General features: G+C 48.3%; 3 protein-coding genes across 6 annotated transcripts; 2 read left to right on the top strand and 1 right to left on the bottom strand.

Moving 5' to 3' along the window:
* Positions 1 to 14,780: 14,780 nt before the first annotated feature.
* Positions 14,781 to 49,283, top strand: HAUS7 (HAUS augmin like complex subunit 7). Of its 2 annotated transcripts, XM_053580465.1 has the most exons (10): positions 14,781 to 14,925; positions 15,812 to 15,927; positions 17,585 to 17,652; positions 20,022 to 20,083; positions 30,545 to 30,618; positions 31,057 to 31,215; positions 31,334 to 31,430; positions 31,987 to 32,211; positions 33,235 to 33,349; positions 49,146 to 49,283. In XM_053580465.1, the coding sequence occupies exons 1-10, from the start codon at positions 14,794 to 14,796 to the stop codon at positions 49,214 to 49,216; spliced, it is 1,119 nt and encodes a 372-aa protein (XP_053436440.1). In that variant the 5' UTR covers positions 14,781 to 14,793; the 3' UTR covers positions 49,217 to 49,283. The 2 variants fall into 2 exon arrangements, with proteins under 2 accessions (XP_053436440.1, XP_053436441.1); XM_053580466.1 differs by lacking the exon at positions 15,812 to 15,927 and having other exon boundaries at positions 14,799 to 14,925; positions 30,545 to 30,636.
* Positions 49,284 to 50,807: 1,524 nt separating this feature from the next.
* On the top strand, positions 50,808 to 52,649 carry TREX2 (three prime repair exonuclease 2). Of its 2 annotated transcripts, none has more exons than XM_053580467.1 (2): positions 50,808 to 50,946; positions 51,699 to 52,649. In XM_053580467.1, the coding sequence occupies exon 2, from the start codon at positions 51,733 to 51,735 to the stop codon at positions 52,441 to 52,443; it is 711 nt and encodes a 236-aa protein (XP_053436442.1). In that variant the 5' UTR covers positions 50,808 to 50,946; positions 51,699 to 51,732; the 3' UTR covers positions 52,444 to 52,649. The 2 variants fall into 2 exon arrangements, with proteins under 2 accessions (XP_053436442.1, XP_053436443.1); XM_053580468.1 differs by lacking the exon at positions 50,808 to 50,946 and adding an exon at positions 51,126 to 51,253.
* A 12,727-nt stretch (positions 52,650 to 65,376) lies between these two features.
* On the bottom strand, positions 65,377 to 80,017 carry ZFP92 (ZFP92 zinc finger protein). Of its 2 annotated transcripts, none has more exons than XM_053581132.1 (6): positions 79,946 to 80,017; positions 79,669 to 79,717; positions 72,527 to 72,577; positions 72,131 to 72,257; positions 70,816 to 70,920; positions 65,377 to 70,479 (listed from the first exon to the last, which is right to left on the bottom strand). In XM_053581132.1, exons 3-6 carry the CDS (start codon positions 72,557 to 72,559, stop codon positions 69,503 to 69,505), a joined length of 1,242 nt encoding a protein of 413 aa, XP_053437107.1. In that variant the 5' UTR covers positions 72,560 to 72,577; positions 79,669 to 79,717; positions 79,946 to 80,017; the 3' UTR covers positions 65,377 to 69,502. The 2 variants fall into 2 exon arrangements, with proteins under 2 accessions (XP_053437107.1, XP_053437106.1); XM_053581131.1 differs by having other exon boundaries at positions 79,857 to 79,959.
* Between the last annotated feature and the right edge of the window lie 55,797 nt (positions 80,018 to 135,814).

Below are 135,814 nucleotides of genomic sequence, written 5' to 3'. Positions count from 1 at the left end.
TATATGGAGGTGCCTAAAAACTGAGGAAAAGCGCTCAGCCTCCCCGCCCTTTCTTTTTGTCCCTGATACTCTCCTTTTGTCCTCCCCCTGCCTCATCTACTCTTCCCGTCAGAACTGCAGAAGCCATACAGGCTGAGAGAGAAAAATAAGACTCGGAGAGCTAGAGTTGGGGCCCCTGAGGGGTCACACGGCTGTGCAGTGGCATGCAGGGAGGCCAGGTCCCATGCCAGGCAGGGAGCCTGATGACAAAGTTCATGCTACTATCTTCCACAAGGTTTCTTTGAGGCCCTGGCCACTTCATGGTGGGCCCCTTGGTGATACTCCAAGGATGGGTCAGAACAGAGAAAATGACTTCTCTCAGTGACACCCAGCCTGGTGGATGGGGTCAGCCCTTTGGGCTGCTCCTGTACTCTAGACCCTGCAGAGCCAGCAGTGCCTTCCCATCTCGCTTGCCAGAGAGGAGGTGGGCACTGGAATTGAGGAGAGGCAGGGGCTGAGCTGGCTGGCTTGACTGGCTGCCAGCCCCCTGCCCAGGCCCCGGGTGTGTGGCCCCTCCCAGACTGCTGTCTGCTTTCCTTTGCCCCTTTGGCAAGAGGGGGAGAGGAAAAAGGAATAATTAAACCCAAACGTCCTGGTAACTTTTTCCTGGAACATGAAGATGCAGGGCGGGAGGTTCTGGGCCTGGAATGGCAGGCCATACTGTCTATTGACCCCCAACTCCCCTCTCCATTGTGGTTCCACCCTGCCTTCATGGGCATCAGACCCTCCTCAGCCTGTGGCCTGGCACCCGGCCTCCCCCATCCTCCCCACTGTTCCCAGGATCGTGTCCTAACTCCTCAGCCCAACTTTCCCAACCTTGCAGCTTCTTGTCACTGAGACAGAGGCCTGTGAATGCCAGCACCCAGCTTTCTGTCCAAACCAGATCTGGGGGGTAATCCTTGACCCTTCTAATAGCAAGGTAAGCAGTGCCTCCCCAAAACATGTTCACCCAGAGCCTGTGACTGGGGCCTTATTTGGCCAAAGGGTCTTTGAAGATGTAATGCAGGGAAGGATGTTAAGATGAGCTCATCCTGGATTACCTGTGGCCCCTAACCCAATGACAGGTGTCCTTCTGAGACACAGAATAGGAGACAGAGAAGACACACGGCGGTGGAGGCCATGCGGAGATGGAGCAGAGATTGTGGTGATGTGGCTGCGGGCCCAGGAGCAACTTGGGCCGCAGAAGCTGGAAGAGCAAGGAAAGGTCCTCTCCTAGAGCTTCCTGTGCTAGCAAAGTCCTGGTGACACCTAGATTTCAGATGTTTGGTCTCCAGATGGTGAGAGATTACATTTCTGTTTGAAGATACTCAGCGTTTGGTGCTTTGTGACAGTAGCTCCAACACTTGTACACTTCTTGTCCCCATTCCTCCAGCCTGTTTGTGCCACTTCCTGCCCCTGTCACCTCTTAATGAAACCTGGCACTAAGACAACTGCCCCCATCACTGCTGCCCCCATCCAGACCATAGCACCTCCCAGGTAAGAAGGCAGCAGGGCAGGGCTACACATGGGTGGAGAGGGGGATTCTTCTAGATGGGAGGGACAGAGGGAAGGACTTGGAAGTTGGCAATAGCTTGGAGGAGCAGGTAGTAACTGAGGGCCAAGGCCAACCTGAGCCCTGGAACTTGGTGAGGAGATGACCCAACTGACCCACCTGAGACCAGGCCCAAGCAATAAGTCTCCCCCAGGAGCCCCTGCTTCTCCTGGCCCTCTTTGCCTTCTCTGCCAGACTCTCTGGGTTCCTCTGGGACCTGCCCTCTCTGGCCTCTGTGCACCCATGGGGGTGAAGCCACACTGGGGCAGGACACTCACGGGAGATGGGTTGAGGTGCCAGGTGCCAGCCGGTCCTCCTGAAGCCTGTTGAGGCTAAACACCAGCATGGGGAGACTGTGACTGTGCTTTAACACATCCTCCATGAGTTTGGTGCCCCGTGCAGCTCCTAGGTCAGGGGTCAGGGCAAGAGTTCTGGCTCTGTGTGTTCCCATTCCCTGCCAGCATGGCCCCCTTCTACCCAGCCCAATTTGTGTGACTCAGGTGCTACTATCTCTAGAACTTTCAGGCCTGGGCCATGTGGGTGCATCTGTTAGCTGTGCCATGGCTTCTTAGAGCCAGCCAAGATACAGTCCCAGAGAACACTGCTGAGCAGGGGTGGACTTTTCAGGGGACTTCGTGGCCACAGAGGGTATGGGCCTGACTCAGGGCCACCTGGTGAGTCCAGAACAGTTCAAGAGGTCTGACTCTGGGCTTCTGGGAGGAAGGGTAGGTCAGACTGAGGAGAGGCCCACTGGCTCTGAAGCCCCATGAGTCCCCTGTGCCCTTGGCAGATGCTCTGGTCATTTGAGTATAAAGATGCTGCCTCCCCAGCCTGGGGCTCCTGGCTCACCTGCATGGGGGTGGCAGGCCGGTTGGGATGGCCTGCAGCCAGTTTCAGTCCAGTCTCAAGTGGAGGAAGCTGCAGAGGGTCTGGAAGATGTGGGGAGATGTCCTTGTCTTGTAGCTGGTTCCCTTCCACCTCCAGAGTGAACAGATGGCTGAGCCCTGCAGGGTAGGCAGAGGGGCCCCATAGCTGTTGCAAGCTCCTCATAGAAGCTCCAGAACCCATGTCTGCCCCTAGAGGCCAGCATGCCTCACAATGGATTGCCCTCCCCTCCCCTGCGCCTTTCCTCAGCCTCCAGGGCACCCTGTCCCTGGAGCCAGTGTACCCTGGAAGCTGCTGGGCTACAGTCTCTGCAGGAGGTGTAGTTGAGTTAGAGCTCCTGCGGGGTGGCCAGCAGGGCTGGGACTGTGGACAGTGCGTTCCCATCCAGGTTCAGCTGCTTCAGCTGTGTCAGATTCTGGGGAGGGGGTAGAGGCAGGCTTGAGTCCTTTCTGGCCATGGCCTTGAGCCCTCCCTGGCTGATGAGCCCCTCTATTACTGTGGCTTCCCTGTTCCCATTTAAGCAGGCCTGGCTGGGGGTTTCTGTGTACTCTGTGGGGCCCTGTGCTGCTATCCCTGCTCCTGTCACCCCAAATGCCAGAAGCCTGCCACGCTGGTTCTCACCACTGTGCCTCCCCCAGGCCTCACCCTAAGCAGTGCTACCCTGCGGACTGATGCAGAGCTATGGACGCCTTGGGCAGTCTGGGACCTGGCAGTCCCCCTTCTAGCCCAGGCCCCCCAGGGAGTGGGTACGGGGGCCACGGCACACCTTGAAGGCAGGAGGCACAGGCCCCAGGCTTCCAGTTCGTTCTTGCTCAGGTCCAGCCACTTTGTGTGGGCTGGAATCTTGGCTCTTTCATTCTCTGTGCACACGTGGGGTGGCATCTTCCATGCCCCTCTGCACCTCCCACACTCAGGCTCAAAGGAGCTGGCTTTTCTGCCCTAGGTCGGGGTATAATCTCACTGCCAACCAGGGCCCAGGAGAGGAGGAGCCCGGATAAGAGCCCAGATATGCAGCCTCCTTGCCCCTGCTGCAGGGGTGGCTGCTAGGGGAGAGAGGCTACCCACCTGCCAGGTAGAGTGTAGTCAGGCCAAGGTCAGCCAGGGGGGTATGTGCTTCATCTTAGAGTTGCTACAGGTGACAGCTGCCTGGGCCAGCAGGCACGAGGCTGGCAGGAAGTCCCAACTTGCCCCATAGTGTCCAGGTCCACAAGCCCTTGCCAGTGCCCTTGTCTGCTTCCTGGCCTTTTCTGTCTATGGCCAGTGGTCTACGAGGTGCTGCTGCCACCATCCCAGTCTCTGCTGTGATTCTTCTGTTGGCTCCAGGTCTCCAGCTCCAATTGCAGGTTGGTTGGCTCCTGGAGGAAGAGAGCCCCAGCATGATCACCAGCAGCAGGGACTGCTGAGGACCTGCCAGTGTCGTGACCAGCCCAGGCTAGAACAGGTCACCGGGACCCCTTCCCTCATATCCAAATGGGGGCTCTGAGGCTGGAGAAGGGACAAGCCTTTCAAGGGTTCCCCTCCTGCCCTACACAAGAGGGCACTTGGCTTGGGCATATTGAGACTGGGGCAGTATCTGAGAGGCTGGTGACACTGGTGTGATTGGTGGAGGTTGGACAAAGCCTTGGCTGCTTTGAACACTCTTATGGTCCCATTATCCCCAGCTGGAGGTTTCCTGTACTAGTCACTCCTTACCTCCTAGGCCTTGGGGCCCTTCTCCTATCTTCCTAGCGTGTTGCCTTCCTTCCTTGGCCCTCCTCAGTGGCCACTGTCCCTTCTTGAGCTTGAGGGGCCCTGCTGTCCTGCAAGAGCCTGAGCTTCCCTGCCAGGGCTTCCCTGCCCGGCTCTTGCAGCAGCTGTGGCTTGGGGCTGAGCTTGCTCCTGCTCCAGGGCTGGTGGGGTGACTCCTTCCTTGGAGGCAAGCCTGGGCACAGCAGGTGCCTTTAAACTGAGGGCAAGGTGCTGAGCGGGCAGAGCCTGTGTCTAGTCCAGCTGTCCATCCTCAGATGTGTTCAGGTTGCCATTCCGAGGGATAGGGACCTCCACATGGCTGAGAGGCCTTGTTCTCTTCCCCTCAAGTGGGGCGTCAGCTACTAGCCCCGCCACTCTTCTCTTCATCCAGGCCTCCCCCTGCCTTTTTCTTCCCTCCTGGGTACATTGAAGAGACAGCAGAGCACTCCCAGTACCATAAGCAGGTCAGTGGCCCCAGCCTGGTCCCCCTACCTGCTTCTCAGAACTGGGCAGCTCTTTACTATTGGGCCTCTCCAGGCCCTTGGGACAAGGTACAGGGAAGACCCTGATTTACAGGGGGCTGGATCTAGGACAGCTTCATTAGCCCTGGGCAGAGGGCCTGGGCCTGCTGAAGGGACCTTGGTCCTGCCTTCCCTCACTTGCCTCCATGTGTCTGAGGGACAGGGACAGGCCATTGTCCCAGCACCCCTCTTGGCACCATTCCCAGTGATGAGCAAGGGCCTCAGGTGTGACTCTGGGTTGCTGCTACCTGGCAAAGTTTGCTTTTAGTGCCTGCTGGGAAGTGGGGTTTGTTGGGTACCAGGCAAACCCAGAGGCCACCCTTGAGGGGTCGGCAGCCACTTTGAAGGAAGGGTGATAACCCCCAGGTCTTTCCCTCCACTGTGCAGTGACGCTTTCTCAACCAGCACTGATCACAGGCCTCTTCCGTCCCTGCAGCCCAGCAACCGAGGGACACTAATGTGTCTGTAGGGGATGGGGTCCTGGACCCACCCTACTGGCCTTTCCTGTCCTACTTCCAGGCCTATGATGGGGCCATCAAGCACGGCTGCAATCACTGGCCTGTGGGGCAAAGGCCACACACATAGCCCTTGTCCTGGGGCCCCTTGATCCCCTGTCTTACAGCTACCCCACCCCCACACCAGGCCCTGCCTTCCATCCTCTCAAGATTCTCCCTGTCCCGGAGGCTTTCTTTCAGTTCTCCCTGGCCCTTCCCCCATCCTAGGCACTGGGCATGAGGCCACCCAGAGTCTGTAACCCCACTTGCCTTGTAGGGAGGGCTCCCTGGGGGCCAGGGGCCCCACCCAATCTGCCTGGGCACCCAAAATAGGTGCCGGGTGGGCAGCTTCAGGTGTGCTTCTACTGCTGGTGCCAGCTACTCACCACTGGGGGACCCTGGTGGGCTCCTCAGCAGTGGCAGTGGCAGTGGCAGTGGGGGCAAGCTCATAGACTTGACCCGGGTCTTTCTAGAGCAGCACCCACCCACAGAGCCAGGAGGGGGAGCAGCACACTCTTTGTGGCCACTGTGGGCAGGCCCTGCAGGCTGGTGGAGGGGAAGAAGAGCTGGGAGAGGCGTAGTGGTGGCCATGGCGGGATGTGGTACACGGGCACAGTATGATGGTGGGATGGCACGAGACAATCTTGCTCCCTGAGCTGGTGGCTCTGGCTGCTGAAGCGCTCATAGCCTCCCTTGCCCAACCTGGCCCTTCCCGAGGAAGGGCCCCCCCTTCTGCCAAACAAACACCTCCTAGGCCTTCCCTGACTTCTTCCATCATGCCCTGCTCCCCCCAGACCCAGGCACCCTTGCTCTCCTTCTGTAAGGCCTGCATTTGCTCTCTGCTGGCCCAGGCCCAGCGGCCCCATGAATGGGCTTCTGTCTCCACACAACATGGACCTGTGGGGCCCACTGTGCAGCAAGCTGGCCACCAGGCTGCCAGGCTCTACCTCCATGGTGGGGAGGGAGGGAGGGCTGGGCCTCCTGGGTCCCTGGGAGAGGGGCAGTTGCCAGGGCTGCCTGTGCAATAATGGGTCCAGCCCCTGTGGAACCTGCTTGGCCTCTGGGCTTCTGCTGTGGACGCCAGTGCCAAGGCCTCCACCCCCTCCTCTGTGGAATGAGGGACAGGACGTTGCCATGCTCCACACTAGGCAAACCCACCTCAGCTTCCCCAGACAGCCCTGAGTCTCACATTCCTCTTGGTTGGGGGGTCACATGAGGAGGCAAGGAGGCTGGGCCCGAGGAGGACTGCTGGGTGGTGGAGCAAGGAGCAAAGATGAAGGGGTGTCCTGGCAGTCCTAGTCCCATAGCTGGGGCTTGGAGCTGTGGGCAGCCAGGCAGCGGGGGCTGGTGAGCACTGATCTCACCGCATGGCCCGCTGCTCAGGGCCAGCATTGAGGAAGCTTTTCCTACAGCTCTGTCCAGCATTGACTTATGTTTGGAAGCTATCTTTAAAAATGAGTTAATTGTGGGCAAGGCTTGGGAGGACGGAGGGGGAAAACAGTGGAGGAGAAACGGGGGCTGGAAGAGTAGGAAGGGTCTTTGGGAAGGAGCAGCCTGCCTCCATCTGCATGTCCAAGTCTTTTTCCCAGGGCAAGGAGCACTATGTGAGAGCCGGCAGGGATGTGGGGGTGGGTGGGCATGTGGGGGAGCCCCAAGTAGCTCTTCCTTGGCTCCTCAATGTTTGCCCACCTGCATGGGAGCAGCCTGAGTCCCATGAGCACGTAGAGTACAGCTGGGGGGCAGACAGGAGAGCTGCTGCCTTCAAGGAACCTTGGCTCCAGCTGATAGTCCCGTAAGGGCCACAACTGGTCCGCCATCACCCTCTCACCCCTCCTCCACTGTCCAGGTCTCTGGTTTATGACCTGAATTTGGGACTATGCCACATACAGACCAGAGCCAGGGACTGTCTGGGGAGTGAGCAAACTCCTGGGAGCCAGGGATAAGGCCAATGTTTGCCTGTGTGTCCAGTGTGTGTCCCGTGGGTGACACAGGATGTCCAAGGCACAGTATTCTGCTGGGGTGGGGGAGGGGGATGCTGCTGAAGTGAGGGGAGGGGAGGACTTAGGTGCAGGAGGCCTGAGGGTGACGCCCTGATACCAAGGCAGGCTTGCCAGGAATCCTGGAAGACTGAGCACAACCAGCCCCCCATTTTACAGGGAAGGAAAAGAAAGAGGTGGGGCTCACCCACATCACCACACCAGAGGCCAGGCCTCCTGAACAGGGTGGTAGGACCCTGTCTGAGGTGGGCCTAGTGCCTGAGCCCCTTGAGATGACTGCCATGGGAGCCCCTCCCCCTGCCTGGGGATGATTCTGGAATCCTGGCCCCCTACCCATTTCCCCTGTTTGTGCTGCTCCCCAGGCACTGACTAAACATCCTGCCATCTGGTTCCCATTAGCTGGGCTGGGGGTGGGGAAGGCCTGCTCCCAGGTTTCTCTGGCACAGCCAGCCTGAAGGAGGGAGGACCCCACTTCTACCTACCCTGGGAGCTGAGAGCACCCCAGTTCCTATAGAGGCTTGTCCTCCCTTCCTTTCCCTGGTTGGGGGCCCACTAGCTAATCTTGCTAGGCACCTGGGGAATGGTCCTCCTGTCACCTACTCTGTCTAGTCTCAGGGCATCCTGACATTGTGGGGACCTTGAAGGAACCCCACAGAGCAGAGTTAGCCTTTGGGTGGGTTCAGCAGAACCAGAGGCTCCCAGAAAGTTTCTGTCTTAGCCTCCCCCTGCCCCTAAGAGCTCAGTGATGGACTTGTGCTGAGACAGGCAGGGCCCCCGGCCAACAGTAATCCTGAGCCCAGTGTCTGGAGCAGAGGGTGGGAGGGGAGTTGGGATTTTCCAGGAATAGGGCATAGCCTGGGGGTTGCTGGAAAGAGTTTTAGGTTCCCAGCTCTGCTAGGACTGACTGGCCATGTGATCTTGGGAACAAGTGTCACTCCTCAGTGCCTCAGTCTCCCCATCTCAATATGGTGGACATAGGCTCCTTAGAAAGCTCTAGAATCTGACAGCCAGAAGGGGTCCAGAAAAGATGTGTTAGATATCTAGGTTGCTTCTAGCTGCACAATCCCCAGGATTTTCCGGGCAAAGAAGGGATTCCTTCTCCTTTTTTTTTTGGTGGGGGGGACAGAGTCTCACTATGTCACCTTTGGTAGAGTGCCGTAGTGTCATAGCTCACAGCAACCTCAAACTCTTGGGCTTATGCGATTCTCTTGCCTCAGCCTCCCACGTAGCTGGGACTACAGGCACCCGCCACAATGCCCAGTTATTTTTTGGTTGTAGTAGTCATTGTTGTTTGGCAGGCCCGAGCTGGTGTATGTGGCTGGCACCCTAGCTGCTTGAGCTACAGACACTGAGCCTCGTGCTCCTTTTCTTCCCCTGTTTTCTCCTCCCCTTCCCTTCCATGTGGCCTGCTCCCCACACACATACATGCACGCGTGTGTGCGCACACATATACCTTCTTCACCTTGAGACTCTGTCCCTCAGCTTGTTCAGAGCTGCATAGCTGAGAGCTTGCCTCTCATCAAGGGAGGACTGGAGAATGGCTTTTTTGCTCACAGTCCCCCCATCAAAAAGAAGGGGATCAGATGAGTACTGTGAGAGTGGGTGGGGGAGTGAATGAAGAGGAGGTAGTCAGGCAAAAAGAACCTCAGTAAAGAGTCCTCCAGAAAGGAGTGATGACCAGTGCAAAGGTCCTGTGGTGAGAAAGGGGTTAGCCCCAATTTAAGAAACAGCGAGGGGACCGGTTTGGTGGAGCAGGCCATGAGATGGCAGGAGGGCCAGCTTGCTGAGAGGGTGGAAGGGTGGCAGGCCAACTGCCTTTGCCTTTGAAGGAATCAGAGGAGCCACATGACTGAACTTACATGATAAAGGGGTCCCTCAGGCTGTGGGGTGGAGCAGACTGACTAGGGGCATGAGGGCAGGAGGTGAAGCCCTTGTGGAGGCAGCTGAGTCATTCAAGGGAGAGGGGACAGTGGCTGGCCCAGGGTGGGGGGGGTGTCAGAATGTGGTGGAAGGAGTGAGCCAGCCTCGTATCCAACAAGAGCTGGACTGTGACACTGGTTGTTAGACAGCCAAGCTGACATCTAGAAGGTAGTTCTGCATGTGTGTCTGGAGCTCAGGGCCACGGTCTGTTTCTGCTCTCCTACCATGTATAGGGAAGTGTGACACTGATAGGTGCATGGAACACCTACTATGTTTCAGCCCTTTTGCCAGGGCCCAAGGCAGGACAGTGGTTCAGCAGCCAAGGACACACCCTTGGGGTGACCCCCAGAGGAAGGGAACAGACTCATTCTTGAGCTTTCCAGATGTTGTCTGAGTAAAGCTGACAGCGGTGCATGTGCACAAGTGTAGAGGGTTACTGTGTCTGCCCCTGTGGGCACATGGGGTCTCTCAGGGCACCTGTTCACACCATTACCTTGTACCTCAATGAAGGGGCGGGGGCCTTTTCCCCCTAAAATCTTTGAGAAGAAAAAAGCCAAACTTTCTATGCCCTCTTCCTGTTGCCAATAACCCTTCCCTAGAGGAAACGCATCTTTGTTTTAATGCCATTGAAACTTCAGAGGATCTGGTTGCAATTAAACATTTCTCACAGATGCTGTTCTGAGCAGGGAACACACCAGAGGAGGGGAGTAGGGTGCACTGCCCACCAAAATGGAGGACACTGGGCCTTCAGTGGCTGGCTGTGAGTGTCCCTGGGGAGGGTGTCCATTGGAAGGTGGACTGCAGAGGTGACATGCAGACAGAGTTGGCCCACAGGGAGCAGGGCCATGGCGGCGATGGGGAACATGTGGGCCAGCTTCCCCGCTTGGAATTCTAATTTGTTCCTGCCAATATCGTGAGCTCCTCCTGACTCCCTGCAGGCATTGAAGGCCTCAGGATGGGGCCAGAGGCTGGGCAGAAACCTGAGCTCAGGCCCAGCTGGGGTTGGGGGAGAGGGCCAGGCTGAGTGCCCCTCCCACGGCCGGCCTTCTGAGCGGGCATATCCATGTTCCGGTCCTGGGGCCATGTCTCCAGCTCCAGACGCATGTGACTCAGCTCTGCTGGCCTTGCCAAGCCGTCTAGACCTGAGTGTCTCCCTGCGGAGGGGTGCGCCAGCCGTTTTTCCTTTGCCGGCTGGGCCCCCACCCCCACCGCATGCACTCAGGCTGGTACAAGGAAGGAGGCTAGGGCATGAGGTCCCGGGGGTCCCAGCCTGTCTCCTCCCATTTAGGGGACCTTGAGCAGGAGGACAGAGGAAGGCCCCTCAGCTCCTGCTTCTCCTGACTTGGCCAGGCTCTGCCCATATGCCTCACAGATGCCTCAGGCCTAGAGCAAAATCTGCCCTAGGGGCGAGACAGTGCACTGGCTCTGGGGACCCTGGCAGGTCCCACCAAGGTGCTGGACTGTGCACCCTGGGGTGAGGGGGAGGTGGTGGCTGTTAGGGTCCCTCAACTACATGAAGTGAAGGTAGTGCCCTGAAGCAGGAAGCCCAGGGCAGGGGCCTTATGGGGTGTGAAGGTGGCACTGACTTCATTGCCACAGTCCTTTCCCTGGCACCAGGACTAGAAGTGACAGGAAGAGGAGGCCAAAGTCCCATTGGAGCATCCCCATTCTCATACGGCAATAAACCTTCAAGGTGGACATAGAGGCGTAGGATGACAACATTCTAGACACAATTTTCAACAATTTTCAGTCACATCCTAGGTTGACACTTGTTCATCCAGAGTTAAAATCAGAGACCACAAGACTCTCCCAGGCTTACAGCGATGGCAGGCCCACTACTGCAGGGCCCACAGTGGCAGCTCTAGAGTCCTCTGGACCTAATGGGATGCCAGTATTGTGTGCTTAGCCAGGCCAGTCCCCAGGACTCACGGCAAGTGAGTGACAGCCACCTCAGGGAAAGTCAGTGTCATTCTTTCTCTGGGCACCCATTGGGTCTCATTGCCCACATGAACGTTTGAGGTCTCTTCAGCTTGGGGTTCTTCCTAGTTTCGTTTTCAAGGCCCCGCACTTAACATGTTCTCCACCCTTCCTTCCATCTGTGTGGAGAGTTGGATTCTGAGTGGACTCCTGGCTGGCCAGATGGTGTGGGCTGGCTGCAAGGCAGGTGCCTGCATGGTGGCTCGGGAGCAGGGGAGAAAGAGGCCGAGTGAGGAGGAGGAGGAGGAGAGAAAGGAAGGTCGAAGAAGAGGAGAGGGGCAGGGAGAGGGAGGGGAGGAGGAGGCAGCTTCCTGGCCTTGCCTGGGGAGAATCCCACACTCGGCCATCCTCAGCCTAGCATCATCCCCTGCCTCATCTCTCCCCCACATATCCCATGTCAGGCATTGCCATGTTGTCCCACCACTGAATTCTCTTCCTGAAACCAATCTCTCTCCCACACACTCCCTCACTTGCCTTTTCTTCAACAGCCTGAATTTGGTGTTCTCTGCACTTACTGGGGAACTTCTGGAGTGGAGTGGAGTGGAGGGTGCTCAGGCTCCCTGTTCAGGGCCAGGAGTTGATGTGGCCCCAGGAAGGGGTTGGACTCAGACAGCACATTCCTCCCCGTGCCCGTGACCTCCAGGGGAAGGGGTGCTTCCTCAGGTCTAACTTCAACCCCTGTCAGATGCAGTGGAAGCCAAGCTGACTCCTTGGTGGACAGAAAAGCCCCTGGACTCTGGCTTCCTTTGATCAGTGGTATCTACTGGGGGTCCTAGGTAAGATTCTCACTGTATCCTGTGGTCTTCTGCTAAAAGCAATGTGAACACTGGGGCCGAGGTGCTCCTGAGGACTTTCTCTTATTCCCATGCTCGCTGCAGGGAAGGAAGGCCAACTGATTCAGTGAACCCACTGCTTGGCTGTAATTTCCACGTCCACTGCACAAATTGAGGGGCCTAACATACCTTCACTGCCCACTAGCTCATCGCTGGCACAATGGGGGTAGTGACTGTCTGTCAGCTGGTCTCATTTCCTATCTGTTTTCCAAGCACCAACCCATGGCTAAGGCACTGCTGGGACCCATGGCTGAGTTTCTCCCATGACCAGGAGGTTGGCTCTTGCTGCATGTGACATGCAAGTCTGCCTAGGGCTCCATGGCCTCCCCCTAATTCCCCAGTTTCAGGTCCTTCAGCCCCATTTTGGCTCCTGACCCATCAAGGCCTTCCTCATAGAACCCAGGGTCTCTGGGCTAAAATGCCCCTTAGAGATTTTCCTCCCCTTCCCTATTGTTGGAATCCACAGATCCATATCCCTGCCCACCTCCCTGGGCTTGCACACCTTCCAAGACAGGGAACTCTCTTCCTCTCTATGCAGTCAGTTGGTGTTGGTGTTGATTTATTCATTTATTTTTTTCAGCTGGTGTTTAGGCAGTGCTTTCTGGGAGAAGTGCTTCCTTATATTGAGCTTGAGCCCACATTTCTAGAAACTCCTGATGCTGGGCCCCTTCTTTCCTGCTTCCCAAGAGGCCCAGCACCCTTTGTCCCACAGCAGCCTCCAGCTTTTCCGGTGGAAGATGTCTCAGAGGTGCTACAATTCAGGGTGGTGTGAGCAGGGAATGTCTTCAGCAGCCATCTCCATGGCCTCAGGGATGACTGAGAGGTCCTCCATGTTGGGTGATAGTCTGCATGACCTCTCAAGAGGCCTTCTCCCCTTAAGGACATGTCCCTGTGCCATAGACAGCACTGCTGAGTTGGGAAAAGGCCTGCTAAGAGTACTGGCTCCATGGAGCTGGGTGGAGGAGGGAGATACTCTTCCAGAATACACAGAGGCTGGTTTCTGCTCAATCCTCATGGGCAGAGGATATGGGGAGGGAGGGGAGGCTGCCACACTGCCGTGGTTTCTCCCGCCAAATTCCCCAGGCCTAGGAAAGATCCACAGAAAACCCACAAGAATTTGAATGTCTGAGCTGGGACTGTGATTGAAATGAAATTTTCTAAAAAGAAAGAAAGAAAAACAAAGACAGAAAAAGAGAGAAAAAAGCTTAACCCCCCCAAACTTCAGCCAACCTGTAGCTTTTAGAAGGGCCCAAGGCAGCAGCCATGTGGAAGGGTAGAGAGGGGCCATAAGGTGCTTTGCAGGTGGCTGGGTCCCTGGGCTAGGGCTTTTGGCCCTTCTTCAGTCCAGGTCCCTTCAGCTCAAGTTTGGAGGCTTCATGTTGTCAGAGCATTCAATAGGGAGCCAGGCCCCATCCCACCTTAGTAGGGCCTGTATCAGGGTCTCCCAAGGTTGGACTGAGGTCCTTTCCTGTTATTCCAGATCCTGCCCACTGCTTCTCCCAGGGCATAGCTAAATCCTGTCATGTGGATGACTTAAGTGGCCTCCTAGCAGGTCCCTGGGTCTCCCTGACTAGACTTGCCTTCCAACCCCCTAGCCCCAGGAGATGGCAGGGCAGGCACAGAGGGAGACAGAGTCTGGTCATAGCTCCTGACCACAAGGGATCCTCCAGCAACTCAGGCCTTGCCCAATCAGCAGTTCCAGTAGGGGGGCACTCAGTGAGTTGAGGGCTTAGAATGTGTGTGTGGGGAGCGGATGACAAATTTCATTCCAGATTTATTGAGTTTGAAAGGCCTGAGAGATGCAAAGAAATTTGTAAGTGGACAGGGCAGGAAGGAGCCACAGATAGACTGGGGGTTAGGAGTAAGGAGGGCAGGGCCCAGCATGACGATAATAGTGAGCATTTATGTGGTGCTTTTACAGGCTAGGCACTGTCCTAGGTATTTCATAGAAATTAATTTATGTTGTTATTTTAGAGACAGGGCCTTGCTCTGTTGCCCAGACTGGAGTGGTGTGATCATAGCTCACTGCAGCCTTGAGCTCCTAGGCTCAAGCAATCTTCCTGCCTCAGCCTCCCCTAAAGCCAGTACTACAGGTGTGCACCACCACCCCTTGCTAATTTTTAAATTTTTTGGTAGAGATTGGGTTTCACTGTGTTGCCTAGGATGGTCTTGAATTCCTGGGCTCAAGCAATCCTCCTACTTCTGGCTCCCAAAGTGCTGTAATTACAGGTGTGGGCCACCATGCCCAGCTTATAGGAATTATTATCTCATGCCATCCTCATTAGCAACCCAATGAGATGGGTGCTTTCATTATCCCCAGTAGGTGAGGGCAAGGAGGCACAGACAGGGTAGGTAACTGAAGCAAAATCACACAACTAATGACCAGGGACAGAATTTGAATTCAAGGAACTTCCCTGTAACTAAGGCGTGAGCATATTAAACAGGAGACACAGCCTGGCGCTGAAGTCCCAGTTCCGTTCTGCATCCAAGTTTCCCCTTCATCCTCCCGGGGACCAGGATCCCCTAAGCTGTGACCTAGGAACATCAGAGCGAGGTAGGAGCGCCCCCACCTGGACAAATATCGCCTCGACGTGTCTTCATCCTGCCAGGGGCTACGTAAGCAAGGCGGGCTGCGGAGAACTTCCTTCTAACTAAGGCGTGAGCTCCCTGTGGCCCGCCCCCTGGGTCCAAAGCCTGAGTGGGAGTCCCAGCGTCCGCACCCGCCGAGCCGCAGCCCAATAGGAAGACCGGCCAGTGGCCCCGCCTCTCGGCCCAGGAGGGTGGGCCGGAAGAGCGCCGGCTCGTGATTGGCAGGCGGGCCTGCACGTGAAGCGGGGCGTGGGCGGGCCGCGGCTGGGAGCGGGAAACATGGCCGGGCAGGCTGCTGGCGGCGGCTACGGCGGCGGCGGCGGCGGCGACGGTAGCAACGACTGGTACTACGAGGACGAGGGCGACTACAGTGTGTTCAAGGCGGCTGTGGAGGTGTTCGGGAAGCTGAAGGTGCTGCAGGCCCAGGGAAGCTACCCTGGATGGGGGGCTGGGGAGGGCCCTGCCCGAAGCTCGGGCGGGTTTGCTGCGGAAGCGGCGGCGCCACGCTGCTTCTGTCGCAGGTCCTGGCTGCGCCTTGTTACCCTGCAGCATGAGGTTGCTTGTGGAGCATCCATCTTTGCTCTTGGAGGTGCCCCAGGCCTTCGCTCTTGCCGTCTCCGCCCACCATGCCTGGTAGTTGAGGCCAGCACCACTCATGGAAGTCTGCAAGACTCAGGCTGGGTGCCCTGGCCTCAAGGAGTTTGCAGGGTCTTGGGGGACAGATGGGCAGTGTTCAGTGCTACTCTGTCAAGTCAGCGAGACGGGGCTTGGCGTCAGATGCCAGGGGTGGGCTCCAAAACCCCTCAACGCAGCAGTGGGGAAGCCAGGTCCTTAACTTCAGGGGGCTGTCTCAGGTCCCTTTTGCCCACTCGTCCCTCCCTCTGCCCCGCCTTACCTCTCCTACACCCCAGGCCTCATCCTCCCCCTTGGCCTCCATCTCTGCTTCCCCCCCACTCTGCTAGCCCCACCTCATCCCCACCCTTTCAAGACAGGCTCTGTGCTCCCTCTCTCCCTCTGTCTGGGAGCCTAGATGTGATGTCCTAGCTATTGCTCCTAGGGCCTGCTGCCACAACAGCTCAGAGGGAACCCAATTGAAGGCATGGGGACGCAGGCTGCAGGAGGTGTGGGTTTGATAATGAGAGGCTGTGAACTCTTGGCAAGATGCAAGGAGAGCATGAGGGATGCTGGGCTGCAGGATGTGTCTGAAGGAAGGGGTTATGAAAGCTTGCAGAAGCACATGAGGACCCTTCACTGGTTGTGCTTACTAAACCTTTTGGCATGCCCTTTCCTTGCTTAGGAACTAAACTGCCCCTTCCTAGAGGGTCTGTATATCACAGAACCAAAGACGATTCAGGAACTGCTATGTAGCCCCTCGAAATACCGCTTGGAGATCCTGGAGTGGATGTGTATACGGTAATGCCCTGCTTTCTTCCTCTGGCCACCTGGGGTATACACTGGCACCATCCAGCCCACCTGGGGAGGTTGGGGTTTGTGGTTTCAGTGAGTAGCTATCCTCCCAGAAGGCTCTGTACCCTGGCTCAGCCACCCTGACAGCAGCACGTTAGGTGGGAAGTGCTGGCTACCAAGCCACGCTCCGGTTGGGGGCAAAGTAGCTCCTGACATTGTTGGATGAGTTCATCCACGTCCTCGCTGCAGTGCTGAGCTGGGCTTTGGAGCATTTTCCTTGCTTTAACTACCAGTTTGGAAATGCCCTACTTTAGTACTCTTAGCCTCAGGCTAGGAAGCTGAGGGTCAGGCTTTGCAGTGCAGGAGTGACAGCCAAGGCCATGGGAGGGTGAATCCCAGGCTCTAGCAACTCCATGGAAAGAGCCTCTTTTTCTGCATGGCGGTGGGGTGGGCTTTCATGTTGTCAAGCTCCCAGGGCTCACTAGCAAGAGCCTGAGGCCTCAGCAGCTCCCTGGAGAGGGACATCACCAGGGCCTCAGTGTTACACCAGGCATGGAGTTCAGGGCTGGGTTGCAGCAGTTGGACTGTGTGTCCTTGGAGGGAGGCTCAAGCTGTGTGTGGCTTATAACATGTCTGGGCATGCATGGCAAGACTTCCTAACTTCTGTGCAGCCTAAGTCTGGAACCCACTGTGTCCACCAGAATGCTCTTAAGGCAAGATGCTTGCAAGTGGCCCCTGTCATGTGTATCTGTGTGCTGCTGTTAGGGCAGGGCTGTACCATGCCAAGGTGAATAGCTAGGACTGTGGCCATAGGGTCTATCACAGCGGGAACCCCCAAATGGCATAAAGCAGGGCTCAGTAAACCTTTTATGCAAAGGGCCAATCAACATTGTCAGTTTCTGTTACAACCACTCAGCTCTGCCATTATAGCAGAAAAATAGCCATAGACAGCACATGGAGGGATGGGCAGGGATGCATGCCAATAAAACCTTATTTACAGAAATGGGGCTGGCTTGTGTGTTTGACCCTTCTTCGGAAAGAGCTAGGTATTGGCATTCATTAATGGCAGAGTATCCTGCTATGAGAGGTGAGGTTGTTCATTCATTAGACACTAAGCAGCCACTGCATTAACTCCCAGCAATACAGAATGGAAAGCCTGTGATCTGGGAGGTGAGAGCCCAGTAGAAGGACCCTGTCTGGGCCCCCCTGAGACAGAGAGACACCAAGGTGGCTACAGGCTACCCATGGGAGGCCACATCTGCCAGGAGCTGGTGGTGGGGTGCACTCTGGCTGGGAGGAGCAGATGGCAGCCTGGGGCCAGGGCCAGAGGCCTCGTTGGCATGCTGAAAGCCAGCTAGTGCCACCATTTCAGGAAAGAGCTGAGTGCTGAGGAGTTCCTCTTTCCTGTGTGTGGTGATGTCTTTTTTTTGTTAACTATGAGAAGGATTTTTATTTCAGTATTCAGTGCACATTTCTGATGTAAACTTTTTGAAATGTTTTTCTGTGAGAATTTATGGAGTGAAATTAACATAAAATTAACCCTGTTAAAGTGGTGCTTAGCACATACACAAGCAAGTCACTCTTTAGAGCAAGTGTCTGGATGGGGTTGTGGGTGGGATTCTCCTGCCTCCTCGGGCCTGACTGGCTTTGCTGTTTCCCACAGGGTCTGTCCCACCTTGCAGGACAAGTTTAGCTCACTGAAGAGGGCCCCGGCAGAGGTGAAGATCCAAGGTAGGTTTTGTTATGGGAGTGTGGAATTTGCGGGCAAATTCTGGGCAGTTCTGAGCTTTATAGGTTTCCTGAGTTGTAGTGAATTTACTGCCAGACGGGTGTTTTCTTTTGTGTGGTGTACACTCTGTGGATGTTGCTAGAGCCTTCTACAATTAGGGGCCCCTGACTCTAGGAATAGTGAGTGGAAGAGCTCCTCTCATAGGGACCAAGAGCATGTCTGTGCTCTGCAGCCTTGGGAGGCAGATACAGTGATTGTTGCCAGCACTTCTGGTAGCTCTGTCTCCCTATCTCCCTGGCACGTGCTTACACCTCTGCATGTTCCTGGGAGCATGCTTGATGCTCTGTACCTGCTTGTCTTGTTACTCTTCTTTGCCATCATTTCCTGGTGGAAACCATTCTCAACCTGGTAACAAACATTAGTGAATAACTTTTCACTTTCTCAGTGATGTGTCCAAAAGTCAATGGAATTTCAAAGGTCCAGTTTTTCATGTGCCTCTGTTCTAACCACGTCAGGGTGGACAAACTGTACCCTGGAGCCCTGATCCATGCCCTTGCTGCATCAAGGACACTCCTCCCTGCAGCTGAACTGGGCTGGAAGAACTGGATGTAGTATCTTTGTCAGTAGGCCGACTTGGGCCACACAGAAGTGCTGTCCTTGTCTCTGAAGCTGTTGTGTCTTTTAACTTGCCATTTGGTGGGACCACGCAGAGGCCATAAGATGGCCTAACACAGACAGACGTGTTGACCTTGGCCTTGGGCCTCAGGCTGGCCCCTAGTCCAGCCACAGCCTTGACTTCACCCTTCCTGGCCTTATTTTCCTTTTCTGTAAAGTGAGCTTGAAAAACCCATCTTGCTTATCTTATCAGAGTGTGTGAGAGAAACCAGGACAAGTAGGGGTTAGGATAGTTCTCGACTCAACTGATAGGGTATTAAAAGAGCACATGCTGTATGCAAGTCACTGTTTTGGATGTTGGGGGTATAGCAGCGAATTGTGCTGCCTTTCCAGAGCTTATGTGCCCACTGGGAGGGACAGGTGATGAACAAAGGGAGCAGGAAGAGCCAGATGGTGAGAAGCACTGTAAACAGCCAGGTGGCTTGGGGTAAGGCTGGTATTGCTGACATAGGTGGCAGGAAGGGAGGAAGTGAGCCAGGCACATGGGGGGAAGGCTAGTGTTCAGGGCCTGAGGTGGACTTGTGTTTGGCATCTTTGAGAACCAGCTAGGAGGCCATGTGGCTCATGGAGTAGAAAGCAAGGGGGTAGGTCAGGAGACGTTGGGGAGGATCAGGCTGGGCCTTGTGGGTCATGAAGGGCTTTGGCTTTTACTCTGAGGCAGGGTGCTGCCTGGTGTTGGGTTTAATAGCACCCCGGGCCCACTGTGCTAAGAGTAGGTACCCTGGGCGGAGGCAGGGACAGTGGTGCAGCTCTTGGAGTAGCTGATCCAAGCGAAAGTTTGGGGGCAGTGGAGGGGAACACTGGCTGGATCCTGAATTCAGAGTGAGGGGAAGGTTGGCTAGACTTGTTGTCTGTCATGAGGATTTGGGGTTAAGGGCTGTGGGTGGGCGGGCTTGCTTGAGAGAGACTGCATTTGTGTCGTCTGTGCGGGTTACTGAGTGCCCCACACACTCTGCTTACTCTTTGCAGTGCCTTCCCAAGCACATGCCATGCAGGGCTGTGCCTGTTACGTTGTTGAGGCACGTAGGGGTTGGAGAAGGGCCTGTCTCAAGGGACTTGACTTGCCCCAGAGTTAGATGCAGAGTTGGGGCTGGTAACAGTCCCAGGCTTCCTGGCTCCAAGTCCTGAATTTTCTCTGTGTACCAGGCAGTTACCTGGAAAATGACCTAGGCACCCTTGCAAGATGTGCCTGGAAGGCCCCTGCACCACACGGGAATTCAGGTTCCCCAAGTGTGAAATGGAAACAAGGGCCACCTGCTAGGGCTGCTGGCAAGATGATAGGAGATGGTGACATGCAAGACCATTAGGACATCAGCAGGTGTGAATGGTGGTTCCTTTCGCTTTAGCCCCCCAAGGCCTCTGACCTCTGTGCTCTCAGGCAGCGGTCTGGCTCCCACTAACACTGTAGGGAGAGCCCTGCTCATGGAGGAGCGCTAGGTACAGCCCTTGTTTTTACATGAGGAAACTGATGGCCAGTGAGTGCAGGTCACACAGCAAGAGGCAGCTCTGGCACCTGGGTATGTCTTCCACCTGCTTCTTGGCCAGCCTGGTCCTGCCCTCATGTGTGCTGGGCCTTCAGGGACACCCTCTCCTGGGAGAGGCTTGATGCCCCACATGTTGTGAACCTCTGGGGTATCTGGTGTTGTATTATGGTCAAGTGGGTGCTGGCAGTCACTGGGTTTTTGTGCCTCAACAGAGATGGTGAAATTAGGCCATGAGCTGATGCTGTGTGCACCAGATGACCAGGAGATCCTGAAGGTAAGAGAGGGCCCCCAACTGTCCCTGTAGAGGGCGTGTACGCTTTCTGCCCTATGCTGGAGAGCTATGTGATGCCAGCATGGGGATTGGAAGATTTTCTTTCCCTAGGGCTGTTGAGGTTACACAGGCCCTGGAGCTGGCCATATGCCTGGGGAGGCTGTTTCTCTGGGTGTCCCTGAGGTACCAAGTGCTAGGATTCTCCTGGGCAGACCCCAGCTATCCCCACGCCCAGGAGAGAGAGCAACTATGGAGGTAGAGGCAGGTCTCTGGCTTATTATGATCAAAGGGACAGAGAGTGTGTCCTATCCTTGGTTGATGACTGTATTCTTGTCTAGCACTGTACCAGTGGGGTACGTATTCCTCCAGTGCCGGCCCCAACCCTGCACCTAACTCTGTGGCACCTAACTCACAGCCACCCTCAGCAGCAGGGGAGGTAACAACTTACCTGAGGCCACATGGCAGCAGAGTCAGGCCCCCACCTCCTGGGCACAGGCATTTTCTCCACATGCTGCCTACCTGGGGTTTCTCCACAGAGGCCCCTAACTGGCCCTAACATGTCTCAAGCCAGGCAGAGGGTCCCCAGCCTGGCTTTTAACATTTCTGAATTTTGAAATAATTATTTTTGCTTTTTTGATTGTTATGAGTAATGCTGCTATGAACATACTTGTATAACTTTTTGACTGAACACCTCCTCTTTTTAATCCTCTTGGGGAACCAGGAGTAGAATTACTGTGTCCTCTGGTAACTCTGTTTAATTTTTTGAGCCACTACCAAACAGTTTTTCACAGAGGCTGCACCATTTTACAGTCTCTCTAGCAATGTAGGAGGGTTCCAATTTATCCTCATTCTCAACAATACTTAGTACTGTCTTTTTGATTATAGCCATCATAGAATCAAAGTATAAAGTGGTATCTCATGATTTTGATTTGCATGTCCTTGATGACCAGTGATATTGAGCTTTTCGTGAGCTTATTGGCCATTTATACTGTATATATTCTGCTTTGGAGAAATGTCCATATTCAAGTCCTCTGCCCATGTTTTAATTGGCTCATTCATCTTTTTATTGTTGAATTATAAGAATTCATTTTGGGGGGGATGGACTGTAGTGATTAATTATTTTTATAACTTTATTGATGTATAATTTACATATCATAAAATAACACTCATTGTAAGACCCAGTGTGGTGGCTCATGCCTGTAATCCCAGCATTCTGGGAGGCCGAGGTGAGATGAATCATCAGAGCTCAGGAGTTTGAGACCAGCTTGAGCAAGAGGGAGACCCTGTCTCTGAAAATAGCTAGGCATGGGTGGTGCCTGTGGCTCAAGGAGTAGGGCACCGGTCCCATATGCCGGAGGTGGCGGGTTCAAACCTAGCCCTGGCCAAAAACCACACACAAAAAAAGAAAATAGCTGGGCATGGGGTGGCGCCTGTGGCTCAAAGGAGTAGGGCGCTGGCCCTATATGCAAGACGTGGTGGGTTCAAACCTAGCCCTGGCCAAAAACTGCAAAAAAAAAAAAAAAAAAATAGCTGGTCGTGGTGGGTGCCTGTAGTCCAGCTACTCAAGAGGCTGAGGCAGGAGGATTACTTGAGTCCAAGAGCTTGAGGTTGCTGTGAGCTATGACGCCATGGCCCTCTACCAAGGGTGACAAAGTGAGACTCTGTGTCCAAAAACAAAACAAAACAAATTCACTCATTGTAAATACACCATCCAATGATTCTTAAAGTAAATTTGTAGATTTTGCAACCATTACCCCAAGTCAGTTTTTGAACGTTTTCATCACCCCTAAAAATTTTCTCAAACCTTTCAATCATTGCTTCTACTCCAAGCCCCTTCTTTTTTTGAGTTCTTTATATATTCTGGGTATAAGTCACATCAGATAATCATTTGCAAATACAAGTACAGTATTTTCTCCTATCCTGTGGATTGTCTTTTCATTTTCTTGATGTCTCCTTTGGAGCACACACATTTTTAGTTTTGATGAAGTCCAATTGATCTACTTTTTCTTTGGTCATTTGTGCTTTTGGTATCATACATGAATCCATTGACAAACCCAAGGTCATAGACATTTACCCTTGTGTTTTCTGCTTAGAGTTTTATAGTCTTAGCTTTTTTATTTAGGTCTTTGATCCATTTTTAGTTACTTTTTACATATGGTGTGAGTATCCAGTTGTCCTGGCACCAAGAGTATTTTTCCACATTGCATTGCCTTCTCAAAAATCAACTGACCATAAATGTGAAGGTATTTTTCTGGACTTTCCATTCTAGTTCATTGATTTTGTATGTCTGTCTTTATGCTAGGACTACACTGTCTTGAATACTGTAGATTTGTAAATTTTGACATTATGTCCTCCAATTTTGTTATTTTTCAAGATTGTCTTAGCTATTTGGGACTTCTTGAAATTCCATATGAATTTGAGGATCAGCTTGTCAGTTTCTGCAAATCAGCTAACTGGGATTTTGATGGAGATTACGTTGAATCTGTTGATCAATTTGGGTAGTATTGCTATCAACTAGATTAAGTCTTCCGGTTCATCAACAGACATACCTTTCCATTTGTTTAGGTCTTCTTTAATTTCTTGTAATGATGTTTTGTACCTTTCAGTATACAAGTCTTAGTTTCTTCTTCTTCTTCTTTTTTTTTTTTTTTTTTGAGACAGAGTCTCACTTAATTGTCCTTGGTAGAGTGCCATGGTGTCATAGCTCATAGCAACCTCAAACTCTTGGGCTCAAGTGATTCTCTTGCCTCAGCCTCCCACGTGGCTGAGGACTATAGGCGCCCACCACAACACTTGGCTATTTTTTCTATTTTTAGTAGAGATAGGGTCTTGTTCTTGGTCAGGCTGGTGTAGAACTCATGAGCTTAAGCAATCTACCTGCCTCAGCCTCCCAGAGTGCTAGGATTACAGGCATGAGTCACCATGCCCAGCTCTTGTTCTTCTTTTGTTAAATTTGTTCCTAAGTATTTTATTCTATAAGAGGCTATTGTGGGCGGCGCCTGTGGCTCAGTCGGTAAGGCGCCGGCCCCATATACCGAGGGTGGCGGGTTCAAACCCGGCCTCGGCCGAACTGCAACCAAAAAATAGCCGGGCGTTGTGGCGGGCGCCTGTAGTCCCAGCTACTCGGGAGGCTGAGGCAAGAGAATCGCTTAAGCCCAGGAGTTGGAGGTTGCTGTGAGCTGTGTGAGGCCACGGCACTCTACCGAGGGCCATAGAGTAAGACTCTGTCTCTACAAAAACAAACAAACAAAAAAAAAAAAAAAAACAGGCTATTGCCTCTTAAAATTATTTTCTTAATTTCATTTTTGTATTGTTTATTACTAGTATATAGAAATACAATTGATTTTTGCATATTCTTGTATCTTGTCACCTTGCTAAATTTATTTATTAGTTTTAATGGTTTAGTGGATTCCTTAGGATTTTCCATATATTACTTATAAGATCATGTCATCTACAAATAGAGATAGTTTTATGTTTTCTTTTCCAAATTGGATGCCTTTTGTTTGTTTTTCTTGTCTGATTGCTTTGGCTAGGACTTCCAACGTAATGTGGAGTAGAACTGGTAAGAGCAGATATCCTTGTCTTATTCCTGATCTTAAGGAAAAATCTTCCATCTATTGACTATGAAGTTAGCTATAGGTTTTTGTGGGTACCTTTATCAGGTTGAAGAAATTCCCTTGTAACCCTAGATTGTTAAGCGTTTTTATTGTGAAAAGGTGTTAGATTTTGTCACTTGCTTTTTTGCATCTATTGAAGTGATTGTGTGGTTTTATCCTTCATTCTATTCTTCCTTCATTATTGATGTTCCAGGCTTCCTTCTGTTATCATTTTACTTCTGTCTGCTGAACTGCCTTTAGCAGTTCTTTTAGAGGAGGTCTGCTGGGACCAAATTATGTTAGTTTTCATTTATTGGTGAATGTCTTATTTCTCTTTCCTTCCTGAAGGATATTTTCACTGGACATAGAACTCTGGGTAGGCAGTTCTTTCTGGCCTCCACAGGTTCTAATGAAAAAAATCTGCAGTCATTTGAATGATTTCCCCCTTTATCACATTTTTTTTTTCTCGCTACTTTAAAGATTTGTTTCTTCATTTTAATTGCTAGCAGTGTGATTATAATGCTTCTGGGGGAAGATTTCTTTGGGTTTCTCCTGTTAGGATTCCTTCAACTTCTCAAATCTGTACATTTGTGTCTTTCTTTTCTTTATTTTATTTTTTTGAGACAGAATCTCACTCTGTTGCCCTTGGTAGAGTGCCATAATGTCAAACTTCTGGGCTCAAGCGATCCTCCTGCTTCAGCCTTCTAAGTAGTTGGGAGTACAGGCGCCTGCCACCACGCCTGACTAGTTTTTCTATTTTTAGTAGAGACTGGGTCTCATTCTTGCTCAGGCTGATCTTGAACTCATGAGCTCAAATGATCCACCTGTCTCGATTTCCCAGAGTGCTAGGATTACAGGCGTGAACCACCTTGCCTGGCCTACATTTGTGTCTTTCCACACCTTGGGAAATTTTCGGCCATTATTTCCCCAAATGTCTTTTCAGCACCACATGCTTCGCTCCTCTCCTTTTGGACCTCCTATGACACAGATGGTAGACCTTTTATTACTGTGCCACAGGCCAGTGAGGTTCTAGTTTTTAAATGTTTTTCTCTCTATCACTTACACTGGATGGTTTTTGTTTATGTATTTTCAAGTTGACCGACTTGTTTCTCTGTCCCTTCCATGTGCTATTGAGCCCATCTAGTGAGGTTTTGAGAGCAGTTTTAGACCCACGGCAACATTGGGCAGAAAGTATGGAAAGCTCCCCTGAGTAGCCTGTGTGCCCACGTGCACAGCCTCCCCTGCTCTTGATGTCCAGCACCCCAGTAGTACGTTTTTCAGAATCCATGAGCCAACAGGGACACATCGTCCCTCAGAGGCCATGTTTAGTGAGTTTTTTGTTTCAGTTCTACTATCTTTGTGTTCTAAAGTTTCCACATAGTTGTCATTGTTGTCTTAATAGTTTATTTGTGATGCTTTCTATTTTAACTTTTCCTTCAAGAGCGTTTGTGATCGATTATTCCAGCATTTTTCTAATGGCTGCTTTAAAATTTTTGTTAGATCATTGTAATATCTGTGACATCTCATTGGCATCTGTTGGTTGTCATTTTCTCATGTAAGTTGAGATTTTCATGCTTCTTCATGTGCCAAGTAATTTTCTGGACATTTTAGCTATTTGACTGTGGGTCTTATTAAATTGCATGGAGAATATTGATGCTTGGGCTTCAGTAGGCCCTTGACATGCTTAGGTATGAGCAGCAAGTTCCGCCTACTTCCTACCTTCTGACCAAGCAGCTCCAGCACTGCAGCGCTGCGCAGTTTCCAAAGCCTTAGCGCACATGTGTGCCACTCAGTGGTCAGCTGGGACCTGGGCGTCAGTCTCTCCCTGGCTTAGTAATCAGTCTTTGCTGTGCCCATCAAGAGCTGATCCCCATGCATGGGTGGGGCTGAGCCCTGGTGTTCCTAAACAGATTTGGGTCTCCCTCTCTGATGCTCTTTCCTTTCCACTAGCTCTTTGATACTTTCTTGCTCCATATGGCTCTCTTTTCCTGGGGTGTTCCAGTTGTAAACTACCCACTTCTGTTACTGTGGCACGGTGGTAGGAGGACAGAAAGGAAAAAAACAGCAATAGGATTTGGCCCCATGCCTTTGGCACTGTAGGCCCAGGAGAGGAGAGGAGGGTTCCCTCCCTCAGAGTGCTAGCTTCTGCAGTTTTTTGTCACTGGTGCTTTTGTTGCTGTTGCTACCCCCAACCATGTGGCCTGGGGTCTGGGATCTGAGGTAGCAGAGTAAAAAGCCCAGGGAATTTTCCCCACTCTGTCTGAGTTTGTGGCTTTTAACCAGAGAGTCTGTCCCAGAGCTGTTTTAGGGTACGCTGCCACACTCCCTCTGGTCATCTGGCTGAGTTTGCATCAGGGGTTCAGGAGGAGGCAGCATGGTTCCCTTACCACCAGTCTGAGGGCTAGCTCTGAATTCTGGCTTCCTCCCTGACCACCTTGATGACTTGGCTTTTCAGAGACTGAAGACACCTGCCCTGTGTGTATGTCCAGCTATGGGAGGTGGGTTTCCTCTGTCTTAGCTGTGACTGGCACCCTGCCCTTGCTTTTTATTTTCACACTTTTCATTGTGGTAAAATGCATATCACAGAAAGTCTACCAAGTTAGATATTAAAGAGTTCCCAGCAGACCCTGTAGGGCTCTTCCCACATTTTAAAGATACACATAGCATGAAATGTACTACACTAACCATTTTTAATGTGCAGCCTAGTGGTGTTAAGCACAGTGACATTGCTGTGTAGCCATCACCACCATCCATCTGTGGAACCTTTTCATCTTCCTAACTCTGTACTCAATGTTTAAGCCACTTTAAAGCAGACGATTCAGTGGCATTTAGTGCATTTGCACTGTTGTACAATGACTGTCTCCATCTAGTTTCAAAACATCTTTATCACTCTGAAAGGTAGTCCCAGACCCATACCCCATATTCACTCCCCACAGGAGTCTACAGGATATGGCCTTTTATGACTGGCTTCTTCACTGAGTACAATATTTTTAAAGTTTGTTCATGTTGCAGCAGCTCGTATCACAATTTCATTCCTTGTTAGGGAATAAAAACTAAAAGCAATTGGATAATTATGTTGGTATTATTGATACCTGGCAGTTGCAGAGTGGAGTGGGAAAAAGGAGGTACAGATGTAAGATCATTAGGTTTTGTCGAGCCTTGTAGTGCTGAATTTCAATTGGAAATGTCAATTGAATTTCAAGCTCCTAATATCTTAACTTGAGAAATACATATATATGTATGTGCATTTCCTCACCTTGTGCCCTGGAAAGCCCTATGACAACGATGGCCCAGTTGTAATGTGGGCCCAGGGCAGGAAATGTACTAGTTGCGCCAGAAACACCATGTCACAGGAGAGAGCAGGCAACCAGCTGAGATTTAGGGTCACATCTGAGGGACCCAGGAGCCAACTAGCACTAGAAGCCCTCATTGGCCAACGAGGGGCCGATTTGGGCGTCCTAAGCACAGTGACTGAAGTGGATGGAGTGGTTCCCATGTACTTAAATCCGTGAGTTCATAATTATGTTTTGAAGAGTCATTTGACACTAAAAACACACCACAACACAAAAAATAGGTCAACTGGACTTCATTAAAACAAAAACTTTGGTGCACTAAAGTACGCCATCACGAAAGTAAAAGGCCTACAGAACAGGAGGAAATAGTTGTAAATCATATGTCTGATAAAAGACTTGTATCCAGAGTCTGTTAAGAAGATGCACAAATGACCACTAAGTACATGAAAAGATGCTTGATGTCATTGGTCATTAGAGCAATGCAAGCCAAGACACCAGGAGATGCTCCTTCACACCCCCCAGGGAGATGGCAGTGTTGGGTGGAGAGTGGGAGCGGAGAATGGTGCAGCCACTGTAGAAGACACTTGGCAGCTGCTCTGATGGGTAAATGTAGAGTCCCTGCATGACACAGCCCTTCCACTCCCAGGCACAGACGCGAGAGAATTGCAAACGTGTGTGCACACAAAACCTTCATAGAAGTATTATTCATAATGGTTCCAAAGGACAAATAACCCAAATGCCCATCAACTGGTGAATAGAGGAACTAATTAGGAATAACAAAGGACAGACTACTGATGGGCACTACAGCACCCATGATCCTTGTAAGCGTCATGCTCAGTGCAGGCAGCTGGTCACAAAAGGCCACATAGTGGGTGATCCCATTTCTATGAAATCTCTGGAACAGGCAAATCCATAGGGACAGAAAGATTGGTGGGGCCAGGGGCTGGGGAGGGGAGATGGCAAGTCACTGCTAGTGGGGACAAGGCTTCTTTTTGGGGTGATATGATGCTCTAAAATGTGATTGTGGTAATGGCTGCAGAACCCTGCATAGCCTAACAGCCACTGACCTGTAAAGTTGAGGGTGAATCTTATGGTATGTGCATTACAGCTCTTCACAGGCTGTGGGCGCTGAGGAAGGAGAAGTGTCTGAGGCTCACACCTGGTGCAGAGATCCTGAGGCAGCCTGTGCTTGGTGTGTTCAAGAAACAGCCAGGACTGCTGGTTTGGCTGAAGTGGAGTTGGGAGGCAGGGTATAGAGTAGGCTGGGCAGGGTGCTATTCTCAACATGGTGATGGCCACTAGAGCATTTTCAGCCAAGGACCAACTTGCTTCTGCTAAGTCCTCCAGAGAAAGCTGTGGCTGCCATGTAAAGGATGGGGTCATTGGCAGGCTGTGCTGCTCCCAGGCTAGTGTAGGTGCCAGCTGGGGTGGTGACAGTAGTGGAGGAGGTGGGAGGACCCCACTGGGTTTGCTGAGGATAGATTAGGGAAGGCTGGGGGGTTTGTTCTGCTGACCTTTTCAGAGGTCCTTGCATCTGGCCCTTTGCTAGGGGCAGAGAGGAGCAGGTGGGATGAATCCATGCATGGGCTTTGGGGAGATGGCCACACAGGGAGGTCAGTGGGGATCCCCAGGTGTTAGACAGCTTGGCCTTGGGGATCCAGAGGGGTTCTCTGTGGGCCAGGCATAGGGCCTTGGGGAGCTCACAGGAAAGTGTAGGCCAGGACTGCCAGGTGGACTCAGTGCCATGGTCACTACCTGACCCCAGGCTCGCAGAACTCTAAGCAGACTGCCTGCCCCTTCCTGGGCATTGAGTGGTGGTGGGGGCAGGTTGGAGCTGGCTTTCCACTGAGGAGGGGTCAACAGGCACAGGTGTTCCAGCCCAGGCCACGGGTCAAGGCTTTGTGAGGTGTTGAGTGACAGCTGCTCTTGTGTTTCTGTCTGGGCTATCTCCTATCTAGACGTTGTTCCATTCCCCACCCCAAAGCTCCCCTGCCAGTGTGTCTGTTGGGTAGATTGGGAAAATGAGGTAATGAGGAGGTGCAGGAAGCCAGTGGCAGGCTGAGGTTACAGAGTTGAAAGAAGCTTCCAGAGGCACACAGGCCATGTCAATGTGGTCACACAGCGGGGAGCCAGCCTGCTAAAAGTGCCAGGCAGCTGCAGCCATGAGATGAGTGCTTCAGAGCCCCCAAGTCTCCTCAGCCAAGGGCTGCCTGGGCCTGAGATATCAGCAAGGTCGCCTCAGCCCCTTCACTTACATCTCTGCCCTCAAGGCCAACTTGCCATGTCATTGCTTCTTAGGGTCTTCATGTGCTGAGTTGCCTATGAGACTGGCTGAGTGAGTCCTTTCTGGTGTTCCTCGGAATTGCAGTGCATGCCTGGTGTGGGCAGTGAGGAGATTACATTGGAGAGGCTGCATAGCATCTCAGGCCAAATGCTGATCCTTTTCTGGAAGGAGGGAGGAGCCTTGACCTCCTGGCTAGGCAGCTGTCTGAGGGTATCCCACTCACCTTCCAGCTGGGCTGGGGACCAGGTCAGCCCCCAGCTCCGGTCAGAATTCCTGCCTACCCTGCATGGAGTTTTGGTCCTACCTCAGGTTTCACTCTCGTGCGGTCAGTAGCACTGATCTTTCCAGGCCAGCCTGGGGGTGTGTGTGCCTTTCTACTCCTAGTCTGACCACCCTCTTTTTTTCTGACTTTCCAACCCAGGTTTCAAAGCTAATTAATTTTAGGGTGGCGGCTGTGGCTCAAAGGAGTATGGTGCCGGCCCCATATACCAGAGGTGGTGGGTTCAAACCTGGCCCCAGCCAAAAACTGCAAAAAAAACCTAGTTAATTTCAGTGGCGCTCTCCCTGAAATTCCAGTTTGAAAGAGATGTTTCCAGTCTCTGATTCTCGTTATATTGGTTTTCGGCCTATATGTCATATTTATGAATGTATACAGAGTATAGCTGTAGTTTATTCCAAAGTATCATTTTTGCTCTGCTGGTTTTCAGATTTCTTCATTTTAAAAATAATAGTACTGTTTGCTTCGTAGCAGGATGTTCAAAGTAAATGAAGTACTTAATTGCATAAATAACATGTATTATTTGTATTTTTTAAAATAATGACAAATAAAATAGAAAGAATGAGAATATGTGAAAAGGCTTTGGAAGAAAGGTACCACCTAACATGGGTATTGAGGCAAAAGTTATTTCCTGGCCCTGTCCTGGAGATAACCCCGAGGAATGGGGCACCATCAGGTCACTGTGGGCTGTGTTCCATTTCAGCAGGTCTTGCTGTGTGTCACATGCCCACTCAGTAAGCTGTTCTGTTAGCTCTGTGATAAAAACACACTCCTGTGCATTTCTACAACACTGGGAATGTTCCACAGTGTGGTCCTAGGCATCATTGCAGCCTGAGGTGGAGGCTGGGGAGGGAGCCCTTGACAGCAGTAGCCTCTGAGGTCAAGGTCCCTGGGTTACACCAAGATGTGGCCAGGTAGGGACAGAGGGTGGCATGTGGGGCAAGGGTACCTGGAACAGCTGCCTTGGCCCAGCCTAGGTTTAGCCAGTGAGTATGTGTGGCTTTCCCTGCCTAGGGCTGTGCCTGTGCCCAGAAGCAGCTGCACTTCATGGATCAGTTGCTGGATGCGGTCCGGAGCCTGACTGTTGGGTACTACAGTTGCTCGAGGTGAAGGTTTGGGTGGCCCCGGTGGGTGCTCTGTATAGTCTGGTCTTGGCCCTAGATCTAGAGCTAGTGGGGCAGGGTTGTGTCTGCATCTGGGGTCTTACTTCCCTTGAAGCAGCAGCCACATACTGGGCCAGGAGCTGGGGGTGCCAGCTGGGACTGCCCCCTTGGGGATCAGCTGGCCAGGGAGAGTGTGGGCTAGGGGTGGCTTCCCAGGGTCCTGGTGTGAGTAGAAAGTGGCATAGGCCTGGGAGGAAATGGGCAGGCCACTCTGGAGGTGCGTGAACACCCAGAGTAGTGGGGCTCCCTTTCCTGGCTCCCCACCCGTCTTGTTCTGCCTTTTGGGTCTTCCACGTGGGACCAGGGGCCTGCTGGGCCAGTGCTGAGGCCTCAAATGGTGGGACTCTGGGGCCACTTTTGCAGCCTAAAGGAGCACTTCGAGGATACCAGAGAGAAGAATGAGGCATTGCTTGAGGAGCTCTTCTCCAACCCCCACCTGCAGACGCTCCTGAACCCCCAATGTGACCCATGGCCCCTGGACATGCAACCCCTCCTTGACGAGCAGAGTGACAACCGCCAGCGGTATGTGCTTCATGAGGTTTTGGCAGTGGTGCCCTGGGTTCCTGTCCCAGCTCCCACCCTGATTGGTTCTGCCCATGGTGGCATAGAGCTGGATATGTCCCCCCTTCTTTTCCTATAGGGCCAGCCCCTCTGTGGGGTTTGAGGAGGAGGAAGTGGTGGAGCTGGCCAGACAGCTGCAGAACAGCACTGCCAAGCTGCAGGCACTCAGGCTAGAGGTGAGGGGTGCTAGCTTCTGGGGGTGGTGAGGCTTGGGGGGGCCCACTTTGTGTCCTAGAACAAGTGATATGTGAGGCTTAAGGGAGGTGGTTAGTGTGCAGTGCCTGGCAGGTTCTAAAATGCTGTGGTGCCCTGTCCACATGAAGGTGAAAGGCAGATACTGAGTCTGAGCCTGGGGAGCAAAGGGCCATGCATGAGCCTGGGAAGCTTAGCTTGGAATGGGAAGGATCTGCTTCAGGAGTCAGGCCACTGGCCAGGCCTGAGCTCTCTCCTTGCATGTACCCTGTCACATGTGGCCCTCCTGGCATCCTTTGGTGTGGCCTCTTTATTTGATTACAAAAGTGAATGAGGCCATCATGAGCATTACATGGAAGGATCGAGGCCCAAAGCCAGAAGGTCTTGCTCTAAACTGAGTTGCTTTGCAGCTCCTCTGTCTCCTGGCTGATGGAAGCTTTCTTCCCATCCTGACTTCATGCTGTGTCAGGTGAGGGCTTTCTGTGGCCTGGGCCTGCCAGATAGGGCAGCCTTGAGGGCCTCTCTGCTCTGGCTTTGCAGTGCTTTGTGCAGCGCAAGCAGGGGACCCCTGTGGGTGGGGCCGACACCAGCACCCTGGACCAGAAGCTGCGCCTGGTCATCTCAGACTTCCACCAGCTCATCTTGGCTTTCCTCCAAGTCTACGACAATGAGCTGCGTGAGTGCTGCCGGCGTCCAGGCCCTGACCTTCACCCGTGCGGCCCTGTCGTCCAGGCTGTGTATCAGTCTCTGACTTCCTGCAGCCAGGTAAGAATTACCTTCCCCTCCTCTCCCCTTCCCTGCCCACTCAGACTGATGGCTCACACTCTGCCTCTGACAAGGGACCTGAGGTCTGGGACAAGGGGCTAAGAGGGGCTTGGCCTGGACTCCCTGCAAACCAGTACATGGCAAGGCCTGGAATCCAGGCCTGGGACTTTCAGTGGATTGGGACAAATATTTCTCTGGGTGTCATAGAGGGAGGGTCCTTGTGCAGTGTGGGATCAGTGTTGGTATTGCCCCCAAACCCACCGTACCTTTAACTAAGCCAGTACCCTGGGCCCTGAAGAGGTTTGTATACTGCCTGTGTTAGTCCCACTCGCCTTGGTGTAACACTTATTCCAGCCTCCAGCTCCTATCCTGATATTGGCCTCACTCTGTTTCCACATTACACCCAAACACATCAAGGTCCATTCATTCTTCTGTGTGACCAAGAACTGTGCCAGACAGGCAGACAGAAGCTTGCCTGTCTATACCCATGAACCAGTTCCAACAAGTCAAGAAAGTGGTCTCCCACTGCTAAGTAGGTGTTTACTTGTTTCCTTGTTCCACATTTCACATCCCCAGAGGCCAACTTAAAAAGTTGGGTTTAGTTATAATTATCACGGTTGTTCATAGGCAGAACACTGACCTTGGCTCAAGAGGCCCATGCCATTTCTTTTCTTTTTTTTTTTTTTTTTTAATGAAGAGGCCCCAAGACTTACAACCTCTGACCAGTCTGTCTTGTGAGACCCTCCAACAGGAATGGTGGTTAGGACACAGGCCTCTTCTGCCCTTTTTTTTTGGGCCATTTGCCTTGCTTTGGCTGGGAGGACATGCAGTACTGGCTGGCATGTCCCTAAGCATGGAGATTGCTAGAGCAACATCATAGTATGGTGTCCACCAGGAGGAAGGGGACTTAGCTTTGAGAACTCTGTCTTTGTGGGCAAATGCCACATGCTCGTTGTGAACTGGGTGGGAAGCTGTGTTTAGGTAAAAGCAGTGGCATTGAGTGCCTACACACTCCCTCTGCAGCTGCTGAAAGCCATGGTGAAGCTTGCCGACACCTCTGTGAGAGCCATGGAGATGGCCAGGAAGCAGCAGGGTGAGCAGATCTGCTGGGGCAGTGACAGCTCTGTGATGAGCCTAGGTATGTGACCTCCTTCTCAGCTTCTTATCTGTGTGCAGCAGCACTTGGGGGAACATCTCAGGACAGACCCCTTATTTCTTTCTTCTTTCTCTGAAGCATGTTTTCCTTTCCTTGATAAAAATACTTTCTATGCACTATAAAATGAAAATACTCATTGTAGAAAATTTGGATAACCCAAAGGCCTGCAGAGGTAAATGTAGAAATGACTCTGGCAACCCAGAGGTGGTTAGTGTCAGTGTTTTGGTCTCTTTCCCTCCCTTTTTCTTACCCTCATTTTTTTTTTTAAAGTTAAGTTTAATCATGACATGGGCATTTCAAAAATATTACGTTCTTTCCTTTTGACCTCATTATAAATGTTCTCCCATTTTTACTGAGTAACATTTTTAATTGTCAAATATTAGTCCAGTCACCCCTATGCTAAAATTAGCTTAGCATTTTCTGTGACTGAATCTGTAGGTCATTTTAAGTTTTTAATGTTATACATAATGCCATTGTAGGGTTTAAATAGTAAAAAAATGGAAACAATCCAAAGTTCTAACGTCAAGTAATACTTGGGTAAGTGATGGTGTGTCTACGTGGCAGGGAATCATACTATTGTTGGGAGTTGCTTACAAGAACACGAGGAAATGCATACTATAAAATGTTATAGGGAAAATGTAGGTTAGGAAATATACTGTGTGAGGTCCCCTTCTCAAAGAAACAAATACAGAAAAAATCCTGGAAGGAAATATGCCAGAATATGGAGGTGGACTTTCTCTGGAAAGAGAGGTGGGCTGGCTTGTTCACTGTTCCCCAGCCCCGTCTCTAAGGAGCTTGGATTACTTGGGTTATGTTTCCCCTTGATTATCAATCTTTACAAAAAGTGCACAGTGAGTGTGTGTAGACATAACATGTCCCCTGCATTTTAGATGACGTTCTTAGCACAGTTACTGAGGTGTTAGTGAGGCTGTGCTCAGTGGTGATTTTGAGGCCAGGTTATTAGGTTGCCAATGATTTCCTTCTTACTGTGTCCACATCAGCTCTAGATTTGGACCTTTTCACGTTGCTACTGTACACATGCACAATCATATCTAAATTTTAAACTAAAATTATCTAAAATGTAAACTTTTTCTGAATAATTTTTTTAATTATGGAAATATACATTAAGAAAGAAAAAAATTTTTTAATAAGACAAGTAGCATTTTGGGAGGAGACTTAGCTCACAGGGCCAGAAACCTGAACTGCTTTCTTATTTTCCTCCTTCATTCAAATTCAACAATGCAGATTCCAGAAATGGGACATAGCTACCACCTCTCACATGCCTCTACATAATCCTCTCCTGGCTTCAGGTGACCGCTTTCCTGACTGGGTGACGGTTACTTCTTTGTGAGATTCACCTATATTGTGTGTATCTGCAGTTTGTTTCTTTTCTTTCTTTCTTTCTTTTTTTCTTTTTTTTTGAGACAGAGCCTCAAGCTTTTGCCCTGGGTAGAGTGCCATGGCATCACAGCTCACAGCAACCTCCAACTCCTGGGTTTAAGCGAGTCTCCTGCCTCCGCCTCCCAAGTAGCTGGGACTACAGGTGCCCACCACAGTGCCCGGCTATTTTTTGGTTGTAGTTGTCATTGTTGTTTGGCGGGCCCAGGCTGGATTCGAACCCACCAGCTCAGGTGTATATGGCTGGTGCCTTAGCCGTTCTGAGCCATAGGCGCCAAGCCAGTTTGTTTATTTTCATTGCCACATGGCATGAGTCAACAAACTTTTCCTGTAATATAGTAAGTAGGTGTTGCAGGCCATGCGATCTGTGCGGCAACTACTTGATGCTCCTGTTGTCAGGAGAAAGCAGTTGTGGAGGATGCATAGATGAGTCTGGTTGTATCGTGGGAAAACCTGACTTGTGAAAGCAGGTGGCAGGCTGTAGTCAGCGTCCCATTGGAGGCCTACACTGTGCTGTATCTGCCTGTTCTGCTGTCCGTGGATGTGAGGGTTGTTTCTGTTTGGGGTTCTCATGAATGATGTTGCTGTGAGCATTCCTGAGTCTTGTCTCCTCCTGCGTGTGTATACCACTTCCTTCATGTCTTTCTAGGAGTAGAGTTACTGAATCACACAGGTGAGCATGCTTGTCTTCAGCACGACTCAATCCTGCTATATTCCCCACCCCTACCCAGTAGTGCTTGAGCCATCCCATTGCCCCACACCCTTACCTACACCTGCATTTTCAGACTTTCTCTCACTAGCACCTTGTTAGTAGGTGTGTGATGGTATTTCATCGCATCTTTATTTTGAATTTCACTACTTACTAACAAAGTTGTAGCTTTTTACACCTTTATTGACCATGAAGGTATGAAAGTGTGTGTTGAAATCTCACTCATTTTTCTTTTCCTTTCTTTCTTTCTTTTTTGTTTTTGTTGCAGTTTTTGGCTGGGGCTGGGCTCAAACCTGCCATCCTTGGCATATGGGGCCAGTGCCCTACTCGTTGAGCCACAGGCGCTACCCAAGTCTCACTCATTTTTCTATTGGGTTGCTTATCTTTTTCTTATCAATTTGTATCCTTTCTTATATTCTGGATACAAGGTTTTGGATGTTCAATGTATCACATATGTCTTCTTCCACTATGTGGCTTATCTCTTCATACCTTTTGTGGTCTTTTGATAAACAGTAGCTTTTAATTTAAATATAGTCACATGTCATCATTTCATTATGGACAGTGCCTTCTGTGTCTTAGTGAAGAGTACTTTTCCACTCTCAACATCACAAAGGTATTTTTTATATCATCTTCCAAAAACTTCATAGTATTACCTTTTATAGTTGAATTTTGCGTGCAGTGTGAGTCAGGAGTCCAATTTCCTTTTATTTTATATGGATATGCATTTTTCTTAGTGCCATTAATGGACTCTTTCCCCATTGGTCTATAGTACTGTCACCTTGGTTAGTTACTGCATGTCCTTATATGTGTAGGTTTCTGGGTTCTCTATTGTGTTCTATTCCTCTTCTTTCAAAGAAAGAAGGTAAATCCAGTTTTCCTACTTTGCTTATTTATTTATTTAGATAGTCTCACTCAATTGCCCTGGGTAGAATGCCATGGCATCGTAGCTCACAGCAACCTCAAACTCTTGAACTCAAGTGATCTTCTTGCCTCAGCCTCCAGGTAGCTGGGACTATAGGCACTTGCCACAACACTCAGTATTTTTTTTTTAGAGACAGGGTCTCGCTTTTGCTCAGGCTGGTCTCGAAATCTTGAGCTCAAGCAATCCACCTGCCATAGCCTCCCAGAGTGCTGGGATTACAGGTGTGAGCCACTGTGCCCAGCCTCTCTTCTTTCTTTATTTTTTTTTTTTTCGTAGAGACAGAGTCTCACTTTATAGCCCTCGGTAGAGTGCCGTGGCCTCACACAGCTCACAGCAACCTCCAACTCCTGGGCTTAAGCGATTCTCTTGCCTCAGCCTCCCGAGTAGCTGGGACTACAGGCGCCTGCCACAGCGCCCGGCTATTTTTTGGTTGCAGTTTGGCCGGGGCCGGGTTTGAACCCGCCACCCTCGGTACATGGGGCCGGCGCCCTACCGACTGAGCCACAGGCGCCGCCCCTCTCTTCTTTATTTTTAATAATGGCTTTACCAAGGTATACTTCACATAACATTCACCCTTTGGAAAGTGTACAGTTCAACAGTTTTTAGGATATTTCCAGAATTGCATAACTATCACCACTATATAAATCCAGAACATTTTCATCGCCCTAAAAGAAATCCCATGCCATTAGCAGTCACTCCCCATTGTCCCCTAGGCCCACTTCTAGGAAACACTGGTCTACTGTCTATGGATTTTGCTTATTCTGGATATTTCCTATAATTGGAATCTCACAATATGTGTCCTTTGTGCCTGGCTTCTTTCAATGAACATAATGTTTATAAGGTTTATCCATGTACATCATTCCTTTTTATGAGTGAACAATTCTTTATTTGGCTCTGGTACTATTTACTTTTTGACAGTTATTAATAATGCTCCTATGAACATTTTCTACATCTGTGTGTGAGCGTAGGTTTTTCAATTAACTTGGGTATATAACTAGGAATAGAATTGCTGGGCCATATGGTGACTCTATATTAAACTCTTTGAAGGATTCCCAGACTGTTTTATCCCTTTTGATTGGGTTGTTAATCCATTTATATTTAATGTAAATACTGATAAGGATTTACATCTATCATTTTGCTCTCATTTTTCTATAATTCTTAGATCTTATTTGTTCCTCTATTTGTGTATGATTTCTGGAGTTTTAAATAGATATTTTGTAACTCACCTTTTTAATTCCCTTGTTGTTTCTTTAAGTCTATTTTTTTTTTTTTTGTAGAGACAGAGTCTCACTGTACCGCCCTCGGGTAGAGTGCCGTGGCGTCACACGGCTCACAGCAACCTCTAACTCTTGGGCTTATGCGATTCTCTTGCCTCAGCCTCCCGAGCAGCTGGGACTACAGGCGCCCGCCACAACACCCGGCTATTTTTTTGTTGCGGTTTGGCCGGGGCTGGGTTTGAACCCGCCACCCTCGGCATATGGGGCCGGTGCCCTACTCACTGAGCCATAGGCGCCGCCCTCTTTAAGTCTATTTTTAAAAAGTTATTTTCATAGTGATTGTCCTAAGAATTACACTTAACATCTTAAACAATCTAGTTCTGAGTTTATTTGAGTAGTATATAAAAATTTTGCTCTAATATAGCTTTCTTCCTTCTCCTTTTCTTTTGTGCTATTATTTTATACAAATTACAACTTTATATGTTGTATGTCCATCAACACAGATTTATAATTATTACTTTTTTTGTGTGTGTGTCTGTTAAGACATTTCTATTCTACATTAACTAAGTTTCACATGTACCCTTGTAAAAGATGCACCCTAGGTGTAATCACACAAATCACCCTCCCTCTGCCCATCTTCCCCCCTCCCTCCCCTCCCTCTCCCCTTCCCCATATTCTTAGGTTATAACTGGGTTATAGCTTTCATATGAAAGCCATAAATTAGTTTCATAGTAGGGCTGAGTACATTGGATACATTTCCTTCCATTCTTGAGATACTTTACTAAGAAGAATATGTTCTAGCTCCATCCTTGTAAACATGAAAGTGGTAAAGTCTCCATCTTTCTTTAAGGCTGCATAGTATTCCATGGTGTACATATACCACAATTTATTAATCCATTTGTGGATCTATGGGCACTTGGGCTTTTTCCATGACTTAGCAATTATGAATTGGGCTGCAATAAACATTCTGGTACAAATATCTTTGTTATAATGTGATTTTTGGTCTTCTGGGTATATACCTAGTAGAGGAATTATAGGATTGAATGGCAGGTCTATTTTTAGGTCTCTAAGTGTTCTCCAAACATCATTCTAAAAGGAATGTATTAATTGGCATTCCCATCAACAGTGTAGAAGTGTTCCCTTTTCTCCACATCCACGCCAACATCTCTGGTTTTGGGATTTTGTGATACAGGCTAATCTTACTGGAGTTAGATGATATCTCAAAGTAGTTTCGATTTACATTTCTCTGATGATTAAGGATGGTGAGCATTTTTTCATATGTCTGTAGGCCGTGCGCCTGTCTTCTTCAGAGAAGTTTCTCTTCAAGTCCCTTGCCCAGCCTGAGATGGGATCACTTGTTCTTTTCTTGCTTATATGTTTGAGTTCTCTGTGGATTCTGGTTATTAAACCTTTGTTGGAGACATAATCTGCAAATATCTTCTCCCATTCTGAGGGCTGTTTGCTTGCTTTACTTACTGTGTTCTTGGCTGTGCAGAAGCTTTTTAGTTTGATCAGGTCCCAGTAGTGTATTTTTGAAGCTGCTTCAATTGTCTGGGGGGGGTCCTCCTCATAAAATACTTACCCAGACTGATTTCTTCAAGAGTTTTCCCTGCACTCTCTTCTAGTATTTTTATAGTTTCATGTCTTAAGTTTAAATCTTTAATCCAGTGAAAGTCTATCTTAGTTAATGGTGAAAGGTGTGGGTCCAGTTTCAGTCTTCTACAGGTTGCCAGCCAGTTCACTCAGCATCATTTGTTATATAGGGAATCTTTTCCCCACTGAATGTTTTTAATTGGCTTGTCAAAGATCAAATAACGGTAAGTAGCTGGATTCATCTCTTGGTTCTCTATTCTGTTTCAGACGTCTACTTCTCTGTTTTTGTGCCAGTGCTGTTTTGATCACTATCCATTTGTGGTATAGTCTGAGGTCTGGTAGCAGATTCCTCCTGCTTTGTTTTTATTTCTGATTAATGTCTTGGCTATTCTCTGATTCCATATAAAATGAAGTATTTTTTCAAGATCTTTAAAGTATGACAGTGGAGCTTTAATAGGAATTGCATTAAAATTGTATATTGCTTTGGGTAGTATGGACATTTTAACAATGTTGATTCTTCCCAGCCATGAGCATGCTATGTTTTTCCATTGTTAACATTTTCAGCTATTACTTTTCTTAGAGTTTCATAGTTCTCTTTATAGAGATCTTTCACATCCTTTGTTAGATAAACTCCCAAATATTTCATCTTCTTTGGCACTACTGTGAATGAAATAGAGTCCTTAACTCTTTTTTCAGCTTGACTATTGTTGGTACATATAAAGGCTACCGATTTATGAATGTTGATTTTGTAACCTGAGACGCTGCTGTATTCCTTGATCACTTCTAAGAGTTTTGTAGTAGAATCTGTGGTGTTTTCTAGATATACTATCATATCACCTACGAAGAGTGAAAGTTTGATTTCTTCTGACCCTATGTGGATACCCTTGATCGCCTATTCTTCCCTAATTGCGGTGGCTAAAACTTCCATTACAATGTTAAAGAACAGTGGAGACAATGGCCAGCCATGTCTGGTTCCTGATCTGAGTGGAAATGATTTCAATTTAACTCCATTCAGTACGATATTGGCTGTGGTTTGCTGTAGATGGCCTCTATCAGTTTAAGAAATGTCCCTTCTATACCAATTTTCTTAAGTGTTCTGAACATGAAGGGATGCTGGATATTATGAAAAGCTTTTTCTGCATCAATTGATAGAATCATATGGTCTTTGATTTTTAATTAGTATGTGCTGAATTATACTTATAGATTTACGTATATTGAACCAGCCTTGAGACCCTGGGATAAAACTGAGTTGGTCATGATGTATAATTTGTTTGATATGTTGCTGGATTCTGTTTGTTAGGATCTTGTTGAATATTTTTGCATCGATATTCATTAGTGATATTGGTCTATAATTTTCTTTTTTTGTTGGGTCTTTTCCTGGTTTGGGGATCAGGGTGATGTTTGCTTCATAGAACGTGTTGGGTAGTCTTCCTTCTTTTTCTATATTTTGGAACAGGTTGAGTAATATAGGTACTAGTTCCTCTTTAAAGGTTTGGTAGAATTCTGATGTGAAGCCGTCTGGTCCCGGACTTTTCTTTTTAGGAGATTTTGTATGGTTGATGCTATTTCAGAACTTGATATAGGCCTGTTCAACATTTCCACTTGATTCTGGCTAAGTCTCGGAAGGTCACGTGCTTCCAAGTATTGGTCAATTTCCTTCAGATTTTCATATTTCTGAGAATAAAGTTTCTTGTAATATTCATTGAGGATTTTTTGAGTTTCTGAGGAGTCTGTTGTTATTTCGTCTTTGTCGTTTCTGATTGATGAAATTAGAGATTTTACTCTTTTTTTCCTGGTTAGGTTAGCCAAAGGTTTATCTATTTTATTGACCTTTGCAAAAAACCAACTTTTTGATTTATTGATCTGTTGTGTAATTCTCTTTTTTTTTTTTGGTTTTTGACTAGGGCTAGGTTTAAACCCGTCACCTCTGGCATATGGGACCGGCACCCTACTCCTTGAGCCACAGGTGCCGCCCTTGTGTAATTCTTTTGTTTTCAATTTCATTTAATTTTGCTCTAATTTTGGTTATTTCTTTTCTTCTATTGGGTTTGGGGTTGGAATGTTCTTCCTTTTCCAGTTGCTTGAGATGTCCCATTAAGTTCTTAACTTCCTCTCTTTCCGTTCTCTTGAGGAAGGGTTGCAGTGCTATAAATTTACCTCTTAGGACTGCCTTTGTGGTATCCCAGAGGTTCTCATAATTCATGTCTTCATTGTCGTTTTGTTCCTTCTTAATCTCATCTCTGACCCAGCTATCATTCAGCATAAGGTTATTTAACTTCCAAGGTTTTATATGAGTATGCAGATTCCTGTTGTTACTGAGCTCAACTTTTATTCCATGGTGGTCCGAGAAAATGCAAGGAATAATTTCTATTCCTTTAAATTTACTGAGGTTAGACTTGTGACATAAGTTGTGATCGATTTTGGAGTATGTTCCGTGGGCTGATGAGAAGAACGTGTATTCAGTTTTGTTGGGATGAGATGTTCTGTAGATGTCTGCTAAATCCAAATGTTGAATGGTTAGGTTTAAATCTAAGATTTCTTTGCTCAGCTTCTTCTTGGAGGATCAATCCAACACTGCCAAAGGAGCGTGGAAATCTCCAACTATTATGGAGCTGGAGGAAATCAAGTTGCTCATGTCTGTTAGAGTTTCTCTTATAAATTGAGGTGCATTCTGGTTGGGTGCATAGATATTAATAATTGAAATCTCATCATAATTGAGTATTACCCTTAACAAATATGAAGTGACCATTTTTATCCTTCCTTACTTTTGTTGGTTTAAAGCCTATTGTATCTGCAAATAGAATTGCAACACCTGCTTTTTTCTCATTACCATTTGCCTGAAATATGGAGGACCAGCCTTTCACCCTGAGTCATATTTATCTTTTAAGGTAAGATGTGATTCTTGTATGCAGCAAATACCTGGCCTGAGTTTTTGTATGCATTCAGCCAACCTGTGCCTCTTTAGAGGACAGTTTAAGCTGTTCACATTAATGGAGAATATTGATAAGTCTGGTAAAATTTTGGGTATCGAGTTTTTCAAAAGTTCAGTGGACATTTTTAATCCTTTCGCCACTGTGGAAGTTGGAATTTGATCAAAAGTTTCTGAGTGAATTTACTTTTGTGGTAGAGGATTGTGCTGGTCATTATGGAGGATAGGTCTGAGAATATCCTGAAGAGCTGGTTTGGTTATGGCAAATTTCTTCAACATGTGAATGTCATTAAAGTATTTAATTTCTCCATCATAAATGAAACTCAGTTTAGCTGGATACAGGATCCGGGGTTGAAAGTTATTTTTTTAGGAGATTAAAAGTCGACCACCCTCTTCTGGCTTGAAAAGTTTCAGCAGAGAGATCTGCAATCATTCGAATATTCTTCCCTTTGTAGGTAATGGTTTTCTTTCATCTGGCTGCTTTCAGAATTTTCTCCTTCATATTAACTTTAGTGAAGTTAATTATGATAATGGCTGGGGGATGTCTTATTCGGCTTGAGTTGTGCTGGGGTTCTGAAACTGTCTGTTATCTAAATTGCAGAATCTCTTGGCATATCTGGAAAATTCTCTTTTATAATTTCATGGAGAAGGGCCTCTGTGCCTTGCGAAGCCACTTCATCACTTTCAGGGATTCCAATGAGGCGGATATTAGCTTTCTTCCAATTATCCCAGAGCTCTCTGAGAGAATGATCTGTTTTTGCTCTCCATTTCTCTTCCTCTTTGACAGTTTGGGAGCATTCAAAAGCTTTGTCTTCAATGTCAGAAATCCTTTCTTCCCCTTGCTCCACTCTGTTACTGAGGGCTTCTACTGTATTTTTCAGATCTTTAAGGGCTGCAAATTCTTGCTTCAGTGCATCAAAATCTTTGGTGGTTTTGTTTTTTAATTCGTTAAATTCTTGAGACAACTTTTGAATTTCTCCTCGAATTTCCAATTCCGACTTTTGAATTGCTCCTTGAATTTCTAATTCCAGATTTTCCTTCATTCTGTGAATCTTGTTTGCAGTCCAAATTCTGAATTTTATTTCTGACATCTCGGCCAGCTGTTTATAAATAGGATCTTCAGTTACATCTGCCATATCTTTCCTTGAGAGGTTGATCTATTCTGGTTATTCATGTTACCAGAGTTTTTTCGCTGATTCCGCCCCATGATTATTTTACACCGTCTGGCTTTTCCTCTGGAGCTTTGTCGAGGACCTGTACAGTGCTGTGGCCTGAGACACTGGGGGACCTGTTTGGTGCGGTGGGGCTAAGTCTCTCTGTCTTGTTTTCAGCTGGTCTCTGTCCGACCCTAGTGAAACAGTTACTCTGGGTTGAAGTCTCAGCTGTGGAGAAATACCAGCAATTAAGTCATCCCGCCCCTGACAGGCAACAATTGGAAAAGGAAAATAAACCTTCCTATAACCACATACCCAGGGCACCATTTGGGTAGTCCTTGGGAGATTGGCTCAGTTCAAAAGGTCTAAATCAATTGTCTCAGTCAGCACCTGTCTCAGGTGGGAGAGTTTAAAAGGTCTCTGGCAACTAGATTGCAGGGGTCTGCTGACAACTCAAATATGACTTACTCTGGTGCTCCGTGATGTCAGGAGGACCCACCCAGCAGATAGATTAGTTTGGGAAGGTTGATGCCTCCTTCCCCACCTTGCACCTCTGGCACACCCAGTCATTGATAACCCTGCAGGGCTGTGACCCAGTTGCCTCCCATGAGCAGATACTCCAGGGGTTTGCACCTGCCTGAATCACAAGGAGGTCTATGTCTGCTCAGCCAGGCCACTGCTCCCTGCCACTATTCAGCAGGGGGACAACCTCGGGAGGTTGGGGCTGATCACTCAGTTCATGCCCTGCCCCTGATTGATGTTACTGACAGAACAGAAGAACTTTGCAGAATTTGTTTCTGTCCCTGCTAAATTCCCCTGCAGAAACAGCTTCAGAAGAGAAGCTGTTTTGAGTTCCCAGAACCTGTGCCTCGGGCCCTGTCTGTGCCGCTGTAGTTTGTATTCACAGCATGGTTACCTATCAGTTCTAGCCTCTGCCTGCCCTCCTTTGTTTAGGCTGCTGATCCCCTCGGGGCCGGGTGCGTGTTAGGCTCAGTAAAGCAGTCCTTTGGGTCAGCCCTGCCTTGGGAATCTCCCAGCTCTGCGTGTGCTTTTTCTAGTTCCCACGCTCTTCTGCCAGCAGTTGCCACCTGAGAAGATGCCCAGCCTCCTCTGGTTGCCCAGAGAGACAGGGGGCATGACTCTGGAATATCCTGGGGTGAGCTCTGTTGTTGCCAAAAACGGCTGCTGCTCTGCACCTGGGGACACCGCTGCTCCAGCATGGTTCCCTCTCAGCCGACCATCCTATCCTCACTCTCGTGCTACAGAATCAGCACTGACCAGCTGCAGGCCAGGCCCTGTCCACAGCCCTCAAGAAATCACCCAAGAATCTAGACTCCTGGCGGACAGGCCTCCAGACCTCAGAGTGAGATTAGAGGGGAGTGCTGGGAGCTCAGAATTGCAGGTAGAGAATATGTACAGTTTTACACAGTTTTATGCCTGGCGGGAGAGCACCATGGCACCTTAGTAGGGGAAGTAGGTCCAGTTTTTAGAGTTCTCTCCCGTGGAGTATAATGGGAGGACTTTTGAACTCTGCTCGTTTGTTTATGGGTACTCCGTGGTGTTCTCATGGAGAAGGAGGGGACTCCGTCCGCTTGGTGATTGATTTTGTACCTTTTGTTTGTATCCTTGGGGTCGCAGCTCGCCTCAGCGGGGTTGATGTGTGTTCTTCAACCTTCTCTCTTGGCACAGCTCTAATCTACCAGGTTACTTGCTAAGTTTCTGTCCTTTAACTCTCCTTCTGGACGGGAGCCTCTGTGGAAAACTGGCTTCAGTCAGCCATCTTCATGAGTTGGCAGAGATTTTCAAATGTTCTCATGTTTTAGTCAGCCCCCTTTCAGGCCAGAGGTGGTTTGGGGAGTACCATTTATGCTAAAGGATCCTCTTCTGCTTGCAGGTACAGTCCAAAATTTCATCATGGTTCACAAGAGGCTGCAGGTCCTTACTTCCTTCTCTGCATGCTTGCTCTCTCTCTCTCTTGCTTTCTCTCTCTTTTTCTCATGCACTCTTGCTTTCACGCTCTCTCCATCTATAATTATTACTTTATATAACTGCATTTTAAATTAGAAGGAAAGAGTAACAAGTAAAAATACATTTATACTCACTTTTATATTTACCATGTTCGTACCTTTATTGGAGTTCTTTATTTCTTCATATGGATTTGAGTTATATCTAGTGTCCTTTCATGTTGACCTGGAGGACTACCTTCAGTATTTCTTTTTTTTTCTCTTTATATCCACAACATTTACAGCATACCTTCAGTATTTCTCATAGGGAAGACCAACTAGTGATGAACATCCTCAGCTTTTGTTATCTGGGAACATCCTAATTTCTCTTCCATCTTTGCAAGTAATCTTGCTGGATATAGAATTCTTGGTTGGCAGTTCTTTTCTTTTGTACTTTGAATATGTTATTCCACTGTTATCTGATCTTAATAGCTTAAGATATGAAATTAATCTTATTCAAACCATTGTACATGATGAATCTCTTCACTTGTTTTCAAAATTCTGTTGGTCTTTGGCTTCTGATTGTTTGATTATGATGGGTCTGTGTGAATTGCTTTAAATTTATCCCATTTGTAGATTTTTGAGCTTTTTAGAGGTATAGATTCATGTTTTTCGTTACAATTTTAGTGTATGTGCTGCTGAAGCGAGCACAGATTCATGTTTTTCATTAACACTCAGCTAGGCACTTGACAGCTTTCTTCTCCATCATTTCTTGCTTACTCAGAGCCTCAGAGTCAGTCAGAGGTGAGAGCTCATGGCTTTTCAGGTTTCTCCTGGGCATTTTCACAGCCATGGGCATGCATATGGCTTTCCAGATTCCCAAGACTATGTCAGAGCTTTTCAGAGCCCTTGTGGATTCTTGTATCCCCCAGCCTTTCCTCCTTCACTTGTTGGTCTTTTACTTGTCCCAGATGTTATCTAGTGTCTCAGATAGCAGCAGCAACTAAGGCATTTACCTAGAAATATTTTCTACTGATGTGCCTTCAAGTTTTGGCCTTGGGTCACATAGCCTCTGAGGCCTTGCTTGGAGACTGTCTTTGGATGAACTTTCCAACCCACCCTTCTTGGGCAGCTTTCCCTTTCACTGCTCTTGGCCTTGCCACATGTACACTGGGTACTCAGGAGTCTCTTCTTGCTGATTGAACTGCACCAGAATCCTCTACTTTAAAATTTATTATAGTATTTATCCTAGTTACCAGTGTCACTAGGACTTGCAACCTGTGTGTAGAATTGTTAACAAACTGTGTAATTCATGCTGTCACTTTTATTATAATGATCATTAGTACCCTGCCATCTCACCTGGAACTGGGCACCATGGGACTGGTGGTGGCTTCTGCTTTTCAGCTAGGTGCCCTGCACGTCAGGCTGTGTGATCCCAGCAGAACTCTGCAAGGAGGCATCTGCTCACCCTCGAGCCCTGGGCACTTTGGGGCCTGGAGAGATGTGAAGGGATCAGGGCCAGGGCGCCGACCTCTCTTCTGACTCCTGACTTGGCCCTCATCAAGTCAGCTTCCTGATTCAGTTTGAGATGAATTCCTAGACTTGAGACACACCCAGAGAAAGGGGCCAGCACACCAAAGGCCACTTGGAGCTATCCTTTGTTTGTCCCTTTCCCGCCTGACACATTGAGGGCCTTGGTCTTGCTGATCTCAAGCCCTCTCACCATGGAAGGTCTGAGTTGCTGTGCTATCCCCTCCTGCCCATCTGTATGCCAGTGTCCAGGCTAGGTTGGTGACACGTTGGAGGGCAGGGGCCAGTATGCCTGCAGGGCCTGTGCCTGGAGGTGTAGCAATGTGGGAGCAGGGAGGGCTTAGTAATGTGGGCTGGCAGTTTGCCCCATTTTTACTGGGAGGTAGCCTTCTAGGCCTCCTGAGGAACTCACTGCCATGAAAATAATAACGTTGTTAGAAAATGAAACAACCCTGTCAGTACTGGGGAGGGGAGTTGAGGGACCTGACACAGGGGAGATGTTAACAGGTTCTGGAAGACAGAAAGTGAACAGGAACAATTTGATGGGCTCCCATGTCTAGGGAAAGCTGCAGCCAAGAGGCCAGCCCGAGGAAGCAGCTGGGAGCCCAGGGAAGGCAGTGGCAAGGGGACTAGAAGAAGAGGATGGAACAAAGTAGATCTGTGCAGAAGGGACTGCTGCTCTTTTGTGGAGAAAATGACTGGAATGAATTAGCAAACCCAGCCTCCTGGCCTCTGAGGGTCCATGGGCAAAGGCTGACCTCTGTTGTGCCCCCCACAGAACTCTTCCCCCAAATCCCCTGGTAAGGAGAGACCCCTGCAGTAAACAGCCCCCACATAGCAGGGCAGGGCTGTCATGCCAACCACCCAGCTTGCTCTCCCCAGCCCCAGCAGCTCTCCAGGGTTGGGGAAGAGAATCAGCACAACAAAAAAGGGATGAGGACCTAGGTGTGCAGGAAATGCCATTGAACACACTCAGTGTGACATGTGTACATGCCTCCAAAGCTGTGAAACTCAGCAGTGGGGACAGACTGGGGAGCAGAATGAGGCAGCAAATTTTTGAGATTAGAAAGAAAAGAGGCAGATGCATGAACTCAGCTATGAAAGGGCCCCAACCTGGTGGCCACCGGAGGCTCCAGAGAAAGTTGAAGGGAAATGAAGGGGAGATTGCCAAGGAAGGGACAGGTAAGCAGACCTGAGTTACGTGAGTGAGGCTTCAGATTCCAAGTACGGGGCAGATGGAACTCATAGACATGTCTCAGGACCTAGCCCTCTGTGATCTAGAGAACCAGGATCATGGTGCTGGGGTCATATCTTCGGGAAAAAAAGCCTGTTGCCTCAGAGTAGCATCCCTGGGGGCACAACAACAATGCCTTACAAGGGCTGAGAGCTTCAGATTCTGGATCCCAGTGAGTTTTGCGCCGAGAGTGAGGGCAACATGAGGGCAACGTGGGAAAGCCCGGGCCAAGGCAGAGCCATGCCAAGAGATGGAACCGCCCTTGGGGGCATCTGGAGGATTTGATAAGGGCAGATAAAGACATCACCCAGAGCAAAGGTAATCCAGCACCTGGGACAGGATATTGTAAAGTATAGGCTCTGACAGGAAGCCCCTGAACTGGGATGCCACTGCAGGCGTTGATGGTGAGTAGACAGGGTCACTGGGGTACAGTTCAGGGCGGGCTGAGTACAGCCCCCTGCTCTGCAGGGAGGAGCCACCCACGCAGCACCCTGTGGCACATGATCCTGAGGCATACCCCATGATTCCTAGCTTCAGAGTTACTGTCGGGATGGGTGGAGGATGGCAGATTCGGGGCATCACAGCACCTGATATCAATGCTGAAGACCTGGAGGTGTCAGTGCTGTAGACAGGGCTGTAGAGGGGGTGCTGACTGCCATTTGTTTAGAGCTGACTCTCTAGAGACCCCTTGGCATACCCAGTAGTCATGGTCGCAAGTTGCTGCCTGGAGTGGCAGATGTTAGGCAGCCCTGGTGCTCTCCCCTCACCCCAAAGAGTCAGGTGGCATGGGTCACAGCCATGGCCCCCAGGGTTGAGTGAGCAGTGGAGCTAAGGCCTTAGGGTTCTTTTATGTCATTGAATTTGTCATTGTGGGCACATGTCATTTGTCTGGGTAAGACTGAACACAACATCAACATCACTGGGCTCTGCTGGGCAGTGGGCAGCTGGGTGGGGCTGTAGCTGTTTGGCAGGCATGACCTGGCCCCTCCCTACTGTGATGGTGCCCAGGGCCTGATGAGAATCCACCACAGAGGACACATGGCTCTGGGTGGCTGGGCAGGAGGTGACCCTTGTATGGATTATCTACTCCTGCCTCTTCTGGGTCAGGAAGCACTAGACTCACTCTGTGTTTTTTTCTTTCCTCTGCAGCCACCAAAATGGATGAGCTAACACGGAAATATAAGGTCTTCAATGAAAGTGTGCACAAAGGCCCAGGATAGTGTGGGGGCAGGAAGCCCTCCCCAAGGGCCGAGCTGTGGCAGGAGGAGCAGTTAACAGCCCTGCCGTTCTCCAGCAGGGCCCTGGGCATTGGTTGGTGGGGGAGGGGGAGGGAGGGCCAGCAGGGATTGCCAGAAGGTTTGAACTAGGCACAAAGGAAACCTGGGGTTCAGAGAAGTTGCCTTCAGCCTGTTTTTTGCGTCCATGGCTCTCCATCACTCTTTCCTCCCCTCTGCTCAGGTGTCCCATGTCCAGGCCAGTGAGTGGCAGCCCTCCTTCTGCCCTGGTAGGCTGGGCTGTGCCCTCTCCATGTTCTGTCCATTCTTTCCTCTTTCTCCTTCCTCTTTCACTGGGGTGCTCAGCACAGGCTGGGGAATTTTTGCCAGTGGCCTGACTGGTAGTCCAGGAAGCTGCTCTTGGGCTTCCCAGGGTGACCCAGTACCTCCATGAGCACTGTGCCTGTCATCGCCACCTCCCTCCCCAGGAACTCGGGAACAGGAACGACTTGTGGGGCCTCTCCCTCCTCTGGCTCTCTGTGGGGCTAGGAGTGGGGAGGGTTTCCCTCACACCTGCTGCTTCCCACCATGGCCTGCTCCCTGCTACTGTCACCTGTACTTCCCTAAGTCCCACTGTGGGCACTCAAGGCAACGAAGCCACAGACCCCCTCCTGCCTGGTCTCTTGGGCTGCTACTATGGGAGGTGGGAAGACAGGCAGGCATGTGGTCACCAGTGTCCGTGTACCCCAAGTGCTTTACAGGCCAAGGGACTCCTCTTGGTTATCTCTGTGTGCTCCTAGCAGGAGGTTGGCCGTGTAGCACACCCACCACCAAGTGCTGGTGCATCTTGCTGTGGAATGAGGTGCTCAGGACACTGTCACTTCTTGGGGCAGAGAGGACATTGCCACTCCTCTCTACTGGCAGTGCCCTTCACTTGGAGTGATGTGCTCCATTGGCTCCCTCCCGCGCCTCAGCATTGCTCACCCCTGGAGGGGAAGCGTCAGCTTAGCCACAGACTGTGGGGCTGGCTGGGCCAGACCTCCTTGCCTTTAGTCTGGTCCGGCAGAGGCTGCTCCGCCCTCTCGGCCCCCTTCCTTGGCAGCTTCTGTTATGCCCTTGTTAGACACTATGGGTCTTTACAGCCTTGATGCAGATATCATCTCCCCTTCCTGGTGGAAAAATGAGCTCATAAGGCAATGAGCTGTAGCTGGGCAGTGAGTGGGCTGCCTTTAGGCCACCCCTGGTTCCTGGGGCCATACTAAGCCATTCTTAGCACCCCCTTTCCTCCATAGGCCAAATTTGCTTCCAGGCTGACTTCAGCCTACAAAGGGCAACCTGATCTCCAGTGACAGGAGAAACTGAGGTCTTGCCTTTGTGTGATACACCCCAGCATGGGGTTAGGCATTGACCCTAGGTATGCCAGGCCTGGCAGCCACACGTTGGCCCTGGTCAGACTTGGAGCAGGTTGGTGGAGGGCATGGCCTTCGGCACGGCTCAGGCTTCCTCCTTGTGCCATGAGGAACCCCTTCCCGTCTGTAAACGTGGGTGTGTGTCCTGGCGGCTGTGAGTGATGAGGGGGCGGCGAACAAGCCGGCCACACAGGTCCTGTGGCCTGAGGCCGCCCTGTTGCCCAACAGGCGGCTGGGAGTGGGCCGCACTGCTGTTTAAAGGCTGCCTGGAGCAGCCTGTGTGGAGACAGTGCCAGGAGCCCAGGAAGCCGGCCAGCGACTGCCCAGGTAAGCCAGCATGGTGGGGCTGGCGAGGACAGCTGCTGGGAGCCTGGGGGTAGGCAGAGGCCAGTTTGGGGCTGGCACCTGTGTGCCAGGGAGAAGGCCAGGGGATATTGGGGTCTCTGCACTGCAGCTGATTCCAGGGATGGAACCTTGGTGCTTTCCCTGAGGCCCCCAGCAATAGTGTTTGGTTGCAATGGCTGGGCCTTGCTGAGGTGCCATCCCTGAGCTGCCTCTGTCTCCCCACAGCCCTGATAGGGACCATGACTGTACCTGCATCCAGAGGGCTCTGAGGCCTTCTTTTTGCTCTTAGGTAGTAGGAGTGGGGCTGGCTAGGACCCAGGGGACAGAATGGAGGGGAGTGATGAGACTCTAGGAAGCACCTTTCTGGACAGGAATTATAGGTCCTGCTTGCTGGGTCTCAGCCCCAAAGGTGCCTTCAAAGTCTCCCTGGATGTAGGCCTTAGAGACCACTCAGAGTCCAAAGTTCTTTGGAGGAGGGGATAGAAGGAAGTGAGACCAGGGCTGGGTGAGGTGGCTCATGCTTGTAATTCTAGTGCTTATGGAGGCCAAGGTGGGAGGCTCACTTGAGGCCAGGAATTTGAGACCAGCATGGGCAACATAGCAAGACCCTGTCTCTACAAAAAATTGGACAAAAGGGATTGAGGCTCACAGGGTTCAGAGATTTGGCCAGAGAGAGGGCCCAGGTATCTCTCTGTCTCTTCAGCCCTCAGCCTTTCTGCTTCTTGCTCTGGCAGCTTGAGGCCTTGCCATCCTCGTGAGAACATCACCATGTCTGAGACACCCCGGGCTGAGACCTTTGTTTTCTTGGACCTGGAAGCCACGGGGCTCCCCAGTGTAGAGCCTGAGATTGCCGAGATAGCCCTCTTTGCCGTCCACCGCTCTTCCTTAGAGAACCCAGAGCATGACGAATCTGGCATCCCAGTGCTGCCGCGTGTCCTGGACAAGCTCACACTGTGCATGTGCCCTGAGCGCCCCTTCACCACCAAGGCCAGCGAGATCACCGGCCTGAGCAGTGAAAACCTGGTGCGTTGTGGGAAAGCCAGCTTTGATGGCGCTGTGGTGCGGACGCTGCAGGCCTTCCTGAGCCGTCAGGCAGGTCCCATCTGCCTTGTGGCCCACAATGGCTTTGATTATGACTTCCCACTGCTGTGCACTGAGCTGCAGCGCCTGGGCACCTGCCTTCCTCAGGGCACTGTTTGCCTGGACACACTGCCTGCACTGCGGGGTCTGGACCATGCCCATGGACATGGCACCCGGGCCCAGGGCCGCAAGAGCTACAGTTTAGGCAGCCTCTTCCACCGCTATTTCCAGGCTGAGCCGAGCGCGGCCCATTCGGCTGAGGGAGATGTGCACACGCTGCTCCTTATCTTCCTGCACCGTGCTGCAGACCTGCTCACCTGGGCGGATGAGCAGGCCTGCAGCTGGGCCCAGGTCCAGCCCATGTACCTGCCGCCTGATGCCCCACACACTGAGGCCTGAGTGTGGGAGCAGCAGACAGCTTAGTTAAACCTTGAGAACAGCCTTGCTGTTCCTCCCCCAGCTCTTCTTGGTGGACAATGCCAGGTCCCTACACTTGGCCCACCAACCATGTAGCCCAGCACCTTCCCTGAGTCCGTGCCCCCCCCCCATATGGCTGCACCACAGCCTTCACCCTGCTTTTCAATAAAAGCTGCCATCTTCTCACAGCTGACTTCCTGAGTTAACACTTGGAACCAGGCTCCCCTGACTTCCCTCAGAGACTAGGCAGAGATGCCCTGGGCTGCTCCATTGTGGCCTGTCCCTGCAGCAAGCACCACAGCTGGGGGGACATAGTGCTGGGTCAAAGAGCTGATGGATTAGGACTGTAGCCTCTGAGCCATAGGCCACCTCCCTGGCTGGTATCCTACTATCCCCTGACTATGGCCTCACCCTGCACCGGCACCCAGAGGCTTGCAGAGGCCTTTCCCTGCTCTGGGAAGTGGTAGCAACAGGAGGACCTGCTGAAGCTCATGGGGTGAGGGGTGCACAGAGGCAGGCCAGGTGCTGACCTGGGGTGCAGAGGAGAGGTGGGCTAGCACTAGAAAGAGCCTGTCCTGTGCCTCACATCTGTCCTGGCATGGCTGTGGAGAGCTGTGAGGCTGCTCTGTGGGGAGGGCAGCTTCTCACCAGCCACCTCAGCTGTGGCTGCCTCTGGGTGGTTGGCTAACTTGCCTCGGGGCCCCACCCTGAGGCACTCCCAGTCTTGTGGGAGGGTCTCAGGGGTGAGGAGAGACTTGTGTCACCAAACCTAGGGCAAGTAAGAAGATGGGTCAAGGGGGTGGCCACACCCAAGAGTGACTCACATGAGCAAATCCTCGATCTTTGAGCCAGCCAGGCACGTTTGGGGAACTCTTAAGTAGGTCAAAATGACTAGAGCCACTGCGATGGGCTAAGTGGCAGGATGAAGAGACCAGAGCAAGGGCAGTGGCCACATCAGGCTGTCCTCTCGGCCTGGACTGGGACGACCCTGAGAGCAATGGGGAGCAACAGAGGGTTGTGAGCAGGAGAGGGGCAAAAACCTGACTTCATTTTTTATGAAGCCTCTCAGGCTGCTGTATGAAGGGGGGAGGGTGCAGACCTGGGACGAAGAAGAGTGGGTGCAGGAAGCCCTATGGAGACTAGTTTGGAAATGTGGTTAGTAACCAGAGATCTTGTCACAGCCAGGAATCCTAGAGAGAGCCACCCCCCACCCCCACCCCGAGAAAGTGTCACACTGGGGCTGGCTTAGCAGGGTTGAGCCTGAGTGCAGGACTGCACCAGGCAGGGCCAGAAAGCATAGGGGGCATGGAGTCCCAGAGAAGCCCCGGTGCTAAGGCAGGCCCGGTTCCCTGTATCTGACTGGGGGGGGTGGGAGGGGGAAGGTCCAGGTGGGCCGCCTGAAGCAGCAGATGGCACCCTTAAAATCCTGAGTTTGCTGCTGACTTGCTGGGACAGTGACACCAAATGGGTTGCTGATAGTGGCTCAACTCCAGAATCATGTAGAGAGGGGACTCTGGTAGCTGGGGTTAAAGGCGTCCACCACAACACCCAGCTAGTTTTTCTATTTTTAGTAGAGATGAGGTCCTGCTCTTGCTGAGGCTGGTCTCAAACTCGTGAGCTCCAGAAATCCACCCTCCTTGGCCTCCCAGAGTGCTGGGATTACAGGTGGGAGCCACTGTGCTTGGCCTAGCACACCGATTTCTGTGGTGCAATACTTCTACCATGGCCAGTCTCAAGGCATCAACATGAAGTCGCTGAGGTGACCTTGGTGAGCAATTTGTTTTCCACCATGCAGATCCAAGAGATGACATGAATATACAGTAAAAGTAAAGTATGGCCAAAAAATTAAGTTGTGATGAATTTTGAGTATCTCCTTTGTATGGGGTGTCCCAAAGTCATCCTGACAAGTTTTTGGACACACTAAAATTCATTTGTCAGTTTTTACAATTTAAATTTTAATAATGATGGTGCTTAACAATTAGCTCTCAAAATTCCTGAACATTTAGTATATCTATTGCAATGGCTAAACAGAAAATATTTGCCTGTAGTAAGTGTGGGCAGAGACATGGAAGACTGCAATGCTCTCGCATTTCTGGTGAGAGGGTAAAATGGTGCAGCCATGTGGAAAACAGTTTGGCAGTGTTAAAATGTTAGAAGTGCACCTGCCATATGGCCCATTGATTCCCCTCCTTGTTATTTACCCAAGAAAAAGGAATTTATGAAGCTAGTGAATGATGCCCCATGACCATATCAATGTACACAGCTATGATTTAATGAAAAAAAAAAACATGTACTTGCATGTAGGACAGACAACTCAGAAAAGTATAGTGAATGGGTGGAATCTACTGTATGATAAAAATGCTACAAACACCAAAAAAAAAAAAAAAAAAAGGAATTTATGTGAGCACAGAAGATACATGACCAAATGTTCACAGCAGCTGTATCCCTAATAGCCCCAAATTGGCGCCTGTGGCTCAGTGTGCCGGCCCCATATACCGAGGGTGGTGGGTTCAAACCCAGCCCTGGCTGAACTGCAACCAAAAAATAGCCAGGCATTGTGGCGGGCGCCTGTAGTCCCAGTTGCTCGGGAGGCTGAGGCAGGAGAATGGCGGAAGCCCAAGAGCTGGAGGTTGCTGTGAGTCCTGTGACGTCATGGCACTCTACCGAGGGCTGTAAAGTGAGACTCTGTCTCTACAAATAAATAAATAAAAAATAGCTCCAAATTGGAAACAACCCAAATGTTCATCATCAGGTGAATGGCAAGACAACCACGGTACGTTCACACTGTGAACCCTACTTGGCAACAAAGGGAAGTGGGCTCTTGATACCCACAAGAAAATGGATGGGAGCAAAAGTAGGCATGCGGGTTGTCCCGGAGATTGGCAACTGGTCCTGTGGGCCCACTCCACTGCCCCAGCTCATCTGCCCACCTCTTGCCTGTGTTCCTGACCAATGAGCCACATCAGGGCATGATGTGGGGTGGCCACTGGGGACAGGCTGTGGTTACAGGAATGTGTCTGGGGACATCTGAGGTAAGCCGATTGAAAACAGAATTATTCATGGAGAGAAACAAAGTCTAAAACAAAAGGCCACAAGCATTTCCAGCTGTTTTTTTGCAGAAGACAATGTGAAGAGGCCAGAAGGCCTGAACCAGGCCCTGTGTAGGGGCCCAGAGCAGAGAGTCCAGGAGGAGAAACAAGCGCTCCCCCCCACCTTTGTTGCCACAGGGCCAGCTGCCCTCCGGTTGTAAAGAGCTCAGGCAGTACTGACAGTGTCAGCTGGGGAGTGTCACTTGGCAACCTCCCTGCTCCCATCCTCAGCATTGTGGGGACCCCACTTGCAGCTCAGCTGGTAAACACACATACCCTCACACACGTGTGTACACCCTAAACTCACACCCTCTCATACACACGCTCTCACATACATTGTTACACAGTCACACATGCACACTCATTCACAGAATAAACACAGTCACGCACTCCTACACTCTTACATTCACACACTCATACCACATATACATACACTCTTGCACACTCATACACACACATTCACATACTGTCACATTCATACACTTATACACACTGACACATACACACTCATACACATTCTCACGCACACTGTTGATACCAGAATTTCTTCTTCAGTAGGTCCTTGGTCTCTGGGATTCCAAGAATGAACCCACGGACCACAGATCAGTGGGAAGATAGGATTTTTATTAGACAGAAAGGAATACAGAAGTAAAAAGCACCAGAGCTTCTGGAAGGGGGAAAGAACTAACTGGGGAGTCTCTACGTGGGCTCTTTATGTAGGAGTATTATTAGGTCTTGAGAATTACACTTGGCCAGGACTTGGTACGTGGAAAAACATCTTTTCAAAGTTAATGAGTGCATTAACATGAATGAATGTAGTTCCTCCACTAGGCCAAGGTTATCTGGTCCTTACAGTTTTTGTCTCTGAGAAGGGATTAGGGTGTGTCCTCCCTACTCAAGGTGGAACCACCCAAATAACCATCTCAGGCTGCTTTGTTCATGATCTTGTTAGAGCCCAGAAGGCGTGTCCTGGAAAAGGCAGCCTGTTTGTGCCTGGAAATGGGGGTTTGATTTCTGAGCTCACCCAAGCCTAGAGAATGGGGGGCTCCCTGTCCATCCCAGAGTGGGGAAATCCTGTATCATATTACACATACTTTCACATACAATCTCACACACACTCATAAATGCATGCTTACACACATAGACGCACACACATTCACATGCATCCCCACACAGTCTGCTCAGGAATTGGGTTTGCAAGAACCTCCCCCGGGGGACTCACCAGGGATGGGGACCTGAAGTGCTACTTGCATCTCGTCTTAGCCCGTGTGGGCCACTATAACAATACACCATAGACTCGGTAGCTTGTAAACATTTACTAATATTAACATTTATTGCAATTAATACTTCTTACAGTTCTGAAGGCTGGGAAGTCACCGATGTAGGCGCTTATAGGCTCTATGTGGGGTAAGGGTTCGTGCCTCATAGCACCTTCTCACTGCACCCTTGTGCGGTAGGAAGGACTAACTGGCTCCGTGGGATCTCTTAGAAGGGCAGCAATCCCCATTCAGCTCCCAAAGGCCACCTCCCAGTGGCATCACCTTGTTGGCTTGGTTTTAACATACGTATTTTGAGGACACACAAACATTCAGACCATAGGACACCAGCACTCACACACAGGCACACGTGTAAGTCCCCCTCCCTCCCACCACACATGCATGTCCCCACACTCACACACCACATACCCGCACCCTACAACCCATATACACACATGTGCCGCACACACAGCTGCCCCCACACCACACACACCCTACACGTACTTATATATGCCTCACTCCCACACACTCACTTATGATTTTGGATAAATGAGATCTTACTAAATGATGCTTTTAAAAATTCATAAACATCTTTTTTATTTAGGAGTCATAGATTTGCAAGCGGATTGACATCATTCTTTTCATTTCTTCAGTGTCTACAGTGCTGTCTCCTTCTCATTCCTACTCACGTGTAGTTTTTGGTCCTTCACAAGGATTGTAGGAGATTTATACCTTTGATTGGTCCTTTCAAAGAAAAAACAAAACAGAATTTTGATTATCCTTTATCCTTCTTTTATCTTCTGCTTCATTAACGTCAGCCTGTATCTTTATTCATCTGTCTCTCTCTCTTTTTTTTCTTTTGGTTTAGCTTTGTTCTTTTTTCCTAGTTTCTGAAGATGAAACTAATCTCCTTTGCCATCTTCCTTCTTGAGTAGCTAAGGAACTCAAAGGCTGCAATGTCCCCCAAATGGAGATTTTACTGTGTCCCACACATTTGCTATTAAACGTTTTTCTTTGCTTTGCATTACAGATAGCTTGTAGTTTTGCTTTTCATTTCCTTCCCACTTTAATACTTGCATAGTGTAGTTTATCTTAATTTTTGGGTAATGATTTTTGTGGTCATCTTTAATTATACATTTCAGTTATATTGGATAATGATCTGAGGATGTGTTGCTTGAAATATCATGTTTTTGAATCGGGAGTGGGGGCTGCCATAACAAAGCACCACAGACTGGGGAACTTAAACAATTGAAATGGATTTTCTTCCAGTTCTGGAGGCCAGATGTCCAAGTTCAAGATATCAGCAGGGTTCATTCCTTTTGGGGGTCATTTAGGAGGGAACTGTCCCAGGTCTCTCCCCTAGCTTCCAGGGTTTGCTAGAAATCTTTGGTGTTCCTTGGTTTGTAGATGCATCACCCAATCTCTGCCTTCACCTTCACATGGCCTTCTTTCTGTGTGTGTGTGTCTGTGTCCAAATGTCCCCTTTTTATAAGGACACAGTCATATTGCATTAAAGCCCACCTTAATGGCCTAATTTTAATTTGATCATCTCTGTGAAGATTCTTTTTCCAAATAAGTCACATTCTGAGGTACTAGGGATTAAAACTCTAACTTAGTGTTTTCTGGAGGCAGGGGGACATAATTCAACCCATAACAGAGACCAAATGCATAAATAACTTTAAAAAATGTTCCATGGGGGGGAAAAATGTTCCATAGACTCTGGAAAAAATGCATCTCCTTAAAAGATAGGCTTTTCTGTATAGCTTTAAAATCTAGGTTTTTTTTGCTTACATCTGTCCAATTAAATAACACTATATTAAAATATTCCATTATAATGGTATTTTTATTGAGGTCCTCCTTCACGTCTGATAGTTTTTGTTTGTGCATTTAGTTGCTGTGTGTTTCGCTTGCCAGTCTATAACTCTATTAGGGCTCTGACTAACACACATATACATACTATATGTAATGCATATATCACAATTATATATATAATGTGATATAGAAACATATATATACATATATATATATATAGAGAGAGAGAGAGAGAGAGAGAGACATTTTAAGGAATTAGCTCATGTAATGATGTAATGTGGAGGCTAAGAACTCCATGGTCTGCAGATTGGAGACCCAGGGAAGAGTAGCATTTGAGTCCAAGGACTGTCTGGAGGCAGAATTCCTTCCTCTTCAGGTGACCTCAGTCCCACTTTGTCTTAAGACCTCCTTGTATTGAGTGGATGAGGCCCACCTATATCATGGAGAATAATACGCTTTACTTAGTCTACTGATTTAAATGTTAATTTCATTGAAAAATACCTTCGAAGCCACATCTAGACTGGTGTTTGATCAAAAAAAGGGTACTACAGACTGGCCTAGTTGATACATAAAGTGTGCCCCCCAGTGACTGTGACACAGTCTCGGTCCTCTGGGCTTTTCTCAGTGCAGAATATCTGTGAATCTGTACTTGATCATGACAGAACACCTGGCCAGTCCCCATGTTGTCACCCCTCTAGACAGCCAATGCACTTCGTATAGGAGACTACCCATCATTGCTTCCTTTCTGAGGCCTCTATTCTGTCTCAGGTTGTTGGTTTTGCAGCTTGGCCTTTAGAACAGGCATCATCAAACTTTTTAAACAGGGGGCCAGTTCACTGTCCCTCAGACCGTTGGACAGCCAGACTATAGTTTAAAAAAAAAACAAAAAACTATGAACAAATTCCTATGCACACTGCACATATCTTATTTTGAAGTAAAAAAACAAAATGGGAACAAATACAATCACACTGCTTCATGTGGCCCACAGGCTGCAGTTTGAGGACGCCTGCTCTAGAAGATAGTTTCGGAATTCTTTCTTTCTTTGCCCTGTAGGCGAGCAGTATTTGGCTGGGATTGGGAGCCATGGGCTGCACCCATGGGAAGCTGGCCTCCTCAGACCCATTTTCGCTGTTGCTGGCTCCTTTTGTTTGGAGGCTTCACAGATGTTCCTGTTATCCTAGAAGCTCAGGACCATTTACGGGTGAAGGCCAGGTCTGTGGCTATCAGTCTGAAGCTCTGCCAGCACTCCTGGTGTGTAGGCAGGGGCCTTGGGCTTCCAGAGCCTTTCTTCAGTCACTCAACCTGCTTGCCCGCTAGCCTTGAGCCTTATTTCTTGGCCCCTGGATGGCATCCTCCCAACTTCTGTCTCTTCATTTCTAGCCACGCTCAAGCTTGCTGGGAGCCAAAACATATCACAAAAATGCCCCTTGCTATCTTGATTTTATGAGCAAACTATTCTCAGGAATTCAACCGTAAACAGCAACAGTACTTTCCCCTTGCATATCTCCTCAAAAATGCACCCCCCGCCTTAGGGTCCTTCTCCTAGTAATTTTCCAGAAACTAGCCCCCTCCCCGCCCTGCTAGGAACAGCCCTTAGTTACTTCCTCGTTTGTGTGCTTATAAGCCCAGTTGAAACAATAAACTCTTCAGAGCTTGATCAGACTCTTGACTTGCTCTCATTCTTTCGTGTCTCTTGTCCCCTCATTCGACTGACCCCTTTGTTTCCCAGGTCCTCGTTGAATTCCCCACGGGCCGGGGCACAAGCTGAGCCCCAACAACCACTGACAGAAGGGTCATCACAGTCCCAACTGAAGCCTGAGCCTCCTGGGGTGCCAGTCTCCTCAGGGAGGCCAGGTATTGCTCTGCCCAGGTGCCTTTGGGCCCATGTAGGATAACATTTAGAAATAAACATATCCTACATCAAGCACACAAAGTGAACTCAATGTGAGTTTAAAATGACTTGCTTTTCTTCCAGAGGCTTAAGGGACCTGGGTCCCCCTGGGATACACACAGAGTTGGCTTCCCTGGAGTTATAAATTCCACAAGTCCATTCTCTGAAGCTGTGTACCCCATGAAGCCTGAGATCAAAGGGCATGCCGCCCTTCCTCAGAGATACGGGCCAGAGGGTTGACGTATGTTAACAACATATTGTCAGAGGTCTATAGGTACTCTGCCCTGAGGAAAAGACACAGTCGTTACTTCATACTGAGTAAACTGAGTGAACACTTGAAGATATTCTTCCATTAACTCTGTTCCCCTGTGGCTACTTTCTTCTTTGTGATCTTTATTTAGATACCTGTTCAGAAATTAGTCAGTGTTTAAAGAAGAGGTTTACTACAAAAGCAAAACCTGCAGATTGCAGATTCCCCCAGTCACAGGCTACGTTGAGAAGGTACCTGGCTGGTTAGATGATTTTCTATGATTGTTACACTTTCACGTTTTTGGTTTAAGTCTGTTATCTATTGTGAATTAATTTTGTGAGGAATGAGAGATACAGATCTTTTCAGTTTTCTGCATGTGGCTATTCACTTTTCCCATCATCATTAATTGAATAGGGATTCTTTTCCCCAGTGTATGTTTTCTGTCTGCTTTGTCAAAGATCAAATGAGGATAGGAAGATGATTTTATCTCTGGGTTATGTGTTCTGATCTATAGGTGTAAATTACCAATTTGTTTTTACTCTTTTAAAATTTTTTTTATTAAATCATAAACACATAGATCATGTATACATTAATGCATTTATGGGGTACAATGTGCTGATTTCATATAGAATTAGGAATGCTTACATCACACTGGTTAATATATACCTCAGCCATTTACTTAATTTACTCTTTTTTTTTTAGAGACAGTCTCACTTTGTTGTCCTTAGTAGCCGTGGCAGCACAGCTCACAGCAACCTCCAGCTCTTGGGCTTAGGCAATTCTCTTGTCTTAGCCCCCGCAGTAGCTGGGACTACAGGTGCCTACCACAATGCCCGGCTGTTTTTTTGTTGCAGTTTGGCCAGGGCCAGATTTGAACCTGCCACCCTCCGTATGTGGGGCCAGCTCCCTACTCACTGAGCCACAGGTGCCACCCAATTTACTCTTTTTTATCCACATAATTTTATGCCAGTACCATGCTGTTTTGGTTACTATAGCCTTGTAGTATAGCTTGAAGTCTGGGAAAGTGATGCTTCCTGATTTGTTCTTTATGTAAGGTTGCATTGGCTATTTGGAGTCTTTTCTGGTTCCACATGAAGCACAGAACTATTTTTTTCTATATTTGTGAAAAATGGCATTGGTAATTTAATGGGGATTGTGTTGAATCTATAAATCCCTTTGGGCAGTAGCATTTTAACAATATTGACTCTACTGATCCACAAGCATAATATGTTTTTCTATCTGTTTATATCCTCTGTCATTTCTTTCTTCAGTGTTTCATAATTCTCCCCATAGAAGTCTTTCACCTCCTTAGTTAAATATATTCCTAAGTATTTTATTTTTTGTTGCTACTGAGAAAGGTATTGTGTCTTTCATTTGATTCTTAGCTTGACTGTGTATATGAAAGCTACCGATTTGTGTACATTGATTTTGTAACCTGAGACTTTGCTGAATTTATCAATTCTAGGAATCTCTTGGTTGAATCTTCGGTGTTTTCTAGATATAAGATCATATTGTAATAAAAGAGCAACAGTTTGACCTCTTCTTTACCCATTTGGATACCCTTGATTTCCTTCTTTTGCCTGATTTCTTTGGCTAGGACTTTGGGCAGTATGTTGAAGAGGTGATAGTGGACAACCTTGTCTGGTTCCAGTGCTAAGCAAGAATGCTTTCAATTTTTCCCCCCTCAGAATGATATTAGTTGTGGATTTGTCATATAGGGCCTTTATAATTTTGAGTTATGTCCCATCTATGCTTATTTTGTTAAGTATTTTTATAAAAGGATGCTGAATTTTGTCAAATGCTTTTTCTGCATCCATTGAAAAGATCACATGGTCTTTGTTTTTGCATCTTTTTATGTGGTGAATTTCATTTATAGATTTGCATATATTGAACTATCCTTGAATCTGTGGGGTGAAGCCCACTTGGTTGTGGTGAATTATTTTTTTGATGTGCAGCTGAATTTGATTTGCTAAGATTTAAGTGATAATTTTTGCATCTATATTTATAAGGGATATTGGTCTATAGTTTTCTTTTTTAGTTGTGTCCTTTCATGGCTTCGATATCAAGGTGATATTGGCTTTGTAGAACGAGTTAGGGAGTATTTCTTTCTTCTCAATGTTATGAAATAACTTATGCAGTATAGGTACAAGTTATTTGTAGGCTTGGTAAAATACAGTGTGAAACCTTCTGGTCTGGGACTTCATTTGTTGGAACTTTTTTTTTTTTTTGAGACAGAGTCTCACTATGTCACCTTCAATAAAGAGCTGTGGCATCACAGCTCACAGCAACCTTAAACTCTTGGGCTTAAGCGATTCTCCTGCCTCAGCCTCCCAAGTAACTGGGACTACAGGTGCCCGCCACAACACCCGGCTATTTTTTTGTTGCAGTTGTCATTGTTTGGTTGGCCTGGGCTCAGTTGGAACACACCAGCCTTGGTGAATGTGGCTGGCACCGTAATGGGCACCGAGCCTGTTGGAACAATTTTTATTGCTGCTTCAATTTTGGTGCTTGATACTGGTCTGTTCAGGAGTTCTATTTCTTCCTGTTTGAGTCTAGGGAGGTTATGTGTTTCCAAGAATTTGTGTATTTCCTCTACATTTTCAAGTTCATAGCCAGGTTTTCTATGACTTGTGGCTACTTCTAACTGATACACTGTGTTTGTTTCTTCTTCCATCTCATTCCCATAATCAGAGGAAATAATCAAAGCTGCTCCTGTTCTCCTCAGCTGTCCTCTGCCTGCCTGGATTGCTTCCCTCTGCCTCCTATCTTGTTCTCATTTAACTCACTAGAATACTGAAGGAAAATACATGGTATATTAAGTAAGGAATATTTTCTTTGGAAAAAAATCCCCCTAAATTAATTTGATTCTTACTTCCTTGTTATGATTTGATTTTGTTTTTCTGTCAGACTTTTCCAGAAAAGGTTTTAAAAAAATTCTTGGAATAGGCTCGGTGCCTATGGCTCAAGCGGCTAAGGTGCCAGCCACATAAACCTGAGCTGGTGGGTTTGAATCCAGCCCAGGTCTGCCAAACAACAATGACGGCTGCAACCAAAAAAAAAAAAAAAAATAGCCGGGCATTGTGGCATGTGCCTGTAGTCTCAGCTACTTGGGAGGCGGAGGTATGAGAATTGCTTAAGCCCAGGAGTTTGAGGTTGCTGTGAACTGTGATGCCACAGCACTCTACCCAGGGTGACAGCTTGAGGCTCTGTCTCAAAAAAAAAAAAATTCTTGGGATAATTATAAGTTATTTTTAAAAAGAACAGTTTTGAAATTTTGAAAAAGAACAGTTTCAGAGAACTCATATTACCTGATTTCAAGATGTGTTATAAAGCTACAGTAGTCAAGGGAACATGGCATTGCCATAAAGATAGACAAACTGGCTGCCTTAGTCTGCTTGGGCTTCCATAACAAAATATCACAGACTGGGTGGCTTAAATAAGACTTTTATTTATCATGGTTCAGGAGGCTGAGAAGTCCCAGATCAAGGTGTTTGCAGATTTAATTCTTGGTGAGAGTTCTCTTCTTGGCTTGTGTATGGCCACCCTCTCACTGTAGCCTCATATGGTGGAGAGAAGCAGCTCTAGTGTCTCTTCCTCTTCTTCTGAGGACAATAATCCTATCACGAGGGCCCTACCCTCATGACTTCATATAAAGCTGTCATTTCCCAAGCTGCCCCCTACAACACCATTCCATGGGGGTCAGGGCTTCCACAAATGAATTTTGAGGGGACACATTCAATCCATAGCACCAACTGATGGGGAACCAGGTAAAATCCAGAAGAATACTCTCACCCATATGGCCACTGATTTTCTGTAAAGGTGTGAAAGCAACTCAATGGGAAAAGATCATCTTTTAAACAAATACAGTGCTGGAAAAACTGAATATCCATGTAGAAAAAAATGAATTATGAATTTGCCTCACCATACACAAAACGGATCACAGACCTAAATGTTACAGCTGAAACTATAAAACTTCTATAAGAAAATGTATCTTTGTTTTTATGAGAAAGTATGGAATAAAGTCTTAGTGACTTGAGTTTTGTAAAGATTTTGTAACTAGAACATAAAAGTACAAACTATGAAATAAATAAAATAAGTTTAATTCATAAATTAGACCTCATCAAGTTAAAGCAACTTCTCTTCAAAAGGCAAGCCATAGTCTGGAAAAAAGTACTGCAGAACACATATGTATCTCACTTGTGTCTAGAATTCTTATAACTTAAAAAGAAGACAACTCAATTTAAAAATGGGGTAGAGATTTGAACAGACACTTCATCAAAGAAGATATATGAATGGCTAGTGAGCACATGAAATGGAGCCCAACATCGTTAGCAACCAGGGAAATGGACATCAAAACTATAGGATACCACTTCACACCCGCCAGGATAGCTGGAATTAAAAAGACAGATAATAATAAGTGTTGGTGAGGATGCAGAGAAACTGGAACTGTTGGTGGAACATAAAATGTTGAGCCTATTTTGTAAAACAGTTTGGCAGTTCCTCAAAAAGTTAAACAGAGTGTTAGCACATGAGCCAGCAATTCCTGTTTATACACTCAAGAGAAATGAAAACATGTCCACACAGAAACTTAAATACAATATTCATAGCAGCTTTAATTGTTATGGCCCCAAACTGGAAATAACCCAAATGTTCATCAACAAGTAGTTAGGTATTGTGGTCCATACGTACAATGGGATAATGCCAGCAATAAAAATGAAGTATTGACATACACACAACTGATAAATCTCAAAATAATTATGTCGCGTGAAAGAGGCCAGACAGATACTGTGTGAGTCCATTTATACAGAACTCTAGAAAATGACACTTAATCTCTACTGACAGAAGGCAGAGCAGCAATTGTGGGGTGGGGACAGGGGAACCACAAGGCTACTGTCTTGTGTGGGGGGATGGCTTCACATATGTACACACAGGTCAAAACTCATCTAGTCACAATTGAAAGATGTGCAGTTTAATGTATGCCCATTATACCTTCGTAAAGCTGTCAAAGAAAGGCTAAACAACAGGAACCTCCAGATCTACAGGCCTTTATTTTCTATGTGTATGTTCCCAGGTGGTGGAGAAAGACCAATTTTGGCCCTCCTGAACACAAAAAGGAGTTGCTGTGCCCCTCTTCAGTGTCCAAGGTCTTGAACTTGAAGCTGTCCAGGAATCCTGTATGGCCCCTGCTCTGTGAAGTCACAGACACACTGGGTCTTGCTTAAGGCAAACCAATGGCCAAGTAGGAACTCCTGAGAAAGGAAGATGGGGCCCCTTATGTCAAAGCAATCCCTTGTCACATGCATGGGGGACCCAGCCAGCTATACCCACAGATTGACACCTCAGGGATGTCATAACCATCCAGATGGCTAAAATATATAAAATCTGTGGTGGTTGTACAATAATTCTTTCATGTTTAGGAAAATTGCTCTTCATTAGGAATCAGGTAGAGTCCAAACTTTTGTTTGTGGCATCCCAGGCTGTCCACACACTGGTTCCAATTGACCATTCAACCTGTCACTGTCCTACAGAAACCCTCCTAGGTTCCCCTAAAACATGCCCTTCTTCCACCCATCTCAACGCAAGCACTTCATAGCACCCCACCTCCCTAGCTCCCTCTACCTCCCTTTCCTATCTCCAGAGCTGCCCTTTGCACCCACAAGGCCAAGTGGCTGCTGCTATGTTGCCTGAAGTGTGGCAATACGAACAACTGGAAGGAAGTCATGGCTACATTTCTCAGGAAACTGGTATAGTGCTTTGCTGAGGAATGTGGGGATCAGGCCCAGCCTTCCTTCCATGCCTCAGAGTCATGGTGTCCACCTGGCCTCAGGTGGCTGCCCATGATTCCAGTCAGAGGAGCCTGTACCCTTGGGCAGACTGAGGCAGCTCACCCATGGGGCCTTTCTGTCTCACCTTTGCAGGAACACCTAAGTACAAGCTCTGGGCTCTTTTGCATAATTCTGTGCTAATAGCCTTTCCTGCAACCTTGACCCCAGCTGCCTATCTGGGAAGTTTAAATCCTCATAACAGTTTCTCTGCAATAGAGGGTTTGTTTCAAGGGCCAGACACTTGCAGATTTTCCTTGTTTGTTTGCCAGCCAAGTAAATGGGAACAATTCCACTTTTGACAATGAATCCAGTCAGGATGACGCACCAGTTACTGTGGAGATACTGCCAGAGCATTTAAATGGATCTTGAAAGGTCCAAAGTTTCCAAGGGCAAATGGGAACTCTCAGGGGAGTTCCTATGGCAGGGGGAAAGCAGAAAGGACTTTCCCGGTATTTTAAGCTTTTACATTCTGGCTGTCCATCAAAAAGCAAGTGTGGGCCTCATCCCAGTTCCCCACACAGCAAGGGGAGAGGGAGCCCAATTTCAAGGCACAGTAGAAGGAAAAACAAAGTGTCCTTTCTAGACACTCTCCTATTCCATGCAAAACCCATTTGGTTCATACCTGAATACCATGTATTCATGTGACACTAGTAATGACCTTGTAGTGTGAATCTAAGTAAGAGGAGCTAAATCAGACCCAGAACCAATGAACAAAAAAGTACACCGACATATGTAATTTACCTAGGCAAGCACTGGGGACCCTGGAACTTTTCTAAAGTCAGAGTGCGAGTGTCCAGCAGCTCTCCTGGCAAATGCACTTTCTGCTGAAAATGCCTGTACATCTTCTTTCCTGCATCTAGTTGTCCTATACCACAATTCCTAAGGTGAAAAAAGGGAGCTTAGCTCAAAATAGGAGTTGGCTTACATATTAGAACCTATGGAAGGATGTGCTTACTGTGAGACACAGTTCTCTTCAGTGGGAGCTGGTGACTACCTGGCAGGCAGGACTAGAGCACTCACTTAGCAAAGCGACAGAGATGGGTATCAGCCTGTGACAATCTGTTCCTTTCCTGGGTCAGTTGAAGAATGCGGGACTGAAGCCCAAGCACATAGTCTCCTGCCCTGTAGGGGGACTGCTTCCTGAAGCCATGCCAGGGATTATCTGTGCTTTAGAAAAACCCAAACTTCCCAATGACCTCAACAGGGACTTCAAACACACTATTCCCAATACTTCTTTTTCTACTGGAAAACTCAAAGTTGCAGATACTTTGGATTGGTCCCAGGTAAAGCTAGAGAAACTATGGTACTGAGTCTGAGTTCAGTGTGCCAGGAGTACAATATTCATTTCACACATACTTACTAAGCACTGGAACTGGGCTTAACAGAGAGGACATGGGGACGGAACATGACATGACAGGCTTATAGACAAGAAGGCAATTACAGGACAGGAGTCTAGGCACTGCTGAAAGAGGCTACAAGATGAGCAAGTTACAAAAACCCTGCAACTTTCCATGACATACACACACACATAAAACTTACATACATATATGTGCACGTGTGTGTATACACAAAACTGCTGGAGTTACCCTAGTGGTTGGAGCTCTAAGCAGCATCCTCAGAGGGAATGCTGTATTCCCAGGTTTTCCCACACTCTCCCAATAGGAGGCAGCTGTCTGTGACCCTCCCACCTCTGGTAGAGAAGGCACAGCTCTTGGAGACCTCAGGATGGCCTCCATCTGCCTACCACCTACCTGCCCTTGGGTGTTGTGTATGACAAAGCCACTTTCTCCCCCGGGAGTGGAGAGGGCTGGAAGGAGGTGGCTGCTGCCAAGCAGGCTGCTGGGCTAAGAGCACCAAGGGGCAGAAGTCTTGGGCCTAGCTCTGAGGACAGGATGGGTGGAACTGGACAGGGCCTGTCAGCAGCTGCCTCTGGCTCACCACAATGTCCTTGAGAACTCCCCTTGGCTTTCAATAAAGTGACATTTGAAGGGTCCACCCTGTCTCCACAGGGCTGATGGGCAGAGGGATGGATTGCGTCATCACAGAGAAAAGGGGCCAGGCTTGCCACCACCCTCAGCAGGTGTCAGGCCTGGCATGGTCCCCTTTCTCCTTACTGAGGTCTTCTCTGAGGGTTGAAGGGATTCCTAATTAGGGGGTGATTCTCATGGCAGTAATCTCTCATATGGCAAAAATCTCTATTTCAACTTACTTTAGCCCTGAATAGGAAAACATTCAAAGCAGCTGAACCTTCCATATTAAAAGTCAATGGGCGATGCCAGCTGGCATGCTCTGTCACCACACAGGGCTGCCTGAGTGCAAATTCCGAACCCGTCTTGCAAATTCTGAACCCGTCTTCCTAATCGTCACCAGCCCCACAGAGAGGCTGCCTGAGCAGAGAGCAGGCAGATTTGAAGCTTTAGGCCAGGGTGGCCTTTGCTGGTGGGGTTTGGGGGCAGAAGGCAGTGGGTGGGTAGGGAGAACGAAACCAGCAGAGTAGATGGCAGTGAGCATGAACAACAGGGTGGAAGACTGCCAGGTCCTGTCCTGCCTGTAGGGCCTGGGCCAGCCATTCCCCAGAACCCCCCTGAGGAGGTGATGAGGTGGGCGGTCAGGACTCCTGTAGAGGCAGCTGCTGGCCCAGTCCTTCCCGTCCCGCATCAGGAGGGCAGAGTAAGTGCTGAAGGACTAAAGTGCTTTTAGTGTTCCTTACCTGGGAACACCGACAGGTCTGTGGCGGCAAGGGCCCTCTCCGCTGTAAACTCAGGTCACTGCCTGCAGCACAGGGACTAGCAGGTTGCGCTCACTCGCCACAGGCACATGGGGTTGGGGAGGCAGGTCCCCAGGCACAGGCAGGCTCCGTCCTGGTTCTTCTGGTGTTGCAGCTGCACCCGCCAGGGCCTGTGCGGTAGGCCAGGGAGTCAGCTGCCACTCGGCCCAGGCTGGGCGGCATTGCTTCCCTGTGGAGGGCCTCCCGATGCTGTAGAGCTCCTGCTGGAGCCCCGGGGCCGGCCGGCATTCCGGGTGCCCGCGCCGTGCACAGCCTGGTGCTTAAAGAGGTTGGCCCGGCGGCCAAAGGCCTTGCCACAGTCGCTGCACTCGTAAGGCCGCTCGCCGCTGTGCGCATGGCGGTGCTGGCTAAGGCCCGAGCGGCCGCGGAAGGCCTTGCCGCACTCGCGGCATGAGAAGGGCTTGTCGCCACTGTGGCTGCGCTGGTGGTGGATGAGCTGCGACACACCCTTGAAGGCCTTGCCGCACTGGCCACAGGTGTAGGGCTTGTCACCGCTGTGAGTGCGCTGGTGCTCGATGAGGTTGGAGCTGCGGCTGAAGGCCTTGCCACACTCCGGGCACGCGTAGGGCCGCTCGCCGCTGTGGATGCGCTCGTGCTCCAGTAGTGCGAAGCTGCGCCGGAATAGCTTCCCGCAGTCGCCGCAAGCAAACGGCTTCTCGCCGCTGTGGATAACCTGGTGCTTGATGAGGTTGGAGCTGCGAGTGAAGGCCTTGCCGCACTCGGGGCAGGCGAATGGCTTCTCCCCGCTGTGGATGCGTGCGTGCTCCAACAGCGCAAAGCTGCGCCGGAACAGCTTCCCGCAGTCTGGGCAGGCATAGGGCTTCTCGCTGCTATGGATGACCCGGTGTTTGATGAGGTTGGAGCTGCGGCTGAAGGACTTCCCGCATTGCTGGCACAGGTAGCGCTTCTCTGCGCCGGTCGTACACGGCTGCCGACCGAGCGAACTCTGCCTGCAGCCTTGAACATTGCTCCACTGTGGCAAGGCTCTGGCAGGACTACCCTGTGGCAGAGGCAACCTCGCTGCATGACCCCCCTCAGCAGCCCCTGGGAGTTCTGTTTGAGAGTGTGTTTGCTTTGAAATTGATGTGTGGCTCCTTATCCTGTCACCTGTGAAGGACAGTACCAGTCAGGGTCACCAGCACCAGCCCTCCCTGGGTCTCTACTGAGGGTTTTGCCCTCTTCACCCTCACTCCAAGACAAAGGAGAGAGGAGCAGGAAGTGAGCACTTGGGGTAAGGAGACATCACATGGGCAGCTGGGAGACTTGGAGGGGACAAGCTGGCAACAGCAGAGCTGGTGTGATAGCTGTTGCAGCACTCTCTGGGAGGCTGACATCTGCCACTAAAGGGAATCTCTCATCCAAAGTGGCAGCATTACCCTCCTCTGGAAGCTGCTGCTTCCTGCCTTTTGACTCAGGCAAGCTCGCTGAGTACTTGCCACTCACCTGTGTGCAGTCTGGTGGTCGCTCCTGTTCTGTGGTTGTCTGCTACCCAGGGCCCCTCCCCTCGCTCCAGCTGGCAGATCAGGTGAGGCTTGGAGAAGGAAAATCCTGTCCATGGAAATGAAGCAGGTCAGGACCACTGTAGCTAAGGCCAGGGTCACTCCTGAACTCTGGCCAGCCTTAATATCTTCAGGTAACAGAAAACAAAGAACTCCCTAAAAAGCGCTGTGATAAGGTCCAGGGAAAGGGCAGAGTCCCTCTAAGGAATCAAAGGGGCCAGGTGGGTACGGGGGCTCTTAAGCAGGTGACTTGAGCCAAGGGGACAACCACATTGTCACTTGGTCTGCAGGGAGGCTGGAAGGCTTGTGAGGAATGGGGGATTTGTGGGGAGATCCTGAGTGATACAGGGATGCAGCAAGGACCCCACCCTGCTTCACCATCAGACTCAGCTGAGGATCCCAGAACTCCCCTGGGAATCCCGGATCTGCCTGGTGAGGGTCAGAAAGAACTCAGGGGATGGAACTAGTCTTCCTCTGTGGGGTTTGGATCACAGAGGCACAATCTGTGGAGTCTAGAAGGGGAACAGGGCTCCGTGTTACGGTACAGCTGGGAGGATGCCTACAGTAAGGAGTGCTCCTGCTCAGCTGCCCTGGCTGGCTGGAGGGAAGGGCCAGTTTCTGGCTGTCTCTCTTGCCTGCCTCTCTTGTCTGCATTGCTCTTAATCACTGGCTTCCACCTGCTCAGCCTGTGAATCCAGTGTTTCCCTATAACTGGCAAAACTGATACCCCTTTGTGCAGCAGGGCTATGCTGGCAAAGGAAGGGAGGGCAGCCTGCTCAAAGCTGTCCCAGCTCTTTCTTGGACTTCTCGAGGCTTGAAATCCAAGTGCACACCTGGACCTCATGTGGGACCTCCATGTTAGATGCAAGGAAAGATATTGCTACATTCTCTAAAGTGGAATGAAGGTAAAACGCAACTATTGAAAAAAATGAATTAAGTCTAAAACAGTGCATATAGATATTCTAGTATAATCTGTGCCCACCTTTTGTAGAAAGACATTTAGCCAGTACATGAGTTTATAAGCAAAGTAAGTCTGATGGGGCATTGTTGAAATTTACAGGCCTGTGTGTCTACCTGTAATATTTAGCTTCAAATTGTTCTATTGAAATGCAGCTGGCCCACAGTGCATCACTGTTGTGATGGAGAAAGACTTTTAATCTCGGGCTCAATGTAATCAATCAATGAGGAAACTCAAATAAACTGAGTCCAGAAACAGAGTAGGAGGGACTGGGTATGTGTATGTTGAAGGGGTCACTTACCTAGTGACACCAAATGGCTATAGTTCTCTAGCATCACCCGCTTGTAGAGGATCCTCTGTCTGAGGTCCAGAAGCTTCCATTCTGACTTTGTGAAGTACACAGACACGTCCTCAAAAGACACCGGCACCTGAAATGAGCCATTCCCATAGCTACAGGGGCCTTCGCACTGATGGCGCCAGGACAAACTGGCAGCAACAAAACATGGGGTACAGAGCTACAGGGAGCATGGCAGGTGGGGGAGGATCAGGGATACACTTGCTCCTGGAAAAAGTTATGCACAGAGGCAGGAAGCCTAGTTTGGGGGCCTCAGGGAAAGGGGGATGACACTTTGGGTGGCCTTGCTCCCCTGGGGTGCAGAGGTTGATGGGGGTAATGGGGCAGGGACCATCCACTCACCTTGGGTCTTGCTGTCAGGAGAATAGCTGCCATCACCGGGCTGTGGAGAAGCTAGGGAAGGGCAAATCGCTCATGTGAGATAAGGAAGCTTGTGTAGTTTTCCTCATTAGATGGTCTGAGCAAGGCAGGGCCTTGCTGAGAGAGTGGCTGAGCAGGAGAGAATGGGAGGGCCCTTCTCCTAAGAGGCCTATGGCTCAGTGTCCTAGACATCCTGTGGGGCACAGCAGCCACCTGTAGCCTCCTTTTTAGGCAAGCGTATGGCTTTCTCATCCTCATGGCTTCCCTGTGGGCCCTACTGTCACACCTATGTGTGGTTTCCTGGGGCTGCTGTAACAAAGAACCATAACCCGAGTGGCTTATAGCAAAAAGTGTTTATGCTCTCTCAGTCCTGGAGGCCAGGACCCCAAGGTCCAGGTGCTGGTGGGGCCCCACTGCCTCGGAAAGCTCCCTCCTTGCCTCTTACGGATTTCCCTGCCTGTCAGTACCCCAGTCTGTGCCTCCGTCTGCACATGGCCTTCTTCCCTCTGTGTGTCTTAGAAGGATCAGGGCCCATCCTACTTTAGTATGACCTCATCTTACCTGGGTTACAACCGCAAAGACCCTACTTCCAGATAAGGTTACCTTCACAGGTACAGTGGATGGGACATCAGCATATCTTTGGGGGGACACAAAGCAGCTCATAACAAGTTCCCCAACTGAGCTCCAGTGCCTGCTTCTTTCCACACAGAGGACCCCAAGCTGGGGCACCCAAGCCCACTCCTCACGCTGGGGCTTGCCCAGCCAGGCTTTCAAGGCAGCCTGTTCCTTCTTTCCTTTCTTCTTTACTTTTCCCTTTTTTATCAGCTCTCTTCCTTCCCATCTGGCTAGCACCCCTGATCCCAGCCATTCTTGGAAGCTCCACTGCTGGCCCCTTCTCCTCTCAGGCAGGGGTTCTTATAGACAATTCCAGAACACACATGCAACCTCCACCTCGGAAGTGAGACGTACTATCAAGGCAAAGAGGAGGAGTGGTGGGGGGTACCCATGCAGAGATGCAGTCAGGCTGGACCAGGAGGTTGCAAGTGGCTAAGGGGCCCAACAAGGGCCTGAGCTTGCTGCTAGGTTGCTGAAAACTGAGGGGACAAAGGCAAGCCCCTGGGAGGGTAGGGAGCCCCATCTCATGTTGAGGACACAGGGAGCATGGCATTGACAAGGCAGTCACTTTGGCATCAGGATTTCTTCACATTAATTCTCAAGGTCAGAAGATAGTTGGTGTTATGGTTGGGATGCTGTCCCTTCTGAATCTCATGTGGAAATGTGACCCCCACTGCTGGAGATCAGGCTTGCTGGGAGGTGTCTTGAGTCATGGTCAGATCCCTCAAAAATGGCTTGGTGCCCTCCTTAGGGTAAGAAGTGGTTCTACATTAGTCCCTCCCCTAGGACCAGTCATTTGAAAGAGACTGGCACCTCCCTTCTGACTCTCATCACGTGATATGCACACACCAGCTACCCTCTGTCTTCTGCCAAGAGTGGAGGCAGCCTGAGGCCCTCACCAGATACCCAATCTTGAACTTTCAAGCTAGAAAAATCATGAACCAAATAGATCTTTTCTCCTTGTAAATTGCCCAGCCTCAGACGTTTCAGCAGCACAAAATGGACTAGGATTGATTGCTCTAAGAATACCATTTCTATCCAACTAGAGACCAGCAATATGGAAGTCCCAGCAAGGAGCAGGGACACCAGGCAGTGGCTGGTAGGGGAAGTGGGCTCAGAGAGCTTTGATTGATGTTCTGACAGGTGGCTACCACTTGACTGTGCCAACAATAAGGCCACAGAACAGAGGGAAAGTGGACAGAGTCCCCAGAATATGGATGGAGAAGGACAGCCATTGTATTCCCCTGGCATTTAAATTGTTCCAAAGTCCCCTTTCATCTATGATGAAATGTCAATCAACATTAGCCAGAAATAAACTGGTGTTTCTGATGAAGAAGTTGAGTTTATTTTTTTAAAATTTTATTTATTGATTGATTGAGATAGAGTCTCTCTCTGTTGATCTTGGTAGAGTGTCATGGCATCATAGCTCACAGCAACCTCAAACTCTTGGGCTCAAGAGATCTTCTTGCCTCAGTCTCCTGAGCAGCTGGGATTATAAGTGTACACCACCATGCCCAGCTAATTTTCCCTTTTTTTAGTAGAGACAGGATCTCACTTTTGCTCAGGATGGTCTCAAACTCCTGAGCTTAAGCATTCCATATGCCTTGGTCTCCCAGAATGCTGGGATTACAGGCGTGAGCCACAGAAGATTTTAATCAGAAAAAGGAATGGATGCTAGAACCATTAGGTGCAAGACTGAGGGAGAAAGGTACATCGCATATCAAACTGTTATCCCTGGTTATTTGCTGGTCACAAGGGAGTAATCTAACCTAATAGGAGAACAGATCTGCTGCCAAAGCCTTCTGACTGGCTTCTAATGCAGCCTTTGGACCCAATGTCCAAGTCCAGAGGATTTTGGGGACAGAGTACCCAGTTAGACACCATGAGGAAGTCACTTGTACAAGGAGGCGAGGGAGACAGATTGTTCTAGATGAAAAGAGATTTAAGGGGCCCAACATCCAAGTGCAACAAGAGTCCTTGATGAGATGCTGGCATGAATGAAAGCCTTGGCAAAGGCATTGGGCATCATGGGAGGGTGACTACAGGGTGGCCATCAGAACACAGTGAGGGACCATTAGCGCCCAGGGACTGGGTGGGTAGTGGCACTGGGTCGTGGAAGACAACATTCTTATGAAGAAATGTGTATTGAAGCATTTGTGGAGGAAATGTCATATAACTTATTCTGCAGCATTTTAGCCAGGCTTTCAAGACAAAGAAAGGGGGAAGCAAATAAGGGTAAATCTGGGGTTGGGCACCCAGGCTTCCATAAGCTGTGCAGCTCGTCTGTACACTTGCCAGCATGCGATGTTAGAGGAGAAAAGCAGCTGTGGAACAGTTTAGTGGTTCCTGGCTGACTTAAACATAGTTACCATATAACCCTGAAACTTGCTCCTGCGTACACACTCAAGAGAATTGAAAACAGGTGTTCACACCAAAGTGCGCACACCCATGTTCACAGAAGCATTAGTCACCAGAGCCAAAGGTGGAAATGACCCAAATGTACATCAACAGATAAATGGATCAACATCCCTAGAACCCCAGCCCACTCCACTGGACAAAATGTAGTCCATTATGCAATGAATATTATTTGGCCATAAAAAGAAAGGAAATTCTGACACACACTACAATGCAGATGAGCCCTGGGGAAATTATGCTAAGTGAAAAAAGGCAGATGCAGACACATAGGCCATAGTGTGTAATTCCATTTCTGTGATGTAACAGAACATTTCACAAGACTTGTCTTGACCTAGTTTTGAAGTTGTAGCTAAAAAGTTTCCTCTCTCTGCCCTTTGAAGACCATTTGCTAACCCCTCACCTCACCACTTCCCTAATCAGGGTCCCTTTCTTTCCGAGCCCTCTACACAGACAACACAAGTTACCCCGTTATTAGGCTCCCACATTCTGGGGGCCAGTACCAGACAATCAAGGACAGCCTCTATGTCCTGGAGTCCACAAAATTATTGAAATTAGCCAAGCCACAGAGATCCCTAGAACCCCAGCCCACTCCACTGGCCATACATAAAAACTGCCCCCACAGCTCCAGCTTGCCCCCGAGTACAGCCCTCTGAGCATGCCTAAGTAACAAAGAATTCTGCTTTTCATATACTCTAGTGTCACTGTGTTTTGACCTGCTGTCCAAAAAAAATCTTACAAAACCTATGACACATGTACACAGCTATGATTTAATTAAAAAAAAAAAAAAAAAGAAAGCCAGACTGGGCACAGTGACGCCTACCTATAACCCTAGCACTCTGGGAGGCTGAGGTGGGAGGATCATGTTAGCCCAGGAGTTTGAGGCTGCAGTGAGCTTGATGACACCACTGCACTCTATCTAGCTGGGGCGACAGAGTGAGAACACACCTTAAAAAAATAAAAATAAAGGGTGGTGCCTGTGGCTTAGTGGGTAGGGCGCCGGCCCCATATACCGAGGATGGCAGGTTCAAACCTGGCCCTGGCCAAACTGCAACAAAAAATAGCCGGGCGTTGTGGCGGGTGCCTGTAGTCCAGCTACTTGGGAGGCTGAGGCAAGAGAATCGCCTAAGCCCAGGAGTTGGAGGTTGCGGTGAGCTGTGAGGCCATGGCACTCTGAGGGCGATAAAAGTGACACTGTGTCTCTAAAATAAATAAATAAATAAATAAATAAATAAAAAAGCAGATTGGTGGTTGCCAGGGGCTGGGCCCTGCTTATGTGTCTTGAGGTTTACTTATGGGAAGGTGGAAATGATCTTGAGCTAGATAGACAGTTGCTGAGCACTGTCAATGTATTAACTAAGCTCTGAATTGTTCTCTTTAAAATAGTCAATTTTTGTGTTTTGTGAATCTCACCTGTAGTGATTTATTTATGTTTGTTTTTGAGACAGGGTCTTGCTCTGTCACCCAGGCTGGAGTGCAGTGGCATCATCATCATCATAGCTTACTACAACCTCATCTTCCAGGGCTCAAGCAATCCTCCTACCCCAGCCTCTTGAGTAGCTGGCACTACAGGTGAGGCCATGATGCCCAGCTAATTTTTAAACTTTCTGTAAAGCTGGGGTCTAATTATGTGGCACACACCCTCGGTAGAGTGCCGTGACATCACAGCTCACAGCAACCTCCAACTCCTGGGCTTAGGTGATTCTCTTGCCTCAGCCTCCCGAGTAGCTAGGACTATAGGTGCTCGCCACAATGCCCAGCTATTGTTTGTTGCAGTTGATCGCAAATGAGACCCCAGTTCAAACTGGTCTCAAACTCTTGGGCTCAAGAGATCCTCCAGCCTCGGGCTCCTGGAGTGCTGGGATTACAGGCATGAGCCACTGTGCCTGCTTGCACCTAAATTTTAAAAATGAGGGGAAATAAGTGCTACTGTAATCATTCTGATGTCAATGGGCCACACATAAATACCAGTAAAACATACTGTCAATCACTGGGAGCTCTCAGAACTAAAGACATGTGGGGAGGTATTACTGATAACTGCAAATATTTTCAGTGTTGAAAAGCAGCATAGACTTATTTTTTTCCTACCATAACGTAAGTGTAACTTTACTATCCATTTTGTGAAAGTTGAAAGGAGGAGGTGTTATAGTTGCCCCACCCCAAGGCAACTAGGGAGGTCTGCAACTGCCTAAGCAAAACACCCCACTGGCAGGATTCCACTTGTACATGGAAATCAGCACTCAAGTTCAACATGAAAAGACTCAAGAGAGATGCCAGCCACATGGAGTGGTCACATGGAACAGCGGCTGTCTCTAAGACCTAGTCTGAGAAAGTCAGCCATAATTTTAGCACCTAGAAAGACATGAAAAGCCCAGTCCTCACAGACCTGAAAGGGGACTGACTCAGCTTCCTCTAGCTGCACTGGCAAGGCTTTTTTTTTTTCAGTTTTTGGCCAGGGCTGCGTTTGAACCCACCACCTCCGGCATATGGGGCCGGTGCCCTTCTCCTTTGAGCCACAGGTGCCACCCTGGCAAGGCCTTTGACCACTGTGTACCACCAGAGCAGAAGACAATCTGAAGGATGATTCTAGGTCCCAAAGCTCAGGTTTCCCCAAAACAATGCAGGAGAGATCTTAGACCACAGTGCCTCAGGTAAGAAGCCAGGAAGGGCCATGGGTCTGGAGAATCAGATGCCATCTCCAGCCTCCTGCAAGGAGGAGCTGTCCTCACCCCTGTTTTCTTGCTGACTTCAACTGGTGAAACTCAGTATGGGAGGAACAGGAGGGAGGAGGGCAGAGAGCAGGGCTGTCCGCTGCAACCAAGCCTGGCCAGAGGGAGAGCCCACTTCACTATGACTCCTCTAGACTGCCACTAGATGGGGCGATTTCCCCAGAAAAAGAAAAAAAAAAGTCCAAACAAACAACATCAAGAAAAGCATTCAGCAATCTGACTCAGGCAGGATCAGTAATTTGGGCTTTTGCATCCATAGGGAGAGACAGGTAGCTTGTTCACTTCACCCTCTTCCTTCCTGGTGGAGCTTCCTCGGGGATCCTGAAGCACAAGACCCCAAGTGACTTCTCTCAGCCCCATCAACTTTCCCTGGCCCAGGGGGCCCTAGACACCTGCCACCCACCTAGTGGAATAGCCAGGACAGGAAACTAGAGGACCCCAGAACTGAGGTCAAGCCTGGGTACTCCTTCCTATACATCAGCCTGGGCCCTCTTTGCAGCCTGGCCAACCAAGTCCTCTGAGGAGCAGAGGCTGCTTACTGAGAGGTTCTTCTAACAGGTGGGTTGGGTCCTGTTTGTCTCTGCTCACAGCCCTCCCTGGGGTGCCCCTGTCTCTCAGAGTAGTCCTACAAAGCCCTCCCTGACCTTGGCCTCCCTTCTTCCCACTCTGTTTCCTTCAGTTTCATCCACACTGGCCTCTTCTTCCCAGGAGCAAGGCCACTCCTGCCTCAGGGCCTTTGCACTGGCTGTTCCCTTTGCCTGGAATGCCAGGCAATACATAACCACATGACTTGGTCCTTCACCACCCTCAAGTTTTTGCAGAAATGTTGCCTTAGAAAGGAGACCTATTCTAACTATGTTATTTAAACTTGCAGCCAGACCTATTCCTGGTTCTTACCACCTTGTAGTACTCTTTAATTACTAATTTAGAACATTCTCTGTTATTGTCTGTGCACAATAACAGCAGAAGCACAGGACAGGGGTTTTTGCCACCTCATTCGTTGGTACATCTAGAATGCCTGCAACAGTCTGGCCCATGGTGGGTGATAGGCAGATACTCACTGGATGGAACCAGTAGGAACTAGCCCTGTACAAATGCTGCCTCCCTCTTTCACCGTGTCCACCTCCCATTCAGCCCTTCCTGCCTCTTCTTGGCTTGCCAGTCTCCAGGTCAACATGCCAGGACACCTAGAGGCACAAGCCCCACTCTATATAGCAGCAGGAGCAAGGCTTTGGCGTCTGCTTCCGTCTGGGGATCCTCAGTGCCTGTGGACAGTTTGCCAGGTGTCCCCTGGGCAGCAGTGCCACAACCTCACCATGCCAGTCAGTCTGGCATTCCCACAACCAGAGGCAAAAAATCCAGACTTACCAGGTGGATCAGCGACGGGGTGCTCTTTTGCCAGCCCCAGGATCAGCGGCTGAAAACCAATCAGAGGAGAAGAACTGCAAAACACAGGTTTGGGCTCCTAGCACCCACCCCAGGCTGGCTCTTGTCCCATGGCGCCCCTGGAAGAGGGCAGCCCCGAGGGCTGGTCCGCTGCTCTCTGGCAAGCCCACCTCCCAGAGCGTCCCCGCAGCCGCCGCTCATTCCCCTCCATCATCACCTGCGCCCCACCTTCTGCACCCAGCCAAAATTGGCCCCCGACCTGCGCCAGCCAGGCCGACATACACGGGCTCCGATGGCTGCACAGGCAGTCGGTCTCAAGGCCCGCCCTCTGGCAGGCCCCAGGCCAAGGCCGCCGCCTCCGAGAAGCCCTCCCGGGGGCGGCGTCCTCAGGAGGCGGCTCCCGGTCCTGTCTCGACCTCGCCTCCTGGCGCGTCCTGCGCGGCAGTCTGTCTGTCCCGCGCCGCCGACGAGCGGGTGGGAGCGGGCGGGGCCGGGGCGGCGGCGGCATGGGAACAGGGCGCGGAGGGGGGCATGGAGCATGCGCGGCGCGGCGGGAGGGCGGCCCGGCCCGCGCTTGCCCCGCAGGGGCCTCTGGCCCGGCTCTCCACGCACCCCGGGGCGCTTCTGCTTTCCGTCTGGGTTGCTCCCAAGGGGACAGGGGAGGGGCCGCTGTTAGGCAAGCACCTTCGGGGGCCAGACCACTGGGCACTAGGTCCATCCATTCTTCCCTTCATCTCTGGGGGACCCACAGGACTCCTGCTGGGCAGCTAGCACCAAGTGTCCCTGCCATGGTCATCCAGTAAGGGACAAGACTGGGTGAGAGGTAGAGGGGAGGTGAAAGATGACTTGGGGGAGGGTAGTGTGAAGACATCAGAGAGGAAGGAGGAGGCCAGGGCGGCCCAAAGAGCGGTGACCTGTGGGGTGCATCAATCTCTCCTGGGGTTCCCCATGTGACCCTCAAGCCAATCCCTTAGGGTGTTGCTGGGGGACGTCATTTTCCAACAGTTCATGGTCTTTCTGGTAGAACTGGGATTGAAATCCTGGGCTGACTGGGCTACTGCTCTGTTGATAATTATGAGCTTTGTGAAGGAAACTTAGAAATACGAGGAACTGTCAAAGAAAGCAACAAGGAAAAAATAGCCAGGCAAAGTCTCAGACGCAGAGACTTTGACTTGCTTCTGTGCCTGTCCTTACAGCACTAGAGCTGAGGTCCTTCAGCTCTGCCCTGGGCCTTGGCCAGGAAAGCTTGGCCCACAAGGAGCCCTTGGCAAGCCTGTGCTCCCAGGACAGGAGCTGTCAGCCTCAGCTTGGGGAAGGGCTGGGATTCTCTCACGCAGGGAGCTTCTGGCCCAGGGGAGTGAGGCTCTCCCAGGGCCAAATTCAGGTGCAGCTTCTGTGTCCCTTCCTGGAGCACAGGCAGCCTGATGGCCCTCGACTGTGGACCCTGATGCCTGAGCTTGTCCTCTCACTGGGACTCTGGCTGGGCAGGCCCAGGTCTGGGATGGAGAGCTATAGTGGGGTGAATATTAGCCCCCCAAAGATATGTCTGTGTCCTTACATCCAGCCCTGTGAGGATGACCTTCTATGGGAAAAGGGTGTTTGGAGAAGTAATTAAATGATGTCATCGAGATGACAGCATCCTAGAGTTTTCAGGGGGACCCTAGATCCCATGGCAAGTGTCCTTGTAAGAGGTGGAAGAGAGAGTCACAGAGAGGAGGCAGTGGGTGAAGAGAGAGGTGGAGACTGGAGTGATGCAGCCACAAGCGGAGCAACCCCAGCAGCCTGTGAAGCCAGAAGATGCAGGAAGGGGCCTCTCCTGGAGCTTTGGAGGAAGCGAGGCCCTGCCAACACCTTGATCTTGGACTCTGGCCTCCAGACCCAAGAGAGTGAGTTCCTGTTGCTGTAAGCCACCAGTCCGTGGTCATCTGCTGTGGCAGCCCCATGCTACACATTCACACATGAGGGAGTGGGTCGAGCCTGGAGTCCTTCTGGACCAGTTGATGGGGGTGACTTTGCGCTCTCATTGTCAGGTAATCTGGTGGGCACTGCGGCAGCCTTAGGAAGGCTCTTTGGCCTTGGGCCATTCCCAGACAGCAAGCAGCTGACCTTCACAGGAGCAGGGGTGTGAAAGCCTCAGGCTGGGGGCTGTGGGCAGGCACCCCACACCCACTGCTTGAGGGTGCTGTCTGCCAAGCATGCAGGTCCCATGCAACCCTGGGGCACTGGGGACCGTGAGCAACATTGTGTGTGACCACTTGTACTGCCCACATTGGGGGTGGTGGCTTCACTGAGGTCGGTGTGGAGCCTCCCAGACCTAAGGGAAAATGAGGGAGATGTTGAAGAGCCCACAATTATCAGGAGAGAAATCCTCCTTGGAGAAATGTTTCAGTTTCTTGTGATGATGAATTTCAGACATGTGCTGCTGTGGTTTGAATGAGCTGCTTCAAATTCACTTGTGGGAAACTTAAGCCCCAAAGTGGCAATACCAGGAGGGGAGCAGAGCCCTCAGGGATTCATGAAAGTAGTGATTTTGGGAGAGGCCTCAGGAGCAGCCTGAGGTGACAACGACCAACCTTCACGCTCCAGCTTGCTCACGCAGTCTGCCCTGGCACCTTCCATCCTGGCCTCTGGAAATGTGAGCTAAATAAATGTCTCTTCATTCCAAATGACCGTCTCCGGTATTCTGTTAGTGTGACTTTCACCTGGAAAGAGTGAAAGTCCATGGATCCCTGTCTGCACCAACAGCCATCCTCACCCGGCCACCTGTGTCCTCTCCCCTTCTGTCCACCTCCCCTTATTGTGGCCGGGAGGTCCAGAACCTTCTCTGAGAAAGGCACTCTCATCTTCATTATGCAGGAGTGGGCTTCCTGGGCAGCATACCCAGATTCAGAAATTGGGGAGTAAGAGTGGAGGTCTGGGTGAGGGAGAGGGCCATCTGGCGGCTCAGCTGTCCCTCAGCTCTACTCTCCTGCCCTCCCCTCATCCTAGGCTGGCCCAGGATGGGCAGGCAACATGGGGGGAGGGGTGGGGTGCAGAGGAGCGGGCACTGTCCCATGGTCATGGTGTTGCCCTCTGTGCTGGGGAATCGGCCAGGCCAGAAGCTGCTTCCTCTAGGGTGCAGGTCAGCTGCAGCAGGTCCCCAGGGGCCCTGGCAGGGAGGTCTGGGATGATACCAACCCACCTGAGTGAAGTGATGGAGCCCCTGGAGAAGAGTGGAGCTAGCAGGGGTGAGGGGACAAACCCAAGGAGATCATGGCTCTGGCTTCATCCTGCCTCCATGCATTTAAGAGTGTCTGTTAGTGTCATTCTTTCCTTTTTCCTGCCCAAGGAATTCAAACTCTGTGAGCAGAGTTTGAATCCCTCTTTGGCCCAACTTGGCCATTTGAGCCATGGGCCGCCCAAGACACTAACAGGTGCCCAACAGACCACATATGCATCTGCACTTGAACCAATCAGGAGCTCTCTCTCAATTTGTGGATGGGAGTTACCATGTCCTACATTGGGGAGGGACAGACACTTGAACAAAAACAGGTCCCCTTAGCAAAGAAGTAGGGGGATATGGTTGCTGAGAGGGCTGCTAGCAGGGTCCAGTCTCCATGCTTTTCTTCAGTTGTCAGGTATCACAGCCTTGCTACACTTCCTGGCAGAGGGAAAGGCTCAGTCATCCAGTGAGCCAGGACAGCTGTCCAGCCTGAGGCCACACAGAGCTGGGCTGCACCTCTCCCCACTGCTGGTTCTCACTTCTGGCCCATATTCACACTTGGGGAGGCATGTCTACAAGTGGGTTCATCCTTGGGCCATACAGAGCTTTCTGTGATGTCTATTTCTGTCCTGAGCCCAGAGTGCTCCTCAGAGTGCCTGACCCTTGTAGCCACCTAGCTTCTTCACATCTCCACTTGGATGTTCCATTGTGTGCAGCCAAAACTGAGCTCACAAGTTCCTACTAGAGCTGGTGCTCTTCCCAAGTTTCTTGCTGTGGTGAATAGAAGCCCCATGCACCTATGTCAAAGGCTAGAAAGTGGAGCTGTGACTCACTCTCCACATCCCATCATTCATGGAGTTTTGTTAGTTCTCTACATATTTTAGGATTGTTAAATCTTCCCTATTTGGTCCATGATATTACCATTATTGCCATCCAGGAGACAATCATCTCTCACAGGACAACCCCAAGCACCCCTAACTAGTCTTCCCCTATCCACTGCGCTCCCCACATAATGTCTCTACAGAGAAGGCTGGGAAAGCTCTTCTTAATATAGAATGATCATGTCACTCACACAAATACATGTGTATGTGTTCACCACTGTCTCCAAACTTTTTTTTTTTTTTCCAGTTTTTGGCAAGGGCCGGGTTTGAACCCACCACCTCTGGTATATGGGGCCGGTGCCCTACTCCTTTGAGCCACAGGCACCACCCATGGCTCCAGACTTTTAAAGGAGCTTGCCACTCTTTTGGAATAAAGGCCAAACCCCTTCTGAGGCCCATGAAGACTACGCAGTCTGCCTGCTCCAATCTCCGTGCATCCTTACCTTGTTTCAGCCCCACTGGCCTTCTTGAAGTCCAGTATTCACCATGATCCTTTTAGCCCCATGACATTTGCATACGTAGTTCTCTCACCTAGGAGCAGAACATGCCAGGTGTGAGCTCTCCCAGCTTCCCTTTCCTCCAGGGTGCCGGGATGTGAGCTGAGTTCTACCAATCAGATGCACCCATGGCCAACGGAGTCTGAGGCTGGGGAGGGAAGAAGCTGGTCACAGATTCCACTTGGGCTGGGCTGCTGGAAGCAGGGGTAGTGATGCCAGTTTTCTGAAAAGCAGTGGTAGGCGTGGCTCTGGTGGCAGCACCCTGAGTCCTGTAGTGTCTGTGCCCAGTTGTCAGTGGAAGCTACAAGGTAGCCCCCAGCCTGGCACTGAAGTGAGGTTTGTAACTTTGCTCCACTCTGCAAAGCCTCCCAGCCTGGTTCTCCTCCTTTCCCCAAACACCTGTGGGCTTCACCTTGCGTTGTTCCCCTCCTTTCCCCAAACACCTGTGGGCTTCACCTTGGGTTGTTCCCAACCAGTCTGTTTCTGTGATGTGCAAATAGAGCCATGAGGGACTGGGTCTCTGCAGATGCTGTTTGATTGCAGTGTTTCAAGGGCTCCCCTACCCTGGTTTCAGGGACACCACTGGTTTGCTTTTTAGAACGTGGGCTACTCTGACCAGAGTCCTTCATTGGCTCTTCTTATTCCATCCTTCCTTTATGGTTGGTGTGTGTTCATAGTTATGAGTTTTTATTTATTATTTTTTTAGAGAAAGAGTCTCACTTTATCACCCTCGGTAGAGTGCCGTGTAGTCACAGCTCACAGCAACTTCCAACTCCTGGCTTAGGTGATTCTCTTGCCTCAGCCTCCCGAGTAGCTGGGACTACAGGCACCTGTCACAATCCCTGGCTATTTTTTTTGTTGCAGTTTGGCTGGGGCTGGGTTTGAACCTGCCACCCTCGGTATATGGGGCCGGTGCTCTACCCACTGAGCCACAGGCACTTCCTCCATAGTTATGAGTTTTTAGAGGTTTCACATGACTTGTGAGATAGATGATAGTCTCTCAAGGCCCACCAGATGATGCCTCACTGAATGACTTTTGATCTCATTTACTAAGATAAGACTAGAGAAACCTTGATCTTTGAATAGAAATGAAGAACAGTCTTTACAATGCTTATGAAAATTTAAAGTAAAAATTATTATAGCATATTATAGGGTTTATAACATAAATATACTACATGTATGTATAATACATATGACAATTATAACATAAAAAGATGGGTGAAGTCTCCATCTTTCTTTAAGGCTGCATAATATTCCCTGGTGTACATATACCACAATTTATTAATCCATTCGTGGATCAATGGGCACTTGGGCTTCTTCCATGACTTAGCAATTATGAATTGGGCTGCAATAAACATTCTGGTACAAATATCTTTGTTACGATGTGATTTTTGGTCTTCTGGGTATATGCCCAGTACAGGGATTACAGGATTGAATGGCAGATCTATTTTTAGATCGCTACGTGTTCTCCATATCTCTTTCCAAAGCAACGAATCTATATGGTGAAAATGTTGTTAAATTTATGTAAAGTGGAACAATATAAGCCATAATTCGACAGTGAAAAGTAAAGGATATGTTTTAATCTCTAGGGCAATTACCAAGAAAAAAAAATGCAGAGTGGTATTGCTAAAAAGGCAATAGATAAATCAAATGGAATTCTAAAAAATATTTGATTGACCCAGGCAGGAAAGGGTGAACATAAGAACAAAAATATACAAGACAGACAGTAAAACAATAGACCTAAATTCAACTGTATAAAAATTACATTAAATGTAAGTGGGCTAAACACTCCAATAAAAAGGCAGAGATTGTCAGAATGGATAAAAAGAAAAAACAACAACAGTATATAAAAGCAGCACACGGTGGGTGGCGCCTGTGGCTCAAGGAGTAGGGCGCCAGTCCCATATGCTGGAGGTGGCAGGTTCAAACCCAGCCCCAGGCAAAAAAAAAAAAAAAAAAAAAAAAAAAAAAGCAGCACATGGTACCCCATGATTGCATTAATGTACACAGCTATGATTTAATAAAATAAAACAACAACAAGGCTTTTCCTGCCTGGAAGAGATGTAATTTAAATTTAAACAGTCATATGGGTTGATAATAATAAGATATACTTATGCTTACCTATGCAAAAGAAAAGAAAGTGGGAATGGCTATATTAAAAGCAGACAAAGTAGAGCTAGAGAGTATCACCTCAAATTAAAGGTAACAATAATAATTAAGCATGAACACAGAATTCATAAATGCCTTTGCACCCAATAATAGCTTCAAAATACATTTAAAAAATTGACAGACTTAACAGAGGAATAAAGTTTCACAATTATGTATAGTAGTTTGGAGATTTTGACACTCCTCCCTCAGTAACTGTTACTATTGAAGAAATCAGTAAAATATATCTTTTTGACATTATCAACTATAATAGAAAAGAAATAGGGAAAATTGCACCAATCTGACAAAAGAAGCTTTCCCTCAGCCAATTTACTTCTTTAAAGTAAAGCAGGCCATTTTATTGGTGGAGAACCAATCTGAAGGCTCCAAGCCTTGCCACATTAGGCCCTTACCAATCAGGTACAGTTGCCACAGTAACACTAGCTCCTCCTCCTGTGCTCTCGTCACGTGATTCCTTGAGCCAATCATTTTACCCTCACAGAGACTTCTAGAATTTTCTCCCTGATCTAGGGTTTCTGGGAAAACAGGGGTTTCTGGGAGCTCACGTGACCCTAGCACAGAGGAACTGGCAGATCCACAAAGTTCCAGACCTTCAGAGGCCCCTTTTGAGTGAGACTTCCCACTTGCCCACCGGGTTGGAGAAAGTAAGAAAATGGGCTTTGCTGGGCTTAGACCCCAGTTATCACCCAGGGAGCCCTGGGCACGGGTCTATTAGTTGCCTGGGCAGGGAGTGGGCCTGAGGAGAGTGGTCACTGGTTGCAGAGGTCTGGGTAGGCAGTAGGACGGGCTTCCCTGTCTGGGTTTGGGGAAGTGGGTGGGAGTGGGGCACCTGGATGCACATGTAGGCATCACTGCAGGGGAAGACTCCACCTGTGGAGACGGGGTGAGGAAGGCACCATTGTGAGGGGCAGAGAGCAGAGACTACTGGCTGAAGGAGGAGGCTAACAGGAGGGCTCTCCATTGTGAGGTGGCTGGAGGGGAGGACCACTGGGTGGGAGAAGAGGGCAAGTAGGGAAAGCGCTCTGGTGTGTGGAGGCAGGAGAGCGGGAGCTAATGGCTGAGCATGGGGGGCATGGGAGACGGGCTAAAGGAAGTACTACAGGTTGTGGGAGCCAGGGAGGACAGCAATCCGCTGCCTGTGGGAAAGGGGTTGGGAATGCTCCTGGTTGAGAGGAGGGCAAGAGGAAAGGGGCATAGGCAGTGTGGTGGGGGAGGGGTGCCCACTATGGGGGACTCAGAGGACTCCTAGCTACAGTGCAGAGTGCGAGTGCGGAAGGAGAGGGCTCCCTGGGCGGGCACATGTAGCGGCGGGGAGGTATTGTTGGGAATGGGGGAGGAGTGCCTCTGGGAAAGATGGAGAGAGAAGACGCCAGGGGAGGGGCCAGTGTGAAGAAGCAAGAGGGGAGGCTCTGCTTCTGCGGCCTGTAAGCTAAGGCTCTTCCTGGCTGTGGGGTGTATGGGCGCTGAGGTGGGGGTTCTGGCCCTGAGGGACTAGAAAAGAGGGTGGAGTGCGGCAGCGGAAGCGGAAGCGGGAGCAAGCATGGCAGCAGAGGTTGGGGGAGGGAGCAGGGGTGAGGGGAGGGAGCAGGGGTGGAGAAGGGAGCAGGGGTAGAGGAAGAAAGGAGGGTGAGACACTCTTCTGGCTGCAGTGCAAAGGGAGAAAGAGGTGGGAAGGGGGAAAAGAGGTGGGAAAGGGGCAGACTTCTGAGGCTGCACGCATGAGCATGTGAGCTGAGGGCTACCAGCTTAGGGGTGGAGGTGGGAGTGGAAGGCTCCCTAATGGGGCGCCTGAAGGGAAGGCTGATGTCTAAGCATGTGGGAGCACCTTGCTTCTTGGGGCTGGAAGGGAGCCACCAGCTCTGTGTGGGGATGCTCAGTAGGGGAGGGTGCCTCGTGGGCAGTAGGGGATGGTCTGGAAGGGACAGCTGCTGACCAGGATGTAGGGTGCGCAGAAGAAGATGCTCTCTGGCGGCCGAGGGTGGAAGTGATGACCAGAGTCCTCTTGAGGAGGCTGTCCACCAAAGCAAGTCAAGGGGCAGTGGTGGGTTCAGTGAGGAGCACTGACTTGCTTTAGTTCAAATTAGAGATGCTCTGGATCGCCTCTGTGGGATTTGGTGACAGGCGTTGTAGTAATTGAAGGGAACAGGGTCTTGGCCTCTTCAGAAAATACAGATTCGTTACAAAGGAAAATTGCACATTTACCCGGCTAGACCATAAGTTGGGTCATTAAGAAGTCTTTGTGAAAGTGAGAAGATTAGCCTGTGGAAGGCATGAAAGTTATTAGAATAAAAAAAAAAAAAAGAAGTCTTTGTAAATTTTAAAAGGATTGCACGTTTTACATACAAGTTTTCTGATCACAATGCATTTCTATTTGAAATTAATAATGATAACATTATTAAATATTTTGAAAACCGTGGGTCAAAGAAGAAATCACAAAGAGTTTCAAAATGAATTAAAAAAAAATACAATTTACCCAAACCAGTGGGAGGCAGCTAAAGAAGCAATCAGAGGGAAATTATTGCTTTTGATGTTTATACTAGAAAAAAAGAAAGGCATAAAATCAATGACCTAGTGGTGCATTTAAAAAAACTAGACAAAGAAGAGAAAAAGTAAACACAAGCTGAGGCAAATGAAGAAGAATGGAGATAAGACAAGATAAATGGTAAAAAAAAAACCTATATAGACAGTAAAAACATGTTGGTTCTTTTTTTTAAAGAGTAACAAAATTGATAAATCCTAGCAAGTCTAGTTAAGACAAAAGAGAACGAACGCTAATCAATATCAGGAGTAAGAGACAGGGCATTTCTACAGATCATGCAGGCATTAAAAAAATAATGAGGGAATAATTGTAAATAAGTTTATGCCTAAAGTTTTGAAAATGTTGATAAACTTACAAATTCCTTGCTATGGGAAGGGGGAAAGCAACTTACTACAACTGACACACAAAAGTATAACCAGCTCTATATCTTGTAAATGAATTTAATCTTTTTTTTTTTTTTTTTTGCAGTTTTTGGCCGGGGCTGGGTTTGAACCCACCACCTCTGACATATGGGGCTGGTGCCCTACTCCTTTGAGCCACAGGCACCGCCTCGAATTTAATCTTTTATTTATAAACTTTCATAAAATCAAACAAAACAAAACAAGACAAGAGGAGCTCCAGGACCCTTCCATTAGATAGGGGGCAGCAGAGTGGTGGGAGTGGGTCTTGGCACAAACATGCTTCTTTCTGCTGTGCACTCACAGGTTGTGGCAGAGACTGCGACAGTCAGCGCACACCCCTGTCCCATCGACTCCCTCCCTGTCCTCAGCGATGGCGCTGGCAATGCTGCAGGACTGGTGCGGCTGGATGGGCGCAAACGCGCAGCGTGCCCTGCTCATCCTGGGCATCCCTGACGACTGCCAGGAAGGTGAATTCCGGGCGGCCCTGCATGCTGCGCTGTGGCCTCTGGGCAGGTACCGAGTGCTCAGCAAGGTCTTCAGAAAGGAGCTGGGGGGCCAGGGCAGCCTTGGTCGAGTTCGCTGACGTTTTAAACCGAAGTTTGATCCCCAGACAGATAGCAGGCAAGGGGGGGCCCTGGACTGTGATTTTCCTGCCCCAGGCGCCTGATGCTGACTTACAGGACACACGGAGTTTTCCTGCACAGCCCCAGGGGCAATCAGTGGCCAGATACGCAGGTGGGGCAGGAGCCCCAGGTGAGGAAGGAGCAGGTGTGATAGCAGCTGCAGGTGAGACAGGAGCCTCAGGTCAGGAAAGAGCCACAGGTGAGGAAGGAGCAGGTGAGGCAGGAGCCACAGGCAAGGAAGAACCCATAGGTAAGGCAGGAGCCATAGATGAGGCGGGGACCATAGGTGAGGCAGGAACCACAGGTGAGGCAGGAGCTACAGGTGAGACAGGAACTGTAGGAGAGGAAGAAGTCCCAGGTGAGGCAGGAACTGTAGGAGAGGAAGAAGTCCCAGGTGAGGCAGGAACTGTAGGAGAGGAAGAAGTCCCAGGTGAGACAGGAACTGTAGGAGAGGAAGAAGTTCCAGGTGAGGCAGGAACTGTAGGAGAGGAAAGCGTCTCAGGTGAGGCAGGAACTGTAGGAGAGGAAGAAGTCCCAGGTGAGGCAGGAACTGTAGGAGAGGAAGAAGTCCCAGGTGAGGCAGGAACTGTAGGAGAGGAAGAAGTCCCAGGTGAGACAGGAACTGTAGGAGAGGAAGAAGTTCCAGGTGAGGCAGGAACTGTAGGAGAGGAAAGCGTCTCAGGTGAGGCAGGAACTGTAGGAGAGGAAGAAGTCCCAGGTGAGGCAGGAACTGTAGGAGAGGAAGAAGTCCCAGGTGAGACAGGAACTGTAGGAGAGGAAGAAGTTCCAGGTGAGACAGGAACTGTAGGAGAGGAAAGCGTCTCAGGTGAGGCAGGAACTGTAGGAGAGGAAGAAGTCCCAGGTGAGGCAGGAACTGTAGGAGAGGAAGAAGTCCCAGGTGAGGCAGGAACTGTAGGAGAGGAAGAAGTCCCAGGTGAGACAGGAACTGTAGGAGAGGAAGAAGTCCCAGGTGAGACAGGAACTGTAGGAGAGGAAGAAGTCCCAGGTGAGGCAGGAACTGTAGGAGAGGAAGAAGTCCCAGGTGAGACAGGAACTGTAGGAGAGGAAGAAGTCCCAGGTGAGGCAGGAACTGTAGGAGAGGAAGAAGTCCCAGGTGAGGCAGGAACTGTAGGAGAGGAAGAAGTCCCAGGTGAGGCAGGAACTGTAGGAGAGGAAGAAGTCCCAGGTGAGACAGGAACTGTAGGAGAGGAAGAAGTTCCAGGTGAGGCAGGAACTGTAGGAGAGGAAAGCGTCTCAGGTGAGGCAGGAACTGTAGGAGAGGAAGAAGTCCCAGGTGAGGCAGGAACTGTAGGAGAGGAAGAAGTCCCAGGTGAGGCAGGAACTGTAGGAGAGGAAGAAGTCCCAGGTGAGACAGGAACTGTAGGAGAGGAAGAAGTTCCAGGTGAGGCAGGAACTGTAGGAGAGGAAAGCGTCTCAGGTGAGGCAGGAACTGTAGGAGAGGAAGAAGTCCCAGGTGAGACAGGAACTGTAGGAGAGGAAGAAGTCCCAGGTGAGGCAGGAACTGTAGGAGAGGAAGAAGTCCCAGGTGAGACAGGAACTGTAGGAGAGGAAGAAGTCCCAGGTGAGGCAGGAACTGTAGGAGAGGAAGAAGTCCCAGGTGAGACAGGAACTGTAGGAGAGGAAGAAGTTCCAGGTGAGGCAGGAACTGTAGGAGAGGAAAGCGTCTCAGGTGAGGCAGGAACTGTAGGAGAGGAAGAAGTCCCAGGTGAGGCAGGAACTGTAGGAGAGGAAGAAGTCCCAGGTGAGACAGGAACTGTAGGAGAGGAAGAAGTCCCAGGTGAGACAGGAACTGTAGGAGAGGAAGAAGTCCCAGGTGAGGCAGGAACTGTAGGAGAGGAAGAAGTCCCAGGTGAGACAGGAACTGTAGGAGAGGAAGAAGTCCCAGGTGAGGCAGGAACTGTAGGAGAGGAAAGCGTCTCAGGTGAGGCAGGAACTGTAGGAGAGGAAGAAGTCCCAGGTGAGACAGGAACTGTAGGAGAGGAAGAAGTCCCAGGTGAGGCAGGAACTGTAGGAGAGGAAGAAGTCCCAGGTGAGACAGGAACTGTAGGAGAGGAAGAAGTTCCAGGTGAGGCAGGAACTGTAGGAGAGGAAAGCGTCTCAGGTGAGGCAGGAACTGTAGGAGAGGAAGAAGTCCCAGGTGAGGCAGGAACTGTAGGAGAGGAAGAAGTCCCAGGTGAGGCAGGAACTGTAGGAGAGGAAGAAGTCCCAGGTGAGACAGGAACTGTAGGAGAGGAAGAAGTTCCAGGTGAGGCAGGAACTGTAGGAGAGGAAAGCGTCTCAGGTGAGGCAGGAACTGTAGGAGAGGAAGAAGTCCCAGGTGAGGCAGGAACTGTAGGAGAGGAAGAAGTCCCAGGTGAGACAGGAACTGTAGGAGAGGAAGAAGTCCCAGGTGAGGCAGGAACTGTAGGAGAGGAAGAAGTCCCAGGTGAGACAGGAACTGTAGGAGAGGAAGAAGTTCCAGGTGAGGCAGGAACTGTAGGAGAGGAAAGCGTCTCAGGTGAGGCAGGAACTGTAGGAGAGGAAGAAGTCCCAGGTGAGGCAGGAACTGTAGGAGAGGAAGAAGTCCCAGGTGAGACAGGAACTGTAGGAGAGGAAGAAGTCCCAGGTGAGACAGGAACTGTAGGAGAGGAAGAAGTCCCAGGTGAGGCAGGAACTGTAGGAGAGGAAGAAGTCCCAGGTGAGACAGGAACTGTAGGAGAGGAAGAAGTCCCAGGTGAGACAGGAACTGTAGGAGAGGAAGAAGTCCCAGGTGAGACAGGAACTGTAGGAGAGGAAGAAGTCCCAGGTGAGGCAGGAACTGTAGGAGAGGAAAGCGTCTCAGGTGAGGCAGGAACTGTAGGAGAGGAAGAAGTCCCAGGTGAGACAGGAACTGTAGGAGAGGAAGAAGTCCCAGGTGAGGCAGGAACTGTAGGAGAGGAAGAAGTCCCAGGTGAGACAGGAACTGTAGGAGAGGAAGAAGTTCCAGGTGAGGCAGGAACTGTAGGAGAGGAAAGCGTCTCAGGTGAGGCAGGAACTGTAGGAGAGGAAAGCGTCTCAGGTGAGGCAGGAACTGTAGGAGAGGAAGAAGTCCCAGGTGAGACAGGAACTGTAGGAGAGGAAGAAGTCCCAGGTGAGACAGGAACTGTAGGAGAGGAAGAAGTCCCAGGTGAGACAGGAACTGTAGGAGAGGAAGAAGTCCCAGGTGAGGCAGGAACTGTAGGAGAGGAAAGCGTCTCAGGTGAGGCAGGAACTGTAGGAGAGGAAGAAGTCCCAGGTGAGACAGGAACTGTAGGAGAGGAAGAAGTCCCAGGTGAGGCAGGAACTGTAGGAGAGGAAGAAGTCCCAGGTGAGACAGGAACTGTAGGAGAGGAAGAAGTTCCAGGTGAGGCAGGAACTGTAGGAGAGGAAAGCGTCTCAGGTGAGGCAGGAACTGTAGGAGAGGAAGAAGTCCCAGGTGAGACAGGAACTGTAGGAGAGGAAGAAGTCCCAGGTGAGACAGGAACTGTAGGAGAGGAAGAAGTTCCAGGTGAGGCAGGAACTGTAGGAGAGGAAAGCGTCTCAGGTGAGGCAGGAACTGTAGGAGAGGAAGAAGTCCCAGGTGAGACAGGAACTGTAGGAGAGGAAGAAGTCCCAGGTGAGGCAGGAACTGTAGGAGAGGAAGAAGTCCCAGGTGAGACAGGAACTGTAGGAGAGGAAGAAGTCCCAGGTGAGGCAGGAACTGTAGGAGAGGAAAGCGTCTCAGGTGAGGCAGGAACTGTAGGAGAGGAAGAAGTCCCAGGTGAGACAGGAACTGTAGGAGAGGAAGAAGTCCCAGGTGAGGCAGGAACTGTAGGAGAGGAAGAAGTCCCAGGTGAGGCAGGAACTGTAGGAGAGGAAGAAGTTCCAGGTGAGGCAGGAACTGTAGGAGAGGAAGAAGTCCCAGGTGAGACAGGAACTGTAGGAGAGGAAGAAGTCCCAGGTGAGGCAGGAACTGTAGGAGAGGAAGAAGTCCCAGGTGAGGCAGGAACTGTAGGAGAGGAAGAAGTCCCAGGTGAGGCAGGAACTGTAGGAGAGGAAGAAGTCCCAGGTGAGGCAGGAACTGTAGGAGAGGAAGAAGTCCCAGGTGAGGCAGGAACTGTAGGAGAGGAAGAAGTCCCAGGTGAGACAGGAACTGTAGGAGAGGAAGAAGTCCCAGGTGAGGCAGGAACTGTAGGAGAGGAAAGCGTCTCAGGTGAGGCAGGAACTGTAGGAGAGGAAGAAGTCCCAGGTGAGACAGGAACTGTAGGAGAGGAAGAAGTCCCAGGTGAGGCAGGAACTGTAGGAGAGGAAGAAGTCCCAGGTGAGGCAGGAACTGTAGGAGAGGAAGAAGTTCCAGGTGAGGCAGGAACTGTAGGAGAGGAAGAAGTCCCAGGTGAGACAGGAACTGTAGGAGAGGAAGAAGTCCCAGGTGAGGCAGGAACTGTAGGAGAGGAAGAAGTCCCAGGTGAGGCAGGAACTGTAGGAGAGGAAGAAGTCCCAGGTGAGGCAGGAACTGTAGGAGAGGAAGAAGTCCCAGGTGAGGCAGGAACTGTAGGAGAGGAAGAAGTCCCAGGTGAGGCAGGAACTGTAGGAGAGGAAGAAGTCCCAGGTGAGACAGGAACTGTAGGAGAGGAAGAAGTCCCAGGTGAGGCAGGAACTGTAGGAGAGGAAAGCGTCTCAGGTGAGGCAGGAACTGTAGGAGAGGAAGAAGTCCCAGGTGAGACAGGAACTGTAGGAGAGGAAGAAGTCCCAGGTGAGGCAGGAACTGTAGGAGAGGAAGAAGTCCCAGGTGAGACAGGAACTGTAGGAGAGGAAGAAGTTCCAGGTGAGGCAGGAACTGTAGGAGAGGAAAGCGTCTCAGGTGAGGCAGGAACTGTAGGAGAGGAAGAAGTCCCAGGTGAGGCAGGAACTGTAGGAGAGGAAGAAGTCCCAGGTGAGACAGGAACTGTAGGAGAGGAAGAAGTCCCAGGTGAGACAGGAACTGTAGGAGAGGAAGAAGTTCCAGGTGAGGCAGGAACTGTAGGAGAGGAAAGCGTCTCAGGTGAGGCAGGAGCCACAGGTGAGACAGGAACTACAAGTGAGGCAGGAGCCACCGGTGAGGCAGGCACTGTAGGAGAGGAAAGATTCTCAGGTGAGGCAGGAGCCACAGGTGAGGCAAGATTGTCAGGTGAGGAGGGAGCTATATGTGACATGGTAGTTGCAGGTATGACAGGAGCTGTGGGAGGGGCTTCAGGTGAGGCAGGAACCTTGCACTTGGCAGGAAGAACAAATGAGGCAAGAGAATGGATCCAGCAGTGGGGGCAGGCTTTGAAATCTGTGTTGGAAAACATGGCCTACCAGGAGCTGCCAGCCTTTTCTGGGTGGGAGCAGCCAGGCTGTGGGGAAGAGTCCTTTGAGAACTGGCTGGATCACGCCAAGAACATGCTATACTTGTGGCCCCACATGTCAGAATTTGAGAAGCGGCAGCGGCTGGTGGAGAGCTTGGGTGGCCCGGCCCTGGACCTCATGTGTCACCTCCTGGCAGAACATCCGGACACCCCGTTACAGGACTGCCTGGACGCACTGGCACAGGTGTTCGGGAACAAGGACACCCAGATGACATTGAGGCCGAAGTTGCCAACATGCTCGCAGCAGCCAGGGGAGAGTCTGTTTCCCTATGAGATGCGCCTGGAAGGCGGGCTACACATGGCTGTGGAGCAGGGATCTGTCCACCCAGTCATGCGCACTAGGCAGGTGTTGCTGCAGGCCCGGCCCAACACCACGCTGCAGGGTGAGCTGCGGAGGATGCGGCTGGAGAGGCCACCGCCCATCTTCCTCCCGCTGGTACGAGAGAGGGAGGCCTGGAAGGCCACTCTGCCCCTGAGGGAGCTGTGCAGAGGAGAGGAAGGGCCTCATGGGGATGATGGAGACCCAGTTGCCGCCCAGACCGCCCTTGCCCCCAGAGGTTCCAGGCAGGCTGTTCCTGATGCCCCAGATGCTGCTGAGCTTGTCCCTGTCATCAGGGCTGTGGCTAGGGCCTTTCCTGCTCCTGTTGAGGCCTGCTCTGTCCCCCAGGAAGAGGCAAGTGCCCTTACCCCTGCAGGGCTAGGTCAGGCAAAGTCCACTGAGGCCCATGGGGGCCCCTCCCCAGCCCAGATGGGCAGTGCATCTGGAGCGAGCCCAGGAGGTCCTGTCTCAGTGCCTGACAGCTGTGCCCAGGCAGCAGAGCAGGAGGCCGAGGAGCCCCCACTGGAGGGGCTCAAATCAGTCTCAGAGGAGTAGGAAAAAGAGGACAGGGCTTGGGACATGAGCCACCCGAGTCTTCAGGTGAATAGGCTCAGAAGGCCTGGGGAGGGCCCTCCTCTCCTGCCCTCTCAGGCAGCAGTGTCCTGGAGGCAGTGGGAGGGAGGCCACAGCCTGTACCCCACCCCATTTGGAGAGCAGTACCCCAGGAAGGGCCCACCCAGCCCAGGCCAAACTCCCCAGACCCCTATCTCTCCCAAGAGGCCCCAGCCACCACCCTCTGACCTTCCCAATGATCCAGATATCCTAGTTTGCCTGGGGACGGGAGAGGTGCCCCTGCCATGATACCACCGTACCTGACTCCAGCCCCAAACCCTGCCAACTCGGGCAGCCAGCCTGGAAGTCCCTATTGAGTGACCAGCTGGGGCCCGGGTGAGGGTACCTGAAGATGTCTGCCACCCGAGGTGGACTGGGAGGTTTTGGGGGAGGGAGGCCATCTCAGGTGCCAGCTGCCTGGGCCTCCCAAGAGGGTTCCCCATTCACTATTCCTGGGGAAAGCTGTGCTCTGTTCTGGGAAGCCCCCCCTTCTCCATGTAGGCCCCCATAGTGACCCAAGTGTCTAGCACACTTATCATCCTCCCCCAGCCACCAGCTACCATTCGTGTGCAAAGCTGCTGTGTGTGTGCTGGGCCCAGGGTACACACTGTGAACTTCAGTGCCAGCCCAGGTTCTGCTCTCTGCTGTCCTGCGTCGTGAGCTCAGTCTTTGCTTCCTCCGTGTAGATATAGTCTGACCACTGCCCGTCCTTGCGCAGATGTGTGTTCTTACCTGAGAAGCTCCTCCCCAGAGACCTCCAGCGCCATCCCAGGAGGTGGTGGGAATGTGCGTCTCCATACAGCGGGGAGAAGAGCTGGACCAGGGACAGAAGGGGGGCTGTGAGGGGCTCCCTGTGGACTGTGCTTTGGTGTCCCACCCTGTTGTCCCTTGTGATTCAGTTTCCTCAACTTGGGGTGTGTCCTGCTGTTATGTCTGGTATCCTGTGTGGGCCGTGGGGCAGGGCCATGCCCCAGTGGGTGGGCCATGAGGGGCTTCCCTGAAGTGAGTGGCTGTTGCCAGAGTCCAGCGTCCTGGCAAGGGGCAGATCGGGGGCTGGGGTGGCCCGGTTCCCGTGGCCTCTAGTGGTGGTTAGCAGTTGCTGTCTGTGTTGCTGTTCCCGTCTCTACAGTGGTTGCGCTGAATGTTTCTCTTCAATAAATTGCATTAAATACTCCAGCTGAGTCTCCCTTCTGTGTGCCACTGAGGGTGCGTTGGCTGGGGAGGGCATGGGTGTGGAGGGAAAGAATAAGATCTGTCCCTCCTCAGCACCCATGGGAGACATTTCCAGTGAGAGGGTAAACACTTTGACCACCAGGCAATGATGTGATGAGGGCTTTTCTATTTTTTTTTTCCTCTCTCTTCTTTTCTTCCCTCCTTCCTTCTTTTCTCTTTTATGTTTTTGAGATGGAGTCTTGCTCTGTCACTCTGGAAAATGGTGCAGTGGCATCATCATAGCTCACTGCAACCTCTGACTCCTGAGCTCTAGTAATCTTCCTGCCTCAGTCTCCCAAGTAACTGGGACTACAGGTGCCCACCTTGATGCCTGGCTAGTTTTTCTTTCTTTCTTTTTTTTTTTTTTTTGTAGAGACAGAGTCTCACTTTATGACCCTCGGTAGAGTGCCGTGGCGTCACACAGCTCACAGTAACCTCCAACTCCTGGGCTTAGGCGATTCTCCTGCCTCAGCCTCCCGAGCAGCTGGGACTACAGGCGCCTGCCACAACGCCTGGCTATTTTTTTGTTGCAGTTTGGCCGGGGCCGGGTTTGAACCCGCCACCCTCGGTATATGGGGCTGGCGCCCTGCTCACTGAGCCACAGGCACCGCCCTACCTGGCTAGTTTTTCTATTTTTAGTAGAGGCGAGTTCTCACTCTTGCTCAGGCTGGTCTTGAGCTTCTGACTCATTCTTCTGCTTTGGCATCCCAGAGTGCTAGGATTACAGGCATGAGCCACCACAACTGGCTGTTTTTCTTATGTTTTATAGGTATATTATAAAGGTTTTAGGTTTTGGTGGTCCTTGAATTTGGATCATCCTGTTCTCTGTAGCTTTAAAGAATTTCTGGAGATGATGCTGGTTGACTGGACTAGGGGGAAGATGCCACTGGCATGCAGTGCTTGAGGTTCAGGGATGCCAAATGGGGATGATGTATGTGGTGGAGCCATGCAACAGAGAACAGTCCTGTCCACAAGGCTAATAGTCCTTAGTGAGAAAACCAGTATCAGAGTGATAGGAATTTGTAAAACCCTAAATGCTTTTAAATTTGAGGTATCCTAAATCTTGAACATGTTACCACGGAATAATGACAACAACATAATGAGCAACTCAAAACCTCTTGACATCTGTGGGGCTTATAGGAGAGTGGGCACAAACATATCCATAGAATCTCCACCTGTAAAGTGACACTTGCTCTCAAGGAACAGAAAAAGAGGAGGCTAGGTAGGTGCATAGTGAAGGGGCTGGCCTCTGTCATTGGGGAGGTGTGTGTGGGGGAGTGCTCTCTGAAAGGGTGACGTTCAGGCTGAGAACTAGTGGCTGCAATTGGGCAGAGAACAGCATATTATACAAAGGAAAACTTTTTTTTTTTTTAAGAGATAGAGTCTCACTTTGTAGCCCTTGGTAGAGTGCCGTGGTGTCACAGCTCACAGCAACCTCCAGCTCCTGGGCTAGGTGATTCTCTTGCCTCAGCCTCCCAAGCAGCTGGGACTACAGGTGCCCGCTACAACACCCAGCTATTTTTTTGTTGCAGTTTGGCTGGGGCCGGGTTTGAACCCGCCACCCTCAGTATATGGGGCTGGTGCCCTCCTCACTGAGCCACAGGCACCGACCCCAAAGGAAAACTTTACGCAAAATCAATTCCATAGAGTTTATTCAAGCACTAATGGATTCATGCTGTGGGCTGTATGCAAAGCTAAGAGGTTCAGAGAGGTCGCGTTAGCAGTATGAGCAGCAGGCTTTTGGAGCCTGAATGTGGAAGCAAAGTAAAGAAGCACTTGGTTGGCTACAGCTAGGTTTTTGCCTTATTTGGGTATGATTTGGTGGAGGATCCCTAGTTAGAGGTTAGTTGGCAGTTTCTGATTGATTAAACTTATGTTTCATTTTACGGGGGTTTCGGTTTGCTTATGGAGGAATCCAAGGCACTGGAGCTGTTTCAGCTTAATGGTCTCTTAATGATTTTTTTTTTTTTTTTTTTTGGAGACAGTCTCATGCTGTCACCCGGGGTAGAGAGCTATTCTGTCATAGCTCACAGCAACCTTAAACTCTTAGGCTCAAGCAATCCTCTTGCCTCAGTCTCCTGAGTAGCTGAGACTACAGGTGCCTGCCACAATGCCTGGCTATTTTTAGAGATGGGGTCTCGCTCTTCCTCAGGCTGGTCTTGAACTTCTGAGTTCAAGTGACCCATCCATTTCGGCCTCTCAGAATGCTAGGATGATAAGAATGAGCCACCGTGCCTAGCCTGATTTTTTCTTCTAAAGAAGCATAGCTTCAGAAGGGCTGCAGCTTGGCATAGTGGTACTGAAAATAGGGAAATAGGGTGCAGAAGATGAGACCTTTTGTGCCCTGTGGGGATGGGAAGGAGTTGAGTTTAGTGCCCAGAGCAGTGGGATGCTGTTGGACCATGTAGTGGGCCTAGTGGGGCACTGATATCTTTCTGTCCTGGAAAGTTGTCACTTTATGAGGTTGAGTCCACCTCACTTGAGAGGCACAGAACATGTTAGGTCTGAGCTCTCCCAGCCTCCCTTTCCTCCAGGGTGCCTACACATGACCTGAGTTCCACCAATCAGATGCACCCACTGCCAACTGACTCTGAGGCTGGGGTGGGAAGAAGCTGGTCACACAGACTCTACTTGGGCTGGGTTGCTGGCCGCAGGGGCAGTGCCACCAGTTTCTTGAGGAGCAGCGGTAGGCATGGCTGTGGTAGCAGCACCTTGAGCTCTGCAACATCTGTGTCTAGTCGTCAGTGGGAGGCACAGGGGAGCCCCCAACCCTGCTCTGCGGTGGGGTTTGGAACCTTGCCTCTGCAAAGCCTCCCAGCCTTTTTCTCCAGTCCTCTCCCTGAGTCCCTTTGTGCTTCTATCAGCCAATGTGAGCTGTGATGCTCACCACCGGTATGCTCCAGGGGCTTACTCATGACCCCTGCAGAAGAGAGCGGTGGCCACTCACAGAGTAGACTGTGCTGCAGCTCCTCCTGAGTGGCCAGCAGTCAGGGAGCCTGTATCAACTGCCTCCTGGGCTACTGGTCTCCCTGGAGCTGCCAAGGTCCTCCAGTCCTGGCTTTAATGGTCTTCACTCCAAGCCATGCAGCCAATTCTTGCCCCTGTCTTGCCTTCTTTCTGGGCCACGGTAGGGTCTAGGTCTCCAGCCTTTCTATGCCCCAATGTCACATGTTCCCCAGTGGCATCTGCACAGGATTGTTGCCACATTACTCTATGCTCCGTTTTCATCAGTTCTTCTAGCCCAGTGTTGTCAGAATTTTGTCACTTGGTTAGCCACACAGAATATGTGATGCCCCTTCCTCTTAGTCTTCTTAGGGATTTGGGAGACTCCCTCATTGTCTGCAGTCGTGGTAGAAAGTGGGGTCCCGTCCCGACACTGCAGGCACGAGGATTCGCTCTTTTCTACTTCCTGGGCCCAGGCAGGAGGTAGGCACGTGACTGAAGCTCGGGCAATCAAACGCCTGGTCCAGGTCTCTGAATCTGAACTGGAGATGCAAAGATGGGGACAGCAGGGAGTCCTGGACACAGGTGGCAGCAGTAGCAGCATGCCAGTCAGCCTGTCCCTGCTTTTGGCCTCTGCTCTGATTTTCGAACCCTGGCACACCAGGGTCCTTGAGGAAAAACTCAGTGTTCCAAACCTGGTTTGTTGCCATCCTGTTAGCTCCACTAGCCAGACCTACTGGTCCAGACCACAGACTCTCTCTGTGTGCAAGAGTCCCAGGCTGCCCCAGTGCAAGCTGCCCACTGACTGGCACATGCTGCTCACTCCCTTGACCACCGTGTGATTCTTTGAGGCATTTGCTCTCCCCCAACTCTTCCAAATCCTCAAGACCTCCTCAAGGTGTCCCAGCAGGTGGGAGCAGCTGGAAGGTGAGGCCTGTGTCTTGTTCATCCCTTCATTGGCCAGAGCCAGACAAGGGCTGGAGTACAGCAGGACTTTGGGGAGTGTTTGTTCAGGTGACTTCATTAGGCCCATTGCTGTGGTGAAAGCCAGAAGGATAGATAATTCCTACTCTACAAAGCCAAGCATACTCGCCCTAATATTCCCAGCCATTGCTGGGAAGTCCCATGTGACACAGCCCCCAACCCTCTTCACAAGATTATTTCACATATCCCACCCGGTGCCACTGTACTGCATGACCTCGAGGTCACCATTTGTCGACACTTCCTAGTGACTGTGCCTACCAATCAGTCAGTGAATACATTTGAGGACCACATAAGCAGCCTCATTCCATAGTCATGACCAAATTCACCAATAATCTTTCCGTAGGGTCTCTACTGCCCATTCTGTGGGCTGTGTCTAGTGTCAGAGCTAGGGCTTTCTCCGTCTTCACATCTGAGGCCCACCTATGCCCACGTTCACCCTTTCAGACAAAAGAAAGTACAGCTCTGCTTTTCTGGTGTTCTGGCTCCCTCTGGCTTTCCTCTTCCCTGGATGGAATCTGGACAAACATACACCCTAAAGCCACCACGGACTGCAGAGCTGCTACTCACTATGGCCTGGTGTGGGACACTGGTGCTGAGGCTCATGGGGCAGGCAAATCTGGGGAAAGCAGTATGGGGAAGGAGCCTAAGGTGTGGGACCCTGGGGCACAGGGCTGGGGGAGTGAACCTTTGCCTCCTGTCTGTTGGAAACAGGTACTTTGGCCAAAGGCTGAAGAGGCCACTGACCTGGCCTGAGCAGTGGACCACAGAGCCCTGCCAGAGGAGCCCTCCCAGTCCCAGTTAAAGTTGGCACCATCCTTCAGAGACTCCTGCCAGCTGGGTGCACCTGGTCATGGAGAAGGGAGCCTGGCAAAGCCTTGGGGTGCTGTGTGTGGCTGTCAGAATGGGTTTGCGTGAGTGTGGTGTGTGTGCGTGTATGCTGGGCGGAGTGGTTTCCCTCAGGCAGTCTCACCTTCTTTGACTGGAGTGTGAGGTTTCAGCGGTTTCTTCTTCCCCCACAAATTGAGGGAAGAGCACATTAGCTGCCTCCAGCCCAGATGAAGGCTGCGCTCGCCCTGCAAAGCTTGGCTAATAGAAGGGACTGGTTGCTGGGATGCCTCTGTCACAGTTCCCCACACTGTCTCCCTTCCCTGAAGATTCTGGGACATGAGCAAAACACCAGATTTGGGGAGTGGAGACAATGTCAGAGCCCTCTCTCTAAACCTTGACAACACTTTTAGTGTTTCCTTCTCAGACACCTTGCTGTGCCCGCTGTCTAGGCCCGAGGTCCATGTGTTCCCTTCCTTCCCCTGCCTTTGGCTCCTCTACCCCACCCATCTCACCCTGTCTACCAGCAGTGTCAGATCCTACAGCTGACACAGGCCAAGGGGCCACCATGTGGGGAATGGTAATGTCACTGATGCGTGGACAGCCTTGCCCAAAGCCCAGTGAGACTCTGTTGGGATACCCTCCTGGTGCCAGCCAAGCTCCCATCTGTGAAGGGAGTGATTGTATTAAGCAAATGGCCATTGGGACTCCCTCGAAGGAGAGGCCCTGAACAATTAGGGAAGCTGCTTGGCAAGCTGACTCAGGAGGCCACACTGGGCTTTGGGGACAGTGTACCAGAAAAGGGCTCCAGAGACCTCCTAGCAGCCAGGTAAAGGGAGCCAGAGACTTCTGGGTTAGCAGGGTCTTGGGACTCAGGGTGGCCTGGAAGGAGTGCTTGGTGTCCCCAGGGACCCAGTGCCCACATCTTCCAGCAGGTTTAGTGCTGGAGAAGCAGCCAAAGCCCTGGTCCTGGATGGGACAAGTGCCACCATTGTTGTGAGCTCTCTTCCTGGCTTTACTCCGCAAGAGGCCTGGGCCTGAGCCTGGGCAGTCCCCCCTCAGCAGCACCGCAGGAACTCAGGATCCTCTTTGGGTAAGTGGGGTCCTTCCCATCTTGTGCTGTCACAAGTCCTTCCATCTTGTGCTGTCAGCTGAGAGCATATGGCACACCCAGGCAAAGTAGGCCACATGTCCTACAAGGTGCCCACAGGCCTGAGGGGTATTGAGGCGCTGGGGCACTGCATGCCTCTGAGGGATCAGGCAAGTCCCCAGGTACACAAACACAGCAAGGGGCATCATGTGTACCATGCCGGTAGGCTAAGCTGGTACGAGTTTTCTCAGAACTCTCTGTCCTTTGTGATGCCAAATTAGGGTTGGCCACAGGACAAATTTTCATGACATTTGGAGGCAGGAGATGAAGCCCAAGCCATTTTTTTAAACACTCAGAAGATGGTATAGGTGCAGAGCCATTGCTGCTGTGCCTGTGGGTCTCCTGCCTCACTTGACCACTGTTGCTGGCAAATCATCTCCTTTGTTTCTCCACACACTGGGTAGAGAAGGGCACCAGTTGCTGCTCCCAGGCCCCCGTCGTGGCATCTGAGATGGCAGAAGGCAGATGTGGCCTGTGGCTCTTCCTACCCCCCACCTCATCAGCTCTGCTTGTCAGCATCTGGCAGGCTGTACTCTGTGTCACTACAGCCTTCATCTGCTTATCCTCAGGGGCCTCCCACCTGGAACTAGCCCCTTTTGGCCATGCAGGCTGCCTGCACCTCATTCCCTCTGCTCTGCTCCCTCCTCCTGGGCCATCCTCTGCCTTTGAGGTGTTACTTAAGGCATAGTCTCTTTAACAGCTTTCCAAGTGGATGAGAAGATCCTTCATCTGCTGTCCCCAGGTCACAGTTTAAGGAGCAGGTAAAAGCTAGCCATCCACCTGGCCTTGCATAGCAGCCACTTCAGTGGCATTTGTGGAGATGAGGATACCCGCTTCTCTGCACTGTCAGCTGGCTCCAGCTCACCTATTCCAGGCAACGAAGCTCATAAGTATGACACCTGGCAGAGCTTAGGGCTCATTCTTCTCTACGGACAGCCCTCACAATGAGCTGGGTCTTCTTGGCCTGGGTGAGGCTCCAAGCAGAGGCTCTTGGTAATTTTCTTTCTAGTACCTATCTCGGCCTGGGGACAGATGGAGTCAGGGCACTATGATGTTATCTGCCTGCAAAATATACAGACTTAAGAAAGGACATTCCTTCAAGGCCCTGTGTTCCTTTCCTTTCCAGTTACACAGAAAAATGATGAGCAGGGCTTGCTTCAAACAGAACTTTAAAGAGAAAAATAACATCTGAAACTGCTACAGCCCCAAACCACAAATTAGCCAGGGGACTAGACAAATCTTGCTAAGTCTGGCTAGGGAGGAAGCCAAGCCAATAATTCCTCCTCAGAGTTGCTACAGAACTCAGATTGCCCACAAATTAAGGGTCATGGTCCAAAAAGTCATAGAAAAGTTGAAAACAATCTCTGATTAAGTTAATACAATTTAAGACCAGAGGCCACTGGAGTGGTGGAACATCCCAGTCAGATAATGTGAATGTGGGTGAAAACATGAAGATGTTGGTGAAATCCAGCATATTCATGGGCCAGAGGGAATTCTGTATATAAAATGGCAACAGCAACAACTATGAAAATTATAAGAGGAAGAAAGGAAGAGAAGCTAACATCAGATGAAAAACACATTGCAAGGGGAATTGCACAGAAAATACAGGAAGACTCTAGACAGAAAAATTCTCTGTATACTTGAAGAAATTCTAGAAAACATGATTTCTCAAAACAAAAGAGAGCTTACAGAAGTGATGCAGTGTTCAAATAACAGATTATAAGAAAATAGAGGTAAACAAAATAAAGGTAGCAGAATGTATTAACAAGCTGTGGTATATGTATACCATGGAATACTATTCAGCCATTAAAAAAATATGGAGACTTTACATCTTGTATATTAACATGGATGGAAGTGGAACACATTCTTCTTTTTTTTTTTTTTGAGACAGAGTCTCACTATGTTGCCCTCAGTAGAGTGCTGTGGCATCACAGCTCACAGCAACCTCAAACTCTTGGGCTTAAGCAATTCTCTTGCTTCAGCCTCCTGAGTAGCTGGGATTACAGGTACCCGCCACAATGCCCAGCTAGTTTGTTTTTTTTTTTTTTGGTTGCAGTTGTCATTGTTGTTTAGCAGGCCCAGGCTGGGCTCAAACCCGCCAGCTTTGCTGTATGTGGCCGGTGCCCTACTCACTGAGCGACAGGCACTGAGCCAGGAACACATTATTCTTAGTAAAGCATCACAAGAATGGAGAAACAAGAATCCTATGTACTCAAGTCTAATATGAGGACAATTAATGACCTAGTACATGGTGAGGGGTGGAGGAAGGGGAGGGCAGAGAGTGAGAAGGAGGGAGGGGGCTGGGGGGTCATGGTGTGTGACATACCTTTTGGGGGGGACACAATTATAAGAGGGACTTTACCTAAGAAATGCAATCAATGTAACCTGGTTCAAAAAAAAAAAAAAAAGAAAAAGGAATAGGTTACTCACCCTACAAAATACTATATCAGAGGGCCCCTCCCATTTTAAGAAATTTACCAGGGACCCTGAGACAACTGGAAGAAACAAAATTTACTAACCTACTAACCAACTAATGTCACTGGGAAAAATAGCAAAAAATAAGATTTGAGAATGAGTGAATGGTAGATACCCTGTTACTTTACTACCACTGGTCCGTTCGCACTCTCTATGGAACCAGGTGTGGATTAAAGATTGGAGCCTGAGCCCGCTGAAACCATGGTGAAAAGGCCCCTACTTGGTGATCCTGTCCACACCAACAACAGTGAAGGAGAATGGCATCCCTGCCTGGATACATCACCCACATGTGAAACCAGCCAGCGATGGGGAGTGGATGGTCCGATGATATCCAAAGCATCCCCACCATCTTACCCTGAGAAAACAGAATACAGCCCTGCCCCAGTCACATACCAGGAGCTGACTGGTCGACCGCATGGCAGAAGCTTGAGGATGAGCAGCAGCGGAGTGGGACTGATTACTGACTCTTTGCTTTGGACTTTTTTTTACCTTCTTTAATCTTAGGTGTAAGACATGATGAAGATTGTGAAAAATGTCCCCAAAGGTAACCTAAACTAGACAAACTGTGAAAATTGTGTTATTAGTTTGCTCTTATTATGAATATACAGGAAAGCCTGAAGGTACTTGCATATATAATAACACCCAATATCAGATATGTGTGCCTCCAGTGGACCTGCTGTTTGCTACAATCCTTCTGAACCCCCAGAGCAAACTGAATTTTCTATGTGGCATACTGATATTCCTAGAAAGACAGAAACCCAAGTTATAACAGAAGGAATATCTGAACAAATAAAAAAAATTAATAATAATTTTGCAATATATACAGACACGTGTCTTTTTATATTTTCAATAATAATTAGAAATTTTACTAACTGAAAATTATTGAAATTTCCTAATTGAAAATTAGTATTTTCAATAATAATTAGAACTATACAGTAGAAATACTGTATATTTCTGAAGAATTATTTCTATGTATTTCTTTTTTGTTTGTTTATTTTTAGGATTTTTTGTTTATGTGTTATTGTTTCCATCAGTGTTCTTTTTCATAGATGAAATATAATTCACATACCATGCAATTAACCCACTTAAAGTATACAATTTAATGATTTTTACTCCATTCATAGAGTTGTGCAATTATCATCACAATTTCAGAACATTTTCATGTTGTAAACAAATCCCACACCCATTAAGCAGTCACTTCCCATTCAACCTCTGTCCCCAACCCTAGAAACTACCAATCTATTTCTATTTCTATGTTTTTGTCTATTTTAGATATTTCCTGTAAGTGACATTTTGTTAATGTGCAACCTTTTGTGACTTGCTTCTTTCATTTAGCATAAAAGTTTCGTCCAAGTTGTAGCATGCATCTGTTAATTATTGCTTTGTTTTTCTGAATAATATTTCATTGTATGGGTATACCACATTTTGTTTATCCATTCATCAATTGTTAGATATTTGGATTGTCTTCCCTTTTTAGTATTATGAATAATTTACCATGGATATTCTTATGTAAGTTTATGTGTAGACTTGCGTTTTCAATTCTCTTTGTTGTATACATAGGAGTGGAATTGTTGGGTCATGTAGTAAGTTTGCATTTAACTTTTTGAGGCACTTGCAAAATGTTTCCTAAAGCAGTTGCACCACTTTACATTCCTATCAGGGATATATGAGGATTTTATTGCCTTCACATTCTCACCAACACTTGCATTATCTATCTTTCAACTATAGCCATCACTGTGCTATATGTACACCATGGAGTACAATGCAGCCATAAAAAGATGGAGACTGCACATCTTTTATGTTTACCTGGATGGAGCTGGAACATATTCTTCTCAGTAAAATATCTCAAAAATGAAAAAAAGTATCCAATGTACTCAGTCCTACTATGTATTTCATATTTTGTGTCTTCGTGTTAACTTTTTTCATTATGTAAACTTCAATTCTCTAATTATTAACGGTATATGATGGATATTTGTATATTGAACTTAAAAAATAGAATATTGGCAAATATTTTAAAAAAGAATTAAAAAATAAAGGTAGCAGAGTTAAGGGAAAAAAATGGAAGAGAAAAATAAAAAATACTACGAAGAGGAAAGTCACATTGAAAGCACTGATGTCTTGAGAATATGTGATCAACAAACCACATACATATTGGACATCTGGTACTTAATGGCAAGGGTTGAAGTCCCATGACACAAAACAAAAGAGCAGAAGATTGGACACAGGACACAGCCATGGAAAATAGAAAAGGAGACACAACATATATGTAATTGGTACTCCTGAAAAACAGAACTAATAAACTGAAGAAAGCAGTTTTCGAGAAAATCATGTTGGCTAAGATGTCACATTGGTTTTCAATCCCAGAAGAAAGTGGGGGTAAAGTTTACATACTGCAGAGTAAAAGACAGTTTGTTTCAAGAACATTACATCTGTCCAACTTGTCCTTTAAATCTAAAAGTGAAAAGTAAAAATCACCACTGGACCGTAAAGTCCAGCCAATTGAAAGATGCATCAAAGTAACGAACTCAGAAATGGAAGAACAATCATGAACGCTGAATCCATTTATATATAGAACTGTGGAATTGTGCATTCATATCTCCCATAGAATGTGAATGTTAGAATCCTTGAAAATGTAAAATTAACAATTTGAGGTGGAGGATTGAGATGGTAGGAGGAAGTATGTGATAAGTCTTCATCTGTTATAGCCTGTGTTGGAATATGCAATTAAACATATTATTTCAAATAGTTTCGCATTTTTCATAGTTTTATTCCTTAACTTTAGTGATGTCTTTTAGGAACTAATATTTGTTTTGAAGAAACTTTATTATAAGTTCAATTATTTCAGTTTTTCTTTGTTCACAAATGAGTGTAACACTTGCGCTTAAACAGAACCTATACAAAATTACCCTATTTTTTGTTGAGATATAATATGTATATCATGAAGGTCACCCTTGTAAAGTGCACAATTCAGTGGTATTTAATATGTTCACAGTTGTGCAACCATTGCCATTATCTACTCCCACTACATCTTCATCACTCCAAAGGAGACTCTGTCCCCATTAGCAGTCAGTCCGCTTGTTTATTTATATCTCTCAGTTGGCCTCCTCTGGACATTTCATAGAAACAATCACACAATATGTGGACCTTTGTGTCTGACTTCTTTCACTGAGCACAGTGGATGATCTCACTGTGGGGAAATAGTTTTAGGTCACCCACCTGCTCCTGCACCTGTCTATCTTTCTATCCCTCATGCCCCTGGGTCTGGGATGATGTTGATCGTGGGTACTTCTGGTGCTGGGATTTGGGTGGGCTCAATCTCATCTCTGGACTTGTGTGTAATATGTGACTTTCCCAGCCAGCACGTACTCTTTTTCTCCCTTTGCTAGTTGCCCCATGGTGATCTCTCTGCTTCTTGGTCACTGATGTGAGAAGTGTCTGCCACATGCCTGGTGCAGCTTGCAAGCCCCTGGGGCTTGGGGCTGGGGGCTGGGGCTGGAGGAGTCAGGGCAGTGTGGAGAGGAGTAGCTGGTGCTTGGGGTCTGTTGAGACAGAGGAGCCTCCTGCCAGGGCCCTTTGGGGCTGTGCCTGAGGAAAGGCAAAGTGTCTGCGTGATGCAGAGGGGCCCAGCCAGAGCGGCAGGGCTGTCCTTGGGTTGACAGTGGGTGGAAGGGCCTCTGGTCGAGGGGACAAGAGAGACGTGGGATTGCTGGGCCCAGCCTCATCTGCCTTCCTTTGTGGGTCAAGGTGGCTTACACGGCTGGCCCAGGGAGCTGTGAGGAGTGTGTGGTTTATACTGGGAGAGAGAGACTCCAGGCCCGACTTGTTACTCTGTGTCAGTCTGTCCTTGGCACAGGGTATGCTGTGTGGTACACGGTGTGTGTGGTGTGTGTCGTGTGTCATGTGTGTAGTGTGTGGTATATGATGTGTGTGTGTTGTGTGATGCACATGTGTTGTGTGTGGAGTGAGTGGTGTGAGTGGTGTTTTTTTTTTTTTTTTTTTGCCAGGGCTGGGTTTGAACCCGCCACCTCTGGCATATGGGACCGGCGCCCTACTCCTTGAGCCACAGGCGCCGCCCGTGAGTGGTGTTTTATGTGTGTGTGTGTGGAGTGTGGTGTGCTGTGTGTTGTGCGTGGAGTGAGTGGTGTGTGATGTGTGTGTGGTGTGTGATGTGTATGTGGTGCCTTTGTTTGCGGAGCTTGCTGTAGACGGAGCCAGGCCACACTCTCCACACTGCTTCAGGCAGCCAACTTGGCAGAGGTGTAGTGGCCCTCCCAGCGCCACCCCAGCTCTGGGGATGCAGGGGGAAGTAGGGCCCCCCAGCAGCTCCCAGCAGATATGGGAGATGGGAGGGGGCTGCAACTCTTCCAGACAGCAGCTGCAGAGCTTCCTGTGCCTTGTGACTTCCCAGTGTGGGGAGGAGGATGTGGAGTACTCTCCCCCTTCCTGTCTGTCCCCACTTGGGCTCTCTTGGTTTGTGTCACACACACAAACACGAAGCCAGCGGAGTTCTCCCCTCCTCCCCACAGCTGAGACCCCGCTGGGTACAAGGTAACACTGTGTGGCTTCCAGTCCAAGCCAAGAATTATCTAGCCCTTCCTGTTCTCGGAACTGTGCTGTTTCCTAGACAACGCATTTTGTGTAATCATGGTCAAGGCAACGTACATTTCTGCTCTGAATCAAGGTCACAGGATAATACCGATTCACCACGGCAACAGCAGATGACTCATGTGGTTGCCTGGCAATTCTGCGCCATGAAATACATTTGAGTCCAGCGGAGTCTGGAATTCATATCTTTAAGAGGTGCAGGGTCCCTTGTAGTTCAACATATGCAATTTTTGAGGCCGAGGCAGCGAGGCAGGTGATGCCGCTGGTAAACAAATTTGTCATAACAGGAACTGTTCTGCTTGACCTGACTCCGGGAGTTTAGTTGGGTCTACAAATCCATGCGAGGGGCGCTCCGTCTCTAAAAGACCCTGTGTTGCTTTGTGTCAATGTACGCACTTGATGGACTTGCCACCACCCGCTGTGAGCCTCAGACGAAGGAACAAACATTGTCATTTAGGATCTGATGTTGTTCCTCATTTCTTGGCCCAAGTCCTGTTGTCAGTCACCCCCTGAAATCAGAGAGGTGGCAGTGCCCCCATTTCTGTAAGTTTGAGCCTGGCATTGCTATGAGGTCTATGGGTCTGCACACACCACCTGCGCCATCCACCAGGGCCCTTGCCTGGGACGAGGGAGCTGGGGGCCCATGTGCCTTTGGGTGAGGTGTTCATGAAGGGGAACATCTCCGATGACCGTCTCCTATGGAGAGCCCCATGACCTGAGCAAGGAGGCCTTGGTGCCCTCGAGGCCTTGAAGGAAGTTTTATGTCCCTCTCCCAGGTGACAGCAGGTGTTGGTGGCTGCACTGTATTCATGTCCCCAGTATCCAGCCAGAGAGGAGGCAGAGATCACCCACAATCCCTGCACCGTCTGTCAGGCCTGAAGGAGCCAGCTGACATATTTTGGCAAAAGAATCAAACTGCCCTATGCATAGGCCCACTGGCTGCCCAGTGCCCTCACCTCCTCAGCCCTTGAAACTTTCAGACCCAGAGCCCCTACCTGCCACAGGGTCCATACCCTCTGGTATGATCCATACCATACCCTTTGGTATGATCCCCAAAGGGCCTTGCCTTGGTTACTGCCAGGCACTCTCAGGCCACCTCTGTCTCACCCACTGTCCTCAGGGCTTCCCTTGATGCCCCCTGGAGTCTAGCTGACCTCCCTTCCACCTGAGGGAGCCCTTTCTAGAAGCCCTTCTTTGGTGGCTTCTAGTGCAGAGCCCTAAGGCCTCAAGGTTGGGAACTGGGAGGGTGGCCACCACTGAGGACACTGGCATTATGGGAACATGTGCTGTGCACGACAGCCCAAGATGGGTTGGAGGCAACCCCCATGGCTATGTGGGCTGGGGATAAGAGTCAGCTTGCTGGGAAAGCCTCTGATATGCCCACATTCTGTTTGGTTCTCAGGGTTCAAGGAAATGGCAGGAGTGTGCATAGCAGATGCAGTGCTGGGCAAGTCTCTCACTTTGGCTCATTTCTTCTTCATGAGCTGCTCCCCTTACCACTTCTTCAAGGCCAGGCTTCCCACGGCTGGTAGGCTCTGGAGAGCTCAGGGGACATGGGAAGGTGGCTATTAGAACATGAGTGCTGTGAAGTGAACAAACAGCATAAAGAAGAACAAAGATCAGCCTTGAGGAAGGCACTCTGAGCAGGTGACCTTGAATGTGAATTCCGGGGTGGAGGCAGAGAGTATTCCTGGGAAGTGGGACACACGGGCCAAGTCCTCATCAGTGCACAGGGTTGAAACTGCTGGATGTGTTAGGAAACTGAGGTCACATTGGGAAATGGTGCACACAAGATGGCACCAATGAGTGGTTCTCCCAGGTGGGATTTTGTGACAGAGTTGCGCTCTCCTCAGGGCTCCTGTCCCAGCATAGTCACTTTACAGCCTCATTTCTTTCTCTCTTGAGACCATGAGCTCTACAAGGGCTCTCTGAGGCCCCCATAGTTCCTAGTCCTTCACCTGTGCATAGTAGCACTGGGCCCCACTTGAGCCACCCATGGGCTAGAGGTCTGGGGCCCAGACATGGACCTTAGGGTTTAGCAAAGGAGATGGGAAGCTTCATGCAGAGCCCACTCATCTCACCTGGAGCCCCATGACCAGGTCCCCAGATAAGTCCAGACATACCCCCCTTACCTCCCGGCCCTTGCTGGTGGGCCCTAAGGTGCTGGGCCTCTCCTCGAACTATTATGCTTGTCCCTCCCTGCTCTCCCCTTCCCAGACCATCCATCATGGCCCCTGACCCTTGGCCTTCATACCCACCCGCTCCTCTACCTCCTGCCTCAAGTGAGGCTTGGGTGACTTCAGGGGCCACTGCCTCAAGTACCACCGGGGGCTGGAGAAAAGGCCACACCCTTTTGGTCCTACAGTGTCACTTCCTCCCTATCTGCTCATATCCATCTCAGGTATCCCCACTGTTCACCCTCCTCTTGGTCCACTGCTCTCATGAGCATGCCCTCGACCTGCTCCCCCTTGACCTCTCATGCCCAGTGTCCTCTTCCTGTGGAAGCCACCCCGCCTATCCTCCTCTACATTCCTGTGACCTTGCTGGGAGACCTTTGCAGGCCCCTGATCCCTCTTCACACCCTATCACTCCTCACTCCCCTGCCTTCTATGTGGCTGATCCACGAAACAACAACTGAGGAGCAACTGGTTTGCCTTCCCACTCCTGTGGGCATGTCCCCTGTGTACTGAGCCCTGACATTCTCAGCAGTGAGCCCAGAACCACCGGCCTCCTGTCCTCGTGGATGTATCAGTCTAGATACTGAAAAGTAACCTCCCCAGTTACACACCGACTACAAATGGTGAGTGATGATGTGTAGGAAAATGCCCAGTGCTCTGAGAGCAGAAAAGGGGTCCTCATGTTAGGGACTAGGAGGAGAGGGGACAGAGAAGGATCCCCTGAGGAAGTAACATTTGCACTATGACATGCAGTGGTCCCATGTGAATTTGGAGTGAATGCTTTTTGTTGACCAACCCATGGCTTTCCCCCATCTCCGTGTCTCCCTTGTTGGCAGGGTCTCCATCTTGGACCCCATGCTCAGCCCTCCAGCTAGGGGTTAAACTGCTACTGGTAGGGTATTAGTCACTGCTGCTTAGCAGGTCACCACATATTTAGGAGCTTTCACCAATGTTCCTCCTTTATTTACTGTGTTAGTCAGAAGTTCTGCTCATTACATGACCGGGACCCCATCTCAGAGTCCTATAAGGCCCTGATATTCAAGGTGCTGCCAGGCTGTGGTCCTCTCTGGAGGCTCTGAGGAAGAACTCAAAGTTCACTAGGATTGTTGGCCAAATTCATCTCCTGTTGCTGTAGGACTGAGGTCCCGATCCCTGCTGGCTGCTCTCGGCTCCCAGAGGCTGCTGCCTTGGTTGTCCTATGGCCTCTCCACCTTCAAAGCCAGCAGGAGAGTTTTCCTCTCATCAATCCCTCTCACACCCTGAGTCTCTGACCTCCTGTCTCTGGCCTCTAGATTCAGCATTCAGGAGCCCAGGTGATTAGGTTAGGCCCAAAAAGAACAGCTTCCCTTTTTTAAAGTCACCTGTGTCTTTTAACATAACCCAGTCATGAGTTCACAGGTTGGGGCATCATGCAGGGCAAGAACCATAGGGGGCCGAGGAGTTGGGGGCCATCTCCAAATCCTGCTGACCACTGTCAGCCTCTTGTGGGGGTCTCAATCTATCTGCCAGTGGATGCTTTAGGCAGAGTAGAGGGAGATCCACGCTTGGCTGAGTCTAAACCTTAGGAATTTGGAGCTCCCTCTTTAAGAAAAAAAGCCTGTGCCAGTTCCAGGACCTGAAATTTATACAAGTGGGAGATCAGGAGTCCAGAGCCAGTTTCAAAGTGTTGGCAGGGTTGTACCCTCTCAGCGCCTTCTTCAGCCACCAGAGCTGCATCCATTGGATCTGGATGCTTCCTCCATCTTCCATCCTCTGTTTCCATCTCTGGTATGCTTGCTTTTTCCTTTCAAATCACCCATTATAAGGATACTGTAAATGCATTTAGGGTCCACCTAGGTGGCCAGGGCAATCTTCCGATCTCAAGGTCCTTAACTAAAGCACATCTGCGAGGTCTTTTTTTTTCTTTTTTGCCGTATAAGGTCATTTTCACAGGTTAGGACACTGACATCTTTGGGGGCCATCACATGTCTAGTGGGCTTGGTTCCATGGACCCTGAACAGTACAGGAGGGACAGAAGCCTGGGAACACAGCCAGAGGTGAGCCCGCCACCTCTGGGAAATTTTGCTCCCTGCATGGATTTATGGCACAATCTTAATGGAATGTAAGATCCAGGAAGCTTAGAGGGTTTGATCCCTGCAACAGCCAAATCTCATGTACCTGGAATTTAATTATGCTTATTTGGGAACAGAGGAGGATTGGAAAGGCCGGGGCCCAGCTGAGACCCCCTGAACTGGACTCAGAGGCCGCGGAGGGACAGTTACCTGGGGGGAGGGGTAAAGGTAGCAGGCACTAGTCCATTGGGAGCTCTCGGGGGCTCAGACCAGTGGCAGGGCCGCTTTCAGAACTTCTCTCTTTCCTGTTGTACTTGCTTTCTCTGCTCATTTTGGATAAATAGACTATAAGCAAAGTCAGCTTCGCTACAAAATTGAGTCTCTTCTTTGGTCCCAAAAGGGCTCGGTGCACACTGCAGACCGTGTCTCTCTTGCCAGCTGCCCCACATTCTGGTTGCCCCGGCTTCAGGCCTCTTTCCCACTTACTCTCTTACCAAGTAGCTGATGTGGTCTGGCCACAGGTCTGCCTGGGCCAGCCCTCCTCCGCCGCCCATGGAGGCTGCTTTCCTGCAAAACCTCCAAACCTTCCTCCAGTTGCCACAGACCTTGACAAACACGTGCCGCATCCTGCCCTTTCTGGCTCAAATTGGCCCCAGCAGAGAGACCACGTGCTGCCATGGCTAACTCCTCCATGGCCTCACCTGCCCCTCCTGTGATGCATAAAAGCCAGCAGAATGGCCCATGCATCTTCGTGGATATACCCCGCGTCTGTCTAACTTGGCATTGGCTCCCACTTCTTTTCCTGCTCAAAGTCTTCCTTCCTTCAGCATCAAGCCTGATTCTGTCCCCAGCCTGTCCCCCTGCTCGATTGGATATCACCCTCTTTGCCTGCTCCAAGCTCCCACTGGATGGGGCACTGCTGGTAAGTGGACACTGTATTTCCTCCTGAAAGCTATCGGTCTGTTCACTGGTGTTGGCATCAGTGTCCTGTGGCTGCCACAAGGCACCACACACTGGAGGTTTAAAATAACTGAAATGGGTTGTCTCAGTTCAGGAGGCCAGAAGTCCAAAATCCAGATGTGGCCCAGGTCACACTCCCTCCAAGGTGGTTTGTGCCCACTCATTGTATTTTAGGGCCTATTAGGAAGACCTTCCTACCTGGCATCATAAATGTCATCCACGGGGTTTCAGTTCCTTCACCTGCTTCTTTGTTTTAGGGGAGGATTAGGGGAGGCTAAAGAGCTGCACCGCTGCCATCTTTTCAGAATTTCCTGAATTCTTCTGAAGCAAATTCCGGGCATCCTATTATTTCTCTCTTGAATTGTACCGACCTACAAAACATACTCTTTTTTTTTTCTTTATATTCTTATTCTGGAAGCTATTTAATATTTTTTTCTTTTTTTTATTAAATCATAACTGTGTACATTAATGCGATCATGGGGCACCATACACTGGTTTTATAGACTGTTTGACACATTTTCATCACACTGGTTAACATAGCCTTCTTGGCATTTTCTTAGTTATTGTGTTAAGACATTTACGTTCTACATTTACTAAGTTTCACATATACCCTTGTAAGATGCACCACAGGTGTAATCCCACCAATCACCCTCCCTCCACCTCCCTCCTCCCTCCCACCCCTCCCTTTCCCCCTTGCCCCTATTCTTGGGTTATAACTGGGTTATAGCTTTCATGTGAAAGCCATAAATTAGTTTCATAGTAGGGCTGAGTACATTGGATACTTTTCCTTCCGTTTTTGAGATACTTTACTAAGAAGAATATGTTCCAGCTCCATCCATGTAAACATGAAAGAGGTAAAGTCTCCATCTTTCTTTAAGGCTGCAATAATATTCCATGGTGTACATATACCACAATTTATAAATCCATTCGTGGATCGATGGGCACTTGGGCTTTTTCCATGACTTAGCAATTATGAATAGGGCTGCAATAAACATTCTGGTACAAATATCTTTGTTATGATGTGATTTTTGGTCTTCTGTGTATATGCCTAGTAGAGGAATTATAGGATTGAATGGCAGGTCTATTTTTAGATCTCTAAGTGTTCTCCAAACATCTTTCCAAAAGGAATGTATTAATTTGCATTCCCACCAGCAGTGTAGAAGTGTTCCCTTTTCTCCACATCCATGCCAACATCTCTGGTCTTGGGATTTTGTGATATAGGCTAATCTTACTGGAGTTAGAGGATATCTCAAAGTAGTTTTGATTTGCATTTCTCTGATGATTAAAGATGATGAGCATTTTTTCATATGTCTGAAGGCCGTGCGCCTGTCTTCTTCAGAGAAGTTTCTCTTCAAGTCTCTTGCCCAACCTGTGATGGGATCACTTGTTCTTTTCTTGCTTATACGTTTGAGTTCTCTGTGTATTCTGGTTATTAAACCTTTGTCAGAGACATAACCTGCAAATATCTTCTCCCATTCTGAGGGCTGTCTGCTTGCTTTACTGTGTTCTTGGCTGTGCAGAAGCTTTTTAGTTTGATCAGGTCCCGGTAGTGTATTTTTGAAGCTGCTTCAATTGCCTGGTTGGGGGGGGGGGTCCTCGCCCAGACTGATTTCTTCAAGGGTTTTCCCTGCACTCTCTTCTAGTATTTTTATAGTTTCATGTCTTAAGTTTAAATATTTAATCCAGTGAGAGTCTATCTTAGTTAATGGTGAAAGGTGTGGGTCCAGTTTCAGTCTTCTACAGGTCGCCAGCCAGTTCACCCAGCACCATTTGTTAAATAGGGAATCTTTTCCCCACTGAATGTTTTTAATTGGCTTGTCAAAGATCAAATAACGGTAAGTAGCTGGATTCATCACTTGGTTCTCTATTCTGTTCCGGACATCTACTTCTCTGTTTTTGTGACAATACCATGCAGTTTTGATCACTATCGATTTATAGTATAGTCTGAGGTCTGGTAGTGTGATTCCTCCTGCTTTGTTTTTATTTCTGAGTAATGTCTTGGCTATTCGAGGTTTTTTCTGATTCCATATAAAATGAAGTATTGTTTTCTCAAGATCTTTAAAGTATGACAGTGGGGCTTTAATAGGGTTTGCATTAAAATTGTATATTGCTTTGGGTAGTATGGACATTTTAACAATGTTGATTCTTCCCAGCCATGAGCATGCTATGTTTTTCCATTTGTTAACATTTTCAGCTATTTCTTTTCTTAGAGTTTCATAGTTCTCTTTATAGAGATCTTTCACATCCTTTGTGAGATAAACTCCCAAACATTTCATCTTCTTTGGCACTACTGTGAATGGAATAGAGTCCTTAACTCTTTTTTCAACTTGACTATTATTGGTATACATAAAGGCTACCGATTTATGAGTGTTGATTTTGTAACCTGAGATGCTACTGAATTCCTTGATCACTTCTAAGAGTTTTGTAGTAGAATTCCTGGTGTTTTCCAGATATACAATCATATCATCTGTAAAGAGCGAAAGTTTGGTCTCTTCTGACCCTATATGGATACCCTTGATCGCCTTTTCTTCCCTAATTGCAGTGGCTAAAATTTCCATTACTATGTTAAAGAGCAGTGGATATAATGGGCAGCCTTGTCTGGTTCCTGATCTGAGTGGAAATGATTTCAATTTAACTCCATTCAGTACGATATTGGCTGTGGGTTTGCTGTAGATGGCCTCTATCAGTTTAATAAGTGTCCCTTCTATACTAATTTTCTTAAGTGTTCTGATCATGAAGGGATGCTGGATATTATCAAAAGCTTTTCTACATCAATTGAGAGAATCATATGGTCTTTGGTTTTTAATTTGTTTATGTGCTGAATTATGCTCATAGATTTATGGATATTGAACCAGCCTTGAGACCCTGGGATAAAACCGACTTGGTCATGATGTATAATTTGTTCGATGTGTTGCTGTATTCTGTTTGTTAGGATCTTGTTGAATATTTTTGCATCTATATTCATTAGTGATATTGGTCTATAATTTTCTTTTCTTGTTGGGTCTTTTCCTGGTTTGGGGATCAGGGTGATGTTTGCTTCATAGAACGTGTTGGGTAGTCTTCCTTCTTTTTCTACATTTTGGAACAGGTTGAGTAATATACCCTGTTTCCCAGAAAATAAGACAGTGTCTTTTTTTAAGGTGTGCTCCCAAAGATGTGCTAGGTCTTATTTTCAGGGGACGCCTTATCTTTCCTCTAAGTAGGTCTTATTTTCGGAGGATGTCTTATTTTCGGGGAAACAGGGTAGGTACTAATTCCTCTTTAAAGGTTTGGTAGAATTCTGACGTGAAGCCATCTGGTCCCGGGCTTTTCTTTTTAGGGAGGTTTTGTATGGTTGATGGTATTTCAGAACTTGATATGGGCCTGTTCAACATTTCCACTTGATTCAGGCTAAGTCTTGGAAGGTGACGTGCTTCCAAGTATTGGTTAATTTCCTTAAGATTTTCATATTTTTGAGAATAAAGTTTCTTGTAATATTCATAAAGATTTTTTGAATTTCTGAGGAGTCTGTTGTTATTTTGTCTTTGTTGTTTCTGATTGATGAGATTAGAGATTTTACTCTTTTTTTCCTGGTTAGGTTAGCCAAAGGTTTATCTATTTTGTTGACCTTTCAAAAACCAACTTTTTGATTTATTGATCTGTTGTATAATTCTTTTGTTTTCAATTTCATTTAATTCTGCTCTCATTTTGGTTATTTCTTTTCTTCTACTGGGCTTGGGGTTGGAATGTTCTTCCTTTTCCAGTTGCTTGAGATGTCTCATTAAGTTGTTAACTTCCTCTCTTTCCGTTCTCTTGAGGAAGGCTTGCAGTGCTATAAATTTCCCTCTTAGGACTGCCTTTGCGGGATGCCAGAGGTTCTGATAATTCGTGTCTTCATTGTCATTTTGTTTCAAAAATTTGGCAATTTCCTTCTTTATCTCATCTCTGACCCAGCTATCATTCAGCATAAGGTTATTTAACTTCCATGTTTTTATATGAGTATGCAGATTCCTGTTGTTACTGAGCTCAACTTTTATTCCATGGTGGTCCAAGAAGATGCAAGGAATAATTTCTATTCCTTTAAATTTACTGAGATTAGACTTGTGACCTAAGATGTAATTGATTTTGGAGTATGTTCTGTGGGCTGATGAGAAGTATGTGTATTCAGTTTTGTTGGGATGAAATGTTCTGTAGATGTCTGCTAAATCCAAATGTTGGATGGTTAGGTTTAAATCTAAAATTTCTTTGCTTAGCTTCTTATTGGAGGATCGATCCAACACTGCCAAAAAGGTGTTGAAATCTCCAACTATTATGGAGCTGGAGAAGTCAAGTTGCTCATGTCTGTTAGAGTTTCTCTTATAAATTGAGGTGCATTCTGGTTGGGTGCATAGATATTAATAATTGAGATCTCATCATATTGAGTATTACCCTTAACAAATATGAAGTGACCATTCTTGTCCTTCCTTACTTTTGTTGGTTTAAAGCCTATTGTATCTGCAAATAAAATTGCAACACCTGCTTTTTTCTGATTATCATTTGCCTGAAATATGGATGACCATCCTTTCACCCTGAGTCTGTATTTGTCTTTTAAGGTAAGATGTGACTATCATATGCAACAAATATCTGGCCTGAGTTTTTGTATCCAGTCAGCTAACCTGTGCCTCTTTAGAGGACAGTTTAAGCTGTTCACATTAATGGAGAATGTTGATAAGTCTGGTAACATTTTGGGTATCGAGTTTTTCGAAAGTCCAGTGGACATTTTTAATATTTTTGCCACTGTGGAAGTTGGAGTTTGATCAAAAGTTTCTGAGTGAGTTTACTTTTGTGGTAGAGGATTGTGCTGGTCATTATGGAGGATAGGTCTGAGAATATCCTGAAGAGCTGGTTTGGTTATGGCAAATTTCTTCAACATATGAATGTCATTAAAGTATTTAATTTCTCCATTAAATCTCTCCTTTCTCCAAGGATCCGGGGTTGAAAGTTATTTTGCTTTAGGAGGTTAAAAGTCGATGACCACCCTCTTCTGGCTTGAAAAGTTTCAGCAGAGAGATCTGCAGTCATTTTAATATTCTTCCCTTTGTAGGTAATGGGTTTCTTATGTCTGGCTGCTTTGAGAATTTTCTCCTTCATATTAACTTTAGTGAAGTTAATTATGATATGCCTGGGTGATGTTTTATTGGGATTGAGTCGTGCTGGGGTTCTGAAACTGTCTGCTATCTGAATTTCAGAATCTCTTGGCATGTCTGGAAAATTCTCTTTCATAATTTCATGGAGAAGGGCCTCTGTGTGTAGTGAGGCCACTTCATCAGTTTCAGGGATTCCAGTGAGGTGGATATTAGCCTTCTTCGAATTATCCCAGAGCTCTCTGAGAGAATGATCTGTTTTTGCTCTCCATTTCTCTTCCTCTTTGAGAGTTTGGGAGTGTTCAAAGGCTTTGTCTTCAATGTCAGAAATCCTTTCTTCTGCTTGCTTCACTCTGTTACTGAGGGATTCTACTGTATTTCTCACATCTTTGAGGGCTGCAAATTCTTGCTTCAGTGCATCAAAATCTTTGGTGGTTTTGTCTTTAAATTTGTTAAATTCTTGAGACAACTTTTGAATTTCTCCTCGAATTTCTAATTTCGACTTTGAATTGCTGCTTGAATTTCTAATTCCAAATTTTCCTCCATTTTATTAATCTTCTTTGCAATCCACATTCTGAATTTGATTTCTGTCATCTTGTCCAGCTGTTTATGAGTGGGATCTTCAGTTACATCTGCCATATCTTTTCTTGGGGGGGGGGGTTGATCTATTCTGGTTGTTCATGTTACCAGAGTTTTTCTGCTGATTCTGCCCCATGATTATTTTACACCATTTGATATTTCCCCCCCGAGCTTTTTTGAGGACCCGTACAGTGCTATGAATTGAGAAACTGGGGACCTGTTTGGTGTGGTGGGGCTAAGTGGTTCTGCCTTGTTTTCAGCTGGTTTCTGTTCGACCCTAGTGAAACTGTTACGCTGGGTTGAAGTCTCAGCTGTGGAGAAATACCAGCAATTATGTATGGAGAAATACCCCCTCCCCCCACAGGCAACAATTAGAAAAGGAAAATCAAACCTTCCTACAACCACACACCCAGGGAACCACCTGAATAGTCCTCGGCTGATTGGCTCAGTTCAAAAGGTCTAAATCAATTGTCTCAGTCAGCCCCTGCTCAGGTGGGAGAGTTTAAAAGGTCTCTGGCAACTGGATCACAGGGGTCTGGTGACTACTCAGATATGCCTTGCTCCAGTGCTGTGTGGAGCCAGGAGGAGCCACCCAGCAAATAGATCAGTCTGGGAAGGTTGATGCCTCCTTTCCCACCTTGCACCTCTGTCACACCCAGTCACTGATAGCCCCGCAGTTGGCTGACCCAGTTGCCTGTAGTGAACAGATACTCCCAGGATTTGCACCTGCCTGAATCACAAGGAAATCTATTTCTGCCCAGCCAGGCCACTGCGCTCTGCCTCTGTCTAGCAGGAGGAGGTGAGGCCTGACAACCTTGGGTTCTTGATGGAGGCTGGTGGGTGTTCACTCAGTTCCTGATCCGCCCCTGGTTGATGTTACTGACAGAACAGAACAGAACAATTTTGCAGGAATTTGTTTCTGTTCCTGCTAAATTTCCCTGGAGAAGAGAAGCTGTTTTGAGTTCCCAGAGCCTGCGCCTCAGGCCCTGTCTTTGCTCTTGCAGGTTCGTATTTGGTTAGCTGTCAGTTCTAGCCTGCCACCTTCCTTTGTCTATTGGCTGATGATCCCCTAAGGGCCAGGCTCACCTTAGGCTCAGTAAAGCAGTTCTTGGGGTCAGCCCCGCCCTGGGAACTTCCCGGGTCTGCAAGTGTGTTTCTAGTCCCTGCGCTCCAACCAGGTTGGTACCGCCTCAGGCAAATCCTTTACTCATGGGGCCTGCGTTTCTGTCCCAGATCTGTTCCGTGGTGGTTGCCACCTGAGTAGATGCCTGGCCTCCTCTGGTTGCCCAGGGAGACAGGGAGTGTGGTTACAGAATATCCAGGAGTGAGCCCTATTATTGCTAAAAGATGGCTGCTGCTCTGTGCCTCAGGGCACTGCTGCTCCGGTGTGGTTCCCTCTCAGCTGACCATCCTCTCCTCGCACCTGTGCCCCAGAGTCAGCACTGAACAGCTGCAATTTGGGCACTGTCCACACCCCTCAAGAAATCACCCTAGAATCTGGACTCCTGGGGGACAGGCCTCCAGACCTCAGAGTGAGAGTGGGGGGGAGTGCTGGGTGCTCAGAGTTGCAGATAGAGAATATATACAGTTTTATGCCTGGCAGGAGAATGCTGTGGCACCCTAGTAGGGGAGGTAGGTCCAGTTTTTAGAGGGCCTCTCCCATGGAATGTAGTGGGAGGACCTTTGAACTCTGCTCGTTTGTTTGTGGGGCACTCCGAGCTGTTCTCATGGGGGAGGGGACTCCCATCCGCTTGGTGATGGATTTTGTACCTTTTGTTTGTATCCTTGAGGTCGCAGCTTGCCTCAGCGGGGTTGATGTATGTTCTTCAACATTCTCTCTTGGTGCAGCTCAAGTCCACCGGGTTACTTACTAAATTTCTGTCCTTTAACTCTCCTTTGGATGGGAGTCACTGTGGAAAGCTGGCTTCAGTCAGCCGTCTTGTCTCCGCCCCCCTACAAAACATACTCTTTAACATAACTACAATTCCATTATTAGCATGCTAAGAATTAACAATGAATCTTTAATATTATCAAATAGGCTGTCACGTAGTTCAAATTTCCCATTGTCACATATTTTTCTTTATAGTTTGTGTGAATCAGAAGCCAGTTGAGGTCCATACATTGATTGATATGTTTTAAGTATCTTTTAATCTACAGGTTTTCCCTCTATCTCCTTTTTCCTTTGACATTTGTTAGAAAAATGATGTTATTTGTGCTATGGAGCTTCCAGCAGTCTGGGTGTTGATAGAGCTCCTTTGAACTCCATATCTTCTGTATTGAAAGTTGGATGGAGAGGGGTCATTGTTTTTTAGCAAGATGAGTTCATAAGTAGTGTTGGGAGACTTTAACCCTTTTCTCTCAGTAACTGGGAGATCAAGCAGACAAAATGTCAGTAAGGATATGGATTTGAACAATTGGCAGCTTGACCTATGAATGTACATGAACATCACACCCAGCTGCAAACTGCATGTTCTCTTAGCACATGGCTATTACAGTATTTACAAAACCCAACCAAAGTTAAAGCAAGTCTTATCATGTTTTAGGGGTTAAAACCATTTAGAGCATGACCCCTAACCACAGGGTCATTAAGCTGGAAAGCCACAAGAAAGGGAGCATGAACAGAGGAGGCTTTGACATTTGAAAACTGGCCTGGCACTCACAGCGAGTGGACACAAAGCACCTCACAGAATACCAATTTAGACAAAGTTACTTGGAGATCTTGAGAAAATGAGACAAAGCAAGGCCATTTCATTATTTTATCTAAGCACAGATAAAAACAAGGTCAATGTACAATCTACAAAGTAGCAAACTTCCCTCTGTGCTTGGTTAATGTGGGTGACTGGGGCTTCTTTACCCATTATAGTTTTAGCCACCTCATTCCAGTCTTCCCTCCCTAGAGAGAAGATTTCTTTCTTTCTCTTTTTTTGGACAGAGTATTACTCCATTGCCATGGGTAGAGTGCCATGGTGTCATCATAGCTCATATCCACCTCAGAGTCATAGGCTCAAGTGAGCCTCCTGTCTTAGTCTCCTGAGTAGCTGGGAGTACAGGCGCCTGCCACAACACCTGGTTAGTTTTTCTATTTTGAGTAGAGATGGGGGTCTCTCTCTTGCTCAGCCTGGATGTGAACTCCTGAGGTCAGGCAATTCACCTGCCTCAGCCTCCCAGAGTGCTTGGATTATAAACATGAGTCACTGTACCTGATCTGAGAGAAGATTTCTTGAGATACTCATAGAATTGTCCTTGCTTTCTGAAAGCATCTAGAACAAACCCCAGCTTCCTTGGACCCTCCTCAAAATAGCCAACAAAAGTCCAAGTCTTCTTGTAGAGGTCTTTCTGAGATGCCCACACTTGTGTGTTCTCCCTCACTGCAAAGAGAAACAAACAGCCCAATGTGTTCACCTGTAGGTGTGTTCCTGGGAGTCTCTGGCAGGAGGGTACTGACGTAGCAAAAGGATAACTAGAAAAAGCCCGCATATTTAGAAATGAAGAAACACATTTAAATAATCCATGGTTCAAAGACAGTAGCATGGAAATTAGGAAATATTTTACTGAATGACAAACATGCTATACATCTGTGTCAGGCCGCTGTCTGGCAGGAAGTAGATGGTGCATGCAGACTCAGTCGTTGAGGAGAGTTAAATGAAGGAATCAGGGTGGCTTTGTAATGTGTCACCTTGGTTAGCCTGAACTATGTTTTCCAGAATCCCCTTTCCTGTAGGTTTCAGTTAGAAGGGCCAGATGAGAGAGTCTGAGGAAAGGTTTGGAGAAGGGAAGGAAGCACACATAACTGGCAGCAGTTCATAACTGGAAGACTGAAAGGACATAAGAACAAGAAAGATAGATAGGTGACACAATAGAAAATAGGCCAAAGATTGGAACAGATACTTCTTCACAGTAGAAAAAATCCAATGGCCCCCAAACACATGCAAGGTGCTCAGCCTCATCTGTCATTACAGAATTGTTGGTTACCACTACTGCCAGCTACCAGTGACCACCCACCAGGGTTGGTGGGAACTAAACAAGCATGACAATCCCAGCATGGCAAGGCTGCAGAGAGGTGGGAACTTTTACATGCTGGGAGTGTGCACTGGAAAAGGGTTGGCATCCTATAGTAAACTGAAGGCACATTTCATATGGCTTGGCAGTTGTGCCACCACGCATACAAACCCTAGAGACACTTTTGTATGTGGGCACCAGAAAACAAGTGTAGAGGTTTGTAGTGGGTTGAATAGTGCCCCCCACCCTGCCAAAAGATACACATCTATGTCTTAACCCTGGATCCTGGGAAAGGGACCTTATTTGAAAGAAGAATCTTTGGGCAGCGCCTGTGGCTCAAAGGGGTAGGGCGCTGGTCCTATATGCCGGAGGTGGCGGGTTCAAACCCAGCCCCAGCCAAAAACCACAAAAAAAAAAAAGAAAGAAGGATCTTTGCAGATGTAATTCAGTTCAGGATCATGAGATGAGATCATCCTGGATTATCCAGGTGTGCCCTAACTCCAATGACAAGTGTCCTCATAAGAGAAAAGCAGAGAGAGACTTGAAACTCACAGAAGAAGAGGTGACCATGTGAACGAGGAGTACCGGGAGTCACCAGAAGCTGGAAGAGTCAGGAATGATCCTCCCCTGCAGACTTCAGAGGGAGCATGGCACTGCAGGCTCCTTGACCTTGGACTTCCGGCCTCTGGAACTGGGAAAAAATAAAGTCCTATTGTAAACCACCCAATCTCTGGTGTTTTGTTGCAGTAGCCACAGGAAACTCAATCAATAGTTACTGCATTTGGTCACTAATGACAAGCTAAATGTGGGGGTAGAACAGACAAATATGCTATGGTGAAGTTATACAATGTAATACTCTGTGGAAATAAAAAGGAATGAATTCTCCATATATGTGAGAGAATGGATGAATTTTAAAGACAGTGTTGAAAGAAGCAAAACACAAAAGAATACATAAATATAATTGAATTTATAGAAAATTCAAAAAACAGACAAAATTGAATCTTATTATTTATGAATGGATGTGTGCATAAGAACAAGGAAATGGGTGGCACCCGTAACTCAGTGGGTAGGGTACCAGCCACATACTGGTACTGGAGGCTGGAGGGTTCTAACCCAGCCTGGGGCCAGCTAAAACAATAATAACAACTGCAACAACAACAACAACAACAACAACAACTAAAAGAACAAGGAAATGGTTACCACAAAATTTAAGGAGGGGTGGGGAGGTGATTGCTAGGGACACACTCTGGGATGGGGGCAAGGCTCTAGACCTTGAACTAGGCTGGTTAGGGGAGTATGTTTACTTCCTAACTGTAGTGTTATAAGTGTGGAAAACATACACATCTCTGTGTCTGTGTACTTCTCAATTCACAATGTTCAAAATTAGAAAGCAGAATTGAAACAATGACTTATTTGTAGATTATATGCTTCTACATCTGGAAAATCCAAGAGAATCTACTAAAAAAAAGGTTGTTGGGACAATCCAAGATGGAGGCCGAGTAACAGCCTCCCTGAAACAGGGCACGGTGAATCTGGGGAGATAAGACTCCAGGCATCTCTGGCTGGTGGGATCTGCCTATAATCATCCCTTTGAGGATACAGGGAGTCAGCAAGGGAATTCTGGACCCCAGAGGAGGACAAAAACAGTGGAAAACTGGCAAGTGGTTGCGTGTGTCTGATTGACCTAATCCCACTGGCAGCTGTAAGTACAAGCAGCAGTGAGACTGCAAACTGGAAAGGCCTTACCTGTGAACTATTTCGGTGTTTTGGGACTTGGCACTCAGTTGAACTGCCTTTGGGGAGAGCTTGAGCAGGAGTGCGGAGAACTTTGGGCATTTTCTAGGGCCACAAACTGAGCCGCTGAGCTGGACGGAGCTAATAGTGTTCGGCTGTGGGCCACAGGGAGCCATTGTCAGAGAAGTGCCGCGGCAAGCTCCGCCCTCAGGGTCGCAGAGCAAGGATTGGGCGGGAGCTAGTAACCTAGTGACTGAGCAGCCTAAAGGTGGGGACTGAACTGCCTTACAGCCTTAACCCTCAGGGGCAGAGTGAGACCATTTTTGGCACACTGGAGCCTCAGGCTGTTGCCCTGGGTAGAGTGCAATGGCATCACAGCTCCTAGCAACCTCAAACTCTTGGGCTTGGTGCTGCCTGGACCTCCATAAGAGCTGTGCCACGACCCCCGACCCGAAACCCGCGCCCGCCATGCCTCCGCATGCCCTGACCAGGAACTGCGGGAGCCCTGCGTCCTCCCACCTGTACTCTCCCTGTCTCCACACTGGACCGCTCATCTGGCCAGGAACTCTGGTAGCCGCATGCCCTCTGGAGCCCTCCCTGCCTCTGCACAGAGCCCTTCTCCTGGCCAGAGACTGCTGGAGATTTGGGCTCTCTGTGCCAAAGTCACTGGGCGCCAGGCACTCCCAGAACCGTGCGCAACACCTCCAGCCCTGTTGCTAGATCCGGGTGTGTCACACTCTGGAGCTGCTTACACAACCAGAACTCCCTGGCTGGGGCAGCCCCAGAGGAACTACACAGGGCTACTCCCTACAAAGATCTAGCAACAATAGTGTGATCCTGCTGGGGTCTAATCTTGGAGAGACACCTCCCCAACTCTGAGGATGGCCAGAGGCAACGGTGAAAAACAATCATGAGGCGAAATCAACAGAAAAACTCTGGCAATATGAATAATCACAGTAGATCAACTCCCCCAAGGATCAATGGGGCAGACACAGCACAAGATCTCATGCACAAACAAATAGCTGAGATGTCAGAAATCGAATTCAGAATCTAGATAGCAAATAAGATTGAAATAGAATTCCAAGCAGTAACCCAAAAGATATTTCAAGAATTCAACGAATTCAAAAACCAAATGACCAAAGATTTTGACACATTGAGACAAAAAGTTGCAGCCCTCAAAGATCTGAGAAACGCAGTAGAATCCCTCAGTAACAGGATGGAGCAAGCAGAAGAAAGCATTTCTGACATTGAAGACAAAGCTTTTGAACGCTCCCAAACTCTCAAAGAGGAAGAGAAATGGAGGGCAAAAACAGATCACTCTCTCAGAGAGCTCTGGGATAATTCAAAGAAAACCAATATTCGTCTTATAGGGATCCCCAAAAGCGACGGAGTGGCTTCACAAGGCACAGAGTCTCTTCTCCATGAGATTATGAAGGAGAACTTTCCAGACATGCCAAGAGATTCTGAAATTCAGGTAGCAGACAGTTTCAGAACTCCAGCACGACTCAACCCAAATAAGACATCCCCCAGACACATCATAATCAACTTCACTAAAGTTAATAGGAGAAAGGAGAAAATTCTGAAAGCAGCCAGACAAAAGGAAACCATCACCTACCAGGGCAAAAATATTAGAATAACTGCAGATCTTTCTGCTAAAACCTTTCAAGCTAGAAGAGGATGGTCATCGACTTTTAATCTCCTAAAACAAAATAACTTTCAACCCAGGATCCTGTATCCAGCTAAACTGAATTTCATCTATGACGGAGAAATTAAATACTTCAATGACATTCACATGTTGAAGAAATTTGCCATAACTAAACCAGTTTTCCAGGATATTCTCAGACCTATCCTCCATGAAGACCAGCGTAATCCTCCCCCACAAAAGTAAACCCACCCAGAAAATTGTGATCAAATTCCAACTTCCACAGTGGCAAAAGGATTAAAAATGTCCACTGGACTCTCAAAAGGCTTATCAATATTCTCAATTAATGTGAATGGTTTAAATTGTCCTCCAAAGAGGCACAGGTTGGCTGACTGGATACAATAACTCAAGCCAGATATCTGCTGCATACAAGAAACTCATCTTACATTAAAAGACAAATTTAGACTCAAGGTGAAGGGATGGTCATCTATACTACAGGCAAATGGAAAGCAGAAAAAAGCAGGCATTGCAATTCTATTCACAGACACAATAGGCTTTCAACCAACCAAAATAAGGAAGGATAAGGATGGACACTTCATATTTGTTAAAGGTAATACTCAATATGATGAGATTTCAATTATTAATGTTTATGCACCCAACCAGAACGCACCTCAATTTATAAAGAAAGCTCTAACAGACATGAGCAACTTGATTTCCTCCAGTTCCATAGTAGTTGGAGCTTTTAACACCCCTTTAGCAGTGCTGGATAGATCCTCCAAAAAGAAGCTAAGCAAAGAAATTTTAGATTTAAACTTAACCATTCAACATCTGGACATAACAGACATCTGCAGAACATTTCATCCCAACAAAACTGAAGACACATACTTCTCATCAGCCCATGGAACATACACCAACATCGACCACATCCTAGGCCACTAATCTAACCTCAGCAAATTTAAAAAAATAGAAATTATTCCTTGCATCTTCTAAGACCATCATGGAATAAAAGTTGAACTCAATAACAACAGGAACCTGCATACCCATACAAAAAAATGGAAGCTAAACAACCTTATGCTGAAGGAAGATGTGTTATAGACGAGATTAAGAAGGAAATCACCACATTTTTGGAACAAAACAACAATCAAGACACAAATTACCAGAACCTCTGGGATATTGCAAAGGCAGTCCTAAGAGGGAAATTTATAGCACTGCAAGCCTTCCTCAAGAAAATGGAAAGAGAGGAAGTTAATAACTTAATGGGACATCTCAAGCAACTGGAGAAGGAAGAACACTCCAACCCCAAATCCAGCAGAAGAAAAGAAATAACCAAAATCAGAGCAGAACTAAATGAAATTGAAAACAAAAGAATTATACAACAGATCAATAAATCCAAAAGTTGGTTTTTTGAAAAGACCAATAAAATAGATAAACCTTTGGCCAACCTAACCAGGAGAAAAAGAGTAAAATCTCTAATTTCATCAATCAGAAATGGTAACGATGAAATAACAACAGACCCCTCAGAAATTCAAAAAATCCTTAAGGAATACTACAAGAAACTCTACTCTCAGAAATACGAATATCTGAAATAAATCGACCAATACCTGGAAGTATGCCACCTACCAAGACTTAGCCAAAATGAAGTGGAAATGTTGAACAGGCCTATATCAAGTTCTGAAATAGCATCAACTATACAAAATCTCCCTAAAAAGAAAATCCCAGGACCAGATGGCTTTACATCAGAATTCTACCAAACCTTTAAAGAAGAACTAGTACCTATATTACTAAACCTCTTCCAAAATACAGAAAAAGAAGGAATATTACCCAACATATTCTATGAAGCAAACATCACCTTGATCCACAAACCAGGGAAAGACCCAACAAGAAAAGAAAATTATAGACCAATATCACTAATGAATATTGATGCTAAAATACTCAATAAGATCCTAACAAACAGAATCCAACAACACATCAAACACAGCAAAAAATTGTACACCATGACCAAGTGGGATTTATCCTAGGGTCTCAAGGCTGGTTCAATATACATAAATCTATAAATGTAATCCAGCACATAAACAAACTAAAAAGTAAGGACGATATGATTGTTTGAATTGATGCAGAAAAAGCTTTTGATAATATCCAGCATCCCTTCATGATCAGAACACTTAAGAAAATTGGTATAGAAGGGACATTTCTTAAACTGATAGAGGCCATCTACAGCAAACCCTCAGCCAATATCGTATTGAATGGAGTTAAACTGAAATCATTTCCACTCAGATCAGGAACCAGACAAGGCTTCCCATTGTCTCCATTGCTCTTTAACATTGCAATGGAAGTTTTAGCCACCACAATTAGGGAAGAAAAGCCGATCAAGAGTATCCAGATAAGGTCAGAAGAGATCAAACTTTCTCTCTTTGCAGATGACATGATCGTATAACTGGAAAACACTAGGGATTCTACTACAAAACATTTAGAAGTGATCAATGAATACAGCAATGTCTCATGCTACAAAATCAACACCCATAAATCTGTAGCCTTTATATATACCAACAATAACCAAGTGGAAAAAACAGTCAAGGACTCTGTTTCTTTCACAGTAGTGCCAGAGAAGATGAAATATTTGGAAGTATACCTAACAAAGGACGTGAGTGATCTCTATAAAGAGAACTATGAATCTTTAAGAAAAGAAATAGCTGAAGATGTTAACAAATGGAAAAACATACCATGCTCATGGCCGGGAAGAATCAACATTGTTAAAATGTCTATATTACCCAAAGCAATATATAATTTTAATGCAATTCCTATTAAAGCTCCATTGTCATATTTTAAAGATCTTGAAAAAATAATACTTCATTTTATATGGAATCAGAAAAAACCTCGAATAGCCAAAACATTACTCAGCAACAAAAACAAAGCAGGAGGAATCTTGCTACCAGACCTGAGACTGTACTATAAATCGATAGTGATCAAAACAGCATGGTATTGGCAGAAAAACAGAGAAGTAGATGTCTGGAACAGAATAGAGAACCAAGAGATGAATCCAGCTACTTACCGTTATTTGATCTTTGACAAGCCAATTAAAAACATTCAGTGGGGAAAAGATTCCCTATTTAACAAATGCTGCTGGGTGAACTGGGTGGCAACCTGTAGAAGACTGAAACTGGACCCACACCTTTCACCATTAACTAAGATAGACTCTCACTGGATAAAAGATTTAAACTTAAGACATGAAACTATAAAAATACTTGAAGAAAGTGCAGGGAAAACTCTTGAAGTAATTGGCCTGGGTGAATATTTTATGAGGAGGACTCCCCAGGCAATTGGAGCAGTATCAAAAATACACTACCAGGACCTGATGTAACTAAAAATCTTCTGCACAGCCAAGAACACAGTATGTAAAGCAAACAGACAGCCCTTAGAATGGAAGAAAATATTTGCAGGTTATACCTCTGATAAAGGTCTAATAACCAGAATCCACAGAGAACTCAAACGTATTAGCAAGAAAAGAACACATGATCCCATCTCTGGGTGGGCAAGGGACTTGAAGAGAAACTTCTCTAAAGAAGACAGACGCATGATCTACAAACACATGAAAAAAAGCTCATCATCCTTAATCATCAGAGAAATGCAAATCAAAACTACTTTGAGATATCACCTAACCCCAGTAAGAGTAGCCCACATAACAAAATCCCAAAACCAGAGATGTTGGCGTGGATGCGGAGAATAGGGCACACTTCTACACTGCTGGTGGAAATGCCCACTAATACGTTCCTATTGGAAGGATGTTTGGAGAATACTTAGAGACCTAAAAATAGACCTGCCATTCGATCCTATAATTCCTTTACTAGGTTTATATCCAGAAGACTAAAAATCACAATATAACAAAATCAAATATACCAGAATGTTTATTGCAGCCCAATTCATAATTGCTAAGTCATGGAAGAAGCCCAAGTGCCCATCGACCCACGAATGGACTAGCAAATCGTGGTACATGTATACCATGGACTATTATGCAGTCTTAAAGAAAGATGGAGACTTTGCCTCTTTCATGTTTACATGGATGGTGCTGGAACATATTCTTCTTAGTGAAGTATCTCAGGAATGGAAGAAAAAGTATCCAATGTACTCAGCCCTAGTATGAAGCTAAATTATAGCTTTCACATGAAGGCTATAACCCAACTACAGCACAAGACTATGAGGAAAGGGCCAAGGAAGGGGAAGGGAGGGGGGAGGTTTTGGTGGAGGGAGGGTAATGGGTGGGGCCACACCTACGGTGCATCTTAAAATGGGTACAGGTGAAACTTACTAAAGGCAGAATACAAATGTCTACATACAGTAACTAAGAAAATGCCATGAAGGCTACGTTGAATAGTTTGATGAGAATATTTCAGATTGTATATGAAACCAGCACATTGTACTCCTTGATTGCACTAATGTACACAGCTATGATTTAACAACAAAAAAAATTATTACTATTTTTTTGGGGGAGAACAGAATTGCACTTTGTCACCTGCAGTAGAGTGCTATGGCGTCACTGCTCACAGCAAACTCAAACTCTTGGGCTTAAGCAATCCTTTTGCCTCAGCCTCTTGCGTAGCTGGGACTACAGCTGGGACCACAATGCCTGGCTATTTTGTTTGTTTGTTTGTTTGTTTAGCAGACCCAGGCTGGGTTCGAAACCAACAGCCCCAGTGCATGTGGCCAGCACACTAACCACTGAGCTGTGGGAGTCAAACCCCATTTTGAATTATTGATAACAGCAGCTTCAATACTGATGTAAGACAGCGATACTGGGCTTCTAGTAATGAAAATCTTGTTTTAGCCTGGTTATTTAAGTATAACGATTTCCTCCAATCTTCCCTACGAAGAATTCTTAAATATATGAATAAACTTGTAAAATTAAAAAAAAAAAGGTTGTTACAAAAATTAAGGAAAATTCCGTGTGTTCAGTGCAAAATAATTAACAAAAAATATAAAATACATAGGAATAAATTTAACAAGAAATATGCAAGATCTATGTAAAGAAACTTAAAAATGATTCCAAGGGACATCAAAAAATGATTGAATGAATGGAAAGGTCTACTTTGTTCTCAAACAGAAACATTTAACTTCATAAAGATGCAATATCTCCCTACCTCAATCTATAAATTAAATATGATCTCCAAACTACAAAGAGAACAGAATTGCACTTTGTCACCTGCAGTAGAGTGCTATGGCGTCACTGCTCACAGCAAACTCAAACTCTTGGGCTTAAGCAATCCTCTTGCCTCAGCCTCTTGCGTAGCTGGGACTACAGCTGGGACCACAGTGCCTGGAATTTTTGGAATTTAAGATTATTCTAACATTAATATGGAAAACAAAAGGAGCAAAAATAGCCAGAAATAATCTGAAAAGGAAGACTAAAGAGAGAGGCACTGGTCTTACAGCAATTAAAACTCAATAAAATTATAATAATTATAAAACAATGTAGTACTGTGTATGAATACAATGGCAGAGCAATAGAAAAAACAGAAAGTCTAAAACATAGCTATATAAATATAAACAAGAATTTAGAATATTATATAAATATTACCTCAGTTCCCTGGGGAAAAATAGGTTATTCTATAAATGATGTGGGGACAACGAGGTAGCCATATGAGAAACATATAAAGTTGAATCTCACCTCATAATATGCAACAAACTAAATATTGGATGGATCAGATTTAAAGAATGAAACCATAGACGTGCTAGACATTTAAAATATGTTGGAGTAGGAAAGACCTTTCAAAGTATGATAGAGACCTCTGAAGCCACCAAAGAGAAGCTTGATTAATTAAATGTGCACACACACACACACAACTGTTAGCAAAATCCAAGGCAAATGGTAAAGAGCGAAAAATATTTGCAACTCATATCTGAGACAAGGGGGCTAATTTTCTTAATATATAAATAACTCTTACAAAACAGTAAGAGAAATACCGATGGTTTGATAGAAAAAAAATGGGCAAAGCTAGAAATATGGCTCACAGGAGAGAAAGATGATTGATTTCTAAATAAGAGAAATTGAAATTAAAACTCCAGTGAGATCCTTGTCTTATGTATCAGATTGGCAGAAGTAGACAATTTTGATAGCGCTCAACGTTGGCAGGAGTGTGGGCCAACAGGCACTGTCATGCATTGCTCATGTAAGCTGGAACTAATACGATTTCCATGGAGGTAATTTGGTGCTATCTATCAAATTACAAACGTGTGTACCTTTTGAACCAGCAATTTCACATCTAGGAATTCATTCTCCAGATACATCTGTATGCGTACAAAAAGGTAACCAATACTAGATATATGTTAAAGAGAATAAAGAAAGTAGGTGCTGATATAAAATCATCTCCAATCTACATTGTTAATTTAAGAAAGGTGAAGTACACTACGGTGCATCTAACAAGGGTACACTGAAATTTACTAAGTGTAGAATATAAATGTCTTAACACAATAACTAAGAAAATGCCACGAAAGGCTGTTAACCAGTGTGATGAAAATATGTCAAATTGTATATAAAGCCAGCACATTGTACCCCATGATTGCATTAATGTACACAGCTATGATTTAATTAAAAAAAAGAAAGGTGAAGTACAGTGTGAGTAGTATGCTAGCATTTGTGTAAAACAAGAATATGTACATGTGTGCATACACATGCATAGAATATCAATGGATAATTGCTAAAGCTGGGGGATGGCTACATGGAAGTTTATTTTAGAATTTGCTGTTTTGTGTGTATGTCTGAAAATTTTCATAATAAAAAATTAAAAATATACTTAATATAATGGTAGGAAAAAGAATACCTTTAGAACGATACACAAGTAACTGATAATACTGGTTACCTCCACAGGTAATGTATTAATTAGGAACTGTGTTCAATGGAGTAACAGACCCCAATGATGACTTAAACACAAAAGAGTTTTTTTTCTCATGTATTGAGAGGTCTGGAAGTTACTGACTGTGGTTAGTTGGTCAAGGATGTCAAGAGAAAGGTCTTTACAATTTTTTTGCGTTTTCCTAACTGCACCATTATGCCTGCTGAAGCTCCAGTCACCAG

This window comes from Nycticebus coucang, chromosome X (genome assembly GCF_027406575.1).
Source record: "Nycticebus coucang isolate mNycCou1 chromosome X, mNycCou1.pri, whole genome shotgun sequence".
In the NCBI taxonomy this organism is placed as follows: Eukaryota; Metazoa; Chordata; class Mammalia; order Primates; family Lorisidae; genus Nycticebus; species Nycticebus coucang.
The sequence above is the reverse complement of the archived record's forward strand: the minus strand, read 5'-3'. Positions and strand labels throughout refer to the sequence as shown.

What these genes read in the sequence shown, in the direction of transcription:
- ZFP92 (XM_053581132.1), bottom strand. Translation starts at nt 72,559, where the DNA reads ATGGCAGCTATTCTCCTGACAGCAAGACCCAAG. An exon ending in TCCTGACAGCAAGACCCAAG is followed by an intron (nt 72,258 to 72,526) that starts GTGAGTGGATGG and finishes GGCTCATTTCAG; the next exon opens with GTGCCGGTGTCTTTTGAGGA. An exon ending in GACCACCAGACTGCACACAG is followed by an intron (nt 70,480 to 70,815) that starts GTGAGTGGCAAG and finishes TGTCCTTCACAG; the next exon opens with GTGACAGGATAAGGAGCCAC.
- TREX2 (XM_053580467.1), top strand. Translation starts at nt 51,733, where the DNA reads ATGTCTGAGACACCCCGGGCTGAGACCTTTGTTTTCTTGGACCTGGAA.
- HAUS7 (XM_053580465.1), top strand. Translation starts at nt 14,794, where the DNA reads ATGGCCGGGCAGGCTGCTGGCGGCGGCTACGGCGGCGGCGGCGGCGGC. An exon ending in AGGTGTTCGGGAAGCTGAAG is followed by an intron (nt 14,926 to 15,811) that starts GTGCTGCAGGCC and finishes TTCCTTGCTTAG; the next exon opens with GAACTAAACTGCCCCTTCCT. An exon ending in CTCTGACTTCCTGCAGCCAG is followed by an intron (nt 32,212 to 33,234) that starts GTAAGAATTACC and finishes CTCCCTCTGCAG; the next exon opens with CTGCTGAAAGCCATGGTGAA.